The sequence below is a fragment of the Marmota monax genome, unplaced genomic scaffold, assembly GCF_021218885.2.
Source record: "Marmota monax isolate L192 unplaced genomic scaffold, Marmota_monax_Labrador192_F-V1.1 WCK01_AAM20220418_F8-fsc00315, whole genome shotgun sequence".
Classification (NCBI taxonomy): Eukaryota; Metazoa; Chordata; class Mammalia; order Rodentia; family Sciuridae; genus Marmota; species Marmota monax.
In genome coordinates this window covers 489,122-591,298 of record NW_026692798.1, presented here as the reverse complement: position 1 = coordinate 591,298, position 102,177 = coordinate 489,122, and the positions used below count along the sequence as shown (strand labels likewise).

At 37.1% G+C, this 102,177-nt stretch overlaps 2 protein-coding genes and 2 pseudogenes across 2 annotated transcripts; 2 read left to right on the top strand and 2 right to left on the bottom strand.

The window, feature by feature from the left end:
* Positions 1 to 12,756: 12,756 nt before the first annotated feature.
* Positions 12,757 to 14,150, top strand: LOC124095081 (C-terminal-binding protein 2-like; annotated as a pseudogene).
* A 12,542-nt stretch (positions 14,151 to 26,692) lies between these two features.
* Positions 26,693 to 29,172, top strand: LOC124095092 ((Lyso)-N-acylphosphatidylethanolamine lipase-like). Its single transcript, XM_046448202.2, has 2 exons — positions 26,693 to 26,706; positions 26,817 to 29,172. The coding sequence occupies exon 2, from the start codon at positions 26,866 to 26,868 to the stop codon at positions 27,820 to 27,822; it is 957 nt and encodes a 318-aa protein (XP_046304158.1). The 5' UTR covers positions 26,693 to 26,706; positions 26,817 to 26,865; the 3' UTR covers positions 27,823 to 29,172.
* Positions 28,265 to 36,354, bottom strand: LOC124095080 (cholesterol transporter ABCA5-like; annotated as a pseudogene).
* A 12,258-nt stretch (positions 36,355 to 48,612) lies between these two features.
* On the bottom strand, positions 48,613 to 99,853 carry A2m (alpha-2-macroglobulin). Its single transcript, XM_046448195.2, has 36 exons — positions 99,685 to 99,853; positions 96,374 to 96,557; positions 95,146 to 95,305; positions 94,928 to 94,980; positions 93,112 to 93,132; positions 92,661 to 92,829; positions 92,138 to 92,222; positions 90,437 to 90,557; positions 89,616 to 89,730; positions 89,373 to 89,482; positions 87,541 to 87,702; positions 83,365 to 83,592; positions 83,054 to 83,117; positions 81,837 to 81,979; positions 81,079 to 81,228; positions 78,559 to 78,723; positions 77,906 to 78,002; positions 76,357 to 76,471; positions 70,307 to 70,535; positions 69,355 to 69,481; positions 68,907 to 69,028; positions 68,396 to 68,447; positions 58,501 to 58,584; positions 58,047 to 58,223; positions 57,641 to 57,728; positions 56,730 to 56,886; positions 56,371 to 56,445; positions 55,531 to 55,711; positions 53,435 to 53,658; positions 52,448 to 52,666; positions 52,162 to 52,289; positions 51,219 to 51,309; positions 50,522 to 50,590; positions 49,491 to 49,593; positions 49,087 to 49,128; positions 48,613 to 48,747 (listed from the first exon to the last, which is right to left on the bottom strand). The coding sequence occupies exons 1-36, from the start codon at positions 99,768 to 99,770 to the stop codon at positions 48,731 to 48,733; spliced, it is 4,413 nt and encodes a 1,470-aa protein (XP_046304151.1). The 5' UTR covers positions 99,771 to 99,853; the 3' UTR covers positions 48,613 to 48,730.
* Positions 99,854 to 102,177: the final 2,324 nt, after the last annotated feature.

The following is a 102,177-nucleotide window of genomic DNA, read 5'->3' as shown; positions in this document are numbered from 1 at the left end:
ATTTGGCATTTGTTTTTTAGGGATTGGCTAGCTTCACTTAGCATAATCTGCTCTAATGCCATCCATTTCCCTGCAAATTCTGTGATTTTGTCATTTTTTAATGCAGAGTAATACTCCATTGTGTATAAATGCCACATTTTTTTAAATCCATTCGTCTATTGAAGGGCATCTAGGTTGGTTCCACAGTCTTGCTATTGTGAATTGTGCTGCTATGAACATCGATGTAGCAGTGTCCTTGTAGCGTGCTCTTTTTAGGTCTTTAGGGAATAGACCGAGAAGGGGAATAGCTGGGTCAAATGGTGGTTCCATTCCCAGCTTTCCAAGAAATCTCCATACTGCTTTCCAAATTGGCTGCACCAATTTGCAGTCCCACCAGCAATGTACAAGTGTACCCTTTTCCCCACATCCTCGCCAGCACTTGTTGTTGTTTGACTTCATAATGGCTGCCAATCTTACTGGAGTGAGATGGTATCTTAGGGTGGTTTTGATTTGCATTTCTCTGACTGCTAGAGATGGTGAGCATTTTTTCATGTACTTGTTGATTGATTGTATGTCCTCCTCTGAGAAGTGTCTGTTCAGGTCCTTGGCCCATTTGTTGATTGGGGTATTTGTTATCTTATTGTCTAATTTTTTGAGTTCTTTGTATACTCTGGATATTAGGGCTCTATCTGAAGTGTGAGGAGTAGAGATTTGTTCCCAGGATGTAGGCTCCCTATTTACCTCTCTTATTTTTTCTTTTGCTGAGAAAAAACTTTTTAGTTTGAGTAAGTCCCATTTGTTGATTCTAGTTATTAACTCTTGTGCTATGGGTGTCCTATTGAGGAATTTGGAGCCCGACCCCACAGTATGTAGATCGTAGCCAACTTTTTCTTCTATCAGATGCCGTGTCTCTGATTTGATATCAAGCTTCTTGATCCATTTTGAGTTAACTTTTGTGCATGGCGAGAGAAAGGGATTCAGTTTCATTTTGTTGCATATGGATTTCCAGTTTTCCCAGCACCATTTGTTGAAGATGCTATCCTTCCTCCATTGCATGCTTTTAGCCCCTTTATCAAATATAAGATTGCCGCAGTCTGGCTGGGCACAAATGCCGCAGTCTGGCTGGGCACACAATCACGAGCCACCACACAGCTTGTAGATTCAAACAGCAACTCTTTATTCCAGAACTCACACCAGCCGTCTACAATCACGTTCTGGGGAAATCCACGTTCTCTGCCCAAATCCACGTTCTCTGCCCAAATCCACCTCCACTGGGCTTCTATCTCCAAAATATATTGTCTGAATCCCGTGAGAACTCAAGGGGAACTCAGGCAGCAGGATACGCCCTATTCCCAGCAGGAATAATCTTAAACCTTAAACCTGGAACCTAAACTGGGAACGCCCTAAACAAGATTATCTTAAAACCGGGAACACCCTAATCTGCCTTGGTCCTTGAGCAAGGTTAAGTACATTCAATGTCACTGCAACATGGGGTACGCTGGCAAGGAAATTGTCATACTTACTTGGCTAATGGCTCCCAGCATCTCCCCCCTTCTGATTAATTAAACAACAAGCAATGTGGCTTAAGGACCGTGCCTGGTAGGTTGTCCAATTCAACATATGGTTCTTACCCGTCATCGGAAAACTGACCTTTAGGCGTCAGCCTCCTGTCTTAGGTTGATACCACTGCAATTGAATCATACCCGTCACTGACTACCGGTCCAGCATACAGCCATACTTGTGGATAGGTCTATGCACCAGTGGGGGGGTGAGGTTCTTTGCCTCACCTCTGTTGGCCCCCAAATTTGGCCTTGGTGCCAGTGGGGGAGTGCGGTTAATGTGGCTTATGGACCGTGCCTGGTAGGTTGTCCAATTCAACATATGGTTCTTACCCGTCATCGGAAAACTGACCTTTAGGCGTCAGCCTCCTGTCTTAGGTTGATACCACTGCAATTGGATCATACCCGTCACTGACTACCGGTCCAGCATAAGCCATTGGCCCCCAAATTTTAGACCATCACTAGCAGAAGGGAGGAGGATACAGAAATGCCACGACACCAAGCCAATTGACGGCTCCTTGGGAAAAATTGCATCACTGGTGACACCATCAGCAAAGATATGTCAGCACTACCACAATTAACATGGGGTGCGCTGGCAAGGAAATAAAAATTGCATCACTAGTGACACCATCAAATGATAGTTACATAGTCCAGGCAAGTTCTGCAAGCAGTTCAAAGCAGAGGAATCTATCAATATGTCCATTTCCTCCCAAAATCCGTTTCCTCCCAAAGTAAGTTGACTCTTTGAGCATTACTTGTTGAGTTCTTCACCGGCACTGGGATGGAGATAGGAATTCTGTCAATGATGCTAAAGAGACATTATCCTGAAAAGAATTATTAAATATAATGAAAAGGAAAGGTGAAAGTAAACAAACAGATCTGTTAACCTACTTTAAAAACAATCCTTAACAGCTTTTTACCTAATTTAAATTAGTAAACAAACAGATCTGTTAACCACCTTTAAAAACAATCCTTAACAGCTGTTTACATAATTTAAATTAAACCATTTAAATCACGTGAATAAAAAAAATAATAATAATTCGGATCCATTTTTTCATGAGCGCTCCTCATACAAGAAATATGGACATACGCACATACAGACATACAACACAAAACACAAGAGTGTACACAAACGTACAACACATAAGAAAATAGTAAAGGCCTTGTAGCTTTACCTAGGTGAAATCTCCATTGCAATGTTTAAAAACTCCACAGTCAAAAAATAAAACTGATCAGAAAAACATTAACCTAGGTTTGTATGAGCTCAAAAAATAAAAATAGAACCTTATGATGTGGAAAAATGCAATAATAAAATAGCTATTGAAAAAAGCATCCTGGTTAATCACTGTCGCAGATGTAAGAATGGCCAAGCTGGAGTTCTGGATATCAGCTGTTATGGATTTGAGTCAAATCATCTTCTTTTCGATCTGTAGAAACTGTTTTAGTTAATCTCTCTGGAATCCAAATGGGCTGCTGTTCTCCCTGTGGAAAAACACAAACAGACCCCCGACTCCAGACAATCACTGGGTCAGGACCTTTCCATTGTCCTGTTAGAATATCTTTCCAAAGTACTTTAGGCTTATGTACATTTTTTGGATACATATGCCTTTCCGCAGCACTAAGTCCTGATGAATCCAAATTTAAAAAGTTTAGAGTAAAAAGCGTTATTTTAAGTTTATCTTTGGGGGATATATACCCCCTTCCAATTCCCTCTTTTTGCTTTAATAAGTATGTTTTAATAGTTTGATGAGCTCTTTCAACTATGCCTTGTCCCTGTGGATTGTATGGGATTCCTGTTATATGAGTAATACCAAATGATGAGCAAAATTGTTTAAAAGAGGTAGAGGTATAGCCAGGACCATTATCGGTTTTTAACTGTTTAGGAACGCCCACAGTGGCAAAATTTTGTAAGCAATGAGCTATAACATCTTTAGTTTTTTCTCCGGCATGAAGGGAGCCCATCAAAAATCCAGAAGAAGTATCGACTGTAACATGTAAATATTTTAATTTTCCAAATTCTGGCAAGTGTGTGACGTCCATCTGCCAAATATGGTTAGGTATCAGTCCTCTAGGATTGACTCCAAGATTAACTTGTGGTAAAAATGTCACACAATTTTGACATTGTTTTATTATATGTCTGGCTTGTTCCTTAGTTATTTTAAAACGCTTTTGTAAAGTATTAGCATTAACATGAAACCTTTTATGAAAATTTGTAGCTTCTTCAAATGTAGAGAAAATATGTATGTCATGTGTAGTTTTATCTGCTAAATCATTGCCTAAACTAAGGGCTCCAGGCAATCCTGTATGTGCCCTAATATGTCCTATAAAGAATGGATCTTTTCTGTCCCAGATTAGACTTTGTATAGTGGAAAACAAAGAGAAAACAGTAGAAGAAGGGGAAATCCTACCGGCATCTTCAAGAGATACTATAGCATTAACTACATACTGACTATCAGAAAATAAATTAAATACAGAATCTTTAAACATCAAAAAAGCTTGTAAAACTGCATTAAGCTCTACCTTTTGAGCTGATTGTTTGGGTACTAAAAATGTAAAAGTTTGATCAGGGGTAACTACTGCTGCTGTACCATTATTTGACCCATCAGTGAATATATTTGGAGCATTCATGATAGGTGTTTTTCTTGTCATTTTAGGAAAAACTACAGGATGCTTAGACCAAAAAGACAACAAAGGATTAGATGGTAAATGATTATCAAATGAAACATTAGATTTACACATGATTATTGCCCAAGTATTTAACTCATTAGCTAACTCATCAATTTGATCCATAGTATATGGAGTAATAATTTTATTGGGAGAAATTCCAAACACTCCCTTCGCTGCTTTTATTCCTTTGAGTATTAATTGTCCTACAGCCTCAGGATACCTAGTAAGAATAGTGTTAGGAGAATAAGATAAATGTATCCACAATAATGGACCTTCTTGCCAAAATACTCCTGTAGGAATATTTTTTGTTGGTAGTACAATAAATAATAAAGGCAAACTTATATCAATTCTATCCAAATGTATGTTTTCCATATATGTTTCAATAATTTTTAATGCCTTTCTTGCTTTAGGAGTTAACATGCGGGGTGAATTTGTATCTGATGGACCTTTTAGAATATCAAATAAAGGTCCCAACTCTCCTGTTGGTATACCTAGATAAGGCCTTATCCAATTTATGTCTCCCAATAACTTTTGAAAGTCGTTAAGTGATTTGAGTTGATCTACTCGTATTTGAATTTTTGGTGGATGGACCATGGTTGAGGATAGTAGAACTCCTAAATAATTAATTGGAAAATTTAATTGTACTTTATCTATTGCTATCTCTAGATTATAATTTTTTAATAAGTTTGTAAGTGTGGCATAACATTCCAGCAATATGTTTTTATCTTTATGTGCCAATAATACATCATCCATATAGTGAAATATTTGTAGTTCAGGATTTTGATTTCTAAGTGGCTGGATTGCTTTGTTAACATATATTTGACACATAGTTGGACTGTTAGCCATCCCTTGAGGGAGTACTTTCCATTCATATCTCTGATCAGGACCTTCATGATTTAATGCAGGGATAGTAAATGCAAAACGTGGACTATCCTTGGGATGAATTGGAATTGAAAAAAAACAATCTTTAATATCTATAGCTAAAACATGCCAAGTTTTTGGCAAAGCAGACAATTGAGGAATCCCTGATTGAGCAGGTCCCATAATAACCATCTCATTATTAATGGCTCTTAAATCTTGCAATAATCTCCATTTACCAGACTTCTTTTTGATGACAAAAATGGGAGTATTATGGGGAGATATGGAAGGTTGTATATGTCCTTCCGCTAATTGTTGTTTGACCAGATCATGGGCTACTTGTGTCTTTTCTTTTGTCAGGGGCCACTGAGGAACCCACACTGGTCTTTCTGATTTCCAAGTAATTTTGATTGTCTCAGTGGCCCTTTCTGAAAATCCAACCCATGTCTGTCTGTTCCTTGATCTATTTGTACTGGTGCTGCTATACCTTGCCCTTGTTTTCCTAATCTTTTTTCTTTCCTAAAGCCTTGTCTAGCTCTAGTAGTGGGCACATTAGGATTGATATTATTTGTTAACGTCAAACCTAATTGATCTAGGACATCTCGTCCCCATAAATTTATAGGAAGATGATCCAATACATATGGCTGTATAGTTCCTTCACATCCTTCAGGATCCTTCCAATCTAATATCATAGAACTTCTATGGGGATTAGTCGCCACTCCTAGGCCTCGAAGCGTCTGAGTGGCTTGTTGTAATGGCCAATGTTTTGGCCATTCTTGACGAGATATGATGCTAAGGTCAGCTCCTGTGTCCAGTAGCCCATTAAACTCATGACCTTGAATATTTAGTTTTAGCATTGGGCGAGAATCTAAATTTAAAGACAACATAGCCCAATCTACACCTGTGGAGCCTAATCCCCTGGAACCTCTTTCTACACTATGACTAGGAAATTTATTATGTAGGCTGGGTATTATTAACAACTGTGCTATTCTATCTCCAGGTGAAATTACTGATATACCTCTTGGAGAACTAGCTATAATTTTTATTTCACCTACATAATCGGGATCAATTACCCCAGGACTTATCATAAGTCCTTTTAATGTAGATGAACTACGTCCCAGTAATAAGCCTACTGTTCCTTGGGGAAGAGGTCCTTTTACTCCTGTGGGAATGATTTGAACTCCCATCTCTGGAGTTAATACTGCTCTGGCAGAGGCACAGATGTCCAACCCTGCGCTCCCTCGGGTTTGTCTGATGAGGGATTTAATGGACAATGTGTCCTGGGCACTACCCTGATGGTGTTGCTGGGATCCTCCACTGCCCCGTATATTTGTGGTTGTGGGCCCCGGAGCATTGGGCCCCCCTGTCCGTTTTTTGGCAATGGAGCCTGATGCCTTTCTCCACGATATCTTGGATAAATACCTGGTCTTTGTCCGTTTTTTGATAAGGGAGTACCTTCTATGGTGGTTTGAGAACGGCATTCATTAGCCCAATGTCTCCCTCTACGGCATCGTGGGCAAATACCTGGTATTCTATTCCTTTGATACCTACTTTTGTTAAACCCTCCTCCTATGGGGCAATTCCTTTTAAAATGTCCTGTTTGTTCACAATCATAGCATGTTTTTGGCCTGGCATCTAAAGCCTGTTGTACTGCAGCTGCCAAGACTTGCCCTTGTTCATTAATATCTCTACATAATTTAATATATGTGTTTAAATCTTCATGTCTCCATGGTCTAATAACCTCTCTGCAGCAACGATTTGCTTGGTCATAAGCCAGTTGTTTTATTAATGGCATTGCTTGTTCTGTATCCCCAAAAATTTTGGCAGCCGTTTGAATTAGCCTATCTACAAAGTCAGCGTAAGGTTCATTAGCTCTCTGTATTACCTTAGATAGCTGACCTTGTAAATCTCCATGTCCTTGTAAAGTCTTCCATGCCCTAACTGCGTCTGCAGCAATTTGTGCATATATAGCAGGATCATATTCAATTTGTTGCCGTTGACCCTCATAAGGTCCTTTTCCTAACAACATATCTAGATTTCTTTGAGGGTAGCCGGCTGCTGCATTTCGCCTAGCTGTCTCCGTGCAAAATTCCTCATTGGCAACCTTCCATAACAAATATTGTCCTCCATTTAGTACAGATTTACACATGCTAGCCCAATCTGCTGGCGTCATGTCCAAGTTAGTAATGGACTCAACCATGCTTACCGTGAAGGGAGCTTGGGGACCGTAGGTTGTTACAGCCTCCTTTAACTGCTTCACTGTTTTAAAATCTAAAGCACGGTGAATTCGCTGCCCTCCTGCCTGTTCAAGTACAGGGCATGCTAATCTTTGAGGTCCTGTCTCAGGATCCCATTTATCAACTACGGGGTTTGAGGGCCACTCAGCTGTCTCCATCGGTGGGGCTGTTGGTTGAATTACGCCCTCTTGTGATAAAATGGAGTTAGTAACAGCCTCCTGTTGTGGCCTTTTTCCTAACAACCCCTTTTCCTTTAAATTTTCTTCCTCTGTCTGACTAGCTCGAGAGACCTTCTCTTTTGCTTGATCTAAAATGTCTTTCTCCATGGTCTGAACCTCTAACAATTTACTTAACATCTTTTCGGTTTGTTTTTTACTAATTTCTAATCTACTATAAAGATAACGCAACCCAATAAGATAGCACAAAACAAAGCCGAAACTGAATGAAACAAAAACGGAATAAAAAATCGTTGTATCAATTTTCTCTTCCTCAGGGCCGACAAACTTCAAACCTTTAGTCAACCATTTTTTCCAGTTTGCCTGAGAAATTTCTAGGGATAGGCAGCTTGAAACAAAAACAAGATAAATCAAAACAATAACACATTGTTTTTTGAGTTGGTCACCCATTCTTTCGCTCTTCCTCAGGGGCGAGCAATTTCACTTACCTCCAAGCTTCAGAAGTTCCCCGTACAAGCCGCCAAATGCCGCAGTCTGGCTGGGCACAAATGCCGCAGTCTGGCTGGGCACACAATCACGAGCCACCACACAGCTTGTAGATTCAAACAGCAACTCTTTATTCCAGAACTCACACCAGCCGTCTACAATCACGTTCTGGGGAAATCCACGTTCTCTGCCCAAATCCACGTTCTCTGCCCAAATCCACCTCCACTGGGCTTCTATCTCCAAAATATATTGTCTGAATCCCGTGAGAACTCAAGGGGAACTCAGGCAGCAGGATACGCCCTATTCCCAGCAGGAATAATCTTAAACCTTAAACCTGGAACCTAAACTGGGAACGCCCTAAACAAGATTATCTTAAAACCGGGAACACCCTAATCTGCCTTGGTCCTTGAGCAAGGTTAAGTACATTCAATGTCACTGCAACATGGGGTACGCTGGCAAGGAAATTGTCATACTTACTTGGCTAATGGCTCCCAGCATAAGATAGTTGTAGTTTTGTGGATTGGTTTCTGTGTCCTCTATTCTGTACCATTGGTCCACCTGCCTGTTTTGGTACCAGTACCATGCTGTTTTTGTTACTATTGCTCTGTAGTATAGTTTGAAGTCTGGTATCGCTATACCGCCTGATTCACACTTCCTGCTTAGCGTTGTTTTTGCTATTCTCTCAGGTGTAATTTGATTTAAAACACTGAACTTTAGTGCATTTCTGAGTCTTTGGAGTAAGATATATAGCAATAACATGTCTCCACAATATATTCATTTTAAGGAAGAAACAACTAGTCTAATACAGTTTTATACAAGTTTAAGTGGAACTATAAAAAGAGGTACAAAGTTTTTGAGGATTTATGTTATTAAATAATATCAAAGAGTCGATGGGCTGAGAGTATGGTTCAGTGATGGAGCACTTACCTTAGCATGTGGGAGGCCCTGGGTCCAATTCCCAGTACTGAAAAAAAAAAAACAAAAAAACTGAAATCATGTCAGGGGCCAAACATGTCTTTTATTATGTGAATATGTCCCTCACTGTTTTGTTATAGATTTTTCTAAATGATTAATATTGCTTGATATCTGACTAAAAAATATAGAAGAAATAAATTTATTTTTTGGTATTGCCTCTATAGCAATCTGGTTCCCTGGGTTACTGCTGTTGATTTCAGGTTAGTTGAAGTAAAAATCCCATATAGTCAACTTTTCCTTGCTCCATACTGCTACTCAAACCATTGACACACAATATAAAAGACTCACCAATGTGTGCACTGGGTGCAAAGTTCTATCCACACAGACAATTCAAAACTTATCTAATAGAGAGAAAATGTCCTAGTGAGATCCAGAAATCCAGGCCTTTTGAGTAACATGCTAAGGAGCACATCTCCTCATTTCTGGAGTTGGCCCACACGGAGCTTCATACCTGACTGTCCTGGCTCATACATGGGCTTGTCTGACTGGACAAAAACAAGTGCTTTCTGTGCTCTTTACCAACACTGTGGGCTTTTTCTGAATTCATGGGTTGGTCCTTTTATTTGAATAGAGTGGAATGCTTCCTCTTCAAAACGTGACTTTACTTCAAGTACAAACCGAGAAGTGAAAAATTCTGCTCCATTTGTATACAATGAATCAAGGAACTTTCTATTGTCACATATAGCTAATTAGAACTAACAAGACATTTAAAAAATAAGGAAAAAAAAAAGGCGAGGTTCTTGGTAGCTGAGAACACAAAAGGTCACGAGAGCCTTCATCATGTCTCCCTCTAGAGGCCTTAGCATTTATTCTTCACCTGTCCTCCTTCTACATCACAGGAAGGTAGGTGGGGGTTCCATGAATTATTACCCAAGTAAAAGGTAGAGGATAGTAAGTCATAAAGAATTGTAATAAATAGAAACCAAATTTCTTGTGGCTCAGGAGTAGCAATGGAAACATGATCAACTTTGTAGATTAAATATCACCTTAATTAAAAAGTAAATCCAACCCTGAAAACCATGGAAGAGGAAAAAACATAATACACTAATGATGATAAGAATACGTCTTGAGGATGGGTTGCCCAAAGAAAAAACTAGAAGTTTACTCAGGGTGTCAATTACATGTGAAAGTTAAAGGCCTTATTTGTTCTGGTATTATTTCAGTTTGAACCTTCTTAATAGAAACTATTCTTATTTAGAAAGTAACGCATACTTTCTCTGAATCATAGGAATATGTGAGAATTAAATAGAACATTAGCATAAACTTAAGTATGCCCTCTCTCCCATTTTTGGGTAGAAAAATCTATATTTTGTTCTTTCATCAGGGTAAATATTCTCTCTAGGTTTTTCTTTGAAAACTACTGATGTCTTTCTAGAATAATTCTCTGATACTGAAAACTAATCTCCGTGCTTCTCCATTAGGAATATGTACGTATGGTTAAAGAAAATAAAACTGGGATAGGTAGTTTGTATTCCTAGTAAAGGAGATTTCAGGTGTGGACATGGGAGGAGACCAACACCATTTACTACCTGGAAAGGAAGGCATTCAGGTCAGTCGAGGACATATATCATTGTCCATGACTGTGGTTTCCCATCATAAGTATTACCATCCTTTGTTCTTCCCCTGAGAAGGTAGGTTGACAGCACAATATTATGACTAGTGACAAGAAAATTGTCCTATTTCTTTCTTGGTACTGGCAATAATTCAGCTTAGTGATATCCCACTCAAGGTAGGTTCTAATGACATGATAGTTTTATGTGCTTCCCTTACTAAACCTTTAGCACTCAAATTCCTGAGCTTCATTTTTTCTAAATTTAATTTTTTTAAAAAGTAAAATATGAAAGGAATAATTATTTTCTGCATTAAAACATTCCAAGAAGATTATTCTCAATTGCCATATTTAATTCTTGAAAAATAACCCAATGCCCTTTTTATTTTCAGATTCTCCTCATTCCTAGATTTATAACATTAAATGTTCAGTTCAGAGTTTTATCATTAACCCAATTCACAACAGAGAAATGGTGAGTTTTTCTTCAGTGGTTATTCTCCAACCCCTTCCTAGTATCTGAGAGGTTTTGTCCCCAAGTTGTCCATAATTCAGCACATTACTGCTATCTCTGAAGTTTGCTAAATATCACCAGATTATTTTCTTTTTTTGCCTGCTTTAAAGTCAAATATTCTTGTTTTTCTGATTATAGCAAAGAGAAAAGTAATGTGACAGCAAAATTCTTGATAATTTGTTTATTTTTGACACCAATAATAAGCTGTATTGGGACCTCATATTTTTCAAGGCACTTTGATCCTAACAACAGCACATATACATGATAGTGTCATTTCATGGACACAGAGACAGGCTCAATGAAGTCTGACCTGCCCAAAGTCTTACCTGCCTCAAGTTGCAGCTCTAGTCTTAACATATAATTCAATCATGAGTGTCAACAATTTAAATATTTGGTTTTAAAATTATTGTGTTTAGATGACTTCAACACAAAGAATAGCTCTTGAACACTGGAAGTTTAGGTCTCAGTAACAGACTATGAGAAGGTAGTCTTCCTAAATCAAATAACATCTAACTTTAGTCACAGTAACTAATAAGAGTTGGGAAAAGGACTATGTAGACTCATATAATATTAAATTTGGAAGGGACATTCAGGAACACGGATGGAGAAAGTAGAATGGTGGTTACCAGAGTCTGGGTGAGGAGATAGGGAATGGGGAAATGTTGGTCCACGCTTACAAAATTGAGGATGAATATGTTTGGGATATCTATTGCACAAAGAGTGACTAGAGTTAATTATAATATACCATATATTTCAAAATTGTTTAAAAGAGTAAATTTTAAATGTCTTACCACAAAAAATAATAACTAAGTGAGGTGATAACTATGTTTATTGCCTGTAGTTAATCATTCCACACTGTCCACGTGTATCAAAACATCAAAATTTACCCTACACATAATACAATGCTTATTTGTCAGTTAAAGAAAAAAGGGTATAGATAGAGATTTTACGGAGAAATGGCAATGGAATGGTGATGATTCAACAAAGAGGGGATGATATAGAAGGGCCGTGGGTAGTACTTACAGTTTTCTTGTCCCGTCCGGCAGGACACATCAACGTGGGCAGCAAACCTAGATGGGGAGGAATGAAGGGACAAGAGACACAGAAGGATGACAGCAAGACAGGAGTTCTGATCAAGCTGCAAACTTTTATTGTTCACACAGGGGTATTTATATGCTGGGGATGGGGAAGCTCTCTTATTGGCAGTTGCTGGATGTCTGCACAAGGTGAGATAACCGCAGGATGTTTCAGGAAGATAGGTTTCAGGAAGATAGGTGGCCGCAGGATATCTCAGGGAGATAGGTAGCTACAGGATGCCTCCCAGGCAGGATGTCTCCCAGGGGGCTGTCAGGCTAATCTTTGAAGGAGAATTTCCTTCTAGTCCCTGACATTTTCTATGGACAGAGTCAACTGTAGGCAGGAGTGCAAGAAGAATTAGGATAAGACATGGCAGAGCATGTCTACCTTTCCCCATGGTGTTGGGAGAAAGTGCAAGAGAACAGGGAATGCGGGGTCTTCCTCCTCACAGTCTATCTGGTCCCAGAAATCTCTCAAATCTAGAGGGATTTATTTAAGACAGTGTTCTGTGGAAACAGGAAGATCCACCCAAGGCCTCCAAACAGAGTGTAGAATTCAGCAAGAATTTCCTGTAAGGGTCATTGATCTCACTGGTGGCCTCATGATAATCCAAGATAAATCCTAACAGGCTCGGGAGTGGTACCAGAGTAGCTGCTGTTGGTGGTGGTAAAGGCTGCAGGGAATGGAAATCCATATTACAGGTAGAATTTACTTCATTTGGCTTGGAGCAGGCTTTCTCAACCTCAGCACTATTGGACTAGGTAAATCTTCCCTGTGGTGGTTTTGTCCTTTGATTGTAAGATGTTTAGCAGTATCTGCTTCTACCCACTAGAAACTGGTAGCATTCACCATATAGGCATGTTCACCTTCTCCTTCCCTGACAAAATAGCCATTTAAGTGGCTATTTTTATGGCTCTTTACATAAATAGTAAAGGAGGCTGGTTGTGGATAATGGGCAGACTAATAAACTGTTTCCTGTTACATGTTGCTGTGTCTGCAGCTCCTTCATTAGAGCAGTGCTTACTAAACTTTTCTGACATTATTGTGTACAAATAAGCTGAAGAGATTTTGTGCAGCTAAAGGTGATTGTTTCTGGGGCTGAACTGATCAAGATTTGGGACACATCTTAATTCCTCAGTATGTTAATGTACTGGCTGGAAGTGCATTAGCATTTTCCTTCAAGATCAAATGGGCTTTTCATTTTTGCAGAGATCCTATAAAAACATTCCTGAGGGGCACTGCAGGAAGGCACACGGTTACAGAGTGTGCAACAGACCCATGAGGTGGCCTCAAGAACAGCTTGAATCCCTGAGGAGACCCTGGGCCTCATCAGCTTCAGTCGCAGGGGTAGGCTGTTGCTGATCAAGCCCAAGGCCTTTGGATTCAGCATTATATTTTATGATCCTTTCTTGCAGGATGGGATAGAGTGGTCCCCGGGCAGGCAGAAGATCTACACCCTGCACGACTTGTTGTATCAGAGGGACTATGTCTCCTTGCATTGCAAACTCAAGGAACACACAGCCACCTTATCAATGACTTTACTATAAAGCAGATGAGGCAAGCAGCATTCCTTGTTAATGCAGCCCACCGTTGCCTGGCCTAGGCCCTCATGGAGGGCAAGATCTGAGAGGCAGTCCTGATTGCATGAGCTTTGTTCAGGGTCCTTTGAAAGATGCACAAAATCTCATCTGTACTTCCCACAAGGCCCGGTATAGTGAACAAGCATTACTAGAGATGAGAGGGATAGCTGCCACGGAGATCTGCAGAGCAATCACAGGTCGCATCCCAGAAAGCTTAAGAAATTGCATCAACAAGGAATTCTTTGTCACATCAGCTCTTTGGTCAGTAATAAACCAGCAAGCAATTCATCCTGAGCTCAATGGTGCCACATACAGGTATCTGCAGGGCATAGTAGGCATGGCTCTGGGAGGACTTCCTGCAGCCATGGAAGGGATCATCCCTGGAGGCATCCCTGTGACTCACAACCTCCCCATGGTGGCACACCCTTCCCAAGCTCCCTCTCCTAACCAGCCTACAAAACATGGGGACAATGCACAGCACCCCAGTGAGCAATAGCTGAAAGAAATCATTCAAATAAATGGACCAAGTACAGTGAAAATGGATGAATTAGGAGAAAAGGAATTTGACAGTCTTTTTAACTAATCCTGGACATATGTCTCGTTGATGTTGCAAGGTTAAAAGCTACAAGAGCTAGAAAACTGAAGATGTCATCTGCTTACAGAAACGCTGGAAGACTAGGGCGTGATTATTAATGGCCATCTTCTGTTATTGTGTGTTAAGCTTTTCATCTGTGCATCAAATCACAAAGAATAAATAGAGCTTTTTCCTTTATCCATTCCTTGGGCGCAGCAAGTCCTGAGCACCTTGCTCTAGAATGTTGCATCATCTTGATGTTCCAATCAAACATCAAAATAAAAAATATTATGAGGATCTCCCCAGCTACTTTCCTCAAAAAAAAAAAAAAATTCCCAAGGAAGAGAAATAGTAAGTGAAAGCTAATGAAAACAAAGATAGTGGTGGGGAAGGGATGCAGGGTGGGAGCCACAAGGATGGAAGAGAAAATAAAATTTCTATATCTCATTGCTTTGCCTACGAAAGCTCCAACCAATCATTAGAGAGGTCTCACCAACTCCTGAAATTGTTTTTTTTAATCTCCAAATTATGCTATTATAATAATCATATTTGTTCTTCTATTCACTCATCAAATATTTATTAGGCAAGACTAAGATTGATACACTGCACTATACTTTTGGAACATATCAATGAACAATGTGGTCAATGTTTTAAATTTTACAGGACAGTGCTGAAGACCATAGATACAGTTCATGTTGAATTAGAACAGAGCTTAAAAATAAAAAAATCTGTGGCAAGGAACTTAGAGCATATTGTGGGAAGACTTAAGCAATGAAGGAAAGTAGTCAGGTTTGGTAGTTTGAGTGAATGACTAAAAGCAGTGAGACTTCCATTGAAGGCTTGTGTAATTATTTAGATATGTTACATGTTTTCCTGGAAGAAGAAAAGTCAATGTTACATAGTGAATTATTGGATGTTTAGGATGGAAAGGGACAAAAGAAATTAAGAATAATTTCTAGATCTTTATTTTACTTGGTTGGGTATATTGTGATGATTTTTTGTTGTTGTTGATAGGAGGGACAGCAAGGAGGTTTTTGGGTGTGTGTCTGAAATCATGAGTATTGTTTGAACATGATATGCCTGTGGATGTTTCACTGAGTAGGACCTGACAGGCTAAAACTCAGGAAAGAGATCATTGCTGGAGATAACCAATCTGGTAATAATCTTTATATTGGGAGGATTTTATCTTATGGGATGGATAAAATTCCCCACATAGACTACATAGAACAAGAACAGGACTTAGAATAGGATTCTTTTTTAATATATTTTAAGTTGTAGATTGACAAATACCTTTATTTTATTGATTTATTTTTATGTGGTGCTGAGGATCGAACCCAGTGCCTCACACGTTTGAGGCAAGCGCTCTACCACCGAGCCACAATCCCAGCCCCTAGAATAGGATTCTTTTTTTTTTTTTTTTAAATTTTTTATTGTTGGCTGTTCAAAACATTACATAGTTCTTGATATATCATATTTCACACTTTGATTCAAGTGGGTTATGAGCTCCCATTTTTACCCCATATACAGATTGCAGAATCACATCAGTTACACATCCATTGATTTACATATTGCCATACTAGTGTCTGTTGTATTCTGCTGCCTTTCCTATCCTCTACTATCCCCCCTCCCCTCCCCTCCCCTCCCCTCCCCTCCCCTCCCCTCTTCTCTCTCTGCTCCCTCTACTGACATTCATTTGTCCCCCTTATATTATTTTTCCCCTTCCCCTCACTTCCTCTTGTATGTACTTTTGTATAACTCTGAGGGTCTCCTTCCATTTCCATGCATTTTCCCTTCTCTCTCCCTTTCCCTCCCACCTCTCATCCCTGTTTAATGTTAATCTTCTTCTCCTGCTCTTCGACCCTACTCTGTTCTTAGTTACTCTCCTTATATCAAAGAAGACATTTGGCATTTGTTTTTTAGGGATTGGCTAGCTTCACTTAGCATAATCTGCTCTAATGCCATCCATTTCCCTGTAAATTCTATGATTTTGTCATTTTTTAATGCAGAGTAATACTCCATTGTGTATAAATGCCACATTTTTTTTATCCATTCATCCATTGAAGGGCATCTAGGTTGGTTCCACAGTCTAGCTATTGTGAATTGTGCTGCTATGAACATAGATGTAGCAGTGTCCCTGTAGCATGCTCTTTTTAGGTCTTTAGGGAATAGACCGAGAAGGGGAATAGCTGGGTCAAATGGTGGTTCCATTCCCAGCTTTCCAAGAAATCTCCATACTGCTTTCCAAATTGGCTGCACCAATTTGCAGTCCCACCAGCAATGTACAAGTGTACCCTTTTCCCCACATCCTCGCCAGCACTTGTTGTTGTTTGACTTCATAATGGCTGCCAATCTAACTGGAGTGAGATGGTATCTTAGGGTGGTTTTGATTTGCATTTCTCTGACAGCTAGAGATGGTGAGCATTTTTTCATGTACTTGTTGATTGATTGTATGTCCTCCTCTGAGAAGTGTCTGTTCAGGTCCTTGGCCCATTTGTTGATTGGGTTGTTTGTTCTCTTATTGTCTAATTTTTTGAGTTCTTTGTATACTCTGGATATTAGGGCTCTATCTGAAGTGTGAGGAGTAAAGATTTGTTCCCAGGATGTAGGCTCTCTATTTACCTCTCTTATTGTTTCTTTTGCTGAGAAAAAACTTTTTAGTTTGAGTAAGTCCCATTTGTTGATTCTAGTTATTAACTTTTGTGCTATGGGTGTCCTATTGAGGAATTTGGAGCCCGACCCCACAGTATGTAGATCGTAGCCAACTTTTTCTTCTATCAGACGGCGTGTCTCTGATTTGATATCAAGCTCCTTGATCCATTTTGAATTTACTTTTGTGCATGGCGAGAGAAAGGGATTCAGTTTCATTTTGTTGCATATGGATTTCCAGTTTTCCCAGCACCATTTGTTGAAGATGCTATCCTTCCTCCATTGCATGCTTTTAGCCCCTTTATCAAATATAAGGTAGTTGTAGTTTTGTGGATTGGTTTCTGTGTCCTCTATTCTGTACCATTGGTCCACCCGCCTGTTTTGGTACCAGTACCATGCTGTTTTTGTTACTATTGCTCTGTAGTATAGTTTGAAGTCTGGTATCGCTATACCGCCTGATTCACCCTTCCTGCTTAGCATTGTTTTTGCTATTCTGGGTCTTTTGTTTTTCCATATGAATTTCATGATTGCTCTTTCTATTTCTACAAGAAATGCCGTTGGGATTTTGATTGGCATTGCATTAAACCTGTAGAGAACTTTTGGTAATATCGCCATTTTGATGATGTTAGTTCTGCCTATCCATGAACAGGGTATATTTTTCCATCTTCTAAGATCTTCTTCTATTTCTCTCTTTAGGGTTCTGTAGTTTTCATTGTATAAGTCTTTCACCTCTTTTGTTAGGTTGATTCCCAAGTATTTTATTTTTTTTGAAGATATTGTGAATGGAGTGGTTGTCCTCATTTCCATTTCAGAGGATTTGTCGCTGATATACAGGAATGCCTTTGATTTATGCGTGTTGATTTTATATCCTGCCACTTTGCTGAATTCATTTATTAGCTCTAATAGTTTCTTTGTAGACCCTTTTGGGTCTGCTAGGTATAGAATCATGTCATCTGCAAATAGTGATAATTTAAGTTCTTCTTTTCCTATTTTGATGCCTTTAATTTCTTTCGTCTGTCTAATTGCTCTGGCCAGTGTTTCGAGAACTATGTTGAACAGAAGTGGAGAGAGAGGGCATCCCTGTCTTGTTCCAGATTTTAGAGGGAATGCCTTCAATTTTTCTCCATTCAGAATGATGCTAGCCTGAGGCTTAGCATAGATTGCTTTTACAATATTGAGGTATGTTCCTGTTATCCCTAGTTTTTCTAGAGTTTTGAACATAAAGGGATGCTGTACTTTGTCAAATGCTTTTTCCGCATCTATCGAGATGATCATATGATTCTTATTTTTAAGTCTATTGATGTGATGAATAACATTTATTGATTTCCGTATATTGAACCAGCCTTGCATCCCAGGGATGAATCCTACTTGATCATGGTGCACAATTTTTTTGATAAGTTTTTGTATCCGAGTGGCCAGAATTTTATTGAGGATTTTTGCATCTAGGTTCATTAGAGATATTGGTCTGTAGTTTTCTTTCTTTGAAGTGTCTTTGTCTGGTTTAGGTATCAGGGTGATGTTGGCCTCGTAGAATGAATTTGGAAGTTCTCCCTCTTTTTCTATTTCCCGAAGTACCTTGAAAAGTATTGGTATTAGTTCCTCTTTAAAGGTTTTGTAAAACTCTGCTGTATACCCATCTGGTCCTGGGCTTTTCTTAGTTGGTAGTCTTTTGATGGTTTCTTCTATTTCCTCAATTGATATTGGTCTGTTTAGGTTGTCTATATCCTCCTGACTCAATCTGGGCAGATCATATGACTTAAGAAATTTATCTATGCCTTCACTATCTTCTAATTTATTGGAGTATAAGGATTCAAAATAATTTTTGATTATCTTCTGTATTTCTGAAGTGTCTGTTGTGATATTGCCTCTATCATCCCGTATGTTAGTAATTTGAGTTCTCTCTCTTCTTCTCTTCGCTAGCATGGCTAAGGGTCTGTCGATTTTGTTTATTTTTTCAAAGAACCAACTTTTAGTTTTGTCAATTTTTTCAATTGTTTCTTTTGTTTCGATTTCATTAATTTCAGCTCTGATTTTAATTATTTCTTGCCTTCTACTTCTTTTGCTGTTGTTTTGCTCTTCTTTTTCAAGGATTTTGAGATGAAGTATGAGATCATTTATTTGTTGGTTTTTTCTTTTTTTAAGGAATGAACTCCAAGCAATGAATTTTCCTCTTAGAACTGCTTTCAATGTGTCCCATAGATTCCGATATGTTGTGTCTGTGTTTTCATTAATCTCTAAGAATTTTTTAATTTCTTCCTTGATGTCTTCTATAACCCATTGATCATTCAGTAACCTATTGTTCATTCTCCAAGTGATGTATTCTTTTCCCTTCCTTCTTTTATCGTTGATTTTCAGTTCCATTCCATTATGATCAGATAGGATGCATGGTATTATCTCTACTCCTTTATATTGTCTAAGAGTTTCCCTGTGACATAATATATGATCTATTTTTGAGAAGGATCCATGTGCTGCTGAGAAAAAAGTGTAACTGCTTGATGTTGGGTGGTATACTCTATATATGTCAATTAAGTCTAGGTTATTAATTGTGTTATTGAGTTCTATAGTTTCCTTATTCAACTTTTGTTTGGAAGATCTGTCCAGTGGTGATAGAGGTGTGTTGAAGTCTCCCATGATTATTGTATGGTGGTCTATTAGACTCTTGAACTTGAGAAGAGTTTGTTTGATGAACATAGCTGCACCATTGTTTGGGGCATATATATTTATGATTGTTATGTCTTGTTGGTGTATGGTTCCCTTGAGCAGTATGTAGTATCCCTCTTTATCCCTTTTGATTAACTTTGGCTTGAAATCTATTTTATTTGATATGAGTATGGATACTCCTGCTTGTTTCCGAAGTCCATATGAGTGATATGATTTTTCCCAACCTTTCACCTTCAGCCTATGTATGTCTTTTCCTATCAAATGCGTCTCCTGTAGGCAGCATATTGTTGGGTCTTGTTTTGTGACCCATTCTACTAGCCTGTGTCTCTTGATTGGTGAGTTTAAGCCATTAACATTTAGGGTTATTATTGAGATATGGGTTGTTCTTCCAGCCATATTTGTTTATTTATGTTACTAAACATGGTTTGTTTTCCTCTTTGATTATTTTCCCCCCTTTAGTGTCCTACCTCCCACTGTTGGTTTTCATTGTTATTTTCCATTTCCTCTTCCTGTAATGTTTTGCCAAGGATGTTTTGAAGAGATGGTTTTCTAGCTGCAAATTCTTTTAACTTTTGTTTATCGTGGAAGGTTTTAATTTCATCTTCCATCCTGAAGCTTAATTTCGCTGGAAACACAATTCTTGGTTGGAACCCATTTTCTTTCAGTGTTTGAAATATGTTATTCCAGGATCTTCTAGCTTTCAGAGTCTGTGTTGAAAGATCAGCTGTTATCCTGATTGGCTTACCCCTAAATGTGATCTGCTTCCTTTCTCTTGTAGCTTTTAAAATTCTCTCCTTATTCTGTATGTTGGGCATCTTCATTATAATGTGTCTAGGTGTGGGTCTCTTATGATTTTGCACATTCGGCGTCCTGTAGGCTTCTAGGATTTGGGGTTCTGTCTCATTCTTCAAGTCTGGGAAGTTTTCTCGTATTATTTCATTGAATAGATTGCTCAATCCTTTGGTTTGAAACTCTGTCCCTTCCTGTATCCCAATGACTCTTAAATTTGGTCTCTTGATGTTATCCCATATTTCTTGGATGTTCTGCTCATGGTTTCTTAACAGTCTTGCTGAGCTGTCTATGTTCTTTTCAAGTTGAAATACTTTATCTTCATTGTCTGATGTTCTGTCTTCTAAGTGTTCTACTCTGCTGGTAGTATTCTCAATTGAGTTTTTAAGTTGGCTTATTGCTTCCTGCATTTCTAGGATTTCTGTTTGTTTGTTTTTTATAACCTCTATTTCCCTGTGTAGTTGATCTTTTGCTTCTTGGATTTGTTTATGTAATTCATTGTTGAAGTGATCTTTCATTGTCTGATTTTGCTGTCTGATGTCTTCCTTGAGACTCCAGATCATCTGAAGCATGTATATCCTGAATTCTTTATCTGACATTCCATCTGCTGCAGCTATTACCTCTTCTAATGTTGAGTTGACCTGCATTGCTTGTGGTCCTTTCTTTCCTTGTCTCTTCATACTGTTTGCGTTCCTTTCTACTTAGTGAAACTGTTGTGTTATTGAATTTTCCCCCTATATATTTATATTGGTCTTGTATAGTTGCAAAGTCTCCCTCGCAGGCGCGGGCGGCGGCTCTGTCCCTCTGTGGGCCGCTAGGCTTGTTCTGTGGGTGGTCACAGTTCTGTCTACTTTGCAGGTGCAGGCAGCGGCACTGCCCCTCTGCAGGCCTCTGGGGCTGTACTGCCAGTGGGTCGCAGGTCCGCCTACCTTGCAGGAGTGATTGGAAGCTCTGTCCCGCCGCGGGCCACTGGGCCTTTTCTGTCCGTGGTCACAGTTCCCCTACCTGGCAGGCGCGAGTGGTGGGGGGCGGCTCTGCCCCTCAGCAGGCCGCTGGGCCTGCTCTGTGCGTGGTCACAGTTCCCTCTACCTTGCCGGTGCAGGGGGAGGGGGCGGCTCTGCCTCTCAGCAGGTCGCTGCTCCTCTTCTGCCGGTGGGTCGCAGGCCCGCCTACCTTGCAGGAGTGATTGGAAGCTCTGTCCCACCGCGGGCCACTGGGCCTTTTCTGTCGGTGGTCACCTGGCAGGGGCGTGGGGTGGGGGGTGGCTCTGCCCCTCAGCAGGCCGCTGGGCCTGCTCTGTCCATGGTCACAGTTCCCCTACCTGGCAGGCGCGAGGGGTGGGGGGCGGCTCTGCCCCTCAGCAGGCCGCTGGGCCTGCTCTGTGCGTGGTCACAGTTCCCTCTACCTTGCCGGTGCAGGGGGAGGGGACGGCTCTGCCTCTCAGCAGGCCGCTGCTCCTCTTCTGCAGGTGGGTCGCAGGCCCGCCTACCTTGCAGGAGTGATTGGAAGCTCTGTCCCACCGCGGGCCACTGGGCCTTTTCTGTCGGTGGTCACCTGGCAGGGGCGGGGGATGGGGGGTGGCTCTGCCCCTCAGCAGGCCGCTGGGCCTGCTCTGTGCGTGGTCACAGTTCCCTCTACTTTGCTGGCGCAGGGGGAGGGGGCGACTCTGCCTCTCAGCAGGTCGCTGCTCCTCCTCTGCCGGTGGGTCGCAGGCCCGCCTACCTTGCAGGAGTGATTGGAAGCTCTGTCCCGCCGCGGGCCACTGGGCCTTTTCTGTCCGTGGTCACAGTTCCCCTATCTGGCAGGCGCGGGGGGTGGGGGGCGGCTCTGCCCCTCAGCAGGCCGCTGGGCCTGCTCTGTGCGTGGTCACAGTTCCCTCTACTTTGCCGGCGCAGGGGGAGGGGGCGGCTCTGCCTCTCAGCAGGTCGCTGCTCCTCTTCTGCCGGTGGGTCGCAGGCCCGCCCACCTTGCAGGAGTGATTGGAAGCTCTGTCCCACCGCGGGCCACTGGGCCTTTTCTGTCGGTGGTCACCTGGCAGGGGCGGGGGGTGGGGGGTGGCTCTGCCCCTCAGCAGGCCGCTGGGCCTGCTCTGTGCGTGGTCACAGTTCCCTCTACCTTGCCGGTGCAGGGGGAGGGGGCGGCTCTGCCTCTCAGCAGGTCGCTGCTCCTATTCTGCAGGTGGGTCGCAGGCCCGCCTACCTTGCAGGAGTGATTGGAAGCTCTGCCCCGCCGCGGGCCACTGGGCCTTTTCTGTCCGTGGTCACAGTTCCCCTACCTGGCAGGCGCGAGGGGTGGGGGGCGGCTCTGCCCCTCAGCAGGCTGCTGGGCCTGCTCTGTGCATGGTCACAGTTCCCTCTACCTTGCCGGTGCAGGGGGAGGGGGCGGCTCTGCCTCTCAGCAGGTCGCTGCTCCTCCTCTGCCGGTGGGTCGCAGGTCCGCCTACCTTGCAGGAGTGATTGGAAGCTCTGTCCCGCCGCGGGCCACTGGGCCTTTTCTGTCCGTGGTCACAGTTCCCCTACCTGGCAGGCGCGAGTGGTGGGGGGCGGCTCTGCCCCTCAGCAGGCCGCTGGGCCTGCTCTGTGCGTGGTCACAGTTCCCTCTACCTTGCCGGTGCAGGGGGAGGGGGCGGCTCTGCCTCTCAGCAGGTCGCTGCTCCTCTTCTGCCGGTGGGTCGCAGGCCCGCCTACCTTGCAGGAGTGATTGGAAGCTCTATCCCACCGCGGGCCACTGGGCCTTTTCTGTCGGTGGTCACCTGGCAGGGGCGTGGGGTGGGGGGTGGCTCTGCCCCTCAGCAGGCCGCTGGGCCTGCTCTGTCCATGGTCACAGTTCCCCTACCTGGCAGGCGCGAGGGGTGGGGGGCCGAATAGGATTCTTAAGAAAAAAAAATATTTTAAAAAACGTAGAAGAAGCCAGAATAATAGAAGAAAAAATTCAGGACAATGTGGTATACTAAAAGTTAAAAGGAAAACAAGCATGAAAATTTTGAGAGTTATAAAGATATTTAAAAATTGTAACACTGTAAGATTTTTTGTATTTCCTTTTTTGAGCCATCAGTTTACCTGCATTGGAGTTAGAGAAGATAATGATATGTGTATCTTGATTGTAGGATTACCTTGTAGACTCAAGGGAAGCAAGAAGTGTTTGCCTCTCCCTGCCCCATAATAATATTTCCATTATAATAATTGCTACAATCCTCAAAGGCTGATAAGGGGAATGATTACAAGTCTACAATATACCGACATCTCCAGAAAACAGATATATTATTTTCACAAAAAGGAGACCACTATAATTTTGATGAAGACTCTACAGCTTTAGAACACTTATTTTATCACACAGATTCTCTAGTTAAGAGGAAGGGAAAAAGTGGAAGAAAGAAGGAGAGATAAATAATAAGAAGGATGGTAGAGCCAGAGTCAGGAAATGCAGAATAATTTCCATCTCTTGTAATTCCCTACTTAAGCTTTGACTTCTCATAGAGGTCCTGCATCCCTATTTAAAGCTATCACTAGCCCTCATCCTCATTTCCTATCTTTCTCCCCTTATTTCCTAGAGCACCAATCCCTTTTCATATGTAATTTAATTTCCTTTTGTTTTTAATCTTTCTCTTCTATCTAGAATATCAGCCTGGTCTGTTTTATTTCCTACTGGGCCATATTGTAGTTGCTTAATAAATAAATAATTGTTATATAAATATAGGATTGACTGACTTGAAAAAGAAAGCATTGGTTTTAGAGATTGGAGACAAAGTAAGGACTATTGGATTTGATGCCATAAAATCAATTTTATAAAGTGTTCTTTTTCCATAAAAATTAACAGTGGCCTAATTAACTATTTGCTTTCTTGCATACCACAAATTCCAATCTTGTATTTGAACACTAGCCAAATAAATTACACAAGGATACATTTAACTGCATTTTAGCCAAGTACTAACTTCTGAGGGACATTTTGCCTAGTTAAATGTCAACCACCTTCAAGGGCGGGAACTTTAGTTATTCAACATGACCAGTTTCTGTTGGTCATGAACTAGGCTATCATCTCATTAACCCTTGTTGTTAGTTTTTACTTAAAAACTAACCAGAATACACTAAATAAAAAACATAATAAATATTTCTCAAGTCATAACTCATTTAGTAAATTAGTCATAACTCTTTTAAGTTATAACTCATTTAGTAAAAGTGAATTCAATAATTTAGGAAATTTTATTGATTTCTAAAAATGTTTAAGAAATAAAATATATGGTAAAAGTTAGTGTCTGAAAATTAAAGTCTTATGTCTTTATTGCTATACCAAAAGAATTCAAGCCCTTTCCTTGCAAAATTTCTTCCTATGAGAATTTTAATGTATCTATCATTTTTTTAAGAACACATGAGTGACATCTTATAAGACTGTCCACAGCACAGGGTCAGTTATAGAAGAATAAAACAAACCAAATTAAATCCAAGTCCAGACTTTATTTTTTAAACTATTTTTTCCCCTGACTTGTAAGACAAATTAAGCAAATTAACTCACTGAATATTTGAAATGAAAATAAATTAGTTGTGTTCACCTTTTGCCTTAAAGGATCACATAAGCTTTCTACTGGGTGATTCTTTGTTTCTTTGACCTTGCCTGGTAAAATTTGCCCTTTATGCATAGAGATAAAGAATTTTATCTAATGAAAGAAATGTTTCATAAAGAATCAAGTTAAATTCATAATCACATTTCACATGTGTGATAATAGCAACATCTGAGCCCCTAAGTGTTGCTGAAGTGGTGAACTCAACATTAAAAAAAATGGACAAAACTAACATGAATACACAGTGGATAAACATGCAGAAGATTAGACAGAAAAACATTGAAAAATTTCCATTGACCACACCTTGTTCTCCAGTTTCTCTTTCTAGAGGTGACCATTATTATTTACTAGTGTGTCTTTCCAGAAAGTTTTTTTTTCACATTCTTTTAAAAACACACAAGAAAGTGTCTTTCCAGAAAGTTTTTTTTTTCCACATTCTTTTAAGAACACACAAGAACTAACTAGCACACCTAAAAAATAGATAATTTCAGGTAATGCGAAAGTCCTTTTTGACTGAACTTTATCCTGGTGTCCTCTACATTCCCCAGAAAGATATTCAAATTTTTAAAAGCATCATAATTTTATATTTACATATATATGCATATATATATATACACACACCAAGGAAAGATTAAAACAGTTTTGTGTTTTTCCATACAAATGATGTCATTATGCTTTTATTAGTGTGAAATTTATTATTTTTAAATCTCAATTGTATGGTTCATGTGTCCTTGTTGATATATGTAGAGAGTCAATTTTATTTACTGTAGAGTATAACATTACACAATGTATTCCATTTATTTAGCCACTTTAATATCTTAACTGTGATTTCACTGGGTTCTGTGGCAAATGCCTGTATTCCCAGCAACTTTGGAAGTTGAGGCAGGAAGATTGTAAGTTCTAGACTGTTTACTGAGACCCTATCTCAAAAAAAAAAAAAAAAAAAAAAAAGGAGTGGGGATATAACTCAGAGTTAGAGTGCCCCTGGATTTAATCCCCAGTGCTGCCAAAAATAAATAAATAAATAAATAGATAGATAGATTTCCAATTTTTTTTCTATTAAAAAAGTATTGCTGTAATGATCATTCTTTTTTTTTTAAATTCAATCACATTTATTTTTATTTAGTTTTGAATAAATAAATGTTTTCTCTGCTATAAAGTATCCCTATGTCATACTCTTAAAATCATGTGATACTCCTAAGGCTTTTAATTATATATTTTTTTTGTATATATTTGTTATTTTTTAATACCTTTTATTGATTTTATTTTTTCAAAAATACACAATAGCAGCGGAATGCATTACAATTCTTATTACACATATAGAGCATAATTTTTCATATCTCTGTATATAAAATATATTTACGCCAATTTATGCCTTTATACGTGTACTTTTTTTTGCATTACAATTCTTAATACACAGATGATCATTCTGATGATCATTCTTTGCTTATCTCTCTTTATGGTAGATATCAGAAGTGATAAATCCAGGATATGTGTATTTGATAGTATATGTGTATACTACCAAATTGCCCTTTAAGGTATATAATCCCTCCTAGGAAAGTACAAGAGTATTCTTTTTACTGTAGTCTTGCCAAATTTTGCCTGATGTCATGGATACTAATGATGTTGTTTTAATTTGTATGTTTCTGATTACTAAGAAAACTAAGTGGTTTTTCTGTGTTTATATTTTCTCTATTGTGAACCACTGTTTCAAATTCTCTTTCGCTTTATCTGGGATTGTAGATGTGAGTCACCTCACCTGGCTAATCATTTTGTCTCTATGAGTTTGCTCATTTTTAAAAATTGTTTTTTGGATCTGGAGCAGCAGTGAGTTAATCCTGTCTCTTCTCTTTTGCTCTTTCTCTTTGGGCCATGATCCTGGGACTGTCTGTGGCTGAGGAACAATTTTAGACACCTTCCTGCCTTTCCTTTTTCAGGCCTCAAGGCTGGCTGAGTAGCTGGCTGCCTACTTAGCGTCCCACTTCTATGTCTCAGCTGAAGAATGTGGAAGCCAAGATCCTCCAGTGTCTCCAGAACAAGTTCCTGGCCCGATATGTGTCTCTCCCAAACCAGAACAAGATCTGGACGGTGACTGTGAGCCCTGAGCAAAAGGACCGCACCCCCCTGGTGATGGTGCATGGCTTTGGGGGCGGTGTGGGCCTCTGGATCCTCAACATGGATTCACTGAGTGTCCGCCGCACACTGCACACCTTTGATCTGCTTGGCTTTGGGCGAAGCTCAAGGCCAACATTCCCAAGAGATCCAGAGGGGGCCGAGGATGAGTTTGTGACCTCAATAGAGACATGGAGGGAGACCATGGGGATCCCCAGCATGATCCTCCTAGGGCACAGTTTGGGAGGATTCCTGGCCACCTCTTACTCTATCAAGTACCCTGAAAGAGTTAAACACCTTATCCTGGTGGACCTTTGGGGCTTTTCCCTCTGGCCAACTGACCCCAGTGAGATCCGTGCACCTCCCACCTGGGTCAAGGCTGTGGCTTCTGTCCTGGGGCGTTCCAATCCCCTGGCTGTTCTTCGAGTAGCTGGGTCCTGGGAGCCTGGCCTGGTACAGCAATTTCGGCCAGACTTCAAGCGTAAATTTGCAGACTTCTTTGAACATGATGCTACATCAGAGTATATCTACCACTGCAATGCACAGGATCCCAGTGGTGAAACAGCATTCAAAGCCATGATGGAGTCCTTTGGCTGGGCCCAGCGCCCCATGTTGGAGCGAATTCACTTAATTCGAAAAGATGTACCCATCACCATGATCTATGGGGCCAACACCTGGATAGGTACTAGCACGGGAAAAAAAGTGAAGATGCAGCGGCCAGATTCCTATGTCCGAGACATGGAGATTGAGGGTGCATCGCATCATGTCTATGCTGACCAGCAGCACATCTTTAATGCTGTAGTGGAAGAGATCTGTGACTCAGTGGATTGAGCTGCTCTTGCTAGAGGAAGAGGAGAAAGCCAGAGAGTTGCTCTCACCTCCCTGTCTGCTTAGTCACCCCTCTGTTCTTTCCTCACCAACTAACATGTGCCAGCCAGGCAGAGTCTTAGGCTGTCCCCGGGTTAGGACCACCGTGAAAAAGAGCACTTCTGATCCCATGCTGAGGGCTGGAGGCAGAAGCCACAAGAGGCCTTGAGCTCCCCCGCCCTGGGGAAGAATATGAAGGGTTGCCCAGTGCCACTCCAGTCTCTCCATGCCAAGTGTCACCCAGATGAAAGTTGTAAAGGAATTGCACCCATCCACGTTGCCTCTCTATGTGGCCTTTCATTCCTCTGAGTAGAGGAGATCTCCCAACAGCCTTTCCTAGCTCTGGAGTGTTTATGGGGGTAGGTTCCATGCAAGAACATCTTCCCTCTCCATCACCTCCTCACTCCTATCCCATGTGAATTCCATCCAGGTTCTGGTTGGGATCAGGTCCCACTTCACCACGAAGAGCAGGTCCTGAAGCTTTGTTCACTTCCAGGACCTCAGAAGTCATGTCCAAAGCCCTCAATGGCAGATGAGGAAAGAGACCAGGGCAGGACATGGTGACACGGCCCTGAGTGATAATAGTTCTGGCAGAGTGAAGAATCTGCATACTGCAGATTCATGGCAGACACCAAGGGGCTGGTCACCGACTGACTTCAAGCCTATCCTTATCCCATATTCTAGCCCCATTATGCTGCTGTCTTGCCCTGTGCCTGTCCTGGCTGCCTAAACTAGGGACACTCAAGTACTTCCTTCCTTGCCCCATCTTCCTCCCTATGAGAGACTTCTGAGTCTCCCTTTGTGCCTTGGGCGTGAAGCCCCATGTGTAGTATAGAGCAAAGGTGGCTCCTGGTGGAGAGAGGGAAGAAAACCCTTCACCCCAGGGCCACGTCTGGATTCGCCATGCCCACCACTTTTCACAGCATTTCTACCTGCCCCCAGAGCTGAGGACCACTCAGAGCCCCTGCTCATGATCCACTAGGGAGCCTCAAGCCAGCAGGTCCCTGCCCTTATCATCCACAGGATGGTTCTTACTGCCTGACCCTCTGTCCCTACCATCTGTCCCCATGGTCTCCAGCTCATCCAGCAAAGAACCTGTCAGCTCTCTCCCAGGGGCTCATTCCATGTGCTGCTCTGAGGTCTGGGCAGTAGGCTGGGCCTGGCCCCAGAAGCAGGGCAGCTCCTATGTGCTCCTTCACTTTTGTAAAACCAACCCTTTCACCAGAATAGTATTAACTCCTGGTGCTGTGTACTACTGGTTCAGCTGCCTTGGGCTCCTTTTCTATATTAATAAAGAAATAAGTAAAAACTAAAAAAAAATTGTTTTTTCCCCACATTTTTTTGATTGTTGTTGAATTACACTTGTACATAGTAATGGGATTTGTTGTTACATAGTCATACATGCACATAATATAACAAGATAATTTAATTGGCCAATATCACTCCCCAGAATGCCCCCTCCCTGTCTGCCTCCCACTCCTTGGTCCCTTTTCTCTACTAATCCTCCTTTGATTTTCATGAGATCCGCAGTCACCTTTCTTTTTCTTTTTCCTCTCTAGCTTCTGCATATGAGAGAAAACAGATGACACTTAATTTTCTGAGTTTGTCTTATTTCACTTAACATAGTGCTCTCAAGTTTTATCCATTTTCCTGCAAGTTACATAATTTCATTTTTCTCTAAGTTACCTAGGGTCTCGCTAACTAAGTTGCTGAGGCTGGTCTTGAACTTGCAATCCTCTTGCCTTGGCCTCCTGAGTTGCTGGAATTACACGTGTGCATTACTGTGCATGGCTTATTATTTTTATTCTTGATGACTGCCATTCTGAGTGGTGCAAGATGAAAACTCAGTGTAGTTTTGATTTGCATAACTGCTATTGATGTTGAACATTTTTTCATATATTTGTTGGTTATTTGTGTTTCTCCTTTGAGAAGTGTCTGTTTAATTCATTTGTCTATTTATTAACTGGGTTATTTGATTTTTTGGTGACAAATTTTTTGAGTTCTTTATATAGTCTAGATATTAATCCTCTGTCAGAAAAGTAGCTCACAAGGATTTTCTCCCATTCTGTAGATTTGCTCTTCACATACCTAATTGTTTCTTTTGCTGTGCAGAAGTTTTTAATTTGATGCCGCTGCATTTATTAACTCTTGGCATTATTTCCTAAGCTTTAGGGTCCTATTGACAAAGTTTTTGCCTGTGCCTATATGCTGGAATGAGTTTCTGGTTTAATTTCTAGGTCTTTGATACATTTTGAGTTGATGTTTGTGCAGGGTGAGATAAGAGTCTAATGTCATACTTCTCCATCTGGACAACCAGTTTTCTTAGCAAATTTACTCTTTAGATGTTGCATTGTCCCAATGCATCTTAACTACTCAGAAATCATATGAACCACTTGATCACCACCAGCCTCTGTCTCCTCTATGTAATGAGTGGTTGGACTTGCAGCCCTGCTTTTTTGTTTTTAAATGCAGTTCAAGTTGTTTATCACATGTGCTATTTTGCTTTAGGATCTATACCTGTAAATGGTTCATCTAGTAAAATAATATAAGGATTCCACAGCATACTTATTGCAAAACATAACTTTTGCTTTATTCCTGCAGGTAGTTTCTTTATAGTTTTCTGAAGTTCTTTTAATCAAATGCATTTGTTATTTGACTTATTACTTTCACGTTGCTTGCATTCATTCTTTCATAGATCCATAAATTTCAAAACATTGTATATCTGACCATAGTGGGTTTATCTGAGGATAGTAACCTATACACTTAATCAAGTCATCATCTTCAGTTGTTTCTGAAGTATGATCTCTTAGAAACACCTGGCCTGAGTTGGCTAAATATTACCAATAGGAATATTAATAATTGGGCTTTTTTTTTTTTGCCTGCATCATTTGGATCCAACAGCCCAAAGAGTTCTTCCTCTTTTTTTTTCTCCCACACAGAAAGAGATGTATTTAGTTGACAGTTTCTTTACTTTTCTTAGATTAAAAAAAATCTTTCTTGTCGTTATTATGCAAATTGCTGAGCATGATGATTGGTTTCTCCTCACAATACTGGCAACTCATTAGCTCTTTGATCTTTAGTCTTTCAGCTTTGATATTTTCATCTTCATCCATATTATTTGGTGGTTCTGGAAAATTCTTGGTTTTGAACTTTATTGAAAAGGTCCTGAGAAAGGGATCTTTTCTATTGATTTGCCCCTGTGCTTTTTCTCATAGTACTGTAAGAGGAAAATCCACAATACCTACTGCAGGTAAGGTGTTATATCAGTCCCTAAAAGCCTATCCTATGGATTGTGTACATTGTCATTTTTTTTTGTATATTCTTCCCAGAAACCTTTATGAAGGAAATCAGTCAAGCTGGGCACAGTGGCACATGCCTTTAGTAATCCCAGCAGCTTGGGAGGCTGAGGCAGGAGGATCACGAGTTCAAAACCAGCCTCAGCAAAAGTGAAGTGCTAAGCAACTCAGTGAGACCTTGTTTCTAAATAAAATTTTTTTATTTTATACAAAATAGGACTGGAGGTGTGGCTCAGTGGCCAAGTGCCTCTGAGTTCAATCCCCAGTACCCCCTGCATCCCTACCAAAAAAAAAAAAAAAAAGAAATCAGTGAAACTAGAACTGTATAGACTGGAATGGCTATGCAAAAGGTATGATGAAAAATGGCTGTATCTGTGTATCGCATAGAGAAAGTTATTTTAGTGATTATAATACAAGCCAATGCTGTCACAGAATAGATAAGTAACAAATTTCTTTGGTATTTCAAGGTTTCTAAAAGGTGAATGAAGTAATATAAGTGAACAGAATAACTGATGGAACATAACCAATAGGGCAAAAAGCCACAACAAGGAATTTTACAGCATAACAATATAATCCATAGTACAATGCAAACAAACTTCTTAGCATCAAAATAAGAACAATAAACAAATCAGGGGTATTAACAATAGCTTGTCCAATTCAGTATATGGATGGTAAAAGACCTGAAAGTTTGAGTATAAGCTTTGATCTTATGATTCACTGCATTTTACACACACATACATATACATATACGTGTTTATACACACACACACACACACACATATATATATATATATTTAGTTGGACACAATACCTTCATTTTATTTATTTATCTTTATGTGGTACTGAGGATTGAATCGAGTGCCTTGTACTTGCTAGGCGAGCGCTCTATCATTGAGCCACAACCCCAGCCTGTCACTGCATTTTTCACAGCAATATAAGGTAGAATTGCAGTAAATAATGCCAAGCACAGTTGCTTGAAAATACAGCTCAGTTTTAAACACGATGTCAGTAATTTGTTGAAATATTAGGATACTCCAGATATGGATGGTTTCAGTCACATTTAAATGAGAGAGATAAGAGTTATAAATGATGTTCATCAATACAGGTAAAAAATAAACCATAGTGCTATTTAAAACAGCTGAAAAACAGTCATTTCTGAATGTACCACATTTAAGTCTGCGCTAGAGGGCGCAGCAGATACACAGTCACTGTCATGAAACATTGTCACTGTTCTGTTGAGATATGTGAAAAAGTTAATAAGATCACTGATACTGGAATCAGTAGAATTTTGAAGAACCAGTCTTGTTTTGTATTTATGAAGTTTATCTCCAGGTTTTAGAAAATATAAGTTTGGAAAAGTTTGGTGGGAACCACAACATTTTTTTAAAAAACATTTATTTTTTCGTTGTAGGTGGAGACAATACCTTTATTTTTATTTTTATGTGGTGCTGAGAATCTAACCCAGTGCCTTATGCATGCTAGGTGAGCACTCAACCTCTGAGCGCTTGGAGGTTGAGCACTGCCAGACATTTTTCATTAATTTTAATTCTTTTAAAACTGTGTGTGCTGTCATTATTTCTGAAACATACTAAGGTTATACAGCCAAGGAATAGGAAAAGATAATATTCAGTTAAATATTATCATTTAATAATTCATTTCTTCAGTTTTAATTATGGTTATTGGTCACCCACCATGAGTTTTGCCCGGTTATGAGTAGTAAGGTTGAAGGAAAACAAAGGGATTGCACTGATGTTGTACCGTCACTCTGTGGCCCTCACATCCATGTGATGCCTGGTAGTATCATTGATTGATGCATCGTGTCACTCAATTTTTAGTTGTAGCAAAATTGTTGTAAATTGTTGGTAGTATCCAAAATCTCTTTTGTAGTTTAAAATAGCAGCTCTTGGTTAGCTTTTTCTAAAACAATAATCTTCATTATAAATACTATCAAACAAATGTAAATGAATGAGAAATAAGAATGACAAATTCCCATGTTTTTTGAGGGTCAGGAGGGAAGGGGTATGAAAAATGCATTCTTTAGTCTATCCACAATGAAATTTTGTGTCATTTTCATAGGCTCAGGAAATGATAAAGTAGCAAGAAATCTTACAGATTTTCTATTAGTTGTGGGTCTTCCTTGATACTTCCCTACTTTAGAAAATAAAAGGCTATTTCACCCAATTTTTACTCTCTGCATCACATAGCAAAAAACTGATAGAACAATTTCTGGATTACTTTTATATGAATGTCAAATATATTTGCTGCATCATAATTATTTAGGATCAAATTTCTCCCCTTTGTACCACTAAACACTAATTGTGCAATTTATAAAGTATAAGAACACAATCAAATAACTGAATTTCTTGATCATTCATAACACTTGCAATTGGACATATATCCTGCCAGTACAATTTTTACAGTTTTGGACATCAAAAATTTAATTATGAACTGTGAATGAAGTTGAATAAATATATTTGTTTTGTAAGTGAAAAACAACTGTTAAAGTCTAAAAGTTTAATGAGATAATATATTTATATACATATAAATATATAGTATAATTTAAATTTATATATTATATACATTTATATATATTTAATATTTAATGATATTTGGATATATATTTAAAATTTTATATAATATATATACATTTAAATTAATATAAATACATTTAAATATATATTATATATAATACCATTTAAATTAATTATAATTTACTTTATCAAATGTTCTTCATACTAAAATTTAACATGCTTTAATCTCTTGTGTTTACTTTAAGACTTTTTTGTCACTTAAAAAATATTAAAGAATACATAGGTAGCATTTATGCCAATTGAAGTAAGTAAGGTTTTCTTTGATTGTTCTTAACATGAATCTATGCTTCTGTAAATGCAATGAAAATTAAACAATAATGTTTTATAATTGGAAGCCAGTTTAAGGTGGGAACCACAACATTTTTAAGAGTGATGTACCAAAAACATAAAAATCTGAACTGCAGGAAAAAAAAAAAGAAATAAAAAAAGAAAGTAGGCACAACACTGATTTAGTGTCGTGTTTCAAGGTAAGGAAATGAAGCTTTGCTATTGTAGACACCTGCTATTTCCAGAGGCTCATGGTGCTCATTAGGGAAGCTTTGGTTTTGGAAAGAGTAAGTAAGCTCTATTCCATTGTCATCAAAAAATTCAAATTCATTTCTTCCTCCGGAGGGTAGTTTAAGTGAAATTGTTGTAATTGTGTTATAAATTGTGGAAATACACTGTAATCTGCTTGATCAATTTCTGCTTCATCTTCTAGTTTTCAGAATATATCTTCCAAAGTTGTCTAGAAACATTGTAAGGAGTAACACCCAAATTTGAATGAATGTCTAGAGCAGGAAACAAACCTGAAAATTTGTCCATGTCTTTCAAAGGCAAGCAATATACCAGCTGTTGTTCATTCTGTTGTAGTAAAGTAGCTCCAGGTATATGTTGTTTAACCCCTGAAGAAAGAGATCATAAGGCACAAAATCCGTCTATGTGCGTGACCATGTGCTAGCTGCTCCTGCATTTACTTTCAAAAAAAATTGAAGAACCAATACATCACAATATTCCTTGTGATATGACAGTTTTCCTATTAGAAGGATGTCAGTTTCATCCATGAAGTGAATATTAAACACTGTCACCTGATTGGCTTCTCTGTATTTTAAAAGATTCTAAATAATATAAGAACAGGGTTCATTCCAGCTGTTGGTTCATCTAGCAGTGACCACTTTTTTTTTCCTGCTACAATATTAATTGCCAAAAATATCCAAAAGGTGAAAATGCTATACTTAGGTATATTAAAACTACTTTTCTGAGGAAAGGTATCTATTTCTGCAACAATAATTTCTCTTATAATCACAGTTTTCATTGACTCCAGCTCCTACTAAAGAGAAACACTGGTCTTAAACTGTATGATGGCAGCATCTATGGTTGCCTGTTAAACTGTGAACCCTGAGGACCAGTACTGAGCAGCCTCACATGATTTTGAACAGCCAGCTCTTGGATGCATATAAATAGAAGTTAGTAGAATCAAGTCAGGAAAAAAAAAAAAAGAGTTTCATAGGACATGAAGTCTTTCAAAATCGCACCATCAGGAATGATGACACTCTTTTCATGATATTGCTTGTAATATTAGTCATTGGAGCATACTCAAGAATTAGGTTAGAAAAAATAGATTTGTCCATAGGATTAGGATCTGTATCAGGTGCTTCTTCACATTTCTTATCTGGATGCATTATGCTAGTTAATTTAACCAAAATAAAGCCCATGTGCTCTTTTGTGGAGATCTGGTGAGTGACAGAGGTCTGAACTGTGTCTGAGAGCCTGGTTCCCAGAGCATGCCTGGGCATAGGCAGGTGGGCAGCATGCCCAGGAGGGGCATGCATGGTGCTAAACTTCCAAGTTGGATAATATAAACTTAGTTTCATTAGCATAAAGACACTGCTTTTATAAATCTCCTTACCTTTATGTTATTACGTTTTGAATCAGTTATTGTATTTTGTATTCTATTATTTTTATACATTGTGTACCCATTAACATAGATTTATGATTTTCATTTTTTACATTTGCCCTTCAAATTATACAGGAAGGAAAATGATTATAAACCAAAACTAAAATAATATTGGCCTTTACAGTTTTCTGTATAATTTTACTTATTCATATGGCTTCAAATTACTATTTGAAGTTATGAAGACACGAATTGATGTGAACATACTTTATATACAACCAGAGATGAAAAATCGTGCTGAACATGTATAATAAGAATTGAAATGCATTCTGCTGTCATTTAAAAAAATAATAAAAAATAAAAAAAAAATTACTATTTGAAGTACCCTTTCATTTCAGCCTGAATGACTCCTTTTAGCATTTCTTATAGGGCAGAATACTGGAAGCCGCAGGGGAGCAGTGGAGCAGCTGAGCATCAGAGTGGCTGCTCAGATGGACTGCAGCATGAGTGGCAAGCATAGCCCATGGCCAGAGGAACCTGCCATACAGGTGTGGCAGGTCTGAGGCATGGCGGTGGGGCTAGTGCCTATGTGAGCCAGGGCAAGCAGATCTGTCACCCCATAACAGCCCAGCTTGCACCCAATGAAGATGCCTACTGGGAAAGCACATTCTGTGCAGGCTGCAGCTCCAGACACACTATTGAGCATGCACAATTCAATGACTTCAATCTCCCGCATCCAGAAGCAGGGAGAAAATGGAAGTAGGGTAAACCAAATGGGATTCAGGCCTGACCAATAGCCTGTTGTTTCTCCAAGCCCTAATTAGCATAAACTTGGACCAATAGCGTTAGTAGGTTTCCAAAACCTAATTAGCGTAAGTTTGGACCAATCGCAGCAAAATACATGCTATATAAACCCCTAGACTAGCTCCCTCGCTCCAAGTTATCTTGTTACTTGGCTACATTTTGATTTTTAGGGGGCTGGACTTCATCAAATTCCTAGCCAAGAATCCAGAAAGAAGAAACTGAAGATGAGCTGCTGGGGTCTGTCGCAAGGCTGGAAAACTTCAGTTTTGGTAAGACTACTTCAACTTTTATTTATCCGGAAATGTCTTAATTTTTCTTTTACTCTTGAGAGAGTTTACTGAACATAGAATTCTTGTTTGACTTTTTTCCCCCAGTGCTTTGGTATGTAATTCTAACATCTTTGGCTTCCATAATCTCCTGATGATAAACCAGCTGTATGTTATATTGAGGGATGCTTACATGTGAAAAATATCTTCTTTCTACTTTCATAATTCTCTGTTTTGTCTTTTGGTAGCTTAACTATTGTTTATTATGTGGATCTCCTTAAGTTTTTCCCACTTATGACTTGTTGGATGCATTGACACATCTGTCATCAAGTTTGGGAAGTTTTAAATCATTTTTTTCAAATATTTTTTTCTTTTTCTGCTTTCATTTAGTAAGTAGGTTATTTATAAAACATTTTCTTTAATTTTTAATATTTGTTCTTTTTATTTATATGACAGTAGACATGTTTTGAATTATTTATACAAGTATGGAGTACATCTTACTCTAATTAGGATCTCAGCCTTGGGGTTGTACAGGATGTAGAAATTAACTGTGGTGTATTTATATATGTATATGGGAAAGATATGCCAGAATTATGCTGCTGTCTTTCCTATTCCTGTCCCTTCTTTCTTCCCTTCATTCTCTTTTGTCTAATCTCCTGAATTTCTGTTCTTCTTCTCAACTCTTGTTGTGTGTTAGCATCCACATATCACAAAAAATTCGACCTTTGGGATTGCCTTATTTCCCTAAGCATGATAGTCTCAAAATCCATCCATTTACAGCAGAAGTCATTTTTTATGGTTGATTAATATTCGCTTGTGTATATATACCATATTTTCTTTATCCATTCATCTGTTGAAGGGCACCTAGATTGGTTCCATAGGTTGGCTATTGTGAGTTGATCTGCTATAAATATAGATGTGTTGCATCACTGTAGTATGCTGTTGTTAAGTTATTGGAGTATATATGGAGGAGGGGGATAACTGGGTCAAATGGGTAGTTTCCTTCCAAGTTTTCTGAGGAAACTCCATACTGTTTTCCAGAGTGTTTGCACAAATTTGCAGTCCTACCAACAATGTATGAGTGTATCCACATTGTCACCAAAATTTATTGTTACTTGTATTCTTAATTGTTGCCATTCTTACTGGAGTGAGATGAAATCTCAAGTATAGTTTTAATTTGTATTTCTCTAATAGCTGGTGATGTTGAACTTTTTTTCATATATTTGTTGACTGATCATATTTCTCCTGTGTAGTATCTGTTTAGTTCCTTTGCCCATTTGTTGTTTGGGTTGTTCACTTATTTATTTATTTTTGGTGTGAATATTTTGAGTTCTTTATATATACTGGAGATTAATGATGTATCTGAGGTATAGGTGGCAAAGATCTTCTCTCATTCTGTAGCCTTTCTTTTCACTTTCTTGGTTGTTTCCTTTGCTGTGAAGAAGCTTTTTAGTTTGATACCATCCATTTATTGATTCTTGATTTTACTTCTTGTGCTTTAGGAATCTTGTTGAGGAATTCAGCTTCTAAACTGACATGATGGAGAGTGGGACTACATTTTCTCTAGTAGGCACAGAGTCTCTAGGTCCTTGAACCACTTTGAGTTGAGTTTTGTGCATGGTGAGAGACAGGGGTTTAATTTCATTTTGTTAATATGGATTTCCAGTTTTCCCAGCACTATTTGTTGAAGAGGCTCTCTTTTCTCCAATGTATGTTTATGGCACCTTTGCCTAGTATGAGATAGCTGTATTTACATGGGTTTGTCTCTGTGTCTTCTATTCTGTTCCATTGGCTTACATGTTTGTTTTGGTGCTAATACCATTCTGTTTTTGTTACTATAGCTCCGTAGTATAATTTAAGGTCTGGTATTGTGAAGCTTCCTGCTTTACTTTTCTTGGTAAGGATTGCTTTAGCTATTCTGGGTCTCTTATATTTCAAGTGAATTTCATGACTGCTTTTTCTATTTTATATGAAGAATTTCATTGGGATTTTAATAGGAATTGCATTAAATCTGTACAGCAGTTTTGGTAATATGGACATTTTGACAATATTAATTCTGCCTATCCAAGACCATGAGAGATCTTTCTATCTTCTAAGGTCGTCTTCAATTTCTTTTTTAGAGTTCTGTAGTTTTCATTGTAGTTGTCTTTCACTTCCTTTGTTAGATTGATTCTAGGTATTTTCTTTCTTTTTTCTTTTTGAGGCTATTGTGAATGGGATACTTTCATTAATTTTTCTTCTAGTTGATTCATCTCTGTGTTCCTCTGTATAGGAAAACAATTTATCTATGATTGTTTGTTTTATATCCTGATACTTTGATGAATTTGCTTATGAGTTCTAGAAGTTTTCTGGTGGGGTTTTTTTGGGTCTTCTAATATGAAATTACATCATCATCAAATAGAGAGAGTTTGAGTAGTTTTTTCCCTGTTTATTTCCCTTTATTTTCTTTCTTCTGTCTAATTGTTCTGGCTAGTTTTTTTTCTAGACTATCTTGAGTAGAGTGTGAAAGACAGCATCCCTTTCTTGTTTCAGTTTTTAGAGGTAGTGCTTTCAGTTTTTCTCCATTTAGAATGATGTTGGTCTTGGGTTTAACATATGTAGCTTTTGCAATGTTGAATATGTTCCTGTTATCCTTAATTTTTCCAGTGTTTTGAACATGAATGGATGTCATATTTTGTCAAATGCTTTTTCTGCATCTATTGAGATAATTATGTGATGCTTGTCTTTATGTCTATTAATGTGGTAAATTACATTTATTGATTTCCATATGTTGAAACAATTTTGTATCCCTGAGATCAATCCCACTAGATCCTGGTCCACTGTCTTTTTAATATATTTTTGTATGTGATTTTCCAGTATTTTATTAAGAACTTTTGCCTCTATGTTCATCAGGGATATTGGTCTGAAGTTTTCTTTTCTTGATGTGTCTTTGTATGGTTTTGATGTCAGGGTGTGATAACTAGCTTCATAGAATGAGTTTGGAAGGGTTCCTTTTCTATTTCATGTAATAATTTGAGGAGAATATGTGTCAGTTGTTCTTTGAAGGTGTGGTAGAACTTGCCTGAGAATCCATCTGGTCCTGGGATTTCTTTGTAGGCTTCTGATGGCATCTTTAGTTTCATTGCTTGAAATTGATATGTTTAAATTTTCTATGTACTTCTGGTTCAATTTGGGTAGGTCATGTGTCTCTAGAAATTTTTTGATGTCTTCATTGGGTATAAGTTTTCAAAGTAGTTTCTGATTTCTCTGTATTTGAGTGGAGTCCATGTTAATATTTCATTTTTCCTTGTGAATTTTAGAAATTTGATTTTTTCCCCTCTTTATCTTGTTTAGCATGGGTTAGGGTTTATCAATTTTATTGATTTTTTTCAAAGAATCTACTTTTTGTTACATTGTTTTTTAAAAAAAATTTTGTTTTAATTTTGGCTCAGGTTTTAATTATTTCCTATCTTCTGCTTTTAGTGTTGATTTGATCTTCATTTTCCAGGACGTTGAAATGTAATGTAAAGTATTTATCTGGTGATTTTCTTTTGTTGCAGTGAATGAGCTCAGTGCTATGAACTTTCCTCCTAGAACCACCCGTATAGTGATTTTGATATGTTGTGTTGCTATTCTCATTTACCTCTAAATATTTTTAAACTTCATCTCTCAATTCTTCTGCTATCCATTGAATCATTTAGTATTGTATTATTAAGTCTCCAGGTGTTAGAATAGCTTTTTTAAAAAATATTTTCTTAGTTGTTGATGGACCTTTATTTTATTCATTTATTTATATGTGGTGCTAAAAATTGAACCCAGTGTCTCACATATGTGAGGCAAGTGCTCTACCACTGAGCCACAAACCCAGCTCTAGAGTAGCTTTTATTTTTTATTTCATTGTTGATTTCTAATTTCATTTCATTATGATCTGATAGAATGCAAGGTATTGTCTGTATTTTTTTTGTATTTGCTAAGTATTGCTATTTTAGAAAATGTTCCATGTGCTGCTGAGAAGAAAGTATATTCAGGGCTGGGGTTGTGGCTCAGTGGTAAAGTGTTTGCCTTGAATGTGTGAGGCACTGGGTTTGATTCTAAGCACCATATATAAATAAAAAACAAAGTTCCATCAACAATTAAAATTAATAAATAAAATTAAAAAAAAGAAAATATTTCAATCATTCGATGAAATATTCTCTATATGTCTGTTAAGTCTAAGTTATTTATTGTATTTTTTTACTTCTATAGCTTTTTGTTTAGTTTTTGTTGGGATAATCTATCCAGTAATTATAGAGGCATGTTAAAGTCACACAGTATTATTGTATTCATGTGCGTAGATACTTCATTGTTTGGGACATAAATATTTATGTTTGCCATGTTTTTTTGATGTATAATTCTCTTAAGCAGTATGAAATGACCTTGCTGTCTTCTGATTAATTTTGGATTGAAGTCCACTTTATCTGATCTGAGGATAGAAACCCTTGTTTGTTTATGAGATGTTTGGGAATGATACTTTTTTCCCCCATTCCTTTACCTTTTGTTTGTGGATCTTTGCCTATGAGGTAAGTTTCTTGGAGATAGCATATTGTTGGGTCTTGTTTTTCAATCCAGTCTGCTGTTCAATGTTTTTTGATTGATATGTTTAGGCCATTTGCATTCATTGTTTTTATTTAGAAATAATTTTATTCTCTGCCATTTTGATTTATTTCTGGGTTTTAATTAGACTTACTTTCTTCTTTGATTGACTATTCTTCTAGAGTAGTTCCTCCCTTTGTTGGTTTTCATTTTCATATCTTCATAAAATGTTTTAGTGACTGTTTTGTAATGCAGGCTTTCTAGTTGTAAATTCCTTTTAACTTTTATCATGGAAAGTTTTTATTTCATCATGAAATATGAAGCTTAATTTTGGCAGATATAGTGTTTATGGTCAACATCCATTTTCTTTCAGCACTTGTTATGCATTATTCTAAGACCTCATATCTTTGAGGGCCTGCATTAAGAAATCAGCTGAGATCTGGATTGGTTTCTCTTTAGATGTAACCTGTTGTTTTTCTCAAGCAGCCTTTTAATTTTTATCCTTATCCTGAACATTGGACATTTTTATAATAATGTGCCTTGGTGTGGGTCTATTGTAATTTTGTATATTTGGGGTCCTGAAAGCCACCTGTATTTGATTTTCCATTTCATTATTTAGGTTTGGGAAATTTTCTGATATTATTTCATTGAAAAAGTTGGGCATTCCTTTGGTTTGTATCTCTGAGCCTTCATCTATCCTGATAAAATCTTAAATTTGGTCTTTTTTGTGTTATACTATATTTCTTGAAGGTTCTGTTCATGTTACTTAACATCTTTTCTTCATGATAAACTTTGTTTTCAAGATTATTTATTTGTCTTCATTGCCTGAAACTGTCTTCCAAGTGTTCTAGTCTGCTGGTGATGCTTTCCGTTGAATTTTTAATTTGGTTTATTGATTCCTTCATTTTAAGAATTTGATTCTTCTTCAGGATTTCTGTATCCTTATTGAAGTAGTATTTCACTTCTTGGGATTTCCTCTCTGATTTCACATCATACATCATCTTTTACTTCATAGATCAATTTAATTATGAACTTTCTCATTTCCTTCTATGATATTTCTTTTACTGTGATATCATTGGGTTCTGTTAATGAGTTATTTTGATTTGTTTATGATGGTTTGTTCCCTTGTCTTTTCATGTTTGTATGTCTACCCATTTATCAGTAGAATCTGAGATGGCAGAGCTTCTACCCTATAAATTATTGTGTTTCTGAAGATTTCTAATACCTCACATTTTAGGAGGAGACAAATAATAGCAATACTCAATGAAATCAATATTCAACATTCAACTAAATACTTAGTTCCTATTTAGGCATCTACAGTGTTAATTGGTACTATATACAGAAATGGTATGGTAAGCAATTGCCAACTGTAGAGATACTATGTTCACAAAAGGGGTTTCTATTTCAAAAAGGTGAAGAGGGAGAATGCAGAGGAGATGTAGGATGTAATAATTGATAAAGGATGATGTCAGAAAGTAGTAGAAAAGAATAAAAGGAATAGTGAAAGAATAATAACATTTGGCTGTTTGCAAAAGAAAAGAGAGGAAAAGAATCAAGGGAAATAGGAGAAATACAACATAAGACAGCAATAACAACAACACAATATAAAGCAAAACCCAGGGATACTAATCAAAAGCCCCAGTTCTCAAAAGACAAAGTCAATAACTACCTTAATGAAATGCTGGAAATTAGAAGAGTGAGACGAGTATGTATATGTACAAATGTCCATGGACCATTCAGCACGCAAAAGTTAAAAAATAAAGGTTCTTAATGGAAGATAAAGGAATTGTTTCTGTTGCAATGGTTGAAAATTTGTCTATAATATTACATGTTGGTTGTCAGCTCCTAATTATCTTTCTATTCTTTTTTTTTTTTTCTTGAGGTATGTAGTGTGTGCAAGAGTAGTAGTTGGGGGCTGTCAGTTCCTTCCTTGTGTGGAGTTCTTCAGATTGCAAGTTCTCAGCATTTCAAGGTGGAGCAGGTTGGAGGATCTTGTCTTCTCCACTCACAGCAAGGGGTCACTGTAGTGTTCTGTGAAATGGGTTCACAGAGGTGGAGTTCCTAAAGGTGGGTTTTGGGTCTAGCTAGACCCCTCGTGCTTTGTGGAATGATGTTTGGTGAAGCTTTTAAATCAGCTTTTAAATCACTTCCAGAGCCTGGCTGCTTTCAGTCTGTGCTGGGCATCTGTATTCCTTGAGTCCATCCTGGAGGAACCAGTCCTTTGACCTCCTCTGCTTCCCAGGGCTCCTGGCCATCTGGACTCAGTCCCAAAGCACACATTCACTCCTCCCCCATCCAAACAAGTCCCTGGTCATTCCTGGTTGTCCTGAAAACTGCAGGATTCAAATATTAGAAACATCCAGGATCTCTCAGGTCTAAATGTCTTGAATTCCACTGGATGCATCACTTTCCATGCCTGAATTGCATCTGGTTTTCTAATGACACTCTGGGTCACATGGCAGACTTCTGCTAGGTCAGGTTTTTGGACCCAGCTGGAATCACACAAATCTGGGCACCTGGGTTTGGACCCACACTCACCGGCCACTGTAGCAGTGCAGGAAAAATATGGCACTTTCCCTGATCTTGCAGGTCACCGGGAAATGTGCAGCATATCTCTCACACAAAAACAAAGAGTAGCTCACCTACTGGTTCAACTGTAGACGTGTGTGATCAATGTCATCTCTGCTTCAAGACACGCCTCAGTGCCACTTGAAGTGCAGGCTCTCTTAGTCTATCAGACCTCCCCACAGTGATCTGCATCTGCAGCTGCCGGTGCCAGTGGCGGGGTTTTCCTTTCCTTTATTTTTATTTTGTTTTACTCTGTGCAAGTTTCTGAGTCCCAGGCCATTCTGAGATTTCAGTATTAAATCCTTGCCCTCTTGCCTGGTCACACTCCATGGAGCAGTTTGGAAAGTAACCTTTTTTATTCCATTATCTTGCTTTTTTCTCTAAAACTTTTTTTTAATAATTAAATAAACATCCAGTGTATAGAGCAATAATCCAGTCTGTGTATCTGTGTTCTAGGGGCAGGAATAAGGAATTTTTGGACCTTGAGAGGCAAATAAAACAATAAAACAACAACAACAAAAGACAAAAATGAAAACCCAAATTCAGGACTTATGATTTGATTCTAAAGGTTGAAGTACTTATGCCAACATGTTTGTGTCAGTTTTCTATTATTGATAAAAGATTGCCATTCTGACTGAAGTGAGGTGAAATCTTAGAGTAGTTTTGATTTGAATTTCTATAATTGCTAGAGATGTTGAACATATTTTCATATATTTATTGATTGATTGTGTATCATCTTCTGAGAAGTGTCTGTTTAGTTCTTGGCCCATTTTTTATTTTTTTGGTGTTTAGCTTTTTGAGTTCTTTATAAAGCCTAGAGATAAGTGTTCTATCTGATGTACAGGTGGTAAAAATTTGCTCCCAAGCTGTAGGCTTTCTATTCATCTCACTAATTGTTCCTTTTGCTGAGAAGCTTTTTAGTTTGAATCCATTCCATTTATTAATTCTTGATTTTAATTCTTGCATTATAGGAGTCTTATTAAGGAAGTTGGGGCCTAATGTGACATGATGGAGATTTGGGCCTATTTTTTCTTCTATTAGGTATAGGGTCTCTGGCTTCATTCCTAGGTCCTTGATCCACTTTGAGCTTAATTTTGTGCATGTAGAGAGAGAGAGGGGTTTAATTTCATTTTGTTGCATATGGATTTTCAGTTTTCCCAGCACCATTTGTTGAAGAGACTATCTTTTCTCCAGTGTATGTTTTTGATACCTTTGTCTAATATAAGATAACTGTAATTATGTGGGTTATTTTCTGTGACCTCTGTTCTGTACCATTGGTCTTCCAGTCTGTTTTGGTGCCAATACCAGGGTGTTTTTGTTACTATTTCTCTGTAGTATAGTTTAAGGTCTGATATAGTTTAAGGTCTGCTTCACTCTTCCTGCTATGGGTTGCTTTAGCTATTCTGGGTCTCTTATTTTTCCAGATGAATTTCATGATTGCTTTTTCTATTTCTATGAGGAATGCCATTGGTAATTTGATTGGAATTGCATGAAATCTGTATAGTGCTTTTGGTAGTATGGTCATTTTGACAATATTAATTCTGCCTATCCAAGAACAAGGTAGATCTTTCCATCTTCTAAGGTCTTCTTTAATTTCTTTCTTTAGCGTTCTGTAGTTTTCATTATAGAGGTCTTTCATCTCTTTTGTTAAGTTGATTCCCAAGTATTTTATTTTTTTTTTGAGGCTATTGTAAATGTGATAGTTTTCCTTGTTTCCTTTTCAGAGGATTTGTCACTGATATTCAGAAATGCCTTTGACTTATGGGTGTTGATTTTATGTCCTGCTGCTTTGCTGAATTCATTTACTAGTTCTAGAAGTTTTCTGGTGGAATTTTTTGGGTCTTCTTGGTAAAAATTGTTTCATTGGCAAATAGTGCCAATTTGAGTTTTTCTTTTCCTATGTGTATCCCTTTAATTTCATTTTGTCTAATTGCTCTGGCCAGTGTTTCAAGAACTATGTTAAATAGAAGTGGTGAAAGAGGGCATCCCTGCCTTGTTACAATTTTTAGAGGGAATGCCTTCAATTTTTCTCCATTTAGAATGATGTTGGCCTGGAGCTTAGCATAGATAGCATAGATAGCTTTGACACTGTTGAGATATGTTCCTGTTATCCCTAGTTTTTCTAGTGTCTTGAACATGAAGGGGTGTTGTATTTTGTCAAATGTTCACTCCAGTCAGAATGGCACCTATTAAGTATACATACAACAATAAGTGTTGGTGAGAATATGGGGGGAATGTCCACTCACACATTGCTTGGTTGGACTGCAAAATGGTGCAGCCAATATGGAAAGCAGTATGGAGATTCTTTGGAAAACTGGGAATGGAACCACCATTTGACCCAGCTATCTCACTCCTTGGTCTACACCCAAAAGATTTAAAAACAGCATACTACAGGGACACAGCCATATAAATGTTTAATGCAGCACAATTCACAAAAGCTTAACTGTGGAACTAACCTAGATGCCGTTCAGTAGATGGATGGATAAAGAAAATGTGGTATATATACACAATGGAATATTATTCAGCATTAAAAGAGAATAAAATCATGGCATTTGCAGGTAAATGGAGTTGGAGAAGATAATGCTAAGTGAAATTAGTCAATCCCCCCAAACCAAATGCCGAATGTTTTTTTTTTTTTTTTTTTTATAAGGCGGCTAATTCATAGTGAGGTTGGGAGCATGGGAGGATTAGAAGAACTCTAGATAGGGCAAAGGGGTGAGAGGGGAAGGGAGGGGGCATGGGGGTAGGAAAGATGGTGGAATGAGATGGACATCATTACCCTAAGTACACGTATGAAGACATGAATTGTGTGAGCTCTCAGGCGTCCAGCGAGGAAGTTCACGGAACAGGGTGGAGGAGAGTGTGGCTGCGGAGTCACTAATTAAGACCTCTGGAGACCAAGCAGGAAGCAGGTCTGATTTTATTGCGCAGTTACCATGTATATATATTCAGGCATAGTTAAGCAGATTACAGGCAGCCCCCAATACAATTTCTGGCTAGCTGTCCTTGCAGTGACCAATGGAAGAGCGGGCCATAGGGGAAGCACAGGGACTGCAACGCGCAGCTCACGCCTACTGCTGTGTCTACGGGTGCCCTGCCATTCACACGTGTAGCACGAGGGGAGTGGCCTGCCACTCAGATGTCCGTAATGTATGCCATGTATGCAGTACTCCATGTACTTGTCCCCACAATGAATGGTGTGACTATACTTTGTATTCAATCAGAGATATGAAAAATTGTGCTCTATATGTATAATATGACTTGTAATGCATTCCGATGTCATAAATAACAAATTAGAATAATTTTTTAAAAATTATGTGCTTAAAACAGCAAGCACTTATCCAACATAGAGGTTTGACACAATGTGACTAAATTCACTTTACTAGGGTTTAGTAAAATATTCACTTTACTAGGGTCTACTTGGGCTATGGTTTCTAGCTTCTAGCTGCCTGTAGTTATCTTTTAATCTCTTTGGTTGTTGGTAGAACTTAGTTTCTTGCTGTTTAAGAACTGAGGTCACTGCTTTCTTGACATATATTTCCTTTTATCCTTAAGTCAACAACATGTCCAGTCTTTTTTGTGCGTCAAATCTCTCTGACTTTCCAATTAGTGAATCTCTCTATCTTCTAATGGCTCATGTGATTGCACTGGATTCTCTTGGATAATACACAACATTTTCCCTGTTTAAGATCCAACTGCAAAATTTTTTTTTGCCCTGTAGTGTAATATATTCATTGTAAGGAATGAGGGTATAGGGCTTACTGCCTACCACAACCATGTAAAGAAACCATATAAAGGAATCACCAGTGGACTGAGATAAATTCTACTTTTTTATTTTGGCTTAGTCTGGAAACAGAACTAAATATTGCTTGAACTTCAGAGTTCTTTGAAGTTCTTAGGGAATATTACCTACACCTTCTGCCAAACTCAATATTTTCAGTTTAGTGCCAAATGAAAGCTTGGATTCTAGGACTGCCCCTAGAAAGTATCATGCTCTGAATCTCCCTTCTTACCTTCTTTTTCACTCTTTCTGTAAAATTACTGGAAGCTTCTGCTTCTACTTTCATATAATAGATGATTTTAGTATTGACTGCAAAGGAAATAAGATATCTTAAAAAAAACATGAGATTTTGGATTTTGGGAGCTCTGATTTTTGTATCTAAACATCTTTGTAGCTGAACACTTTGTATCTATGCTTTAATCCTGATTCAAATTTCCAGAAGAAGGCCTAATATAACACTCCTATTTGACTTTGTACCATAACATATATATTCTCTTTTCTGAGAAAACTTGCTTATACATGTATCACTTCAACATTTTTAGTCTGTTGTCCATTATTGAATCTGATACCCAAAGCTGGTCACCCTTAGCAGTTGGCAGATTCTGGTGTAACTTAGGACACGTAACCCCCATGCAGGTCAGGATCTGATTTTTTATGCTGCTTTCCAATATAACCTACCCAATTTTGTATTTTACTTACTTCCCTTTATTGTAAAAAGTCTCCTTTAGTCAAGTCTGTCTTTTTATTTTCTCATAAAAATACACTCATTGTTTTTTCCTTCAGGCATTTCTTTTTTTTTCCCTTCAGGCATTTCTATAACCAAACACACAATGAATTCTCCTCATATATAATCCAACACTTTTTTCTTTCTCCTATGTGAAGCTTACTCAGACCAACATTGCTAAGTTTTATCATATTCTGAACTCACTCAGCCATTGATTGCTGTTAATTTTTGTCTCAGGTTTCTATTTGGAATCATGTAAATGGGAGAAATGATTATTGAATGAATGAGGAAGTAATGATAGAAACTGATAAGAAAAATGTTTATTTATCAAATCTTTGAAGATGCAAGAAGAGTTTCTTTTCTGTGAAGTCCTGTGAACAGAGACTATATAGCAAAGTACTTTTTGTTCACGTAGTTCTCAGGCATTTCCATGATCTGTGATAGTAGAAAGAAAAGTAAATTAAGATAAACTTGGATTTCCATGAAGAGAAAACATTCCTTTCCTTAAATTTGAGCATCATAGTGCCTAAGGAAACCCAATTAGTAGGAAATGAAATCTCTTATATATAATTATCCTATAAGCAGCCTTCTAAGCCATCTGAGATTTGACAGAGTTCTTGATTCTTCTCAAATGCATGTTTTTCTGCAACAATACACAGTGTGAGCCATATAATACCTATGAAGAATATTTAGCCAGAATTTTATGAAGGAAGAGATTTGGGAGACAAACTAGAGAAATTCTGACTTCATTTTGAAGGAGTATGAATCATTTACCTTTGCTGCAAGGAGCACTGTACTCAGCAATTGCAAACTCATCTGAAAAAACAAACATTATATGAAGTCAGTGAAAGAATCTTTGCTGTTGGAAGAACTTCATTGTATCAGAAATGTCAATGTCGGGCTGGGGATGTGGCTCAAGCGGTAGCGCGCTCGCCTGGCATGCATGCGGCCTGGGTTCGATCCTCAGCACCACATAGAAATGTCAATGTCATTCACTTGATGCACTACTTACTACCTTATATTTTGTATGTATCAAAGACAAAAAGGGGAGAATCAAATTTGGAGACAAAATGAAGTGATAAAGAGAATTTAATGTAATAAATCACCCCTATACATTTTTTAAACCTATGTTTCTGATGAGGAATTTTAATTTCTATGTGAAAGTTGTCCACACTTACCTGTCTCATAGTAATCATAGACTTTCACTATGGCTGGTTTCAGATCTCTTACTGGAATATCTTGCAGAACTGTGAAGGACAAGTTCAGTGTCTGATTTGACACCTATAAAGCAAAAGAGAGTTAAATGGACTTTCCAGGAAGTTTTCTTTTCTCCTTGGATGAATAAGCATTCATCTGCTTTTTTTGGGGGAAAAACCCCTTTATCAACTAACTGCATACTACAAGATCCTTAATTGTACAAAAGTCCTTAGACTAGAAGGGAAATTTGCCAAAACATTTCTTAAATAATGAACACAATTTATATAACTTCCATCAGTGCCACAATGTGGCTCTGTGCATGGGGGAAATACTATATGCTTTTTGCTGGTTAACTGGCTAAGTCTTTTTTTTTTTTTTAACTATTCAAAGATTTGGTATAGTTTTGCTTTTCCATTTTTTGGAAGTACTTGTGTAGACTTGAAGAGGTATGTAAATATAATACCACTGCTGGTTTGTTTTAAGTTTGTTTTTAATAATGATTTTGCAAAGTGTGATTCCTATCAATATAGGCATGCATAAACTATGTTGCCATACCTATCTATAAAATCACATTGGTTCATTGGTGAACTGATTATCATTATCTTTATTATTATTGGTTTTTATTATTTTATGATCCAAGTCTAGCTGAGATTGACAGTGTTTTTCCCTTTATATTGTTGATGGGGATGCTGATATAATAATTGACTAATTGCAATTGGTTACTTCCTTACATTATCCAGTATCTTCAAAATAACTTGTGGACATAATGAAAACATTTTGTAGAAAATCCCTTGCTTATAGGGTTCAAGAAATATTTATATCCAAATATTAGAATAAGCTACTTCTACTCATAATCCCAGGTTTAAATAAAAGAGAAGAAAAACATTCATTTGAGTTCTCAGATTTCTAGTTTAGAAGGGATGTCTACAAAACGCATGAACTTACTTCCAGGACAACATCTTTAGAAGGATTTTTATTATATTTTTTTCAGCTACACTGGCAGGGCTCTCACCTTATCCAGGTAAATCAAGACATGATTGTTGCTGACTTCAGTCCGGTTCACATGGTTCAGTCTTTCAAGCTGAAGAAAATTAAAATAACACAATGTTAATAAAATAAATGAAACCCCTAGAGGATCCAGAGGGGGGAAAATTCTTATTCCGAATTCCTTCAAATGCTTTTTGTAAGTAAAAACATGTAGGAAAAATAAAAATTAAAGGTAATTTGGCTGAAGAGTTTAATAGTAGTATGGCACATGACCCATGGTAAAATTGATTTATCTGAAAGGAACTAAATAGCCTAAACTTGGGAATTACTCCTATTTCATATTGTTTATTTGTGATGGAATTTTTTTGTTTTGTTTGACTTAGAGCAATCTCTTCTCTTAACTGCTGTAATATTTATGATAGTTCATGTAAGTCATTTTCATGTTTTTTCTTGGGTTCATGTTCATGTGCATTAAGATTCTAAGCTCTGTGCAAGCAGGAACCTATGATATTTTTTACCTTAGCCATCATGACTTCTGACAGAATACTCAGCACTTGGTGGGAACTCATACAAACATGCCAAATTGTAATTGTGAGTCTGGAGATAATATAAATCATTGATAGAGGCTGATTTAATATTGTTTCAATAACAGTATTTTCTTGGTGTAGGGATACATAAAACATTAAATAGAACAGAGTATCCTGGGCTTATAATAAACCTACCATTTTCACTGTTGGTTTCAGGGGGATGAAGCCAGAAACCATCTTTACATCAGCAATGACCATGTTGGAGGCAGGACGACTCCCAGTGTATCTGAGAACCCAGCAAAGGAAGGGATTAGGGTTTTCTATGTTATTAAATATTCCCGTTTTTCTATGTCATATTAAGTACTCTACAAGGTACACATTAAATCCTCCCAAGTATGCCATCCCAATGGTTAGAAAAGTGGTAGTGCATAAGAATTTTTAATAGGACCTGTTATAGCTATAGAGACCAGCCCTACTCCAGAACTGATTGAATCAGAATTTCAAATGTGTGGATTCTGAGGATCTGTGTTTTAAGAAAGCACCACAAGTGATTCTTTGACTGGGGGCCTCTAATCTATGCCAGTTGTTTATTAAATACACTTATCTTAATCTTTTCCCAGCCAAATTATAATATTCTTACAGACAGATACTTTTTTTTGAGGTTGGTAGCTATTTAAATGTATATAAATATTTTTCCCTCCCAAATTGATTGTATTCTATGTAACTTGAGATTTATTTATTGCTCATTGGAATTACAACCAAAGATTCACTCTTTTCTCCTATTCAAGCTTTGCAAGAATTCTCTCTTTGCCATAACTATATCAAGTACAACAGGATTTCAGGATTTCATTAGATTGAAGGAATTCAGGTCATAGGTAATGTGATATTCTTTTTTTTTATTGAGGAGAAACATTAACTTTTAAGTAACATTAGACAATAATAGGTCCTAGAGGCAGGGGATGGACAATTTAAACTTCATCACCAAGAAATTCTATTGCATCAACATAAAAGAATATATTACCTTTTAAATAAATGCAGTGTGAGCACTTACTATCACAATGTTTAGCTTGAAGAGGAGTCCAGGTAAGAAGACTGGTTGTTACTCCTAGAATTAGGTGATATAGTCAAAAAATCTTACCTGATATTCATTGAGATCTGGAAGGTGGTGTGGCTTTTGGGTCCATCACAAGTTTGGGGAAGAGTCAGTACCTCTAAAGCAAATGGGAAGTCTTCCTTGTCTGGGAGAATATTGTATTTCAAGGATGTCTGTGGAATATTAAAGACAGAATCTCTTTTTTCCTCTTATCAGAGTTCCTGTCATCTTCCTCAGTTCTGATTTGCCTCCATGGTTTGCTGAGCTAGGGTTTTTGGGTGATAACAGATACTGTGTAAACCCTTGTCCTCCTTTACCCTCAGAGTCTCACCTGGAGGTAGACACATCCTTCTCCCGTCACTCTTGCACTGTATTCCCCAGGCACTGTTGGTAAGGAGACCCGCTGTAGTAACAGGCGGTTGTTGTTGTCCACTTGGAATTTTGAGGTAAATGTCCCTGAAGACTGGATGGTGACCTGTGCAGCTTTCCCAGTCCTAGTAAAAGTAGCTGCTCCATATTTGGACAAAGCATGGAGAGTCACCACTGTGTCCTGAAAGAGGAGTGGGAGAACCCACTTAGATATTGCAATGGTTTGGAAATGGTTTGTCCTTTTGGGTTCATGTGTTGAATGTCTGGTCCTCAGAGTGGTGAAATTGAGAGGTGGTGGAATCTTTTAAGAGGTGAGGCCTAGTGGGAGGTCCTTAAGTCATTGAGGGCACTGCCCTTGGAAGGATGAAGGTAGTTCTTATAGGACTCCTTGGTAGTTCTTGTAAGGTGGGTATTATTAAAAAAAAAAAAGCCTAGCCCCATCCAGATATATGGCTTCCTTGTTTTGAGATGTTATCTCATCTTCATGTTTAGATACATGGTTATATAGTTAGACTTAGGAAGTTGAATGGGTAAAAACAATTCCTTATGCTTCTAAGAATGAATGTGTACAAAGAGGCAGATGGGGGCATGAAATGTGTCAGAGGACCTGAAAATGGAGATTCTCAAGGCAAGATTATTGTATTTAGAGTTCCCGTGAACAGTTTTGAAGGGATTCCTAAAACTGGAGAAGAGTTGGTAGGAGACTTCCCCCTTGTTCTGCTGATGCCACACCACTACTTTAGGGAGGCAGAGTTTTGAAAACAGGAGACTGTGATAACACAGGGACAGGGTGCCAGAATTCTATGCATTTTCTTCTTAGTCATCTTTGACTTATATAATTATGCCTATATACTGACAATCTTTCAAGGTATTTTCATTTTCATTTTTTTCTCCTGTGTTTGTCTTTTTCTACTGGAAGGTTAATTGAAGATTCTGGCAAAAAACCAACCTGGGTGGAGGAGAAACCACCATGGGAATTCTGTTGCTTTGTGATCCACTTTACAATGGGCACTGCAGAAGTCAGGTCCTTTGAGGTCGGGGCCGGCTGGACTGTGAGGAGAGTGAGGAGTACATAGGCCGTCATCTCTACCTCAGCAGAGGGAGCTTGGGGTTGATACAAAAGTCCCTGTGGTGCCTTGGGTTTCTGAGGCCGTGTCCAGTGGATAGTATTATCTGGGTGGGAGAAATAGATACTCATAAGTGACTAAATATTCATATTTATTTTAAGATGAAAGTATCCAAATTGGAGCTGAAGAGAGGGTTTCTTTCTGATTGTAATATTTCAAACCTCATAGAGACACGTTCCCCTCAATGAAAATATGAACTTGGTGTGTTTCAACCAAGTTAAGGCAGCTAATGTTGCCAGAGTCAGAACCTTTTGCCATCTGTACTTTGAAATAGTTACTACAGTTGGGATGGCAGAGCAAGTTCTCTCACTGGTCGTGGCTATTTCCTATTTCTGATGTTGTTTAAACCATATCTAGAATATGTCAAGATTTTTGTCAGGCCTGTCCTTAGAGGTTTCTTGTGAGTATCACAGATCACATGAAATAATACAGTTCACACTCATTAGATATAAAAAGAAAAAAAAAATTAATCCTTAAAATACTAAAAATTGAACTACTACATGAAATACCACATGGGTGTGAAACATTGGGAGCAGTGGGAGCTGATGTTCACTACTATGGGATGTTGACTGCTCCTTTTTGGAGCAATTTGGCAATATTCAGAAATGGAGAAAGTGTGTTTAGCTTATGATCAAAGTATAATTTTGGGAAACACATGTACAATGAGATAAACACCTGAATATTCACTGTAGTGTTGTTCGTAATAGCAAAAGGTAACAAAGGATTCATGAGGAGAAACTCAACATATAAATTATAACCTAATTATATATTATAATATATTGTACAGCAGTGAAAAGTAATGAACTAAAGTTACAGGGACATGTGTGGAGATTGACATTAGTATAATGTTGAACTTAAAAAATAAAAGATGAACAAACATAAAATTAGCTACTTAAATGTAATTTACTGCATATCTAAAGGTGTGAAATGTGAAAATTATAATATTACTTAGAAGTATGTAGCAGAAATATAAAGAAATCCATGAAAATTGTAATGAAAAATTCAGGATAATGACAACCTCTGATAGTAGAAGTGGTAACATAGGGACTTTTTTTTTCTGCATTGGTAATACTTTATTTCTTACACTGGGAGGGAGTTATATGGGTGTTTCTAAATATTCTTTATGCTTTTCTTGGTATATCTGAAACATTTACCAAATATTAAAGTACACTGCTAAAAGACAAAGGTATAATACATTTTACTGGCCATTTTAATATCTGCATTTTATTTTCTATTTCTTTAATACCTCATATAGACCACAGTATATGTAGAAGAATTTTGTGAATATGAATAGATTGGTCAACATTATTGATATTGTGAAATCAGATTAAAATATCAGAATTTGTTCATGGGGCAAGTCCATGAATCTTTCCTTATGTTTAAGATGATATGATGGCATTGTATAAGGGTTGGGTATAAGGAACTGATATCTTTGTAATAATAGCTAGTACTTTTATAGAATTCTCTTGGCCATATATTCTACTAGTGTTTTCCACGTATTCATTTATTTACTACAACAATCTTATGAGATAAATTATATTATTAGCCTCATTCTACTGATGAAGGAACTGAAACAGACAAGTTGCTGACTTGCCCATGATCACATACATAAGATACTTTGAAGCTAGTCTCCAGAGGCCAAACTTCTCACTACTAAATCTATCATCTCTTATATTTTGATGTCTGATTTTATTAAGGTATCCTGAATCTTATAAAAATATGATGTGGAATATATATAAATATGATGTGGAATACATATATGTGTGTGTATATATATATATATATATATATTTATATATAGTGTAGATAAAAGAAGAGGGGGATAAGGATCATAAGAGGTAGGAGTAGGGAAGTTTTGTAATGTAGTTCTTGATACAGAGAATGTGGGATGAGAGAAAGATATAATGTGTTCTCTCACCTTCTTTTACAGCTTCCTCATCAAGTGAGTTCAGTACTTCTTTCCTCTTGTCCTGGTTATCTGCCAGGGCAAATGCATAGGCCAAAAGTGCCTTGGTGTAGACATGGGTGCCATGGGCTCCTTCCTTTGCCGACTTCCAGGCTGAATCCAGGCAAAACAAGGCATTGCGGACAACAGGATGCTGTGATAGGAGAACAAAAAGTAAAACTAAACTATGTGAAGAAGGGTGCTAGCATTCCCAGGTTATCACACAGTTTGTGACACAGGAGACAAAGAAGTTTTTTGAATACATTTGTTCATCTGTTCCTCATTCTAATGGATATTGAAAGAATAGATTTTGCTCTGCCATTCTCATATACACACATATACACATATACATTTTTTGTGGTACTGAGGATTGAACTCAGGGGTGTTTGACCACTGAACTACAGCCCCAAGACTTAAAAATTGTTTTGTTTTGAGACAGGGTCTTGCTGATTTGCCTAGCCTGTCCTGAAACTTATGATCCTCCTGCCTCCACTCCTAAGTAGCTGGGATTACAGGCATGTGTGACTGTGCCAGGGTGCTATTCTTACCTATGCAAGCCCAGAAACATAGACCATATCTTTAGGATTCTCCGGAGAAAAATCCTAAAGGGGGATATAGCCCAGAGGCATGACTGGGAAAGTACAACTCTGTCTTAATAGATTGGCCAAATTCTCTGTTGGTCTGGAAGTCATTGACACTGCTTAGATGAAAGGCTGACAGTTGGGTTTCGGTAGGTTAGTGTTTCAGAGAGCAGGTAAGGGGTTTTGTTGCATGCAGAACTACTCTTTACCAGGGAAATGAGGTGGTACCTACAGTGACTGGGAGTGGAATCTCCAGAAGGGCTATGGTGATATAGGCAGAGAGGGTGACTTCATCTTCTACTCCTCCCTGTGAATATGGAAAAGGAAAAGACTTGAATATTTAACTTTTCAGAATCTCATTGAACAGCTTGTTCTATTGAGCTGTGTCATGGAATTTATTTTTATTCATATCCATCCCCAATGACCTAAAGTATCACAAAAATTCTAAGTTCCATTCCCTCTTTCTTGGTGTTATCCAGGTTTTATTTTCCTTGGATGACTTCTGTCAGGAATTTCTACATTGTCACTTCTTTTCTTCACCCTTATAGATATCCTAATGGACACATCAAAACTAGCCCTGGAATGATTCACCTTTATGGCATTGTTGAGCAGTGACCCAGAGCTCCTGAAGCAGCCATTGTCCTTCTGCTTCTGGGAGAGCCAGGTGAGGGCTTGGGTAATGTGTGTTTCATCAATGAAGATATATTTTCGAGCCTGGGCAAAAGTCTTCAGTACAAAGGCTGTGAGCCTGTGGGGGAGCAAGTGATGATGATATTATATTGTCAGAAGGATTTTATAACCACATACCAACAATAGGCTTCCTATGACACTTCTCTACATAGAAGAGTAACATAACAGGAATTTTTGTGTACTTAGAATTCCTGTCTCCTTTAGTCTCCTAGTATCTGTAGGTCTCATATTTCCTATAGGTCTGGTATTTGCCACAGGAAGTCTAAGCATTTCTAACTTACTTATTTTTCTTAGTTACTTCAGGAGGAAGGGTTTTAGATCTCTCTTTTCTTCAGAGATTTTCTTCTATACCTGAAAGAATCTTCTATAATCAGCTTTTTTATGTAATAACTTTTAACTGGTTTTTGCCTAAGGGATTTAAAGGATAATGTCTCATATCACAGTCTCCTTAATTCTTTTCTCCTTTTAGTGATATTTTTCTCAGTCAAGATAAGCATGATCTAAGAAAACAATAAAAACTGAGTTAACGTGGTTTATCTGGAAGTAATATGTTCACTGACAATGTCATTTAAAAACTCATGGTTATGGGAGCCAGTTTAGAAACAAACACTATGTATATTATCAACAGGGTAAATTTGGGGAACAAGTCTAACACATTGTATTTAAACATCAGATTTTTGGCTTGTTACTTTGCTAATTTTTCTGTATTTATCTAGCTAGTATATGTCTAGGGTTTCTGTGAATACAAATGTGGTAATATATGAAAAAATTTGGCACAGAAATGAGAGCTCATAAAATTGCTCTTCACTTACCAGGTGTTGCCCTGGTTCCTGCCATATTTCTCCCCAAAGGTGCTATAAGAGCCATCTTGGTGCTTGTAGTTTAACTGTCTTTGGTAACCTGGAATGGAAGGTTAGTGAAACAATATGACAGATAAATGTGTATTCACAGGCTAGAGACATTATTAAAATGCTTTGGCCTCTCTTGTGCCTTTTGCTGAATATTTCTGTCATACTTTAGAAGGTTTTGAGTGCTAAAAATTTTATTGGAGATTGGATAGTTTTTGTGAAATTAACCATCAGAGTATTCATACCATAGTAGCAATCATGGTAGGATAAACTGATGTATAATACATAGTATTGATAAGTAATTCAAGTGTACTGGGAAATAAATTGAAATAATATTGTCAGCTTTCTACTCACTCATTCAGTAACTCACCAGTGTTGAGATAGCCAATGGCTTTGGATTTGATCTCTGGAGTCAGCTGCTGTGTTTCATTTAGATAATCCAGAACATAGATGTTAGGAGCAAAGAGAACCATATTCTGTTCTCCACAACCATAAGGCATCTGGAGGAGATTCTGTGTGTTTTGCATTGCAGAGCCCAATATATCTCCTAGGAAATGGGAGAGAGGGAAGTCATAAAGTTTAGAGATTATAGTCTATCTGAAGTATTAAAAGGAAAACAGTAATTAGCTGTGCTTGAAAATAATTGGGATTTTTAGGAAGGTGTATTTCATAGATAGAAATATGATCGGAAGCAATAAACAAACCCAAAGAGGGAAAGAAGAAAAACATTAAAATTATATCTGTTAATTTAAATAAATATTTATGGAAAAGAAATATAGTAGAAGCTGTTAATATCCAAGTTCACTTGGGGACTGGAAACTCACCCAATACTGAGACAGAGGCTCGGGCAGATTCCTCTACTACATTTGGTGGCAACTTCAGGGATAATTGTTCAGATACCTCGGCGCCTAAGGGAAGAAACAAATCAGTCATAGGGAAACTATTTCTGCAATATATGTTTCTGAAGATGCAATATATATATTTTATGATCCCTCAGTTAAAACTATGACTTACTCCTAAATTATTCCTGAAAAGTTGTTCTTCTTTTTTGCAGAAGTTTTCTTTAACATCTTATACATGGCTATTGAGATTCTAAGATATTCTGAATTTCATCCCTGAACACATTTTTTTCCCCTGTATGTAGAGTTTCATTTCAAAACAGATTGATAATACCCTTGTAATGTTGTGGTTCAGTTGCGTTCATCCTATGGCTATGATAAGATCATCTATTTTTTTTTTTTGGCTGCCTTCACCCTCCTTAATCAATAATGCATTGTATAAGGAAAAAAATCCCCCAACAAAACCTGTATATATACATAAGCAAAGGAAAATTCCCCCAAAGCACTCAAATTCTACAATAATCTTATATTCTTTCTTCAATTTTCACCTTAATGAATATAGTATTTTTATGAAGACCTAAAAATGGGTATGAGGAGATGAAGATGAATAGCATTTGACTTCTTGAAAATAAAATAATTACTAAAGATGGACATATGTTTCTGTCTAAATGTTGGTGGATTATGTGAAGATGAAAATGAGAGAAGTGTAGTATTTGTTTCATATTGCATCCCTTATCATAAAGTTAATATTGAAACTTTTGTGGGACAACAAACATCATTAGCAAACTGAAAAGAAAAATAACCAAGAGAAGGACAACATTTTGACTCATTTAAAATTAAATAATTGGAGGGAAGATGGCGGCGAGGGGAGTGCATTGCCCCCGTGTGCTGCTTCACTGTGTGGGAGTATGACAAGTCAGGACGGCTAAAGGCTATCTTGTTAGGAATTTCCAGCAATAGTGGGGTGCTCCGGAACCTGGAGGAAGGATTTCCATCGCACGAGGATCGGCTACGGGGACTCAAACGCGAGAGGTTTGTCGCACGGAGGGTAACACTGCTTATTCAGCAAATCGCCCCGGTGCTAGAGTCTGCAGCGCGCGCTGGGAAACGAGGAGATAGCGACGCAGGGATACAGCGCTGCAGTTTCTGCCAGCCGTGCAAGCACCGTACTCAGGGCTGAATTCTGGGTTCGAGACGGGGGAAGGAAGCGGTCCATCTCGGTTCTCCACACCGGTCAGACCACAGAGGAGGCCAGCAGCCACCATGTTGGAAAGCTGACGTCACCATCCCTGTTTTCGACTGACCGCAGCTCATTCAGCCATAGAACAGGTAATTTCAGGCAGCCATTTGCCTGCGGCTTGCAGACAGATTGCTAGGGTTCAGTGCCTGGGTGCTTCTTAGAACCTGATCTTATCGGAGTGAACACCGAGCGCGGGGCTGCCGAGTTCCGGCTCCCGGAACCACCCTGGCCCAGGGCTGCGGACGCTGCTTCTTGGACCCTGCTCCTATCAGAGCATACACCAAGCACTAAGCGGCCGAATTGCGGCTCCCGGAAAAGAGCCCGCGGGGACTGCTTCTTGGAGCCTACCCTTATAGGAGCTTACACCGAGCACGGAGCGGCCGAGTTCCGGCTCCCGGAACTTCCCTGGCCCTGGGCTAGGAGCCCGCGGAAACTGCTTCTCGGTCCGGGTCCTGCTGAGGGCCGGTCAGGACTCACCCGTTGCTTTGGTTGCCCGGCAAGGGGAACGAAATGCTGCCATTCGCATAGGATACCAACATGGCAGAGATCTGATGTCATCAGAAAGCGGCGGAGGAGAGAACTTCATCAATACCAGTGGCAACATAAACAGTTGGTCTCCTGGTAGGGGGGGTGAGGCACAGACACCTGAGTCTCCTCAATTTGTCGTCGAGCCAGAGGGGAGGAGCCGGGCCGCCGCCAGCGCCCGGAGCAGGCCCAGCGGCTCGCCAGCGTGGTGACCGCGTGACCCCAATTGGAGAGGGGGCGGAGCGGAGCCACCACCCGCACCCACAAGGTGGGCAGACCCGCGACCCAGTGGTACATGGGCGTGGTAGGAGGGGCAGGGCAGAGCCGCCGTTCGCGCTTGCAAGGTAAACAGACCTGTGACAGCCTGGCGGGTCAGGCCCAGTGGCCTGCCAGTGTGGTACACACGTCACCCCAACTGGAGTAGGGGCAGAGCAGATCCTTCTCCCACGCCCGGATTAAGCCCTGCCGGTGTGGTGGCCACGTGACCCCAATTGGAGTGGGGGCAGAGCGGAACAGCCACCCGTGCCCGCAGGGTGAGCAGACCTGTGACCAACCTGCAGATCAGGCCCAGGGGTCCGCAGGCATGGTAGGAGGGGCAGGGCAGATCCGCCGCCCGCGCCTCCAAGGTAGGCAGACCTGCAACAGACCGGCGGATCAGGCCCAGGAGCCTGACGGCGTGGTACACACACCACCCTAATTGGAGTAGGGGCAGAGCAGAGTCGCCGCCCGTGCCAGGAACAGGCCCAGCGTCCTGCAGGTGGGGTAGTCACGACACCCCAATTGGAGTAGGGGCAGAGCAGAGCCTCCACCCGTGCCCGAAAGGTGGGCAGATCTGCGACCGACCAGCGGGACAGGCCCAGTGGCCTGCCGGTACGACAGACACGTCACCCCATTTGGAGTAGGGGCAGAGTAGAGCCGCCGCCCGCGCCTGCAGGGTAGGCAAACCTGCAACCGACTGGCGGATCAGGCCCGGTGGCCTGCCGGCGTGGTACACTCGTCACCCCAATTGGAGTAGGGGCAGAACAGAGCCGCCGCCAGCGCCCAGAACAGGCCCAGTGACCTGCCGGCGTGGTAGCCATGACACCCCAATTGGAATAAGGAGAGAGCAGAGCCGCCGCCTGCGCCTGCAGGAAAGATACGCAAGCAGTATGAAAAGACAAGGAAAGAAAGGACCACAAGCAATGCAGGTCAACGCAACTTTAGAAGAGGTAACAGCTGCAGCAGATGGAATGTCAGATAAAGAATTCAGGATATACATGCTTCAGACGATCTGGAGTATCAAGGAAGACATTAAACAGCAAAATCAGACAATGAAAGATCACTTCGACAATGAATTACGCAAACAAATCCAGGAAGCAAAGGATCAACTATACAGGGAGATAGAGGTTATAAAAATCAAACAAACAGAAATCCTAGAAATGCAGGAAGCAATAAACCAACTTAAAAACTCAATTGAGAATACTACCAGCAGAGTAGAACACTTAGAAGATAGAACATCAGACAATGAAGACAAAGTATTTCAACTGGAAAAGAACATAGACAGCTCAGCAAGACTGTTAAGAAACCATGAGCAGAACATCCAAGAAATATGGGATAACATTAAGAGACCAAACTTAAGAGTCATTGGGATACAGGAAGGTACAGAGCTCCAAACCAAAGGAATGAGCAGTCTATTCAATGAAATAATAGGAGAAAATTTCCCAGACTTGAAGAATGAGACAGAATCCCAAATCCTAGAAGCCTACAGGATGCCGAATGTGCAAAATCATAGGAGATCCACACCTAGACACATTATAATGAAGATGCCCAACATACAGAATAAGGAGAGAATTTTAAAAGCTACAAGAGAAAGGAAGCAGATTACATTTAGGGGTAAGCCAATCAGGATAACAGCTGATCTTTCAACACAGACTCTGAAAGCTAGAAGATCCTGGAATAACATATTTCAAACACTGAAAGAAAATGGGTTCCAACCAAGAATTGTGTATCCAGCGAAATTAAGCTTCAGGATGGAAGATGAAATTAAAACCTTCCACGATAAACAAAAGTTTAAAGAATTCGCAGCTAGAAAACCATCTCTTCAAAACATCCTCGCCAAAACATTACAGGAAGAGGAAATGGAAAATAACAATGAAAACCAACAGTGGGAGGTAGGACAGTAAAGGGGGGGGGAAATAATCAAAGAGGAAAACAAACCATGTTTAGTAACAGAAATAAACAAATATGGCTGGAAGAACAACCCATATCTCAATAATAACCCTAAATGTTAATGGCTTAAACTCACCAATTAAGAGAAACAGGCTAGTAGAATGGATCACAAAACAAGACCCAACAATATGCTGCCTACAGGAGACGCATTTGATAGGAAAAGACATACATAGGCTGAAGGTGAAAGGTTGGGAAAAATCATATCACTCATATGGACTTCGGAAACAAGCAGGAGTGTCCATACTCATATCAAATAAAATAGATTTCAAGCCAAAGTTAATCAAAAGGGATAAAGAGGGACACTACATACTGCTTAAGGGAACCATACACCAACAAGACATAACAATCATAAATATTTATGCCCCAAACAATGGTGCAGCTATGTTCGTCAAACTCTTCTCAAGTTCAAGAGTCTAATAGACCACCATACCATTATCATGGGAGACTTCAACACACCTCTCTGGCCACTGGACAGATCTTCCAAACAAAAGTTGAATAAGGAAACTATAGAACTCAATAACACAATTAATAACCTAGACCTAATTGACATATATAGAGTATACCACCCAACATCAAGCAGTTACACTTTTTTCTCAGCAGCACATGGATCCTTGTCAAAAACAGATCATATATTATGTCCCAGGGCAACTCTTAGACAATATAAAGGAGTAGAGATAATACCATGCATCTTATCTGATCATAATGGAATGAAACTGAAAATCAACGATAAAAGAAGGAAGGAAAAAGCATACATCACTTGGAGAATGAACAATAGGTTACTGAATGATCAATGGGTTATAGAAGACATCAAGGAGGAAATTAAAAAATTCTTAGAGATAAATGAAAACACAGACACAACATATCGGAATCTATGGGACACATTGAAAGCAGTTCTAAGAGGAAAATTCATTGCTTGGAGTTCATTCCTTAAAAAAAGAAAAAACCAACAAATAAATGATCTCATACTTCATCTCAAAATCCTTGAAAAAGAAGAGCAAAACAACAGCAAAAGAAGTAGAAGGCAAGAAATAATTAAAATCAGAGCTGAAATTAATGAAATCGAAACAAAAGAAACAATTGAAAAAATTGACAAACTAAAAGTTGGTTCTTTGAAAAAATAAACAAAATCGACAGACCCTTAGCGATGCTAGCGAAGAGAAGAAGAGAGAGAACTCAAATTACCAGCATACGGGATGAAAAAGGCAATATCACAACAGACACTTCAGAAATACAGAAGATAATCAAAAACTATTTTGAATCCTTATACTCCAATAAATTAGAAGATAGTGAAGGCATACATAAATTTCTTAAGTCATATGATCTGCCCAGATTGAGTCAGGAGGATATAGACAACCTGAACAGACCAATATCAATTGAGGAAATAGAAGAAACCATCAAAAGACTACCAACTAAGAAAAGCCCAGGACCGGATGGGTATACAGCAGAGTTTTACAAAACCTTTAAAGAAGAACTAATACCAATACTTTTCAAGCTACTTCGGGAAATAGAAAAAGAGGGAGAACTTCCAAATTCATTCTATGAGGCCAACATCACCCTGATACCTAAACCAGACAAAGGCACTTCAAAGAAAGAAAACTACAGACCAATATCTCTAATGAACCTAGATGCAAAAATCCTCAACAAAATTCTGGCGAATCGGATACAAAAACATATCAAAAAAATTGTACACCATGATCAAGTAGGATTCATCCCTGGGATGCAAGGCTGGTTCAGTATACGGAAATCAATAAATGTTATTCACCACATCAATAGACTTAAAAATAAGAACCATATGATCATCTCGATAGATGCGGAAAAAGCATTCGACAAAGTACAGCATCCCTTTATGTTCAAAACTCTAGAAAAACTAGGGATAACAGGAACATACCTCAATATTGTAAAAGCAATCTATGCTAAGCCTCAGGCTAGCATCATTCTGAATGGAGAAAAACTGAAGGCATTCCCTCTAAAATCTGGAACAAGACAGGGATGCCCTCTCTCACCACTTCTGTTCAACATAGTTCTCGAAACACTGGCCAGAGCAATTAGACAGACGAAAGAAATTAAAGGCATCAAAATAGGAAAAGAAGAACTTAAATTATCACTATTTGCAGATGATATGATTCTATACCTAGCAGACCCAAAAGGGTCTACAAAGAAACTATTAGAGCTAAAAAATGAATTCAGCAAAGTGGCAGGATATAAAATCAACACGCATAAATCAAAGGCATTCCTGTATATCAGCGACAAATCCTCTGAAATGGAAGTGAGGACAACCACTCCATTCACAATATCTTCAAAAAAAATAAAATACTTGGGAATCAACCTAACAAAAGAGGTGAAAGACTTATACAATGAAAACTACAGAACCCTAAAGAGAGAAATAGAAGAAGATCTTAGAAGATGGAAAAATATACCCTGTTCATGGATAGGCAGAACTAACATCATCAAAATGGCGATATTACCAAAAGTTCTCTATAGGTTCAATGCAATGCCAATCCAAATCCCAATGGCATTTCTTGTAGAAATAGAGAAAGCAATCATGAAATTCATATGGAAAAATAAAAGACCCAGAATAGCAAAAACAATGCTAAGCAGGAAGTGTGAATCAGGCGGTATAGCGATACCAGACTTCAAACTATACTACAGAGCAATAGTAACAAAAACAGCATGGTACTGGTACCAAAACAGGTGGGTGGACCAATGGTACAGAATAGAGGACACAGAAACCAATCCACAAAACTACAACTATCTTATATTTGATAAAGGGGCTAAAAGCATGCAGTGGAGGAAGGATAGCATCTTCAACAAATGGTGCTGGGAAAACTGGAAATCCATATGCAACAAAATGAAACTGAATCCCTTTCTCTCGCCATGCACAAAAGTTAATTCAAAATGGATCAAGGAGCTTGATATCAAATCAGAGACACGCCGTCTGATAGAAGAAAAAGTTGGCTACGATCTACATTCGGTGGGGTCGGGCTCCAAATTCCTCAATAGGACACCCATAGCACAAAAGTTAATAACTAGAATCAACAAATGGGACTTACTCAAACTAAAAAGTTTTTTCTCAGCAAAAGAAACAATAAGAGAGGTAAATAGGGAGCCTACACCCTGGGAACGAATCTTTACTCCTCACACTTCAGGTAGAGCCCTAATATCCAGAGTATACAAAGAACTCAAAAAATTAGACAATAAGAGAACAAACAACCCAATCAACAAATGGGCCAAGGACCTGAACAGACACTTCTCAGAGGAGGACATACAATCAATCAACAAGTACATGAAAAAATGCTCACCATCTCTAGCTGTCAGAGAAATGCAAATCAAAACCACCCTAAGATACCTTCTCACTCCGGTAAGATTGGCAGCCATTATGAAGTCAAACAACAACAAGTGCTGGCGAGGATGTGGGGAAAAGGGTGCACTTGTACATTGCTGGTGGGACTGCAGATTGGTGCAGCCAATTTGGAAAGCAGTATGGAGATTTCTTGGAAAGCTGGGAATGGAGCCACCATTTGACCCAGCTATTCCCCTTCTTGGTCTATTCCCTAAAGACCTAAAAAGAGCATGCTACAGGGACACTGCTACATCGATGTTCATAGCAGCACAATTCACAATAGCAAGACTGTGGAACCAACCTAGATGCCCTTCAATAGACGAATGGATAAAAAAAATGTGGCATTTATACACAATGGAGTATTACTCTGCATTAAAAAATGACAAAATCATAGAATTTACAGGGAAATGGATGGCATTAGAGCAGATTATGCTAAGTGAAGCTAGCCAATCCCTAAAAAACAAATGCCAAATGTCTTCTTTGATATAAGGAGAGTAACTAAGATCAGAGTAGGGATGAAGAGCAGGAGAAGAAGATTAACATTTAACAGGGATGAGAGGTGGGAGGGAAAGGGAGAGAGAAGAGAAATTGCATGGTAATGGAAGGAGACCCTCAGGGTTATACAGTGGAGGGGGTAGAGAGAGAGGAGGGGAAGGGAGGGGAGAGGTGGGGAGGGGGGAGGGTGGAGGATGGGAAAGGCAGCGGAGCACAACAGACACTAGTATGGCAATATGTAAATCAATGGATGTGTAACTGATGTGATTCTGCAATCTGTGTATGGGGTGAAGGTGGGAGTTCATAACCCACTTGAATCAAAGTGTGGAATATGATATGTCAAGAAATTTGTAATGTTTTGAACAACCCACAATAAAAAATTAAAAAAAAAATAAAATATATTATTCTGTTAAAAAAAATAAAATTAAATAATTGCTAGTGATGAACATACATCTAATGCTGTTTTTAATCTTGGTGAAGTACAAAAGAAGAAAATTAGAGAAGTGTGGTATATATCTTCTCTTATTCATAATATTTAAGGTGTATATAAGAAATAAGATATCATAAGAAAAATTTTAAAAATAGCCACATAAATGAAAATATATGCAATATAGTCAACTGATAAAAAAATACAGTGTCATGCAAGTAAGGCTAAAAAATTAAAATATTCAAAGCACAAATGGTCAAGTGTTATTAAGGCAATTTATAAACATGCAAAAATAAGCTTATGTTCACTTGTGATTAGGGAAATATAATTTAAAACCACAACAAAATATTTTTAATACAACTTTTTTTTTTGCAAAAAGGTGGTAATTAATGATTAAGTATACATTATGGAAATGTATACTGTTGGAAGTATAAATGTAAACTAAAGAAGGGATTTCTTTAGTTCCATTAAAACTAAGACTATAGCATATGTCCACCTTTTCCACAGAAAGTTGAACTAGCAGATATCTGGAAACAAGAACATCTTTTTGAAACCTCTGATACTTGGAAATAAGTCTGAGAAAACTGTGTGGTCCACAGAGTTGAATTAAAACCAAATTAGAAGGATAAGAAGAATTATCTCACTTTAACCACATCAACTCTCTCCTCCAGGTAGATACAATACTAGAGGAGAAGTTCTCCCTGGGTCCATGGTTTCTACAGGAGGAAAAGAATCAGAGGCAGTTATCCAGCTCCCTTATCATTCCAAGATGCTTTCCAGGGAGCCCACTCTGGCTTCACCTCCCTGGGAATCCAGGGTATAATATTACAGCTGGACCACATGAGTCAGGCAGAAATTAAAAAAAAAAAAAAAAAAAAAGAACTCATGGTGAAAAGCATATGGCTCTTGGTGCCATGTATGTGTTTCTGTTCCAAAAGCTTTTTATGTGACAGCACTACCCATGCCAGACAGAGGTATTACAAGAAAAGAAAATTATAAGCCAGTATCTTTTATGAACATAGATGTAACAATCCTCAAAAATCTACTAGCAAATTGAATTCAACAACTCATTAACAGTATCATTTGCCATGATCAAGTGTGATTTATCTCTAAGTATATTTTAACAAAAACAAATCAATAAATGTTACATATCACTTTAATAAAAGGGAGAACAAACACATGATCATTTCATTGGATGAAGTAAAAGCTTTGACAAAATTCAACATCCTTTCATGAAAAACCTCTCATCAGATTAAGTACAGCAGGAATATACTTCAGCAAAATAAAGGCAATGTGCCATAATCAGCAAGGCCAAACTTGTGGTTGCAGCAAAGGGCTATGGAGGATTAGAAAATAAAAGACTCACACATGCAGAGTTTGAAATAAAGCTGGGATCAGGTGGAGTGCTGCCCCCTGATGGAGAAGCAGATCTAAAAAGTTATGCCAGCAATCTTTATATATATCTCAGTATCAGGTTAAAGACTATGCAAGCATTAATCTTTGTACTTAGGAAAGTTACAGAATTAGAAACGTTATCAGGTCTTACCTCACAGTGAAAGGGACAAAATATACAAAAATTCTTTGGACTTCAAACATTATACAAGCTGTATTTAGTGCTATTTTAATCAAAATAGTTGACTCTTACCTGAGGGACAAAGGAGTGAGTTGAATGTTACTTCCTTCTCTAGTCCTTCAGGCTTTAGGGAAAAGAAAAAGAAGTTAGAGATAATCATAAACTGACTCTCAGGGCATGTGTACTGATAAACAACAGAATTTTGAATACTAAAGAGAAGGATTTGAACTGCATTATATTATCAAGTTAAATATAAGCATTATGAAGGAGACACGTTGATAGATGACAGCATGAGGGAAAAATACAGAAAACATGTTATGAGAGAGAGACAGACAGATTAGACAGACAGACAGACACACACACACACATACATGAGACAGAGACTGAGATGGGGATGATAGGTAGATAGGAATAGAGAAGAAAAATTTTAAGAAACCATCATATATTATTATTATAATTATTAATTATATCCAAATATGTGTAGTATGAATGTTATTATGGACTATATATTATCCATCTCTTCTTCCCTAACCTGATTCAGTGCTGTTTTTGTATGACTTATCAAATTGACAAGTTCACTTACTTCAACCAACAGTAGCTTGATGATTGTGTCTTTCTTTCCATATTTAGGGACCATAGCCACTTCACTCCCACAGAGCTCCTGAGACTCCAGTGCTTCTGCACTCACAGTGAAATTCACATTTCCTAAAAAAGCAAAAACAAAAAAGCAGTAGAGATAAGTACCATCTTTCCTTTCCTCTGTGCTTCTGATTTCAAGATTTATAAATGTTTAATGCTCTGTAGGCTTATATTTCATAAAAACATAAGAGCAGAAATAAAGCAACATAACCTAGAGGCCTCTGATACTGAGAATATAAGGTGGAGATGGAGGTGAGGAAGTGAGGGTATCCTTCTAGGAATCCTAGAATCACAGACCTCCTACCTTCTGGATGTCTTGGCTTGAGGGAAGTAACCCTGAGACACACAATCCTTGAGTAGAGAATTAGAGACTCCAGAAGTCTGTTCCTCACCTAATGACTTTGGAGTTACTTCCCAGGACACAGTGTGCCGCCCATCCCCACAGATGCAATGAGACCCTTGTTCCTTTTCCACTGGGACAGCTAGGAATGTGGGGGAGGTTTCCAGCTGTATGCGGACCTGAAACCACACAACAGACAAAAAGTTTATAAGTAGGAGACCAGAAAGATAATGGTATTGAAATAAAGGATATTGAGGGAATGGTTAGGTGTTGGGGTACTTAGGCTTAAAGATTTTATCAGTGAGCACTGAGTAACTTTAGAACCTGAGTCAACTTAATCTTAGTAATGTTGGTTGATCTTAGTATTCTAGGGGAGCCTCTTCTTCCAGATGGTGGGACCAAAGGTGAGGCAAGGTAATGCTGGCTCCTTGCCTGTGTGAGCTCTGCTTCTGTGACCTGGAAGTTTGGTCATTTTTCTAAGCTCTCCCAGCAGAGTTTACAAGTCTATAAATAGTTACGGTTTCAGCACAGGTAATGTGCTCACAAACAACTTTTAAAATGAGGTTGAGCATAATCAATAAAGTTAACTATGAAGGAATGTAGAAGGTGAATCTTAGAAAATCTGACATGAGCAGGAAGAACATTGATATTTGTTGTCTATGTCAGAAATCTCCATCCCCCCCAAGTATTGGAAATAGAATTCAGAACTTTGTACATGGTAGCAAGTACTTGACCACTGAGCTACACTTCAGCTCACCTCAAAATCATTGCCCAAACTATCTAACTTTAAAGGGTTATAATAAGGGTTAGAAACTTGTTTTTGCAATTCAGTACTTAGAGATAATAGCAATTATATATATATATAAGATATGAATATCTCTCTGATGGTATTCACTTTCTGCTGATCACATCTTATATAAAAGAATTTGTCAGTATTCCTAGAAATGCAATTTTTAATTTACTTGACTGTTGCCTTATATTCAATTTAGAAAAGACATCCTTACCCGGATGCATTTGGGAAGGTAGTTCAACACAGTGGCCTTGAGCGTGAAGGCCTCTCCACGGACCACAGAGTAGGGCATTGTGAGCTCCACAAAGAAGGGCTGGAAGACTCGGAGAGAGGCAGTGGGAGAGAGACCAAGCCCAGTGTCATTGGACAGGCAGAGGGCCCCTGCCTTCCACTCAGTGATGGTGTCAGGGACAGTTCCTCCTACTTCAGCTACACCCGATGAGCTGGGAGGAAGGTAATGTGAAGAACAGGAAATAAGTGAAATAAATTCTTCAAGGAAGAGAGGTCTTATAAAATGATTCTGTTATCATGATTTGAATGCATTTAATAGAAATACCAATAATGAAGAGCATAATTCAGACCACGCATTGAAAAATATAAGGCTTTTCTTCCAACCCTGTTTTTTCAAGGCTTGTCTCTATCAGAACCTCCTATAGATATATCATTGTAGTATACTTTTTATAGACAATATAATTATAGATTAAATAAGTAATTGGAAAGTATCGTTAAATTTTTTTCTATAAAATGCAGGTTCAGCATGGGCAGATTTATCATTTTTTATTTCTGCTATTACTGTGCCTATTTGGCCTGATTTTGTACTTAACCTAAGATTGCTGACCAATAAAGGATCTCATAATTGTTAATCCGCTCAATGCTTGGTTATATTTAGAACTATTCCTCTTTTTCTGTAAATCCTAGAATTAATTTTTTGTAAAATTTCTTAGTTTGATTTAATTATACTAGTGATACTTTATAACATAGTATGTTAAACCTCTCCTGAAAACAGCAATAAGCTTAAAAGTGCTTGGATTTTGAAAAGTTAGCTAAAAGTTCCTACTTCTCCCTGAAATGGGTCTATCTACATGCTTTCCCAGTTATTCCTGAGGGTTGGGTTTCTAATTGGCCTTGTTTGGGAGAGAAGGGACAGGTAAACAGTAGACTTCTGGAGTACAGAATTAGAGTGTGGGCACTTCCCATGCCTTCCACTCCTGGCTTGCTTCAGTGATAAAACTGGGTCTCCAGCTTCTTCCTGGAAGAAATTGGTCAACACATCAAGCACCCCAACTTTTACAGCTCCTATCCAAGTGTCTGGCTCCTAAATCATCTACCTCTAGATGATTCTAGGATTGGATGGTGCTTTCATTCTCAAGTACTCTGAAACCACAGAGAACAAAAAAGTGGTTTTAAATGGGGTACATGAGCACTTTCAGCAGCTCTCTCCTAGGGCTCAGTGCAAAGTGAACAGGTAAAAACTTTTCAGCACCCAGCTTTTCCCTGGAGAAGGCTAGACTACATACTTAATGCCTCAACTTTCCCAGCTGCTCTCTGTGGATCAGGCCTTCAATTAGCCTGAATTTAGTAGCCGAAGGATCAGGCAGTCAGTCTGTCTCTAGGAACATGAATGAGTATGTGGTTCCTTCCAATAACTCTTTTTTTTTTTTTTTTTTTTTAATATTTATTTTTTAGTTTTTGGCGGACACAACATCTTTGTTTGTATGTGGTGCTGAGGATCGAACCCGGGCCGCACGCATGCCAGGCGAGTGTGCTACCGCTTGAGCCACATCCCCAGCCCCCCAATAACTCTTTTGATTGGCTGGTTCCCAAGATAAAGCTAAGTGTCCAGCTAACTTGCCTGTCTCAGGGAGCAAAAAATAAAGAACAAAGCATTAAGTTGAATGTATGTGTAGTATGAATAAGAATGGAAGCATTTGTCACAGATCCTCTTCCCAGCTTTGAATAGAGTGAATGAAAGATATATTCTAACTCCCAGCTTCTCCTTGAGGATCAATGTAATTAAAGTATCTACCTAATATGCTAACTTTTTCTGCTGCAGTTCAAGAAATTAGCTTCTGTCTTGCTAATCTCAAGACATTGACAGACTTTCTTATACTTTAATCTCCTTGGGTCCACTAAAAATAAGACAATATGGATAAATACAAACGTTTAAGAGGCACCTAGAATATCTGGTTGGGCTTATTAGTGAGGTCCTTCTGCTACATGAGACCACTTTGACAAAAATGAGGTATGGTTGCTTTTCCTAATACAGAGAAAACAATATAGAGGGTCAGTGAAAAGGAAGAAACAGGAAAAATTTCAAACAAAAGAAAAAGATGAATCTCCAGAAAGTGACCTTAATGAAATGGAGGCAGATGATACACTCAACAGAGAATTCTAAAGAATAGTCATAAAGCTATTAATTGAGATTGGAAGACAAATGCATGAACAAAGTAAGAATTCCAACAAAGAAAAATATAAAAACTACTAAGTAGAAATCATAGATCTGAAGAATACAATAATTGAACTTAAAATTAATTAGAGGGCTTCAACATCAGACTGCATCAAATAAAAAAAAGGACTTCAAGCAAACTTGAAGTCAGGTCTTGTGAAATCATTTCATCTGAGGAGCAAAAAGAAAGAATGAAAAGATAGCTTAAGGGAGCTGTGGGACACCATCAAGAAGAATAATGTATATATTACTGGAATCTCAAGAGAAGAAATGAGAAAGTGATAGAAAGTTCAACAAATATATGAAAAAATGCTCATCATCTCTAGCAATCAGAGAAATGCAAATCAAAACTACTCCAGTCAGAATGGCAGCTATTATGCATACAAAAAACAATAAGTGTTGGCGAGGATGTGAGGAAAAAGGTATACTCATACACTGCTGGTGGGACTGCAAATTAGTACAGCCAATATGGAAAGCAGTATGGAGATTCCTTGGAAATATGGGAATGGAACCACCATTTGACCCAGCTATCCCTCTCCCCAGACTATATACCAAAAGGACTTAAAAACAGCATACTAAGGGACATAGCCACATCAATGTTTACAGAAGCACAATTCACAATAGCTACATTGTGGAACCAACCTAGATGCCCTTTAGTAGATGAATGGATAAAAAAGTGTGGCATATATACACAATGGAATTTTACTCAGTATTAAAAGAGAATAAAATCATGGCATTTGAATGGATGGTGTTGGAGAAGATAATGCTAAGTGAAGTTAGCCAATCCCCAAAAAACAAATGTTGAATGTTTTCTCTGATATAAGGAGGCTGACTCATAGTGGGGTGGGTGGGTAGGGGGGAGCATGGGAGGCTTAGATGAATTCTAGATAGGGAAGGGGGTGGGAGGGAAAGGGAGGGGGCAGGGGATTGGCAAGGATGGTGGAATGTGATCGACATCATTATCCAAAGTACATATATGAAGACTCGAATTGGGTGTCAACACACTTTATATATAAACAGAGATATGAAAAATTGTGGTATATATGTGTAATAAGAATTGTAATGCAAAAAAGAAAAAAACAAAGTACATGTATAAAGGCATGAATTGGCATGAACATACTCTATATATAAAGATATGAAAAATTGTACTCTATATGTGTAATAAGAACTGTAATGCATTCCGCTGTTGTGTATTTAAAAAATAAAATCAATTTTTAAAAAGAAGTAAATAGAAAACTGGATACAAGAAATCTGGAGAACACCAAATAAAATGAATCCAGAGACCCACACTGATACACATTATAAAATTGACAAAATTTGGATAAAAATATTTTTGAAAGGAACAAGAAAATTTCATTTGTTACATAGAAGGGACTCTCAATAAGACTATTAGGATTTCTAGCAGAAACTTGGCTGTCCAGAAATAAGTGCAGTCTTTTAATAAATCTTTGCATGTATATTGCTTTTGACATGTCCTGAAATTGTTTTTAGTGCTGTAAGTCAAGAACCTACCCTGGCTGGGTGGAGGTTCCACTGCCCACTTGGAGAGACCTATCCAGGGACACTTCTAAACCAAGGGATATATAGGTTCACTATAATCTTTATCAAAATTACAATTGCATTTTTTCATAGAAGTAGAAAAGTAATTCTAAGATTTGTATGCAACTGCAAAAGATCCTGAACAGCAAAAAGCAATTTTAAAGTAGAAAAAGTGACACACACACACAAATATTAAATAAAAAAGAAAGTTTTTTTGTGGTAACCTGGGTGTGTTTGGTGAAATAAGCCAGGGATAAAATGATCTCACGCAAGTGGTGAAATATAAAAAGTTGATTTTATAGGAAAAAAGAGTAAAATAATGGTTACAAGAGATTAGAAATGGTGGTGGGTAGAGATTATTGGTGCCCATTTTCTAACCTCTACCTAAGGAGTTAGTTCTAGTATTCTACAGCACAATAATATAACTGCAGTATACAACAGTACATGATGGGTTTCAAAAAAATTAGAAGAGTCCAAAGTTTGCCAACACATAGAAAGGATAAATTTATCTTAGAAGGTGTAAATACTATCATGGTTTGATCATCACACATTGTATACATATATCAAATCATTGTACTGTATTTCATAAATATGTAAACATATTGTGTATTAAAAAAAGAAAAAGTTGGAGGAATCACACTTCCTGATTTCAAGCTATATTACAAAGTCATAATAATAATAGTATGATTCTGGCATGAAATAAGATGTATAGAATAATGAAACACAATAGCACAGAAATAAACTCAAGCATATATGATTAACTAATTTTCAATAGGCCCCCAAGAAGAAACAATGGAAAAGGAAAGTCTCTTTAATAAATGATACTGGAAAAACTGGAGAGAGTGTGCATGCAGAAGAGTGCAATTGGGTCTTTATCTGACCATACACAAAAATCATGTCAAAATTGATTAAAGATCTGAAACTATAAAATTCATGTAAAAACATAGAGAAAATCTTGGCATTGGTCTGGGCAGTGATTTTTTGAATATCACACCAAGAGCACAGCCAACAGAAGCAAAAATAGACAAATGGGATTATGTAAACTAGAAAGCCTTTCACAGCAAAGGAAAGAGATAACAAAATGAAAAATCAGCCCATGGATTAAGAAAATAAGTGTGAACCATATATATGATAAGGGATTAATATTGAAAATGTATAAAGAACTCACACAGCTCAAAAGCAAAACCCCAATAATTGTATCAGAAAGTTGGCAAGTTATTAGATAGACTTTTTTTTTCAAAGAAGACATAAGAATAGTTTAGAAATCTAAGAAAAAGTTCTTAACATTACTAAATACCAGGGGAAAACATATCAAAACCACAAGAAGTTATCACCTCACACCTATTATCACCTCACATCTATTATCATCTCACACCTGTTAGGATGACTTATCAAAAAGATAAGAGATTAAAAAGTTGGGGAGGATGTAAAGGAAGGGAATCTTTGTGTACTATTAGAGGAACTGTAAGTTAGTACAGTCATTATGCAAAGCAGTGTGGAGATTACACACACACAACACCCCAACTATATGATTTTGAAATTCTTCTTCAAGGTATCTACTCAAAGGAATTGAAATCATCACCTCATAGAGATACATGTGCCCCTATGTTTATTACAGTGTTATTCATAATAACTGAGATTTGGAAACAACCAGAATGTCTGTTGATGAATGAATGGTAAAGAAATTGTGGTACATATATAAAATGAAGTATTTTTCAGCCTTAAGGAAAGGGTCATACTGCCTGTCACTTGTGACAATCTGGATGAACCTTGAGGTCATGATGCTAAATGAAGTAAGACACAACAACACCTGTACGGAGAATTTAAAAGAGTTGAATACATAGAAACAGACTATAGAATGGTGAATAATGCAGGGGTGGGTAAGGAGAGACAAGTGAATTGGTACAACATCACAGTTATGTAGGAGGAATAAATTTAGAGATCTAATTGGCAGCATGAAGACCATGGTTAAAGGCAATATATTATATACTGGAAATTTGCCAAGAGAATAGATTTTAGATTCTCTTACCCCCACCCCCAAGCCAACAACAAGAAATGATGTGTTAATTTACTTGACTGTTATAATAATTTCACGATATATATATATATATATATATATATATATATATATATATATATATACACATATATATATATATATATATCAAAGCATCATGTTGTACATTTAAAATATTTACAATAAAAAGAGGAATTAGCCCAGAAGTAAAAATTGTAAGGAATCTATATTGTTTCATTTACAGATAAAGGAAGTTACTTACTCTACCACCACTAAGTCCCAGATCCATGTCTCAGGGAAGTACTTTCTTACAGTCTCTTTGTGAGATACTGGCACATCTATCTCCTGAATTTGGCTTCTGTAAAGTGCAACTGGTGCTATGGTGGTGAGAAAAGACAATAAATGTAAAGGTAAAGCTTCTGAGAGATTTAATAAGTGCTACTGAATAAATAGGGTCATAAAATAAAGCGGAACCGGGAGGAGACACTTACATAGTTAGGGGAAATTTGTTTGAGGTGATATTTTAGTCAAATATGAAGTATTAGAATAAATTGAGCTAGAAGAAGAGAATGACAGAGAACACAGTGACCTTGGTAGAAAGCCTTGAATTGTTCTTGGAGCAGAAAGACTGTGGAGTCCTATGAGACTACTACCCATTGTGCTAAGTGGAGACCTATGGCACAGGAGGCGGCCAGGAGGCCAAACTGCCATTGGTGTGTTCCTCTGTGGAGCAAAGAAAAATTGCAGTAGATATAGAGTTTTGAGAAACAGTTGATAAGGATGAAAGCATCAGGATAAAAAGGCTTTTTATTTCATTGTATGTAAGCAGGTCAGAGTTAGGTACAAGTACAAGTAAATATTTAGTAGCCAGATTTTTTTTTTGTTCTGTTTTTTTGCTTTTGTACTGTGGGCACATAACCACTAAGCCACATCCCCAGCTGTTTTTATTTATTTTACTTTAAGACAACGCCTAGCTAAATTGCTGAGGCTGTCTTTGAACTCATGATCTTTCTGCCTCAGCCTCCCTGGTATTACAGGTATGAACCACCATACCTGGCTAACAGCCATTTTTTCTTTGCAGAAAATTTGCATGAGTTGTACTTACACAAGTTTAATATAAATCTTACTGGTAAGGATTATATAATTTATAAATAATACAATCTTTAAATTCCACAAAAGAAATTGATTTGGTATTTTTGAAAGTCAAAGTATTTTTGACTTTCTTTTTTATGTCCTAAACTTATCTTCAACTATAATTTTACAATATAAGACTACAAATAAATCCTTGATCACTATTACTGATTCACCAAAGAAATAGCTTACACACATTGATGAATGTGTGTTTCCACATGAACACTGGCTGATGTTTTGGGAAAGCCGAAGAGCTTCTTTACTTGACTGATGAGAATATAGTCTTGTGAGCATTTCTATTTCTGTTTACACTGATCTTATGCCTGGAAACTTTCTCTTCCCTTTCAACCCCATACATCTTCATTTATCAGAAGCAGATTCTTCATGAAAGATTTCCTTAATCAGAGCTAACCCTGCCTTTATTTTACATATCTATACCTGTCTTATAGCATTTTACATAGTCTTCCTTGTGTTCCTTCCAGATTTGCATTTGTGGGAGACTTGAGGTAATCTCATTTGGGCTTGTGTTGTTATGTAACCTTAGGCAAAAACTATAGTATATCTGAATCACAAGTTATTTTTTCTTTTTTGTTTTTGTTAATGTTTATCACATATTGTCTTAGAAACAATACTTTTATTGGATTTAACACTTTAGGCAGTAAATAATTTTAATTTTTTACCGTCATATGTTGAAAATCTCGCTTGATACTCTATAGTCTGTGTACATACTTTTGGTTTATGAATCTTTGAGTTTGTGAATACTCTTAAGCCCATATCCTATAAAGAAAATGATCACCTGATTAGTACATAACACACACATATATTTTGAATTCAACAAATAGTATAAGTAGCTTAATATTAAACTTTTAATGGTTATATTTGTAGAAGGAATATTAGTATAGTTACAATTTCATTTTGTCTAAAACAATAATTATTTTATATAAAGGAAATTTATAAATATCACAAAGCATGGGCTGGATTGTGGCTCAGTGATAGAGTGTTTGCCTTGCATATGTGAGGCACTGGGTTCAATCCTCAACACCACATAAAAATAAATAAAACAAATTAATTGTGTCCATATGCATCTAAAAAATTAAAAAAATCCAAAGCAATGAACTTTAATAAAAAAGGAAACTTGATTCAAGAGTCCAGAAGTTCCAGTCCTGGTTCTGTTGCTTTTAGCAGAGCTACTGTTGTTATTGACTTTGGAGGAAGTCATTTGATTCCTCTGTTCCATTAACCTCAACCATGATAAAAGGCATTAAAGTAAATAATTTCTCTATATGTGATATTTTAAGAACCTTAAGGATTCTCTGCAACATCAGAAATTTACCTTTAGTAAGCTATACATATCTTTTTCATTTGTATTTGACACTGGGGAATACAGGATTCCATTAATATAGACATTATCACGATTGACACAGTCTCCATGATCTTCAGCCTCATTCAAACTTTCAGGGATGCCTGTGAGGTCCTTCACTGGTAAAAGCTTATAAACCTGTGTAAATGCAAAGAACATGGGGGCTAACTTACTATTTTTAGAGCAAGCAGAAAAGAAAAAGAATAATTACCACTCAGTATTTAACAGAACAAGTAGCTTAATATTAATCTTTTAATGGTCATATTTGTAGAAGGAACATTAGTATACTTACACACACTAAACAGGCACACACACACACTCTAAACAGGCATATGACTAGGTATTGTATGCATCTTCTATATAAGACAGGATAATATTTTCTAAGGTATTATTCATAGAAGCAAAATGCTCCAGATTCACATCAGACATAAATCTGCAAAATACTGAAAACCACACTTTCAGATTCATTTGAAGGGTAGAAGTAGGACAGACATAAAAGTGCTGATAGGTGCATGGCATGAAATTTATAGAAGTTTGAAATTGAATAGATGGGCAAAGTATGTGGTGTGATGAACTTAGACAGTTTCTCAAAGGCAACTCTCTTAACATTCCCCTTGCCCCTTCCTGCTTTTATTTCTCTCCAAAGCATGTATTGTCGGTCTCATCTATGAAAATGTAAATCCCACCAGATATATAAATATATATATATGTATATACACACAAATATATATATATATATATTTGTACTGTAGATTGAACTCAAGGGCACTTAACCACTGAGCCACACCCCCAGGCCCTTTTTATTGTTTTTTATTTTGAGACAGGGTCTTGCTAAGTTGGTTAGGGCTTTGCCAAATTGCTGAGTCTATCTTTGAACTTGTGATCCTCCTGCTTCAGCCTCCTGAGCTGCTGGAGTTACAGGTGGTGGACACTGTATCTGGCCAGACCTATTTTTTTAATCTTTCTGGTAGTTCACTACCAGACTCGCAGCATTTAACGTAGTGTCTTGAACACAGTAGGTATTAAATATGTGTTAAATGAATGACTTCTTGGTAGTAGGAGCACAGTATTTCATTAATAAAACACTAATCACGGATTGAGAAGAACTAGCATCCTGCTAATACTTGAAAGCTTCTCTGTTATTATTAATAATTTAATAATAAAGAGTTGTTACAGTTTGGATTGGGGTCGCTCAGCACTTGCCTAGCATGTGTGAGGCACTGGTTTGATTCTCAGCACCACATATAAACAAATAAATAAAGGTCCATTGACAACTAAAAAAAAACATTAAAAAAGAGTTGTACAATTTAAAAAACCTTTGAGAACTTAAAATTGTTATGCAAACATAAAACATTAATTTTTCCATATATACTTATGTTCCCACTATTGCAATATACTTTTAATTCTTCCTTTAAAAATACCTAATAGCTTCAACTAAAATCCCACTTAGAAGAACCAAAAAAGTAAGAAATATATCCTCATAAATTTCTATTTTTAGGGAATTAGAAATATAAAATTTTCCTTTGTAAAATTTTGATAGAAAAAAACTTCAGTAAGTTGTTTTTCCAGTTTGTCTCATATTGAAAATTTGAAGATATGAGCAGCAACCTGTGCATGTTATTAAGTAGTTAAGTGAAATATCATACCATTTTGCTATTTCTTTTATTAACACTGTATTTAAAAATATTTGACTTATCAGTGTCATTTAGCAGTTCACTTTTGGTAATTTTTAATCATCAGAGACTATATATAATTTTTTAGAAATTATTGAGATAGTCATCAGCTTGAGATAGTCATAATTTCAACAGATTTAATTATAGAAACATAAATCTGAAGTTTCATCTAATCTGTGCAGTCTTAGTGCAGGAAAATGTATCACTTTCATTAGGATTTTCAAAATGTTAAAACTATTATTGGTTTCACGAAGCTGAGGGAATTCAGAGGCTTTGTATAGTACATGGTCTCTTCTACATTAATAAATATAATTTACAAATAACTTTTCTGATTCCTCAGAGTTACTTTGTTTATTTGTGTATGTGTCCCTTTCTTTTTGCAACCTGCCCTGTATTCTCTCAGCATTTCATATATAGATGGTCTTATACAATCATATTTGGGTTTGTATTGCCATGTGATGTAGAGCAAGAACTTTACTATATCTGAATCATAAGTCCATTTTTGGTTAATTTTTATCATATTTCATGTTTTTAAAAATTCTTTTATTTGGTTCAGTACATGGTGCAACAAATTTTTATTAATTCTTTTCAGCTGCAGAAGCTAGTTTTGTATGTGTGTGTGTACAGAGAGAGAAAAAGAGAACATGAGAAATTATGTACAATTATCTTTCTCTCTAAAGAAAGCACACATGAAAGAGCTCAAAATTATTAACTTATAGATAGATATAATTTTAATAGATCCTGTCCGACTCAAGCATTTCTTCCTGATCTAAGCCCGTTGCACAGTCCTTCGTGATCTCTGAGGCTGTCAGGAACTCACCGATGATGCAGAGAGCTCAGCCTCGGGCCTCATGAGCAGCACACTTTGGTCCACAGCTCGGAGAGCACAGAGGGACTGAGGAGAAGCTGTGACTCGCAGCTGGGCATGTGAGGCTGGAAGAGTTTGTACTGGTCTGAAGCTCAAATCCACCTGTGAATTTGGTGCAGATGTCAGAAAAGCAAATTTCCAGATTAACCATGGGTTCACTTGCATTTCCTGAGTGTTCCTCAATTTAATGCATAACTACTTTGTTTGCCTTCCTGGTGACTGGTATTTTGTAAGTACTAAGGCTTTTTGTCTTCTGTACTTTACTTTGAATCTCAAGATTCAGTAGAGGCATTGAAATGACTTATGATTTATAAACTACTAATTTTGAGGTGTCATTTTTTATTCTTTCATACACAATGAGGTGCTTATTAATTTAGGGTGGAATGCAAACGAATCTAAGTGCTCCTGTTTTTTTGTTTTGGATATTTGTGGTTTTAAAAACTTGGTTGCATACTTCCCAACATTTCTTCATAGAAGAAGGGAGCAAGGTACTTTGAGCTGTGAAATGTTAAAGACAATGGTATATATAGAATTTTGCAGACTTTGTCAACTGACATGGCTTCTTAGTGTGATTCTGTTGTTACTTTGCTGGTTGTCTCTGGGGAATTCATTTAAACCCTTTGGCTTCAATGCTCACACTTATGAAGTAATTCATAATTATAGTAACTATCAATTTTGAATGTTGAAATTTTATGGTATGAAGCACCCACCTTGTTTGCCAGACAATTTTCAATCTCATATTTTGCAGAATCTCCAACCATTTCCCCATCAGGTAAAATGGCATAGATTAACAATCGAGCAATTGGAGCCAAGTCTGACTCCACAAGGAAGGTCACGGAAAAATGGCCTTTCACTGGAACAGAGAGAATGAGAGGATCAGTCATGTGTTATACATCTCCCCAAAGCTGAAATAAAATCATTGTGTCACACAGCCATTTTAGGAGCTTGGTCTGGTTAATAACTGCTTCTATGAGTAGATATAATAAACAGTACATGTTAATAAGAATCCTAACTTTTAAAAAACCTTCCTCTCCTACATAAATCACATGTTGATTTCTCACCAATTTTAGCTTTAGCTCACCTACATAAGACTCTGAACTAAAGGTGTGGATACATCTAACTTTGGTACCATTTGATCTAGACCTCACACTAGGAGGTCTAGATTAAAGGGAATTAGAAACTTAAATTATGCTAAGAGTTTAGCACATTGTATTTATGCTCATATCTTCTCTCCCCTTCTGTGAAGCAAATATTTTGTCCTTTTATCAGAGGAAGACTATGTTCCTTTGGAAGTTTTTTTTAATGCCTCTGTAGATTATTTAGAGGTTGCATTAAACATTCCTAAGTTGGTGCTTTGTGTTGGTTCAGAGATGTCAAAAGAGTAGCTCATTTATAGTTTTCCAGTAACTCATTGCTTAGATTCCTTAGAATAGGAGAAAACCTCAAAGATTTATATTGTTCCATATTTGTTTATGGGGAGAGGCCCATTCAACCATGGAAGTACTCAATTTAAAATTTGAAAATCATAACTACCTTCAAAGGAGAAATAAGATTCTTATTAAGATATCAATGATTTCGAACAAGACCTGGAATATAGAAGGACTCCCAGAACTTTCCTGTCCTCCTCCCCGTTCTTTATGCAATGCTAAAATGTCTCATTTTGAGAAGAGATCCATAAATATTTGCAGTTAAGTATATGGTATGCACAATAACATCAATAGTTTAAATAATTAAACAGAATACACTGGAAGAAAAAGAAAACAAATATATGATAAAGGGAGAAAATAAGAAATATTGCTTTCCTTCCTTCAACTTCCTCTTTTTACAGAGATTAGATGGAAATTATCTGTATTTGAAAATATTTCTGTAGTGTAAGGTTAAATGGGTCAGAATAGGGCAGAAATATGGACATTTTGGAAATACATACTGTCTCCCTGCTCCACAGGCAGGACATGAGTCCCAGTTCGGACAATGCCTCCCTTTGCCATTATCTGCAAAAAGAAAATAAAAAAGGAAATTTAGTTTGCCCCAAAGAGACTTTCCTCCAGTCTTGAGTTCCATGCCAGATGCTTGCTTTATTTAGCCCCTGCTCTCAATAATTTGCCACAAGAAAAGTCAAACTTTCAAAATGAACATGGATAAGAAGTCAAAATAGTGGTGTTGAAAGAGCTATATAATTACTTGCCCCACAGAGAGCTCCTTGTATAGACGAGTCAATGCAGGGACCTCCCTTCTTACCAGATAATAGAAGACGAGCTGCTTCAGCTCCTGTAGGACCTGTTCATTTAGAAGATAATGTGCCTGGACTGTCTGAGATTGGCCACATGGCAGTTTACCAGGAATAGGTTCAAGGTGGATAAAGCTTTTGCTCAGGGAGAATACAACATTAGCAGTGTGATATGCATTCTCATTTTCCTCTGAGAGCCACTGGTGGTTATAGCAGGGGCTGTGATCCTTGTGTTTGACCTAATGAATAAAAAACAATGTTATTTTATAGATTATGTATCAAGGATCAATGTTCTCACAGAACTGTGTAAGTTTACTCTTGTACCTTAACTAGTAGTTAGAAATATTTTGCTCTACAGTAAGAGATGAGAAAGATTTGTATCAAATGCAGGCATTTTTTATGCTTTTACATTACAGAGCATCCTGGGTTTGGTATTTATATATCTGAAGCGCATAAAAGGAAGCATTCTTTGCTCTGAATAGCTTGCTTGAAATTTGGATACTTTACTATGCAGGTAGACGCACTGGGCTGTCAAACCTGATTGAAGAGGGTAAATATTCTCTAGAAATTGAAGAGTTGTGCTTTATAAAGCAGTTGCTTCTTTTATGATGGGGTTCAAGTGAGTATTACGAATAAAGGAAATATTGCAACCTTTGGGGTCTGAAAAAAATTTCTGTAAAAAGCATTATTCATTTGTTTATTTTATTTTTTTCTTTCCACACTTTTAATACTTTTTAAAATTATTGTTTTTATTCTTTTGCTACCAGGGATTAAACCCAAGACTCAACTACTGAGCCAAATCCCCAGCCCGATTTTGTGTTTTATTTAGAGACAGGGTCTCACCGAGTTGCGCAGAGCCTCGATAAGTTGCTGAGCCTGGCTTTGAATTTGTGATCCTCCTGTCTCAAGCTCCTGAGCCACTGGGACTACAGGTGTGCACCCTGCATCCAGTTTCCAAGTTTTAAAATTGGTGCATGATAGTCATAAAAAGGATTATTTAAAGAGTTGGTGAATTAGTGGAAGCCTGTCTTTCCAGGACTATCTTAAGTTGATTATTTTTAATGCTTCTAGTGGTTCTGGATTCTCATGCTTCATAGCTCAATTTCAGTTGTATTTTCAACTTCTCTTCATGCAGATCTTGCTCCTTGGCTCTTTCCAAGCTTCCTCAAGGTCCCAAGTAGCATGAATGAATCTTTATGCCAGCAAAATGCTTTGTTCATAATATATCTCTATGATATTTTCTAGTGATAATATATGAGAGCATCAAAAGAGGGAAAATTTTAAAATATTTTGTCAGAACTAGTACAGTGGCACGTAGAAAGCATTCAGGATACTTCTGACTTGATAAATGAGCAAATATTCAAGTTTTAGTTGTTAGCAATTTTTATGTGATCCATTTAAAGCTGAATCAGTAAAATATACTTTTTATCCTTTCTTTGTACACCAACATGAAACCTTCTAAAAGGCAGAGGGTTTTATCACTATGACTGTGCAACATTTATTGTGTAGCCACATTTACATCTATTAATGAATAGACTGCATGCTATATAAAACAAGTTAAATGGGTAGAAATAGACCACCTGGGAAAATAGCAGGACAAAAGCAAAGTAAGACAATTTATCGAGGGTGTATTTCTGAAACTAAATGCTAATTATGTTAGGGCATTTATAGAGTAAAAGTATGTAACAGTTAAAGGGAGCATCACTAAGTACTTTAAGGTGCACTAGGTCATTTAATCTCACAGCCACCCTAAGAACTAGATCATATTTTACCTATTGTACAGCTGAAGGAATGAAACATAAATGTTTGTCCAGTTATTTCCCTTAATGTAGGGTTGAGTCAGTATTTATATCCAGTTTATTTGATTTTCACTTTAGAACCCACACTTTAAGAAAAAATTGTGGTTAAAATCACAACATAAAATTATCATTTTAATCACGTTTTAGTGTACAGTTTAGTAGTGTTAAGTATATCTATTGTGCAAAGTATCTTCAGAATTTTTCAAGTTAACAAAACTGAACCTCTACATCCACTAAACAGCAACTAGCCATTTCTCTCTCTGTCCAGCCCCTGGCAACCACTATTCATTCTATTTTCTGTTTTTATGACATTGACTATATTAGAGACCATGGAAGTAGAATCATGTAGTATTTGTCTTTTTTTGTGACCATCTTATTTTTATTTAGCATAATGTCCTCAAAGTTTACTGATATTGTAGCATGTGATAGAATTTTTAAGATTGAAAAATCTTTTGTTGGATATATATACTGCATTTAAAAAAATTTATCCATTCATAGGTTGATGAATATTTGGGTAGTTTCTACTCCTGGGCCATGGTGAATCCCTACTATAAACAATGGGTGTGCACAGTGAAATTTTACTCAGTAATAAAAGAGAATAAAATCATGGCATTTGCAGGTAAATGGATGGTGTTGGAGAAGATAATGCTAAGTGAAGTTAGCCAATCCCCCAAAACAAATGCTAATGTTTTCTTTGATATAAGGAGACTGACTCATAGTGGGGTAGGATGGAGGGGAGCATGGGAAGAATAGATGAATTCTAGATAGGGCAGAGGGGTGGGAGGGATAGGGAGGGGACAGGGGATTAGCAAGGATGGTGGAATGTGATAGACATCATTATCCCATGTACATGTATGAAGACACAAATTGGTATCAACATACTTTATATACAATCAGAGATATGAAAAATTGTGCTGTATATGTGTAATAAGAATTGTAATGCATTCTGCTGTCATTTATTTAAAAAAATCAATAAAAAAGAATTTTAAAAATGGTTGTGCAAATATCTCTTTTGAAAGCCTACTCTCAACTCTTTGACAAAGTTTAATTAAAAAAATTTAGCTCATACATAAACATGAAATAATTGTGCATATTTATGGGGCACCATGTGATGTTTTGATATATATATATATACATTGTGTAACATTTAGGTCAGGTTAAACATATCTATCCAAATACTTTTCATGTTTTTTATGGTGGAAAATTAGAAATCCTTTCTTACATATTTTCGAAATGTATAATAGATTATTATTATTTATTGTAACCCAAGTGTGGAATAGGGTCATCACCAATACACTCACACACACACATGTATATATATATACACACACACACTAGTATTTATGGTAATATATTTATATATATTATTATATTATTATATGTAATTTCTACTTTTTAATTTTTTTGAGGAATTGTCACACTATTTGGCATAGTAGCTGTACCATTTTACATTCCACAAATGTTGCTAAAGTAGAACCCACACTTTTCTTTTTCAAATGGCACAATTTTATGTATAGAAAATATTTTTTCAAGCTATAGACAAACTATTATCTTTTGGTTAAAATATTTTAAATTTACATAGTAATTTCTTTTCCTCCATATAGATTATAGTGAATATAATTATTTAATACCAAAACATTTGGGAATTTTATATTTATCTTTTTGTTAACAATTTACAGTTCTAATTCCTTGATGGTCAGAAAACATCTTTGATATGATTTTTTAAATCCAGAAATTACTGTTTCTTGTTTTAAGGACCAGTATATAGTTAATTTTAGAAAATTTTCTATATAAATTCAAAAAATTTGACTTTGGGAATTATTTGACATTCATGGAATCAGTTACTTATATTTATTAATTATTTTGTTCACATATTCTGTCACTTTTCTGAAGTTTTCCCATTTTTTCCACCCTTTATTGGATACATGCATCATGGACTTTATGATTGTGGATTTTCCCATTTCTCTTTCAGTTTCTGTCAGTATTTGCTTTATACATGTTGAAACCATATAATTAGGTGAATATAAATTTAGAATGTTTGTATTTTCCAGGTGAAATGATCCAGACATTTTGCAATGAATCTTCTTATCGTGCATAATATTCCTTGCCTTCAATTCTATTGGCTGATATTAATGTAGCCTCACCAGATTTTTTTTGTGTTGGTTGGGATAGAGGGAGTAAAAGCAGGCAGAAAACCCACACTTTTAACCACAACAATATATTAATTTTTTTTCACAAAATTTTTAAAAGTTGACCTTAAATTGGTTTCTAATTTCTAGTTTGTTTCTTTTTATATGATTAAACACAATTTGTAAATTTCATCTCTTCTAGGTTGCAACTTTTTTTCAAGGACACTTCATGTCATTGGTAACTTATTTCCAAACTTACCATGATACTAAGAGAGGTATCTATAATGTTGGTGGTGTTGATGGAGAACTGCACCAGGCCATCCTCATTAGTGGTAGCATTTGAGTGATAGTTAGCTTCATTTGCTGTGATGAAGATGATTTTATTTGGCATAGGGATGCCTTTCCCATCCACAAGGCGCACCTGAAGATTAAAAACAGCAAACATATTCATTTCATCACAAATAATTTTTGAATGCCTCCTATATGTTGCCTCCTATAGTTTTCAGGTATTGAGGATATAGCAGTGAGCAAGAAAAAGTTCTTTCACCACAGAGCGTACGGTCAAGTAAAAGAGACATACGTTAAATACATTCAAAAATAATATACACTTATTTAGTAGTAATCAATTCTACAAAGAAAACTAAGGCAGAGTGAAGGAATAGAAAGTGACAAGAATAATAGGGATGATCTGAAGAATGTATTCTGGGTATTTTAGAAACACTGAGAATTTTTATAACTCTTGGAGAGTTACAGGGCACCAGAATAATATAGTAATAGAAAATTTTAATCCAGGAGTCAAATTTATTTGAGACTTGAACACTTATTTTCAGGTAGATTATTAGCTTTTATAATTAGTGTCATAAAGTATCATAAGTACATAACCGAGGAATGGCTAATACACTATCCTGTGTGCTTTTCTAGGTAGTTTATATATGGTATCTTCTTCTCAACCTAGATTTTTCCATCTTTTGGAAAGTAGGCAGATTTTATGATGCACTTCCCATATTAAAAATATAAAAGTGAAGTGATGCACAAAGTATTAGTGAGGTAAAGCCAAATTACCTTCTCCTGAGTAGTACAGGAGAAGTGTAGCACAGTTCATATTTTCCACAAGGTGACTTTGTTTTTCACAATGAAGTACTTCAAAAGTTTTTATTTTTAATTGACATAGTAATTGTAAATATTTATGGGGCACAATATGACATTTCATTACATGTTACAATGTGTAATGATCAAATCAGGGTAATCAGCATATCTATCACCCCAGACAATTATTATTTCTTTGTGGTGGGAACATTCAAAATCCTTTTTAAATTATAAGCTACTTTTGGTTGCAACAAGCAAAATACACTGATTTGGGTCAGTATTTATAATTGATTAATAAAGTCTTAAGTTTGTCAATGAAATATCAGTTGCATGTACAAACATAAGAATAGGCACAAAATTCCAATTCTTTATTTTCAAATAAATGTATTTGAAAATGATATATTTTTAAACACAAGTAAACATTTTAAAAAGTATAATTTTTTAAAAGTAAAAATATTTTTTTTTTGATTTGTGAGAAAATTTATACTTTTAAAATCTGGGAACCTTAAATAGAACTTTATTCCTGTTTAATATTTTTAAAATATACTTTTAATAGAAAATTAATGTAAATATATTTACAAGCGAAATACTAGGAATAAAAGAATCTTGGATACTTCCAAACAAAAAATATAAGCACCAGTAGGTGCTCATCCATTTCTATACAAAGTTAGTGTTAGCAGGATAATGTAATGGGTCATCCTGAATTTCTAGATTCTTGTGAGAAAGTAGACTAAAAATTTGAGATTGCTTGACAAACCAAGAAAAGGAGACCAAGTGACATCCTACATTTCTGTTCCAAAAGAGAGAAAAAAAAACTTTAAATTTTGATAGAATTTTAGAATGATTTTATAGATTTTTGTATATAAATTTAAGATGAATAGATGTATTTTTATGTGGTTGTTTGCTTTTGGTTATATTTCCTACTGTGGTTGATTGATAACAAATTAAGTATAACTTGATCAGAAACCATATGTGGTTTGACTAGTGAACTGCAAAATACTCCACCTGTCCAAAGAAGGGGATCCCTTGTCTAACATGTGAGTCCACTGTCACAAATGAGAGCTTGGTTATGATGTTTGTGATTTCACTGGACCCTCTTCCTGTTACTTCCACACCTGGAAAAAAAATGATTTATTGAAGGATGATGTCCCTGAACTTCTTATACTAGCCTTCCCTTAATTCATTATTTGGCTAAGGAAATGAATAAATGCTCATTGTCATTCTTCCATATCCACATGGTACACAAACCAGTTCCTTCTTCTTGGATCTTGGCCTCCACCTGCAGTTGCATTTCATACCCTGTCTTCTTCAGGTGGAAGATACTGGCTTTTACTTGTTGGAAGAAGCAGCCATGGCTGTTGAGCTAAGAGCAGAGAAAATAAAATACAAAAACATGTATAACTGTACTGGACAGATCAGTGCTCAGTTAATGGATTTTTTGAGATAACTTAATCTAGGCATTTTCTATGATAAGTACAACATATATACTATCTAGGAACTAATTATTGTATTTCACAATGACATCTTATCTATAACCTTATACATAATATAAAAATATCTTAAATTCTTACATATATTCTTTGGCATCTGAAATTCTCTAGAGACAATGAGATAGAATGTTTAAAAAATTTGGGGATAATCTTACTATGGTATAAAGCTAACTCTTCACCACAGTTTGGGTTCTCCTCTCATAGTTGACAGTCATGGCTGGGAATTGGCTGCCCATCTGAAGACTTTCCTACCTCCTTGGGATCTAGATGTGACAGGTTCTTGCTTATAGAAAGAGAGCAGAACCTGTTCGGCAAAGGTAATTAAAAAGATGTATGTTTTTTCCCTCCTTTCATAGAAGTAAATGCCCAAAGAGTTTGGAGGACTCCTACATTCTAGAGCATTCAAGTGGTCAATTACAAAAGATAATTCCTATTGTGCTAAGTCATTGATTTAGAGAAAATTATAATATCTAGCATGGAATTCTCTTCTAGATTGTTCTTCCCAAGTTAACATCATGCTGTTATTCACTGCTTATCAATATGCCTTTATTGTTAGTCCCCTAAGAGGCAGTAACCTACCTTCTGGCTGAATTTCTCACAGAAAGCTTCTGACTCTTCACCAAAACAGTTAGAAGGATTATTATACTTTCTGCAAATGCTCATAGTCACATGTCCTGGGACAGGCTTCCCATATGTGTATCTGCCATGAGAACATTGCAAATGAGTCAAAGCAGACACAGAACACCTCTATTTCTTACCTGAAACTTCTCTTAGCTACAGTATATTCACCCTCTGTACTTCCCTCTGCTTCTGAAGGGCTCAAAACCTGTTGAGGGCAAGCAAACTGAGCATTTACTCTTCTCTTTTAGAAAATCTCCAGTGGAATATGCTGAAATTCACTATATTATTCTTTCATTGTCTTTTTTGACTTTATCATTTCAATACCATGTTAATAATGTCTTCATTATTAAAAAGCTAAACTTAAACTTTTTTATGTTGACCAGTTCATATTTGCTTTTTTATATAAACTTTTTTTTCTAATTAGTTATATACATTTCATTTCATTGTACACAAATGGAGCACGACTTTTCAATTCTTTGGTTGTACATGGTGTAGAGTTGCACCATTTGTGCAGTCATCCATGTACCTAGGGTAATGATGCCCTTCTCATTCCACCATGTTTCCTACCCCCATGTTCCCTCTCCTTTCTCCTCCAAGAGCTAAAAATACTCTTAAGAGAAAAAGCAATACCAATAAAAACAAAACAAAGAAAATAAAATCAAATAGAAGTATTGAGCACCTGAAAATTACATAGGAATCTAAACTATTAGTATGATGATGTTTCCTCAGTATAAACCTATGTTTATATTGCATTTTATTTGCTTTTATAAAAATGGGATTGGGCATAAATATATGATAGGTGATTGCTGTGTTTTTCTGGGCATTTTTCCTTCCCTATTTAGAGTATTTTCTATATTGCTATTTGCAAGAGAATTAGCTCATAAGTTAATGGGATTGGGCACTTGGTGACCATTACCTTTAAATAGCACAGGCAGAGGGGCCCAGTTGAATAGTAGGTGCCATACATGAGTACTCTTTAGGTTTTAGGACCTATCTCTTCACTTAGCCTATTTTTTTTGTGTGTACTACTGTGGGGCTACCATTGATGGGGATCTAAGACCTTGGAAACATGAATTTTTAAGGTTGGGAAGAACTATGCTGAGCTATTGTGTTCAGTTATCTCAGTAAAAATGGCTACAGAAAGATATGTGACATGCTTTAGGTAGACTGATGAACTGATGAGATTTTGGTTACATGATTATCTCTATATATTCTGAATCTAGTCTTGTTTTCTCACTGTGCTTTCCAGGGCAGGTAAATGATCTTGATGATAGAATTTTCTTTATAACCATGTAGTGATTATTTCCCACATAGATGTTTTGTTATTTCTGGTTAAGGTAAAGTCATTACGCTTCAACACTATTCTGTGTGTGTGCACACACTCATGTGTGGGTGCGTGCCACTTTCAGTCATTCCTAGCAGAATAGCCTCTCTGGAAACAGTTCTCCACCCCATGATAGTTATAGTAATTCTGAAAAAGACATGAAAGGAAATAGGAAGAGTAGAAAAACAACAAGAGAACATTCTAGAGATGGGGATGCTTCCAGAGTACTGAAAGTATTTGTGTTGAGACTACGGATAGAGAAACAAGCCAAAATATCTCAAGTGGTGAATCTCCTTTGAATAATTTCCCTTAAAAGATTAAAAAAATCAACTCACAGGCCACACACTGACATGTTCACCTCTTCTTCCATGATAGTGATTATCTTTGGCATTGTTACTTGCACTTCAAACTTGGGAAGCACTGTTAATTGGTAAAAAAGGAGGTTGAAGATTGTTAACTCTTGGGGCATTAATATTTTCAGATTCTCAGTAACAATTCTCTAGTGATACTTTGGGGCTTTGAAAAAGGTAGCTTTATTCTCTAATACATCTGTTATCTATTTTACTCTCAAATGAAGATTTTGGTTGAGGAACTATGACAGATCCCTGAACCTTAGTGAATTATGAATGCTTCTACAAAAATAAAGATGTTTTATTTTGGATATTAAACTGTACTGCAAAATTAACCAAGCTATATGAAGAGTTATTCAAAGATCATTGGAGTCCTTGGATGTCATTAGTTCTACTCCAAGCCCAGTTTCACCCATGGGAAGTGGAAGGACTATAAATAAGTTTAAATTTTAGTCCCTAAAAGTTTAAATATGAAGAAAAATGTTCCATGACTTTCCATGATCCATACCAAATTCCTCCACAGCAAAGGGGTGTTCTGTTGTTCCACTTGATTCCTTGTGTACCACAACATTGTAGATGCCCTGAAGGGGCTCTGATGAGAGGGGAAAGGACAGTTGTTTGAGACCACTCTCTAGCTTGAGATTCTGCCATTGTATAATGCGATTTCCTTTGGGATCCTGTGGATAAATTAGTTATCATTTACAAAATTGCTTAGAACATCAGAGATAATCAAAGGAATCTATAAATCTACCTTATATTCATTTTTCACAAAGAGGAAAAATGGGGTAGTAGTGAGGGGTTTGGATGGAAGATGAGTTATAACCATGTAGCCTTGTGTGAATTTGGAGGCATCTCCCTTAATGACAAATTTCTGAGATATTGTAAGAACCTGTCCGATAAGAATATTTTCTCTGAATTTATTTTTTCCTTCTAATAATGGAATATTTCATGCTACTTACCTTAATATATAGTAGTGGTATCTGAAATACAAAAAGAAAAGAAATAAGTTGATAATAGTTCCCAAATATTCCCTATTCTCATTTCTATGGAGTAATTCCATGTAAATGAAGAATAGCACACTCTATAATAAATCATAGAATGACTCCAGGTTAAATTTTATAAAACTTTTAATTAATCCATCTTAATCAATTAATAATTGATGTTAAATACTAGATCATCAACAAATATATATGTGTATTGCCATTCATTAGGAATGGGATTTACTAACATTACTTAAGTGTGAATAGCATTCAGAATGAATTGCTACAACCTGGCCAATAATTTATCTGGAGGATCCCAAAGGAAATTGCATCATACAATGGCAGAGTAAAAAACATTGCTTTGCTATGCTTGAGGAAGACATACTTATGATATCTTAATTAATTTTTAGATACTTATCTAATCATGTTTAAGTCTAATTATTAATATGGCTAACAGAATTCTTAGGTAATTTTAAGAGCTCGAAGAAATGGAAATAGTTCTCTTAATCAATGTTTTCTTTTCATGTAATTCAATTTTTTATCCTTAGGGAGATTTAAGTGGGGAGAGGGGCCATAGCTCAGTGGTAGAGCACCTGCCCTGCATGTGTGAGGCACTAGGTTCAATCCTCAGCACCACATAAAAATAAATAAATAAAGATATTGTATCCATCTACAACTATAAAAGATATTTTTAAAAAAGATTTAAGGGCATATAAAATAAGACTAGGCTTCTATAAATAAGAAATCATAGAAATATTGTAAATTAAAAAAGAGGTAAAAGTTAGAAAGCCAAATGGGATAACATGACTGAAACTAATATTTATTATGTATTTACTCTTGTGTTTGTATTATTCTAGATGCTGAGAATATAGCAAAGCATAAAAGAACAATATATCTATTCTTATGAAGCTTACATTTCAATAAAGTAAGCTTATTATGGATGGATAAAAAAGAACTTTTATATATATCATTCATATACATATGTAATATAGATATAAGTGCCAAGAAGAAAGAACAAATAAGTATAAAGCTGATAAAATGATGGATGTGGTATTTGATTTTGTATATAAGAGTGAAGGTAGAGCTTGGGAGGTGAGTTTCAAAGTAATTGCAATGAACTTGTTTACAGCTGGTATTGGCCTGGTTGTTACAATTCAGGTAGTGAGAAGTAGTCTGGATGTATTTTAAGCCAATGATTTCCTGGTGAAGGGGAAGTGGATTGAGAAAGAGAAGCAAGGATTATTTCATCATCTTTTGTCTTAGGAGCTAGAAGAGAAGAATTATTTTTTTGAGATGACAAAATGTGAAGTTGTCAATTTGAGAGAGAAAAATGAAGAATCTGGTTTGATATCTACACTATAATAGAAAGAGTTATTTCCTATCACAAATTCTGAAGCTTCAATACTGAGGAACACATTGATTACCTTCATATTCCTTCACAGAGATTTTGGTAAATGTGTTTAGAAAAACGTTAAATCTCTGAGAAGTCAATTTGAACTTAGGCTTTTTGACAGTTTTTCTGCATCCGTTGTTTAATAATTTTTTCTAATTTTCCTAGCTGGAATCTAAAGAGTAAGTTTAAGTATTTGACAACTGATTATCAGACCAAGACATAAACTATGCACTCATGACCTGGGATAATGTTTTCAATGAGGATTTTGTGCTATTCTAACATCAGAAATTAGTGATATCAGATTCTTTCTTTCCCTGGTTATCATTTCAACACAAAAAAGAGGTTCCCATCCAGTTTATACAAATAATAGTGACTATACGTAAATATTAGCAGGAGACTCACCAACTCATTCAGGGGGTGAAAGTTTTCATCCAATGAGACAATGCGAAACTTCACTGAAACGAAAGTATTTTCCGTGAGCTTCCCAAACCCTGGACTGGGCCCATAGCTTAGTGTAAGACAAGCTATTAAGGCACCAGGATTTTGGGGATTTGGGGTACTAGGCAGGGGAGGAAGATCTTTCCTTTTTGATGCTGTCTTGACTGTAAATCTCTTCATACCTGTCTGTCCTGGTTTGTAGATAGGTTTATCTGTTTGGACAAAGACCAGACTCTCTTGGTTTTTAACCACCACTGTGTTGCGCCTCCTGAATTCTTGAGTTGATCCTTTCACTTGGACAGTGAGGAACATTACCTCCTCACTGGATGAAGACTGTGGAACCTGAAATACAGATGAGATCCTGGGAACCCATTCAGCCTCTCAAGTCTTCTCCATTCCCTGTTCCACTCCTGTCTGAAGATCTTTCCCTTTTCACTTAATTTCATTCCCTCATTCCCATCTGGGAAAGTTGGCATAGACAAGAAGTGCTTCTACTTTTTTTTTTTTCAAATGGAAAGACATAACACAAGGTTTTCAAAAAGTAGATTATTAAGAAAAGTTATAACTGAGAATCATATCTTCATAGAGCTCAGACCAAACAATTTTGATTCATTTATACACTAAGCTTTACAAAGTTGATGCTTTATGCTAAAATGGCATGGTAGAAGCATGTCTTAATGTTGTGAAAATAAAGCATGATGATATTTCATTGGCACTAGGTTGCAAGTATCCTTATGTAGTTGACTCTAAAGAGATATTGGGTATTTGCTTAGGGTAATTTTAGAGGGTTTTTTTTTTTTTTTTTTTTGGTGGGAGAGAGTAACTGGGGATTGAACCCAGGGGTAATTTATCACTGAGTGACATTCCCAGCCCTTTTTATTTTTTTTTTCAGATAGGGCCTTGATAAGTTGCTGGGGGTCTTGCTAAGTTGCTGAGGCTGGCCTTGAATTTGCAATTCTCCTGCCTCAATCCCCCACCACCTGAGTCACTGGGATTATAGGACTGCACCAGTATGCCTGGCTTACAATTTTTATTATTAGAAAAAGTGTGATGTTTTCCTGTTAAGTCCACTACTGGTGGCTTGTGTTGAACCATGACCTGGTTTGTTTTGTAAATGTTTTCTCCATTTTAATTTTAAGAAGTCACATTTTTTTTTCCTTTGTCTAGAGCATACTTCTTTCCCTGGTTAATATAATTTTTCCTTGACCATTAAATTAATTTTCAACATGCCTATAAATATTTGTCTCTTATGGTTGGAAATTTATGCACTGCTCTGTAATTCCTACACTTAGTTTCTCCTTTAGAGTCCTTCCTGAAGTTCTTACTAGCCTCCCAAAGCCTTTTCTTGACAATATTAGATCCCCAGACCCTGACCAATAGAACTGAGTATATTTGAACAGACATACTCACAGTGAAGGAGATGCAGTGGAATAAGTCCTTCTGTGCCACCAGGTCAGTGAAAAGGCTCCTGTTTTCCCTTAGAGCCTCCAAGGAGACACTTACAGTCACTGTTTCATTCAGGTTGCTCAGAAGTACACAGGCCTTCTCAGAGGTCCCACTGTGGAGCAGGGAGGGGACCAGCACCATATATTGTCTGGGAATGGGGAAGTCCAGTTAGAAGAGAATGAAAGAAGGGAGACATTGCTATCAACAGCACTATGTTCCTTCAGGATTGTTGTTATCATCATTAGTTTTATACTAAGAAGAACGTATTCATGAGTATGAAACTGTTGTTGAATGGCATGCATAAGAATTATTTCCCCTCTCCATTATACACCATGGCAGTGAATATTTTATTTGAGGTGGGCCTCAAGCAGATTAAACTTTATAAGTACCTCACTTTAAGAAACACAAAAATGGGGCTGGGGATGTGGCTCAAGCGGTAGCGCCGCTCGCCTGGCATGCGTGTGGCCCGGGTTCGATCCTCAGCACCACATACAAACAAAGATGTTGTGTCTGCCGAAAACTAAGAAATAAATATTAAAATTCTCTCTCTCTCTCTCTCTCTCTCTCTCTCTCTCTCTCTCTCTGTCTCTCTCACTCTCTCTTAAAAAAAAAAAAAAAAAAAAAAAAAAAAAAAAAAAAAAAAAAAAAGAAACACAAAAATGTACACATCTGAAATCTGAATAAAAATGTTAGTTATATTTACTTATGTTGTAAATCTGTTATACTTTAGGATCACTATAAAAGGCAAACAAGCTCTCAGGCATTTGAGCACCAGAAAAACCATTCAAAGCATAGTACTTTTGTGAAACGTGTGTAAGTGTGGATTCAACAACTCTGAAAATTACATGGCAAGTATTTGCTTTCACATTATAAATATGGAAACTCAGGCTCAAAGAAAGTGAGTCATTAAAATCTTAGTTGTGGTAAGCAGCTTATGAAATCTTGGTACTTTACCTAAGCACAGTCATTTTAATTTTAAATATTTGCTTTTCAACTCATGACTAGAGGATGGCTCCATCCAAAAATGGTCCTCTAGTGATGAATGTAGATCTTGGTAATTTATGAACAGGACAGAAAATTTCTCAATACCCATAAATATAATGTAAGGTTGATTCTGTAGTTTTTAAACAGTTTTTCATATAGAACTCCTAAAATAATTTTTAGACATTGTGCAACCTCTTAAATACTTTCAAGTAAGCATCTATTTTCATCACAATTTTATTTTTATATTTATTTAAATTTTTTTTACATGACAGTAGAATATATTTTGAAATATTATACATATAGAATAAGTATAACTTGTTCTAATTAGGATCCCAGTATTGTGGTTGTACATGATGTGGCATTACGTTGGTTATGTATTCATATATGAGGATAGGAAAGTTATGTCTCATTCATATTGTCTTTCCTATTCCCACCCACCCTCCCTTCCCTTAATTCCTCTTTGTCTAGTTTGCCTGTAAATGTTTGGAACTGGAGAATATCATGATAAGTGAAATAAGTCAGTCTCAAAAAACCCAAGGCAGAATGTTCTCTCTGATATGTGGATACTAACCCACAACAAAGGAGGAGAAGATTATTTTTATCACAATTTTAAATGATAGCGAAGCATATTATTTTGCTATTTCAATTAATATTTACATTATATTCACAAGTTTCCCATAGAACCTTAAATATTATAGAGATAATATACCCAATATCATTTACTTAAAAGTAAGAATTTTTTTTTATGATCAAAAATTTAACATCTTTCCTTTTCATTCTTATTCTTGAACTTTAATTTTCAGGCCACTTATCCACACAGAAGTTTATTCTAAGATTTTTATGCTTTAAAATTTTTTATACATCACTCTTACATTTTACAAATATGTATGCATATGTATATACATATATTTATACAATATTTTATGTGGGTATAGAAATTTAATTTTAACTTTTAAATATAATGCCACTATAAACTTGTAAGTACTAAATTTGTTCTTCTGATTGAATTATTTTCAAAAGTTCTAGTGTATGACTGATAAAAATAAAATAAATATCTTACAAATTATGATTTATACATCTTAGACATAAAATTAAAATTCTTTGGAAGCACATATTCAGTGAGAATGATGAACTTTTTCCTTCAAGTGAATTTATATATCTATCTTTAGATATTTCTTATTTTAAGAAATAAATAAGGGCTGACATACTTTGGTTACTACTTTGGTTTATGTAGATATAAAGAATTGGTCCCAGAAAAGTAAGTAAATGTCAGATTAAAAAAAAAATCATGTCATTGCCATTACTTCCTGCAACTCTGTATTATGACCCAAATCACCCAGTACTGTATTACTAAGAATAGTTTCTCATCATCGGTCAGGTGGTATTTCCTTTAATTCTTTTTTCACTTTTGGTGAAACAAAGACTACATTACCATGTGCTCTGATTCTGTCAGGAAGAGTCCTTTACTTTTGCAACATTGATACCTGTATTTCACCTGTTCGTTTATTTGGAACCCTAGAGAGTTTTTTTTTTTTTTTTGTTTGTTTTTTGTTTTGCCCAGGGCCTATTGAACACATCCAGTGCTTTTCAATTTTTATTTTATTTATTTATTTGTTTATTTTTTTAGTTGTAGATGGACTCAATACCTTTATTTTATTTATTAATTTTCATGTGGTGCTGAGATCAAACCCAGTGCCTCAGACATACTAGGCAAGCACTCTACCACTGAGCCATGACGACCCCAGCCCCTTTAATTTTTATTTTGAAACAGGATCTCACTAAGTTCCCAAGGTGGGCCTAGAATTTGTGGTCTTCTGGCATCAGCCTCCCTGGTCACTGGGAATACCAGTGCACCCTAGAGAGTTTTTATAGTCCAGGACAATGCTCCATGGTCAGGTCTGGTTAGGGAAAGTTTTGTCCTTATTTTATGATGTAGAAGATAGGAAATTAAGAAAGGGAAAGAAGAAAAAAAATAGCATGTCCTCATTAGATCCATAGGAACAAGAGTAACTGAAAATTGATTTATTTTAAAAGTATCAATTTCTGATGTTCCTTAAGCTTTGCATGTCGTTGGGGGAGGTTAGAGATTTAGAGATCCAGTGAGTTAGAGAAAGATGACTAAGACTTAAGTGAAAAATAAATACACCAAATTTACAAAATCTCATGGTTGGAAGGAAACTTAGAGATGATAATGGTGACAGTTTCAGAGGAAAGATGAATGAAATAAAGGAGAATCTGAAATAAAGGAAAAATTATTTAAGTTCTGTTGTCATGCTGTCTGAGGAACTCACGGTTTTCCAGAGATGGAGGCATCTGTGGGCAGGAGGATCAGGAAGAGGAGAACAAGACTTGGTTGAAGAAGTTTGCTCTTCCTCATGCTGCAGGGAGAAAGGCCCAGAGGAGAACAAACTCTGTCTTGGACCCTACTCCCTCCAATCGATCTGGTCCTAAACACTGCAAAGCAATGGGGCTTTATGCTGCTCTCTGGGCAAACTTCCTGTTTGCACAGCATAAAGTTCTCTAAACAAAGTTGAGGTCTCTGAACGTTCTCTGAAAGGGTCATTGATAGTCTAATTTCAGTCAAGGTTAATCCCTGGCAGGCTAAATAGAATTCTTGGAGGGATAAAACCATATTCCCGTTAATGCTCACTTTCTCTAGCTTTTACAGTAAAGCAGCTAATCAGCTTTTCAACTACTTCTCTCTCTGTCCCCACCACCTTCCATAGTGCCTTTTACAACTCTTCTTGTGTGTCTTGTATGAATTGTTGGCAAGGAAGTTTTGCCGTTTAAGTAACACTGGGAAGGCTCAAAATAGTTCACTTTAAACCGATGTGATTCTGCAGTCTGTATACGAGGTAAAAATGGGAGTTCATAACCCACTTGAATCAAATGTATGAAATATGGTATGTCAAGAGCTTTGTAATGTTTTGAACAACCAATAAAAAAATAAATGGCGTTTTAGAACTATTGCATTCAAACTTAAACAAATAAAGACATTGTAGAATGACTGGGAATAAATAATCCATGATGCTTTTGAAAATGGAATTCAGTACCCCTAATTTTAATGTAACTTTTATAGCTTTGTTGGGAGAAAATTTAGAACTCATAGCACTGATTTTATAGTAAGTCTCCTGGGAAAGGGCAGTTTCTGCAATTGACAACTTTGTAAGACTCTTAGAATCTGGCAGTATTCAAGAGAGAGCAATAAAACACAGGGCAGACATTTATCATAAATAAAATAAAAGCCAATAACTCATTACTAAAAAAAAAATAGTTCACTTTAAGTCAGTGTGCCTCCATCTGATAACGCCATCCTTCAATGCTGAAGCTGTTTCAGAGCTCAGTGGTCCTCTGTGGAAACAATATTAGAACAAGATAGTAGGTTTTGACCTTAGTGATCTTACTAGGTCACAAATGAAAATCCAGGCACTGGAAGAATGATAACAGAAAATGGGGTTTCATTTATTAAGAAAATGAAAAGAGGAGAAGTAACAGGACCTTAATAACAAGTTTCAACCCACTGTAACTAACAAAGATCTCAACTACTCCTAAAATCTACATTTGAATTTCCTGTCTTCTAAGTTTGACAGACCTATTTTTAAGTTATATACAACAATTTTATTAATTCAACCCGTCCATTCATTGATGTGGCTATTTGGTTATTTTTAAAGTACTTATTGATCTTACTAGAGCTATATACCATGCAAGATCCTAGAGATAGAATGGCCAAATATAAAGGGGCATACAACCCATACTTGGGGCCTTGGAAAGGAAATTTAGGGGAGATAAAAATGTAAATTGAGTTCTGAAGTATGAGTGGTGTTTGTGAGGTGAAGGAGATGAAGAGAGAATTCTAAGCTTAGGAAAGAAGAAGAGAATTCTAAGCTTAGTCTACTTTGCCTGAGAAAATAGAACATTTATGATTCATCTATTTCCTGTTAGTGATGACAAGGACATTTCAGCTGGTTGCATATTAACTACCTTCAAAATCAGATTATTCAGTTGGTGACATAACTATATTAAGTTATCAGAGAGTGTACTGGCTTTATTTTTGCATATTATCTTGGACAAAACCTGGAGTTAGGGAAGCAAAATGTATCAACAGAGATGTTCTCAAAGATCAGAGTGTTCTCATTTGTTTATCTCATTAACATTGTTTTCCTCTAACAATTTTCCCCCTTAACTTTTAATAAGAATAATATTTTCATGTACAAAGTCAAAATTATAATAAATTCTCAAATTGTTTTTCTCTTAACAATATGCTTGCCATAGTTTCGCAAATCTTCAGAATATTAGTAAGTGTTTTATCCTTTCAATTAAAATTCTATTTGCTCTTTGGTTTTTTAAGAGGATTGGTGTTACTGGAGTCTACATTGTGATACAAGGGAACTGGAAGTTTATACAACTGATAAAATCCAATGACTATCCTGTATATACATACTTTTGAATGGATAGAGGTATTTTGATTCATCTGTGCTGTGGAACTTGCAAAGTCAAAAAGCATACATATGTTTAAAAATTTTTAGATGTGCTGTCATGTCACCTTTCTTAAAATGACTTTGTGAATTTACCTTCTTACCATCAATTCTTAAGAGTATGTATTTCTCCACAACTTGTCTTTTAAAGTTTTTATGATTATATATAATTAAGTTTGTGATTATGATGCTTAAGATCATTGTTACTTTTAGGAGCTCTGTTTGTTGCTTGCCCTTTATCTTGTTTAGGAGGTTTATTTTCTGATTAGGAAGTCCTTCTGTACACATAGCATATAAAAATGTTCTCTT

Bases quoted from the DNA above. Each gene is read 5' to 3' on its own strand.
- LOC124095092 (XM_046448202.2), top strand. From the start codon at position 26,866: ATGTCTCAGCTGAAGAATGTGGAAGCCAAGATCCTCCAGTGTCTCCAG.
- A2m (XM_046448195.2), bottom strand. From the start codon at position 99,770: ATGAGGAAGAGCAAACTTCTTCAACCAAGTCTTGTTCTCCTCTTCCTG. The intron at 78,724-81,078 runs GTGAGTTCCTGA...GCATTTACACAG, and splicing joins CTGAGCTCTCTGCATCATCG to GTTTATAAGCTTTTACCAGT. The intron at 78,003-78,558 runs GTAAATTTCTGA...TTTTCTTTATAG, and splicing joins ATATGTATAGCTTACTAAAG to GATATGGGCTTAAGAGTATT.